This window comes from Biomphalaria glabrata, chromosome 7 (assembly GCF_947242115.1).
Source record: "Biomphalaria glabrata chromosome 7, xgBioGlab47.1, whole genome shotgun sequence".
Lineage (NCBI taxonomy): Eukaryota > Metazoa > Mollusca > Gastropoda > Planorbidae > Biomphalaria > Biomphalaria glabrata.
Genome location: NC_074717.1, coordinates 26,310,015 through 26,421,107, shown reverse-complemented (window position 1 = coordinate 26,421,107; position 111,093 = coordinate 26,310,015). Strand labels below are relative to the sequence as shown.

Sequence of the window (111,093 nt, the reverse complement as noted above, 5' to 3'; positions counted from 1 at the left end):
TCTTTAATGCTTCATATGTAATACGTATAACAATTAAGAATATTTTACATAGCGTTCAATGACTAAAATATGACGCCCATTTAATGCTACTAAATCATTTAGCTATATGAGACCTAAATGGTTGACAACAGACTTAAGATTGGAAATATTTTATGATTTAAAGTGTAGTTCAGAATAGGCCAAATCAGATCGAGTGTGATAACTTATTTTTTTTGGACACTATAATCTAAAGACTCTTTACAAAAAATTTTGTTGAAGAGTATTAACCCACATTTGGCAACTCTTTTTTTTTTAATAGTAAAGGCCATAGAACGAAATAAAGGCTGTGTCATGGTACAGCTGAACGAACAGAACAGAACTTAGGCCAACAGTACATAGTCAGAGCGTCTCACTAGAAGGATTATAATTACATAACGTGACCCGCCGTTGTGTTTAACGAAACATGTAGCTCTTTATTGTAAGAAGTGGCAAAAATTACACCTGTGTTGTTTAGAAGAATTTATTTGAAAAGTTTAATTTCATAAATGTATTGAGAGAGTATTGATTATTGACCAAAGCATTTTGAAGTATTTTTTTTTTTTCATTATCATTATGAGAGTAGTCTATAGTAAGATCTATCTACAAGATCTAGTGACTAGACTTATAATAGACATCCAAAATCTACCGGCGACTTGTCCGAGTGTGTGACTGTATTTTAGAGTCTTATCTTATAAAATAGATCTAGATCCATATTATAGACTCTATAATAGAGGTTACGTTCTAGATAGATCATAGATGTAGACTAGACTAGCTCTAGTTGCCTTGCCCTCTACACTCTAGTAAAGTTTAAAGTCGATATTTTCAGAAGTGTCAAATGTCAAAATCAAACTGAGTGATGAGACATCTGAGGCTTTTAGCATTTAATTTAGATCTGAAATTGTAAGAGCATCATTAGATCTAGTCTTCTAGATTATCCAAAAAATAAAGAGGAAGACAAAGGCTTGAATCATAGTGACTTAGTCTGACTTAGAATTGAACTTCTGATAACTAGATCTAGAATAAAAAAATATAAGTCTACTAGTGTAGAGATCTAATATAGATCTAATAAAGACTAATTTCTTTTATTCTCATGTCACTCACAGTAAAATAGAAAAGGGCTACTACATAGTCTAGACAATTAGTTAACATCAAGAAACCAAATTAGATTTCAATCTAGAGCATGACTTTGAAACACAAATCTAATTTTCTTTTTCTAGACTTAAAATATTATTTACCTTAAACTTAAATTATAGGGCCTATTTAATTTAATGCAATATATATATATATATATATATATATATATATATATATATATATATAATGGAATATTTAAAAAGTCATTATATAAATGATATTACATTTACGTACTTCAATCCATAAAGCTACTGAGGCACATAATGAGACTCTCTTAATATATTTATTCATTAAGTATTGCTATATGGAACTTATATACAATATTCTTCTGAAGCATTGAAATGTGGATTATTCTAATTATTATTAGTTTTAATTATTATTCTATTAATAAAGTCTTGTCTGTATTTTTGTTTAAATTCAGTATTCATACAGTATCATGTATAACATGAAGCATTACTTAGCACCAGAGGAATTTTTTTGCATACAATTTCAACATTTTTTTTATGACTTTAATGATTATTTCCTAATTTTATATTATTCCTTGTTAGTTTTCATTACTAGAAAACTTATGCATAAATCCTTTTTTTTTTCTTTTTAGTTTGTATGAGTGATTCCTTTTTACTGTCAGCAAGACTAAAGAAGTAACAATTAATAGTGGAAAATTTGAAGACCTGGTTTTAAAGTGATTTGTTTGCAAATTCTTGATCAGTGTTAAATATTTGCAAAAGACAATAACATTGTGGTTTCATTATTGGAAATTTGATAACAAAGCCAATTTAAGGAAGCTGATCATCTACCCAAGTAAAAATGTCAGCCAATCAACAACCAAAAGCTATGCATACTGAAGTTGTGATTGTTGGTAAATATGCTTTCATTTAGAAATACATTATAATGTTGTCATTGCTTATTCTGTTGTGTAGTCATTGTCTTTATTATTCACTGATGTGTCTCTTTGTTTTGTGAGTTTTGTGTTGAATCATTGTTTATATATTAAGTGGTGTGGTCATTGTCAGGTGTGTTAAATAGCATCTAGTCTTAGCATAGTCTTTCAGTGTTGCAGTCTTTTTTTGTTTTGTTCTATGTTAATGTCATGTTTGAAATCTCAGTGATTTTTTAAATCTTTAATAGATTTTTAAAAAAATTGTCTTGTAATTAACTTCCTTTATGTGATTATGATTTTAAAGTAAGTATTACAACATACTTCTGCAATAATAGTGATATTATTATTTTAAAACATTTATTTTAGGTTTTAAAGTTTCAAAACTTTGATAATATCAGCACATAGTTTGTTAAATCTATAATGATTGTTGAATGCTCTGTTGATTGTCTCTGAAAAATCATTTTCTTGGGGCACTTCTATTTTAAATAAATATTGAATAACATACAACTGAGTTTTCAACTGAATTATTTATTTTTACATGTTTTTTATACATTGCACCTAATAAAGTAATTCATTTTGTTTAAATTCTACTTTAAATCTGATAGTAATATAGCTAGTGTATTATTTGTTTCTAAACTTAAACAATAATGTTTCTTTTTTAACATTCAATTATAATCAGTTTATTTGTATGCATTACAGGCAATGGGCCATCAGCTATTGCTCTTTCTTTTATGTTGGCTGGTAACAGGCCTTATTATAATGGACACACAATATCCAATGAGTACCTAACTAAAAGGTTGCAGGAGAATCCTGGTTTGGCATTAACTGAAATGGTAAGTACTTTCTTTTAGCAGAAATCGTATTGTCCAAAAACTGGTCAGATTCTTAATTTTAATTTGTATATTGTTAGAAAATTATTTTCTGAGTTGAAGTCTAACACATCTACCTTTTCTTTAACAGGATTTGCCAACTCTTAGTGAAGGCTTAGAAGGACGTTCCAACAACCCAGTTGCCTTACTCTTTGATAGCCTTTTTCATCCAGATGCTGATCTAGGTGCAGATAACCCTCCAGCATTGGATTGGAAATATCAAAAGACATGTGAGATTCCACATGTGGTTCTTGGCAAAACCAAGCCAGGAGGAACATGGCAGGCAAGTCATTAAACACATTTCAGTGTATCATACTCTTGTCATTTGTTTTTTAGATTGTATTATACAGCTTATGTTGTTTTTTTTTAAATTGTAAAACAATTACTAATTTAAAATAATTATTGGGCTTTGTTCTTCAGAAAATTGATGGCACCATGCAAACAATAAGCCAGAATTCTTGGATGGAACTGCCAAAAGTGCCCTTTAAAGAGTGGCTGTCAAAGCATCGGTAAGCTGAAACATATTTTGGAGTCTTTGTTGTTAAGTTTGAAAATATAAGTTATAGATTTCTAAAGAAAGTGTTTGTTTTTTTCTATATTTATAGTGACTTTACAAGAGCTGAAAGTTTGTTGGGGAGAGCCACCATCAGTGATGTAAAAGAATACTACAGTGATTATGTAAAGTCTCAAAAGCTGGAGAAATACTTCAGAGATTTTCACACTGTTACATCTGTCCAGAGAGTTTTTCATCTGCGTAACCATGTAGACAGTGAAAGTGGAGAGGTTGAGCCTTGTTGTCAGAACGTCAGAAGAAACCACACTCATTGCTGGGAGGTTAGAGGCTATCACACTATAGTGGATGAATTTGGCCAAGCAGTAGCCAGGCAAGACTTTTGTTATGTTGCTCCCCATGTGGTCTTAGCCACTGGGGCATATGACATTCCAAATAGATTAGGCGTAGATGGTGAAAACCTTCCTTGCGTTGTCCACTGTTTGGGTGAATTTGAGGAGAAGCTTTCTCACTGTGAGCCACACACCACAGATCCTGTGCTAGTAGTAGGTGCTGGTCTTAGTGCAGCAGATGCTATTCTCATGGCATTGGAGTCAAATATTCCAGTCATTCATGTATTCAGACGCAGTCCCTCAGACCCATCCTTAATATTTTCTAAACTTCCAAAATTCATGTATCCAGAATATCACAGAATTCATAGTTTAATGAAAGGAAAAGAGACAAATGAACTTTATAAAGCTCTTCCAAAACACAGTGTTGTGGAAATACTTGACAATAAGGTGTTGATAAAAGCTAAAGGAACAGACTCTCTCAGCTGGTACGACATCTCCTGTGTGGCCATCATGATTGGCTCTAGGTCTGACTTGGGATTCTTGCCCAAAGAAGGCAGAAACCTTGGTGTGGTGCCCAAGTGGCCCATTGACAGCAAGCATAACCCCATTGACATTGATGCTTACTCTTACCAATCCATCCGTGAACCCCAGATGTTTGCAGTTGGTCCCTTGGTGGGAGACAACTTTGTCAGATTTGCCATTGGGGGCTCACTTGGCATAGTTAGTCACATTATAAAGTGTAGGAAGAAGGATGAGATGTAACTGTGATATTCAAAAAAGCTTGAGATTTCACCTAACACTGACCATCATCATCATATCATAATGATTGCCATGGTGGGCTGGTGAAGCACTGCTTTGATTGTACTGACTAAACATGTGTTCCTGACATACTTATGACACATTTCCTCTGGATCAAGAGAAATCTTTCAGTGCCTTCTACTTGTATATGAGAATGATACTGATTCAGATTCAAGAGAATTTGATACTTAACATATTATGTTGTTTTTTTTTAGCATGGTACACACTAATAATGACATATCTGCTGATTAGTTATTAGTGTAGTGCATTATTGTGTAGTGTTTCTATAGGAGGTGCCTATGTGGAAGATTGATTGCTGAAATGAAAGTGTATGGTTCAATGCCTAGTCTGGAGACAGATACAGATTTAAAACTAGGGAAAAGTAACAGGGGTTAGTCAATGTGGTTTCCATTAAAACTTACTAAGTAAAACAAAGATGAGTTCACTACTGTCAGCTTTATTTTATTCTAGCTAGCACCTTAAAGATCTATTAAATGGCAATATAATTATAAATCTCACTATAGTGAATGTTTTTTTTGAGCTTCAGTGTCATGTCAGTATCTGCTCTATTGTGTGAACTGAATCAGACCTGAAGACTTGGCTTAGAATAGTTCACTTCTTGTTATAAATGTGCTCTTTGATCTTTGTATTACTTTGTTGTTACAAATGTTGTATACTTTTTTACACATTTGTAAGTGATACATATATTGTTGATGTTGTTGTTTTTTTTATACATGTGCAACACATTTGTAATTTTTTATAATTTTAAAAATTTAAATGATGAATTAATTGATTTTTAAAAAAAAATCTTTAACCTTGCAATTCCTGACAGTTAAAATAGTGTCGCCCTTAATTGTGTTAATAATGTATACAGTGCAGGTGTATTCCTACTTATCTGATTACTCATTAATTCACTTAATTTTAAAAGGTTGTGGTCTAATATATTTGGCTATTTAAGATTCCCATATGATTGTAAGTGATTAGAATTAAATTGTTTATTGTAAAAATAAATTTGCCAAGTTTTGGTTGCGGTATATTTGCTCAGACATGGAACTCTTCATATAATTTTTTGGTCATCATGAAAAATGCTTGCAAATTATTTTCAAAATAAATGTGGAGCTTGTTTCAAAGAACTATGAACCCATCTGTTCATTGCAATGTTGTTTTTTTTTTTAATTTATCACATGACTTAGTTGGACCAAAGAGTTTCATATCAAAACAATTTTTGTTTTTACAAGACAAATTGACTTTAACATTGTAATGATTATTGTTTTGTTTGTTTTGTGCCAAATATATTTACTTATTATTAGTTTTTCTAAATCCCATATAAGTTATTTATATGTTATAAACAGTTTGTGAAAAGAAAGTCAGATAGCTCAAAGGAAACTATTTAAGCATATCATTTAAAGATTGGTGTAAGAATAATCCAGATACTATTCTGGTAATTTATGACCTGCAAAATAAGTAAAGTACTCCTATCATACCTTGTGATATATAGATAGGGCAGATGATGTAAAGCCATCTTTTTCTACGAGGTTGTCATGTGGCCAGCACAATGATCACTTACATAAAAAGTTGTAAAAATGTATTCTGCCAAAAGCCGCTTTTATCCTCTATTAATCTTAACATCTGATTGTTGTAATAGAAAATCTCATAACTTTATTAAAGTATTGATAACATTATATCACATCACAATTTTATACTTTTGTAATATTAAAAAAAAAATTAAGTACTATATACCATCACCATTTTGATTGTATAGAGCCAGATATGAAATATTGAATGAATTAGCAAAATAACTTCTGCATTTAATTGTCATTGGGAATGTGTAAATTAAGCTAAGAAATGTTTTGTTTTTAAAAAACCTATTCACAGATACGGACATTGTTAACCCAGAGGGTTTATTCTATTTTAACAATAATTGTTTTATTTTTGTCTTTACACCAGCATACTTACTTTACGTTGCTGGGCTAAATGATTGAATAATGGTTTAATTTTTTTGGGTTTCGTAGAAAGTTCAGTGAAGATTTTTAAAAAAAACTTATTATTTGTTGAAGTGGTGTTTCGCTAGGGAAACATTTGATGATTGGTTAGATGTGGTTTCTATCCACCTAACCAAAATGTTCTGTTTTGGTCTGGCTAGTGAATCAACTTTATGTGTGCTGTTTTATGGCATTTATGTTCCTTTGTATTTGACCCTTTTGTCAAAGCCTGGAGCAGTGAAAAAAAGTATTAAAACAAAGTATAAAACATTTATTTGTAGTTTTAGTGTTGTTTTTTTACTGTGTTATTTATAATGAAGTTATATAAATTAAGGGAGCTATTTTGACTGGAGAATGCGTGGACACTGTACACAGTTTTTTTAACATCAAATAGTTATGTTCAAGTAACAAACATTGATGTAACAAATATAGGCCTAAATGAAAGTCAAATAATACCCGCGTACTTTTTTTATATCAGGATTATCAGAGCGTTCAAAATGTTGTTTTTTTTTAAATATTCGTAACACTACTTTAAATCTTCACATGCATGATTTGTGTCATCTGATATTTTCTCAATTTATTTAATATTTTATTTTGTTTCACAAATCTCCCCCCCCCCCTTTCTCCCTTAAAAAAAAAACAACTTAAAGGATTTAGGACATTCATAGGCCTAAATGTATTAGTGTTCCTGGTCCACCTACTGGGAAAACGCATAAAGTGGCGAGGTCCTCGAGACAGCCTTAACTCGATGTGACAGGTTGATCACAGTCTTAGGTGGGAAACAAAACAGAAAGTGACTGTGTTGCTGAAGAATGCGACATCATTCGACCGTGTTGAACACACCGCCAGCTCCCCTTTGATGTCGTTAATGCGTGTGATATCAGGCAGGAAATGTTTGTTGACTTTTAAACTACTTAATGTGTTATTAAGTTAGTGTGATATTCAATCTGGTTTGCTGCGCTCGGGTAAAGATCTACACCTGAAGGCAGTGTATCAACACTTACAGGAGGTAAGTGCTCAATGCCAAGCTACATCTACGTGTGATTTGATGTGTGCATTTGTTAGAGGTCCTTGCTCTCTTGTCCTTCTTCCACGAGTCTGGTTCTTGAAACACTTGACTTTCTTAGCATGAAAACATTTATAAACAAGGAAGTCAAGCCTTGCATTGGTTTAATTTTAAAATGTAGTCAACATAATTTTTTAAAATTTCGTTTCAACTGATCAAAGCAATGTATTTTAAAAATAGTCAAATCAAGACCTATGTAGTCATCAACTTATAAGATGTAGCATTTGTGCTTTGGAGAATATCCCCTCCCCCTTTTTAGTCAATGTATAGGTCACAACGTTAAAACTTGTTCAACTAACTCGCTCATTTCATAACGTTGGCTTGACAGTGGCATTTGTGTGTGTGTGTGCGTGTTTACGTTTAAGGATGGAACGTGTGACCTAGTTATATCTAATAAAAATGTCATCATTAACTAATTTCTGTTGATGTAACCGGTTTAGTCTGGTCAGTTCAAGATTGTTGGTCATAAGCAACATGCAGTCTAAACACATGCCTTATTTACTACCACCAGCTATGGCAAAGAAAAGAACAGAATTAACTGGAAGAAGTAATTAGTGGGGGAAAAAAGTTTCATGTCAATGTAACATCTACACCAATGTGACTAGTTTGTCAACAGAGATTTATATTGCTCTGTTTGTCTCTGCTGTAACTTGTTCTTTTTGTCGTTGTAGATATGGCCTACTGTTTATTGCGAGTTCAATTATAACAGAATGCAAAACAAAATAAGTTGATATACTGCAAAAACAGCTTGTTGAATATCAACCATGATTTATTTACGGATGAAGGGTAAACCTAATCGTATTAGGCCTACTCATGGGCGTAGCCAGGATATTTTTTTCGGGGGGGGGGCATATATGTGTGCGTGTGTGTGTGTACATAATTAATCTTTATTACATTCTAACCCTTCATTCTTTGGGAAGATGTTTAATATACCCTAGAATATGTTCTTCCTGGAGTTACTGGGACAATTGTAAACTCCCCGTCATTGCAAGCATGGGCCCCACCGCCAAGAACTATTTTCGGTAATGAAAGCCAACAAAATGCAAATTCTGAGCTATCCACAGTGCATTATCCTGCTGTAAAAAGTGTTTTTTTTTCAAAATCTTATGTGCTATTCTTACTGACTTAGATCCTCCCTCGTCGTTCGGCGCATTGGGCGGCAAGCTGCTTCCACAAAAATCTTTCACTAGCAATGTTTGAAGCCTCTTCCCCCCTGCTCCGAGGACCTCCATGAAAGTGGCACCAAGTTGTACTAGGATGTACCTGTTTGCGCTTTCCTCGTAATGGCCTACATGTCATCGCAACTCTTATTATGCGTAATTCATTTGTCGGAGAACATGTCCCGCAAACCTTATGCGAAACTCTGTCACAACCTTACTAAGGAGTCGACTCCCAGTTTGGCATAGGATTTCCTTGATTGAGACCCGATCTCTATAACTGACTCCTAGAATCCGTTTAAGCCATCTCTGTTGAGCCACATTTAGTCTTTTTTCAATTTTGGCAGATGCCTATTCACTGAACTTTATTAATGGAGCCCAGCCACTGGTAGAAATGTGTAACCTCTCTTGGCTACGCTCTTAGAATTACGCATAAGGAAGTTTTATCGTCAAAATCATTTGGGAGGGGGGGGGGGTTAAACTAAAAAATCTGTGGAATTTGTTTTTTTTTTTTAATTTAAAACCCCTTTAGCTACGCTCATAGAATTTGATGACTGTAGTTTGCTTTAGAATAAAATTGAAAAGAGAGGTTTTCAACCTCAAAACTCTCTGTATGGGAGTATTTAAACTCAAAACCATCAGGAGGGGTTTTAAACTTTAAGAAAAGCCCTCCGGAAAAGGAGGGTTTAAACTCAAACCCCCCCCCCCCCACAAATGGCCTGGCTACGTTCATAGAATTTTGAGTGTGTAATTTGCTTTTTTTTATATTGACGAGGAATTTTTTGCTTCAAACCCCGTTGAAGGGGGGTTTAAACTGAAAACCCCTTTGGCCACGCTCATAGATTTTTGACTGTGTAATTTGCTTTTTTTATATTGAAGAGGTATTTTTTTTAGCTTCAAACCCCGCTGAAAGGGGGGGGGTAAACTGAAAACCCATTTGGCCACGCGCATAGATTTTCGAGTGTGTAATTTGCTTTTAAGAGGTGTTTTTTTAGCTTCAAACCCCGCTGAAAAGGGTTTGGGGGGGGGAGGTTAACTCAAAACCCCTGTTGGCTACTATCATAGCATTTTGTGTGTAATTTGCTTTTTTATATTAAAGAGGTTTTTTTTTTTAGCTTCAAACCTCACTGGAGGAGGTTTAAACTTGGTCTAGCTACGTTCATAGATTTTTGAGTGTGTAATTTGCTTTTTTTATATTGAAAAGTTATTTTTTAGCTTTAATCCCCGATGAAGGGGGATTTAAACTCAAAGCCCCTTTGGCTACGCTCATAGAATTTCGAGTGTATAATTTGCTTTTTTTATATTGAAGAGGTGTTTTTCTAGCTCTAAACCCTGGTAGAGGGTGGTTTAAACACAAAACCCTCTGCTACGCTCATAGAATCTGGTGACTGACGTATGGATAGTCTTATATTGAAGACGGGGTTTATTGTAAATTTCGGAGGGGGGTTTAAAATCAAAATCTTCCTTAGCAGTGTTTCTCAAACTGTGTGCCGCGGCACACTAGTGTGCCGCCGAAGATTTGCAGGTGTGCCGCGGTAGTTTTCAGAACGCCACACGTGCAGCGTTACACAAGTCTGTCTACTATTAAATTTTTCATTCACGTTGCGATGACATCCCCACTCGTAACGACCAGTTATGAAATTGTCCACTATTCATATATTATTATAATGACTAAAAGTTGGCCGCCTTAGCAGACGCACAGCAGTTCTTGAATTGGGTAACGATAATAATAAGCGATGCGTTTCATGTAAATTGGTTAGGTGTATGCTAATAATAACAAGTTATCACTAAGCCTTATTCATTGTTATCCATGGAGAAATACGTTAGCAAGAATGAAACTGCGAAAGCTTTAAATGAAAAGCAAGGAACCAAACGAAGGTACAAAGAAGATGACATCGGATATGGTTTCATATCTTCGGGACCTGAAGATGCTCCATTGCCATTCTGTCTGATCTGCAATGCAACTCTGTCGAATGAGGCGCTTCTTCCAAGCAAATTGAAGAGATACTTGGAAACAAAATATCCAGCGGTAAAATCGCAACCGAAGAAATACTTTGAAAACATCAACGCTCAACAAAATAAACAAGCTCAGAAACTTACGAAGTACCTAAAGCTGCCAGAGAAGGGATTGATTGCAAGTTATAAGGTTTCTCAGTTATAAACAAAAAACGCAAGAAAGCACACACAGAGGCTGAATCAGTCATTGCGCCGCTTTCTAATAGTTGTTGAAACCATCCTTGGACCCGATGCCTCCAAAAGTGTCTCTGCTGTGGTTTCTTCAAGTTAATGAGTCCACTGACGTTAGCGGCAAAGCCCAGCTGCTAGCTTTTATTCGGTTCATAAAGGATGAAAAATGTGTCAACGAATTTTATTTTGAAAAGACTTACCAACTACGACCAAAGGCGAAGATATTTTCAAAGTGGTGACCGAAAACATTTTGCTCTTCAAGCTACAGTGGAAAAAAATGTGTCTGCGTTTGCACCGATGGCTGTCCTTCCATGCAAGGAAATAGAAAGGGATTTGTCACTCTTGTGCGTCAAGAAAATCCAAATGTATTAGTTGTTCACTGCATGATCCACAGAGAAGCTCTTGCCTTCAAATCATTACCAAAAGATTTGATGTCTGCTCTGGATCAAGTGATTGAAGTTGTAAACTTCATTAAATCTCGACCGCTTGCATCCCAACTTTTCTTTCAGCTCTGTGAAGCAATGGATTCTGACTACAAATGTCTCCTGTATCACACCAACGTTCGTTGGCTCTCCAGGGGAAAAGTGTTAAAGCGTGTCGTCCAACTCAAGGCTGAGCTGATTTCATTCTTGGAGGCTGAAAAAAAAAGACTTTGGATTTTCTATTCATGACAAGATCTGGTGGGTTAAGGTGACATTTCTCTCTGATTTATTTGACAAATTAAATTAATTGAATTTAAGTCTTCAAGGACCATCAGAAACCATCATCACTGCATTCCCAAACTGAAGTCATTTGGTGAAAAATTGTCTTTGTGGCAAAGTAAGATCTCGAAAGGAGTCTTCGACTGCTTTCCTACTTACAATGAATGTGCTTCAAATAAAGAAATCACCCCCGAAATTCTGGACACTTTGACACACCTGCAATCAGCATTGCAGCATTGCTTTCCAACAGTTGGAAATAATGAGTATGGATGGGTCAGCTCTCCATTTGGAAACAATGAAGCTACAAATCTGACAACTGAAGAAGCAAAGCAGCTCATTGATTTAAAAAATGATGCAGTTCTTAAGTCATGTTTTGCAGAGAAAAGCCTGGATGTGTTTTGGATTTCAATCAACAAGTTATATCCTGCAATCAGTTTAAAAGCAATCAAAATAATTCTTCCATTTGCATCTTCGTGGCTTTGTGAGTTTGGATTTTCAGCACTGACTGAAATCAAATCTAAGAAAAGAGAGAGACTTCTTACAATAGACGATGAAATGCGAGTTTGTTTGTCGACTCTGGAGCCTCGATTAGATCGCATTTGCTCTAAAAAAAACAGGCACAGCCTTCACATTAAATGTAATACTTAAAAACTGGTAAAATCTTTTTTTTTCTTTTTATTATAAAAAAAACTGTTGCTCTTCGTAGTGTGCCGCAACATTTTTGTAGTTTGTTTACTGTGCCGTCAGACAAAAAAGTTTGAGAAACACTGTTCCTTAGCTATGCTCTTGGATTTTTTGTTTTTGTTTTGTTATATAAAAGAGGGAATTTGACTGCCCCCCCCTGCGCTGTTGCAAGTGATGGTTTTGTATTAAAATCTCACCTAAAATAAACAGAATCAAAGCAAATAATCAGTCACTAAATTCCGGTTATCCATGTAATTTAATAGGCTAATTGAAACTGTACCCACTATAACCGCCCGGTGGCGTAGCTAGGTTGGGAGGAGGTCCGAATTTATAAATACCCAGGGACCCCACTTGAGTGGGGGGGGGGCCCAAATGATTTCCGAAATGTGTTTTTATATTAAATATTACGCCATTATCTCATGTTATGATGTCGAATGTTAAAATGCAGTATGCAGTGGCCCCTAAAGAGACAAAGCCCCCCCCCCCCCCCGGGGCCCCCAAATCCCTAGCAACGCCAACGGATTAGGCCTATCATTTATATTTTTCAAAAATAGATCAAATTACATAGATATATAAACATTTTTTTCATGAATATTAAAGTTCATATCAAAATATATAGTTGCTAGCCTATGTCTGGGTTAGGGTCTATAGGCTAGCAATAGTTGATGTAGGTCTTCTCTTGTCTTATAGATTACAGACGTTACTTTAAAAAAATAAGATAATTACGTCCTATGCATTTCATGTCTACTTGTTTAATGTATTGGCTTATAAATACTTGATCTAGATCTGGAACATCGCAAGGTACACTTTGGTTTTGGTGGAATGTTTGTCCTAAGACTAAATTACTTGAGTGGTTGGCGGGAAAAACATTGGCAGGAATCCAATGTAAACAGGAGAGTTAGTATATAATTAGTTCTAGCTCTTGCGATACCATAAATGACCCTGACCACGACACAACCAAAGGATTCGCTGCAAGCATGCCATGATAACCGACAAGGATGAACCTGTCTGACGTTAAAAAAAGAAATGGTCTTACTATATCTAGAACAGTTCTAGCGTAGGCCTACATGTCAAAAGTCACGACGCCAGACTGTTTAAAAACATTTTGTTGTATTAGTTCCCCATTTGTGGAAAAACGTAAGGTTCAGCCATTCTCAAAACATCCACGCGGGTCATGACCCAAATTTAACAGCTTCAAATCATTTTTTAAGCTATTGTATAAAAATACTGTACAAAATGTAATGCATATTATAGGGCCATTATAGGCCTACTAGAATTCACAGATTTCAAAAGGGGAGTGTTCACAAGCGGGCCGTTTTATAGGCCTATAAAAAGGGGAGGGGGTGCCGGAGAGGGTGTTTATGATATTCTGATAAAGAAAGAAAAAGCAGAAGAATAGTCAGAGATCGTAACTAATATTTATCAAGACGGAGACTGGGGGGGGGGGGGTAGAGAACTAATATTCAAATTTACGGGCCGGTCAAATTCAACGTAATAGATAGGCTACCGGAAATTGCGTGTCAAATGAATGGGAAGAGGGGTGTAGAAAAACGAATAAAATATTTAAAAATTATCTATCTAGACAAAACAATGCTTTTGTGGACCAATTGGGATTTGGTGGTGGTTGGGGGGGGGGGGAGTTTTTCTTGATGTCTTTTCAAAAGCTGTTTTTTGTTTCTTTTTTAAAGTCTCCAATTTGAACTCGAGCCTCCACGAAGGAAGGCCAATGTGCTAGCCACTGAGCTATTCAAGTACTAAACAAGCAAAATTTAAAAAAAAAAAAAAACTTAAAAAAAAAACTTATACGAAGTGTAACTGTATCAATCAGTCGTTTAATTAAATTCTTAATAGGTCTAGAGTTCTAGACCAACAACATTAACTCCGTGCAATTAGAGATATTTTTACCGATTATTTTTTTTTATAGCTAATTCATACTTTTAGCTTTTTCACAACACAATGACCCTATCACTTACCTGGACCGGTTCAGAAAATAGGGGGAGGGGGCAGATCTGGAACAATTGTTGATTGCTTTTTAAAAGCATGTACAGAAGGGAGGGGGAGGACCGGAATTCGAACTCGCTCAAGCCGACATAGTAACCACTCTGCTTACTTTAAAGCGATGACCTATAGTTGGGAACTAATTCAGCTATACCACCACTTCAGTCAACAACAATATCTTTTCCTTTTTCTAGATACCAAACTAAATAATTGATTACCAATAGTTAATGAACTAATTGTTTTTTTTTTAAATTGATTCTTGTTTTGTCATATAAAAGAAATAATTGACAAATTTCAGCTTGATCCGAGATTGGGTGTCGGAGAAAAAGCGTGTAAAAAGCTTTTTATCAGTCAGACAGACTGAGTGAGTTTTATATAAGCTTTGTAAAAAATAGAAGGTTTTACAGTTATCTATTGTTATTTTTAAATTTTTAGAAAACGAATTAATTCTCTAAATAATGCTTATCTTTTCTTAGCTTAGTACATTTTCTATATAGAATAAAATTAATGGACCTCATTCACCAATTGTAAACAAACAACACTTAGCTTTTATGGACTACGTAACTTGTATAGAAGAGATAGAGAATCACGTGGCTAAATGTTGTTTGTTTACAATTGGTGAATGAGGTCCATTAACTATGAGCAATTGATTAATGTTATGATTAATGGCTGCCTGGTCGTGCGGTGTGCGCGCTGGACTGTCGTTCGGACTTATCGATGGTCCCGGGTTCCAACCCTGCCCGCTACAGTCCCTCGTCGTCATTCGGGAGGTTTGGACTAGGAAGTAAATTATCTTCAACTCTGGAGGAACATCCGAAACATGAAAAAAAATTTACAAACATTTTACAATGAATAGTTGATTAGACAACGAGAGGTGGGAAAAATAACGTTTCAAAATATTCTACATAGAGTTCTATACTAGAAGCTTTGGAAAACAAAAAGGAGGCGTGTCCATGACAAAATATACAATATATACCATGGGAACCAATCAATGGGTGGGTAATCCTAGTATTAATATAAATAGCCTACTATGAGAATGAGGTAGGTTTGATTGACATGCTGGTTCATTAATTATTTCGATCCACACTTCATAACCTTACGACTACACAATTCCTATGAGATTCCAACCTGACTAGCTCCCACCCCTGATTAATCTCCAATGCAATGTTTGGTACTTATATTTCTAGATCTATATTGCTGTTCTATTACTCAGGTCATCACCTCCTCTTAATGCGTTTGCTGTCGATGGAAAACCTGTACACAGCTTTGTGTGTAAGTTTCAGTTTAACACATGTAGGTCTAATAGTAATAAAGTACTCTTCAAGTCCGAAGATTATAATTGATTGTAGTATCAAATGTGACTGCGCAGACTCAGTAGCGACGTGCATATTTTGTCAAATATGTCGCGTTATCCGCCGGGAGTCTTTTAAGTTCTTTTTCGTCTTCTGCGCCTGTTTTCGGCAAGGGCTTTTCTTTGAGGCACAAATACAAATATGTGAACTGTGACATTTGTAAGAATTTCGTAAACACTTTTTTTTTTTAGTAAACAGAAATATATAGACACAAAGATAAAGGCACATTCCTCGTCCCATATGCTAGGACAAATTTGTACAAATACTCCTTCTTCCCTAGTGCTATTAGAGCATGGAATGGGTTGCCTGAGCTAGCCAGGAAAACCAGTGACTTGGCTGAATTTAAGTCATTGGTTAATATGCATGACTAAATGCATGACGCGTAGGAAGTAATCATCTTCTTTTTTGAAGTAACGTCTGTATTATATAAGATAAGATAAGATATTTTTTTAAAAGTGTACAGCAGTTAAAGTTATTGTTAACGGACAATGCCGAACTCAGTGCTTCTCTGTTTTTTTTTTTTTTAATTTATATTTTTTTTTTGTATTAGTGCATCCAAATAAAAGCGTGTTTAAAATTTAAATTTTTTTTTAGCGCATCCAAATAAAAGCGCGTTTAAAATTTTTTTTTTTTTAGCGCATCCAAATAAAAGCGCGTTTAAAATTTTTTAATTTTTTTTTTTAGCGCATCCAAATAAAGCGCGTTTAAAATTTTAAAAATGTTTTTTTAGCGCATCCAAATAAAGCGCGTTTAAAATTTAAAAAATTTTTTTTAGCGCATCCAAATAAAAGCGCGTTTATAATTTTTTAAAAGGCCTATTAAAGAGTTTGAAAAAATAATGTGTGTAAATCGTAGACTTATATATAAACCTACTACTCTAGACTGGACATGGAGATTTTTTAACACTACAAAAAAACTCGGAAAATATTTTAGAAAGTTTGATCAAGGCGTTGTTTTGTTAAGTAGTTAAAAGAAGTAAAGTTTTTTTTTTATCAACCCTAACCTATGTAACATATAATTTGATTTTAGATCTAGTAATTGAACATAAAAAATAAGAGAACTTTGGTCTCATAATTATTATTTTGCAATTTTTAGTTACATAATCTAGAAAGATATAGGTCATCAATCTATTTAAATGTACTTAAGACATGAATTATTTCGATCTAGGATTTTTGAAACATTATCTCTATGGAAACAAACAGGAAATGGCTTTGTTTCATATATTTGCGTAAATATCCGAGAAATGATTTTGCATTATTTCTAAACTTTGAAAACTATAAAGATCATTACTTTTCTTAGTTAGAAAAGATTGATTGGGGCGACTCCCCTTAGAGCCTGAAAATGAGTTTACGTACATAAATATATATATATATATATATATATATATATAGGTCTGTGAATCAATCAATTTTGGGTATGAATTTATTTCCGGTTTCCAGTCTATTATAATATATATCTAAGTCTATGGTTTAAATATAGGTCTTTTTTATTTGCATGGCGTTGATTCCAGATTCCAATGATGCCTAAAAAACGTACACATTATCAAATCTAAACAAAACTGTACAAATAGAACGGACTGATAAATAAAGCTAAACAAAATGTGTAAAAACAACAACATGAAAATTAAATACCATCGGGTGTCCAGATATTAGGCAGTTCTTTAGAGATAGTTGTCTTCTGTAGAGATAATGACAACCTTACGAGCATTCTTTTATAAAAGGCGCATCGGAGTTTCATCATCGACATTACCAGATTATACAGACCTTACACTACTTTTCTAACTCATTATAGTGCACTACTTTTCTAACTCATTACAGTGCACTACTTTTCTAACTCATTACAGTGCACTACTTTTCTAACTCATTACAGTGCACTACTTTTCTAACTCATTACAGTGCACTACTTTTCTAACTCATTACAGTGCACTACTTTTCTAACTCATTACAGTGCACTACTTTTCTAACTATTACAGTGCACTACTTTTCTAACTCACCACAGTGCACTACTTTTCTAACTCATTACAGTGCACTACTTTTCTAACTCATTACAGTGCACTACTTTTCTAACTCATTACAGTGCACTACTTTTCTAACTCATTACAGTGCACTACTTTTCTAACTATTACAGTGCACTACTTTTCTAACTCACCACAGTGCACTACTTTTCTAACTCATTACAGTGCACTACTTTTCTAACTCATTACAGTGCACTACTTTTCTAACTCATTACAGTGCACTACTTTTCTAACTCATTACAGTGCAATACTTTTCTAACTCATTACAGTGTAATAATGTTCGAACACATTTTCCGTATGAATGTAAAAGCATTTATGTACGTATAGAGTGCTTCTGGTGACTTTCGATTCTGTTTTCATAGATCTACTAAAGCGATTAAGGCCTCTATTTCGTAAGTCATATAGAAAGCTCATAGTGTAAACATACCCCGTTTAGGGCTCTTTGATTGCTAATGTTGTCTTTTATTTTATTTTCCCTTTCATCTATTCTTGTTCATTTCTTGTAGGCTTTTTTTATGTAGATCTGTACGTGTTCCATACAGATCTTTGACAGAAGATTGTAAGAACCCCTAATCTGTCTAGCCAGATAGAATACATAGTTATCCATGTGATGCATGCTTGTTTACAAGACTAGGCTGTCCCGGAGTTTCATGACTTATTCACCCTTCCCAGTCAAGGTCAGTTTAAACAGTAATCAGCCTCTCCAACCCGAAAACACCGATACACACACACACAACCCCTCCCAAAGCTCTCCATATCTTATACGATCTCTCTGCCTTGACCTTCTTTTCAGCCTTAGTATCTCCTCGTCATTTATTCCCCCCCCCCCCAAAAAAAAAAAAACAACCAACAACAACAAAATCTCATCACAGTAGTTCTCACATCGTTCTAAAATCGCAGTCCAGAAATTGGGGATTTGTATTGTCTTGTTAAAACAAAATATTCGGAATGTCAGAAGTCTGGGAGACATTGAACCTGGAATTTAAAAGTGTATTTTTTTTAATTTCGGTTTTCAATCGTGGTCAATCAAGTGCTTTAAAAGAAATGCTCTATCAATCGTGGTCAATCAAGTGCTTTAAAAGAAATGCTATATCAATCGTGGTCAATAAAGTGCTTTAAAAGAAATGCTCTATCAATCGTGGTCAATCAAGTGCTTTAAAAGAAATTCTATATCAATCGTGGTCAATCAAGTGCTTTAAAAGAAATGCTCTATCAATCGTGGTCAATCAAGTGCTTTAAAAGAAATGCTCTATCAACCGTGGTCAATCAAGTGCTTTAAAAGAAATGCTATATCAATCGTGGCCAATAAAGGGCTTTAAAAGAAATACTATATCAATCGTGGTCAATCAAGTGCTTTAAAAGAAATGGGTACAGAAACAAAGAAACGGACCTATCAAAGTACTAATATAAAACTTATTTCATAAAGGGAAAATAATGAAAAAAAATGAAAGGAATATTTTAGATTTCTCAACTCTGCTAATGAAGAAATTATTTCAAGCAACTTTAAGTTACATTTGCAGAACACTCAGAAGCCATTTAAAAACGACAAGCAAATTCATTATAATGTTAAAACGCAGTGGCGTAGCTACCAATGTGCGGGTGGTGCGGGCCGCACAGGGCACCAAGTGGAGAGGGGCACCAAAATTCCCCCAGTGTGTATTAATTTCCTATTTCCCTGAGCTTTTCAGTAAAAAAGACTAATTGTATGGACACGAACAAACATAAACGACTGTATTTTAAACATGAACTAACGATTTATAAACTAGTCATGTCGCTATTTTGTTTCATCTCCCTGACTATTTCTTCAATACAATGTAAGCTTTAGAACAGTTTGAATCTAATTTACAAGATTTATTTCGGACACACGGTACATGTTGTTACTACACTGATCAATGCTCTGTAATATAAAGAAGAAGAAGAAGAAGAAAGGCCAACCTTTTTTTTACTTCATTGTTTAGTCCATTGGTTTAATCTAGATATAGAGTTTACAAATATATTACTAAACTCTAGATCTAAACAATTGTCTTAGTTTATTCATTTCTTTATGATTCTTTATAGTTTAACTTTGGAAATAATTCTATTGTAATGTCAATATTTTTAAATAAGCTAACCTTTGTTTTCTACGAATTTTTTTTTAAACTAACTAAAAATAGAAAAACATGAGACCAGCATAGCTCACATTCAGTCATCGCTTGCTTGGAGGGAACTTCAAGTTCGCCTGAGAGTAGGAAACAGTATTGACAACAAGGTCCAAGATTTGATTATACAAGAGACGAAAACCTGGAGAGACTACCTGAAGAGAATCTTGGACATCATTCGTTTTCTCTCAAAGCCAAATCTGGCACTTCGTGGGCATCGCGAGCGAGCTGAAGAAGTGTTGGAAGGGCAAAATAAAGGCAATTTCTTGGAGCTAGTAAAATTACTATCAAAGTACGATCCACTCTTGAGGGAGCATGTGCTTCGAACTAAGCTTTGTTCCAGACCGAATACATACATGTCTCCACAAATACAAAATGAATTTATTACAATATTGGGGGATCACGTTAAAAAACAAATCATACAGCAATTGAAACAAGCCAAATATTTCTCTATTATTTTTGACTGTACACTTGACAGCTCAATGCTGGATCAAACTTCCCAAATTTTACGGTACGTTGTCATGAATAATGACGGGGTGCAGGTTTGTGAGTCTTTTATTGACTTCATCGACACAAAGGACAAGCATGCTACTGGAATCGCTGAGACATTTTTAAGAACTTATCGAGAGGACATCGCTGAAGCCAGCATTACCTTTGCCGAAAGCGTGTGCTCAGATCTGAGAATCAGTACAGAACCTCAAAAACGTATTGGCCATAAGAAAAAGATGCCTGGTGAGAAAAGTGACGACTCTGTACTTACACACAAAGAAGAGCTACGAAGGGAAATTTATTCTACCTTGGACAGCTTGGTCAAGAAATAATCACCCGATTCGAGCAATTTCATGATGTAGCAGATAGATATTAATTTTTGTCGCCTTCCCAGCTATTAAAACCTCAGGTCGAAATCAATCTCGATAATACTCCTAACGACATAGATAAAAACGAATTTCTGCTGGAGCGAAAGAGGCTTCAACGTTTTGTCACAGTTTCATCAGAAGCCTCCGCACTTCCAAAACAAGGAGCTGTTGAGCTCTTGAATTTTATAAAAAAATACCAGCTAGATGATTCAGTCCTGAATATCGTCATCATGATTCGCATATTTTTGACTATTGTGGTAAGCGTCGCTACATGCGAGAAAAGTTTTTCCAAACTTAAACTGATCAAGAATTACTTGCGATCAACGATGACAAATTTACGACTCACTAATTTGGCCATTTTGTCCATTGAACAAGAGCTGGTGGAATAAATTGATTTCAATATAATTATTGATATTTTTGCCAGCAAGAAAGCGCGTAAAATTCATTTGTAGTATGTTTATGTAAAAGTGATTTTTGGAATTAACAATATTTGATTAATGAATACATATTATTTTAAACCAAAAAAGTAAGGGGGGCATCAAGATGAGGTACCGCACCAGGCATCATATACTCTAGCTACGCCACTGTTAAAACGTAAAGCTGCAGGCAATCGCCACGATAAGGTCTATTAGCTCCGTGCAAAGATGTCAACACTTCAGTATCTGGTGATCAACTTTTCACTGATCCATCATTCTATTTAAGAATGTTTCGCAAAGAAAGAACTGTGAAAATGGACAACATTCATCTAGAAGTGAGGGGGGGAGTAGAAAAAAGTATTGCTAGAGAGTTGTCTTTCTACACAGCTGCTAGAATTTGCAGAGATCATTAAAACGGAACAAAATAGAACTGAATCTTACTCTGAGAGGTACAATTTGATGTTAAGCAGAGCACAGTGGTGCACGTAATGGCACTCTCTTTCAAATGTATTGCTCTCTGTAGACGACCTGTGCATTCTGCGCAAGAGCCTTGTCCTGCTGCACGGACAGATATGATGACCTAAACAAGAATAGGAAAGGCACGTAAAGAAATCGAAAACAACAACATCAACAAAATACATGCAACACACACACACACAGACACACACACACACACACACACACGCTCGCGCGCTATATATATATATATATATATATATATATATATATATATATATATATATATATCAGTGTTCTAGATATTCAAAGCTGCCGAAGGAAATGTCATAGTTGCTATTCCAACGACTAAGGGGCTTCACTCCTGGTTTTTCCTCGAGGTTGTCTCCTGAACCTCAGTACAGCAAGTTAGCGGGGGTTTGGAGTCAGACTACCCCTCTCCTAGATGAATTGCCTTACTAGGCTGACGAGCTCCATTTGCCCGAAGCCTAACATATAGAGATGTCTGCAAGCGAGACATGAGAGCCACAGGCATCAACGAAAGTATGTTGGAAGAAATAGCCAAAGACCGTGAGTGCATGGAGACAGACTGTTCGTGCTGGGACGATCCTCGCTGAGAGCAAAAGAAACGAAGCGGCCTTAATCAAGAGTGGAAAAAAGAAAGCTGCTCTGTCCGCTAGCCCTGAATCAGATGCATAAAACATGCCTGAATTGTGGCAAAGTCTGCAGCTCTAGAATTGACTTGATAAGCCACATCAGGTTCTGCCCCGTCTTAAGACTAAACCAAAATCTGTGACTCATCTGGGCGCATCCATTGCCTTTCGAGACAAAAGGAGCCATATATTTTATATATAGATAGATTTTCAAAGATTACAGAATTTTAGTCTCCTCCGCCGACAAAATAATAAACAATATGGCGTCGCCGCCTTCCTCCAGTTGGCGAAATTAAACAATCACAGGGCACCACAACCTACTCTCCATTGAGAACTACTTTATCATACAAGTATTTAATGTAGAGCAAAACAAATAGCCGAGACCCTTGAAACCATAGGTTAGCGTAATCTCTAGCCAACTTGGCGAAACTGAATATGTTGTATCCGCTCTAGCGTAATGTTTACAAAGGCTAACGTCCACAAACCAAACTGACACTCATGTATTTACACTAGGTTAAACATGTCTAACCAGCGGTGTTGATTTTGTTCTCTTTCTGTGTATTGAGGCTTACGTCAATTCTTATATTTTATCATGTTATGCATGAATATATAATCTCAGACATTGCTTTGGAGAAAAATAATCAGCTCAAAGATTCGCAGACATGTTTGTACAGTTTCTAGGTCACTGGTATTTTCTATGTCTGTATGATCTTTTCAACTTTTTGTGTGTCTGGCTACATCGCTTTCATTGACCTTTTGTAGAGATCATCTCAAACACGAGAGACACTTAACACTTATGTTTAGAATGACATACAGATGTCAGAACGCCCGCAGATCTAAAACATTCTTCAAAGATATAAAAACACTAAAACAATATCATCCACAGGCTTATTGGCTTAGCCCAGTTCATCTCTGTCAAGCTTATGAAAACAGAGCACTGTCTGGAACAGTCTACCACATTGCTTAGGTAGGTTTACTAAAACCAAATCAACATGTGCATGGTCGCACTGACCTAGATCTAGAAATGAACACCCCATCATATAGAGGGCTACCATATACGTAGAAACAACAACACATCGCTCACAGTACTAGAAACAACAACCCTGAAGCACATCGCTCACAGTACTAGAAACAACAACCCTGAAGCACATCGCTCACAGTACTAGAAACAACAACCCTGAAGCACATCGCTCACAGTACTAGAAACAACAACCCTGAAGCACATCGCTCACAGTACTAGAAACAACAACCCTGAAGCACATCGCTCACAGTACTAGAAACAACAACCCTGAAGCACATCGCTCACAGTACTAGAAACAACAACCCTGAAGCACATCGCTCACAGTACTAGAAACAACAACCCTGAAGCACATCGCTCACAGTACTAGAAACAACAACCCTGAAGCACATCGCTCACAGTACTAGAAACAACAACCCTGAAGCACATCGCTCACAGTACTAGAAACAACAACCCTGAAGCACATCGCTCACAGTACTAGAAACACCGGCAGAGACCTAAAGCAGGCATGTCAAACTCGTTAAGGTGAATGGGCCGCATAAAAACTTACTATGGCCTAAGGGGCCGCAGCCGAAAATCAGTTGCAAAACAGCTTACTAGTTTTATGTAATTAAAAACAATACAATAGAATACAGTAATTAATGACATACCTGTCCCTTAGTTAGCTCAATTTGTAGTACAATTTGGTAATTAAAAATTACTATGATTGCGCATTTTTTTTCTTTGTCCTGATGCTTGACATCTTTCTGAGATACAAGTTTATTAATATCGGGTGGAAGCTTGTTTGCCACTGACACTATCATCACTGACAAATTTTGATCAGATAATCTCGAACGGTGAGGTGATTTGTAGCTTTCATTATAGAAAAGAACTGCTCACAGAGCTAAGTACTAGCATAAAAATAGCTAGATTTCTGGCTGCGAATTTCCGCAATTTAACGTACTGTTTAGGGAAATAACTTCATTTTGGCAAAGCCACTTCTTTATACTTCGCTTTCAACAAAGAATCTAACTGCTATTCTGTCAGCTCTAGTTGCACACCAGCAGCATTTTCAGAAACAAATGAAAATGGAGATAAAACAACGAAAATTCTTGCTCGTATGAAACGAAGTCATGAAAACGGCCAGTGGAAGCATCTACTAACGATTCCAGGTGTAAGATATATTTACCAAATGTTGTAGTCTCTGACACGTTGAGAAGTGAACAAGATTTTCTCTTCATATTTGGTTTATCCACAGTCGTAATTTTGCTTGAAAGCACTTCACATGATCACACGCAGTTGTGACAATTTAGTCTTTACTTTAAAGTTTCAAATTCAAGTCTTGCAGGTGACCAGTGAGATCAATTGCGAATGCCAAATCCTGAACCCATTCTTCAGTATGGAAATGTTCAACAGGTTCACCTTTCATGTTCAGAAACAATACAATTTCTTCACGCAGTACAACAAATCTCTTCAATTCTTTATGACAGGAGAGCCAGCAAACTTTCGTGTCCAATGTCATTCAGAAACATTGAAAATTGGTGATGATTTAAGCCACGGGCACGGATAAAATGGATGGTGATTGATACCAGTCTTATGACATGTTGGAATTGTAATTGCTTTTTGTGTTATGTTGCTTGGTGAGTGATACACTGAATATGAGCAAATTTAAAATTAGCATTAGTTTCTCTTATTTTTGCAAGTAGCTTTGCATCAAAACCATTTCATAACGGTTAGTACGCCATCGTTGTTAGTGTACCTAGCTTTACCAAAGGTAAATTGTACTGCAATATTACTTGTTATTTCTCAAAAACATCCTCGCTTGTTGTGGCGTTATGCATAGAACAAGTAGCTCCTCATGTATGTCAAAATTCCTGTCACAGACCCTTATGAATATAGCCAACTGTGATACACCCGTTACATCAGTTGACTCATCGAGAGCCAGTGAAAATAATTCAAAATCTATTTTGTTTTTTAATTATTCACGCGAGCTGATTGGCATGTCATTTATTATATCTGCCACAGTGTTCCTAGTTAACACTATTTCTTTGAATACTTTCACCTTTTCTGGACAAATTACTTCGGCAGCTTTAATGATACACTCCTTCATAAAATCCCTTCTACTAAATGATTTGCTATGGCTTGCAATTAAGTTACAAAAATGTAACTGGCTTTCACTGCAGTCTCAATCTCGTTGTTCAGTTTAACAAATACTATTTTTCAATTCAAGTAGCTTGTCATCTTTTTATTTTCAGCGTAATTGTTTAACATTATTTTGATAATTTTTGAGGTGGCCAAGCGGAACGCATGCAAGGTGGTCGCGGGCCGCATGCGGCCCCCAAACGCAGTGTTTGACATGCCTGACCTAAAGGCACCAAATCACATTATCAGTCGACCTAGAAACGCTGAGACATTTCAACTATAGAACTAAAGCATCCGGCCACATCGGTCATAGAAAGCATTTAGCCATAGTTCTGTAGAAAGCACCCAGTCATATTGCTGTAGCAAGCACACCCAGTTATATCGCCCATAGAAATTTCCTTTCCATATTCTTATAAAAAGCACCCAGTCAGATCGCTCATAGAAAACACCTCCTCCCTATATTTCTTTATCAAGCACCCAGTCAGATCGCTCATAGAAAACACCTCCCTATATTTCTTTATCAAGCACCCAGTCAGATCGCTCATAGAAAACACCTCCCTATATTTCTTTATCAAGCACCCAGTCAGATCGCTCATAGAAAACACCTCCCTATATTTCTTTATCAAGCACCCAGTCAGATCGCTCATAGAAAACACCTCCCTATATTTCTTTATCAAGCACCCAGTCAGATCGCTCATAGAAAACACCTCCCTATATTTCTTTATCAAGCACCCAGTCAGATCGCTCATAGAAAACACCTCCCTATATTTCTTTATCAAGCACCCAGACACTTTTCATACTAAAGACCTAGCACTCAAATACATCGCATACAAACTCCATGTTAATAAATTATCAGCAAATGTCTTCCCATTTTCTAAATCTCTTGCTATCCTAGTGACCAGAAATAATTATCAAACGTTTATCTCGTATCGATTCATTTGTTGTTTTAAGTTTCCATGGAGACAGTTGGTGTTTTTAAAAGGTATTTATTTTTCAATTTCATTTGAACTTCAAATGTATCACTGGAACAAATGTAATATAAACCACACAAGCATTCACATTTCAAAGTGTTCATTGAAGATGCATGGAGATGTGACAGTTTTAATGATAGGTAAACATTTTGAAATATAAATCTTTCAAGAAAAAAAAAGAATAAACAGCAACAAAATACAATTGCACAGAATCAACTTTCCTATTAAGCCAACCATATAATTATTCCCCATCTGTCAGGTACCGTATGTATTGTATAGGGTTAAGGTCATGCTGAAATGAATTAAACCAGGACATAAACAGTCCTTGACCTTTTCATTGAATATTAATTTTATAGAGGAAAAAATAAAAAGAAGCATGAAAACTGGCACGACTTTTGTTGAGATGGGTCGAGTCATGGATGTCGTTTAGTTCCTGCTTGTCTTTATGTGTATGTCGTATAGCTGTATGCCACTGTATGAGAATACTTGCATTTAAATTAAACTTATCTACACACTATTTGGGATTGCATTAAAGATAACAAGTCTATGGCAACCATTCTGATTCTGAATGCATTTGATTAAAGAATTAAGGTTTTTATTGTAAATGATCTAGATTGCTAGAAATGTAGGTTCACTGGTTCGGTTACCTATTATGTCTTCTGTACCATTTCTTGCTTTTGGTTATTTGTTCGGATTTTTTCTGCTACAATTATCGTAATTTGTATGCTTTAAGAATGAAAAGTAAATATGAAAGTTCCCCCAAAAGATTTTCTAAAATAAAATTGCAACATCGTATTTTGACACAGTACGACACAATTGAATCAAGTGCCGAAATTCATTCCCCATCATACTCTGAGAATTCAATTATAGTTTATAACACTAGAAACTACATTATAACACTGGGGACTAACAAAATCTTATGAACATATATGGAATGCACAACTCTGAACATGCCAACTTTACTGCTAAAGTTTTTTGATTACACACGATTGTTTTTACAATACCACTACTTAACTCTTAACGTCGTGGAGACTTCTGTGTGCGTGGGTGGATCTCGAAAACGGCTCTAACGATTCTCCTAGGAATTTGAAAGTTGCTGTTTATCGTTGGGAAAAGAATTACTAGTTATTTGTCCTTACTGGAAAAACTATAGTTTAACCGTCATAATTAATTATAATTTTAAAAAAAATTTGGCTTTAGGTCTAGACAATATTTTGAACTGACTACATCTTCGGGTATTTCCGCATGGCCCAAACATTAAAGAGTTTAAACATGGTTTTCTCACCGTCTTTGAAGTCTAGATTTATGGGCCTATCATATATAGGTCTGGGAATTATATATACTCTGACTCTGAGTGAGTAGATTTACACATGTGTAGTGGAGTGGATAGCGTTTCAGAGAACACCGGCCACCCCGATATCCACGTGACCCTTCACCCTAGATGGCACCTTGTGTCCGCGCATGACAAGGCAGACCAACGTGGGCACTGTCCATTCGACCGGCATCTCGTATCGCTGTAATGTCCGTATGTTACTGGACCTAAGTCGTCTCCACTCCCTTTTGTGCTTGGTTTTACACCATGTGTTCACGTATGGCTGCAGGTCTTTAGTGTATAGTAAAGTTTTGAATCGCCCTACGAGTCGCCTTGTCCTTTAGTTTGTTCTGTGCCAAACTCACCACAGAAACTTGGTAGCACGAGTGGGGTCAGGAAGAGAGACTACACTGTGGGATCAGAAGACGTCTCAGAATCTGCTTCCTGACAACCGAAACTAAGAAAGTGACAACCAGACGTAGATGTCAACAAGTAACAGTTAGTTTATTCCTGTTTCTGTACTTTCAAATATTTTCTATTTTTGTTTTCTTCTTTTTGTTTCAGGGTAGTTAGATTTAGTTTAGTTTATTTTAATATAATTTGCTTATATTTTCTTAATTGTGATTTTACTTCGCTTGAACATTGTTTCTGTTGAGATAGATTTCGTTATTAGGTTACTATTATTGTTAGAGTTTCTTAAGACCTGCAGCCAGATGGAGAGAAATATGGTGGAACCTAGTTCAGTGAAGGGAGGAGACGTGGGTCCCACGTGCAATGGAGGAGAGCCGGAGGGAATGGAATGTGTCACTAAGGGGATGTTGACTCGACTACAAGCTGAACTTGAGGCATTGAAGCTGGCCTGTCAGCGTTCTCATTACATCATAGAACCTACTAGAAAAATTAGACAGTTCAGTGGGGATGGCAGAAATGTTGAGGTTTCAATTGAAGATTTCGTCAGAGAAATAAGAGATCTATGGGAGCTCCGGCCTTACCTCTCGCCTCAAGAGAAGACTGCAACCATCCTTGAGAACATAAGTGGTCCAGCTAGAGTAGAGGTAGATCTTCAGCCACCTCATATCAGAAGTGATCCAGAAGCTCTGCTCGATGCACTTACCTCTGCGTTTGAAGTAATCATACCGGTGCGAGAGGCAGAGATTACATTTCTGATGTCGCAGCAAAGAAGAAGTGAGTCACTGCTCGAATTCTCTCACCGACTATTTAAGGAGTTCACAACGGCCATCAGGCAAGAACGAAGAGAAGGAATAGATTGCTTTAAGGAGGAAAGATTGAGGGACCAATTTGCCTATGGAGTCAGAGATCCAGAACTTCGCAGAGAGCTGTTTAGGTTCATAGCGCAACATCCCCAGATAAGTTTTCAAAGTCTACGAAACTATGCATTCAAGTTGGAGAACCAGAACAAAGATGCAGCTCGAGCCCAAGAGCAGTGGTCTGAGGTTCTCTTAGCGAAATTGGCCAAGTTAGAGAAGCAACTTGAAGAAATAAAGGGGTCAGGCTATAACAGTCTGCCAAGTTCAACTAACCCACTCTCTAGTCAACCACATAGTCAACGCAGACCCACACAAAGACACACGAAACATAGCAACCAAAACAGAATTCGACCAACAGCACCGCCGGGTCTTGTATGGTCAAGGACGAAGAGAGGATTCTTCCCATACACTGATGATGGATCACCAGTCTGCACCCAGTGCTGGGAAGTTGGACATGTAAGGCGTCACTGTCAGCAATCACCACAACTCACAGCGGAGGTTCAATCTGTGAGCAACAGTGAACCCATTGTTTCACAGCCAACCCACCAAGTAGAACAACGAACCAATGAGCAACAAGCTGATGCAATGTACAATACAGATGCAAGTCACTCAATTCAAACATCGAGAAATAGAAACTTTAACTCTGGGCAGCCAAACAAGAACAGGCATAACAGAGTCCAGAGGCCAGATAGACAAAGAAGAAACTACAAGCATTTTAACCAGCCACAAAGACGATTTCGCTCACTGCTCCCTATCACACTTTCTACAGCTTCCCAGACATTATGGATAGAGGAAGACAGACCACTTTGTATGACCGATGGAACCAGCACGTTACAAACTGGAAAGGTGCTTGTCGTCCCAGAAGACACTGACAAGAAACAGTTGTTTCGGTTTTCAGAAACCTACTAGGCTGAACGCCCCGGGACGGGTCGTTTCAAGCTAGGGGCTCTGTAGTGGAGTGGATAGCGTTTCAGAGAACACCGGCCACCCCGATATCCACGTGACCCTTCACCCTAGATGGCACCTTGTGTCCGCGCATGACAAGGCAGACCAACGTGGGCACTGTCCATTCGACCGGCATCTCGTATCGCTGTAATGTCCGTATGTTACTGGACCTAAGTCGTCTCCACTCCCTTTTGTGCTTGGTTCTACACCATGTGTTCACGTATGGCTGCAGGTCTTTAGTGTATAGTAAAGTTTTGAATCGCCCTACGAGTCGCCTTGTCCTTTAGTTTGTTCTGTGCCAAACCCACCACACATGCACTTATCCGGGATTTTTTTTCTTGGGGAGAGGAAATTGGGGCGGGGAAAAATATTTTATTCTTGTTTAAAATCTATCATTCATTAGTTATTAACAGTAAAAATAATCGTTCTTACACTACAACCATCAGCTTCAGAAAGGAGGAAAAAAGTATTTTTAAAATGTTTTACTTGATGTCTATTAATTCACAAATTGACATTGGAGTCTTTTTTTAATCTAGATTTTAGCCAACGATGACGAGAGCAGGTGGTAGAACGAGGCCATCTTCTTCTCATTCCACAACATTAAGACCAGAAAAACATCGATATTTTACTAGGTAAAGTTGACAACCCATAACTTCATAAAACGTGAGATATGATACATGCATGTGTATATATATATATATATTATTTTTATCGGAAAAAAAAAGTATATATGTGTGTGTGTGTGCATGATCTTTATTACATTCTGACCCTTCATTCTTTCGAAAGATGTTTATTATGCCCTATAATGTTTCTTCCTGGAGTTAGTGGAAAAATTGTAGACTCCCCGGCATTGACAGAAATGGGGTTGGAGCTCCCCCAGCGCGGGACTAAGCCCCGCCGCCAAGCACTATTTCTGGTATTGAAAGCCAACAAAATAAATGTTCTGAGGTATCCATAGTAAATTTTTCTGCTATTAAAAAGTTTTATTTCAAAAACCTCAAATGCTATTCTCACTGCCTCACTGGAGCAAAGTTGTACTAGCATGTCATCGCAACCCTTAAGTATGCGTAATTCATTTTGTCGGAGAACATGTTCCTCAAACCTCATGCGATGCTCTGTCACAACCTTACTAAGGGGTCGACTCCCAATTCGGCATAGGATTTCCTTGATTTAGACCCGATCTCTATAACTGACTCCTAAAATCTATCTTAGCCATCTTTGTTGAGCCACATTTAGTGTTTTTCAATTTCGACAGATGACTTTTCAAAGCACTTTATTAATGGAGCCCCGCCACTGGTAGAAATGTGTAACTTCTCTTGAATACGCTCTTGGTCATAGTATTTGGTAACTGCTTTAGAATTATTTTTTTTAAACTCAAAACCATCTGGAGGGGTTTTAAACTTTTAAGAAAGCAAACTTTAGGAGAGGGGTTTAAACTCAAAACCACCAATTGGCTTGGCTACGCTCAAATAATTTTTGTATGTAATTTGCTTTTTTTATATTAAAGAGGTATTTTTTAGCATCAAATCCCGCTGAAAAGGGGTTTAAACTCAAAATCCCTTTTGGCAACTCTCATAACATTTTGAGTGCGTTTTTTATATTGAAGAGTTATTTTTTTTAGCTTCAAACTCCACTGGAGGGGAGTTTAAACTCAAAACCCCTTTGACTACACTCATAGAATTTTGAGTGTATAATTTGCTTTGTTTTTAATATTAAAGAGGTATTTTTGACCTTCAAACCCCGCTAAATGGGGTTTAAACTCAAAACTAAGTCGAAACCCATTTACCTACGCTCATAACATTTTGAGAGCGTAATTTGCTTTTTTTTTTTTAATATTGAAGAGGTATTTTTTTAGCTTCAAACCCTACTGAAGAGGAGGGGGGGGGATGTTCAACTCAAAACCCTTAGGCTACGCTCATAGAATTTTGAGTGTGTAATTTGCTTTTTTAATATTGAATAGGGGGTTATAAAATCAAAATCTTCCTTAACTGTGCTTTTGGAATTTGGGGATAGTCGTTTCCTTTTTTTTTTGTTTTGTTTTGTTATTAGAAGAGAGGGATTTAACTGCAAAAAAAACCTGGTAGGGGGTTTAAACTCAAAACCCCCTGGTTGGGGGTTTTAAACTAACCCCCTCCCAGGTAGGGGTTTTAAACTCAAAATCCCCTGATAGGGGTTTTAAACTTAAACCCACCTGGTAGGGGGGTTTAAACTCAAAACCCCTTGGCTGCACTGGGGCAAGTGATGGTATAGTATTAAAATGTCACCCAAAATAAACAAAATCAAAGCAAAAAATCAATTACTGAATTCCGATCCCCCCCCCCCCCCCGAAGGGCAGATTTCATTTCGGGGGTTTGGGGTTTGAACCCCAAGGACCCCCCCCCCCGGCTACGCCCATGTATATATATATACCATATTTTATACTGTTATTTAATTAATTGTATTATAAGTATGTATTATTAAATGTAAAAAAAGCGCCTAAAAAAGATGCAGAAAGCCCAAAAGAGGCAAAGAAAGAAAACCCACAAAAGAGGCAAAGAAAAGAGGCCTTGAGCCCAAGGATTCCATGATGAAAATGCTTAGTGAAAAGCACAAATACTGACGCTTCCTAAAAAACCTCTTAAGAATTGAACTATATCATAACATTAAAAAGCCTACACATTAATTTAGGTGCAAATCTTTCGACGAGGCCCTATTACAACATTTTCTAAGAGATTAATTTTCACCGATAGATGTCTTATAAGACGGTCAATCTTCGTTATTGTTGAGGAAAAATGTTGATCCATGGATCTTCACCTATTCCTAGTCCTTAGTCTCTCGTATCGTTGAGGCACCACACATGATTTTTCGACCATCTCTTTCCATTCCCCTCAGTAGTTTGCCTTGGATGCAACAAGAAAGAAAAGCTTGGGAGGGAGTGGGGGCTGGACAGTGAACATAGAAAAAAAAAATCGATTAATCTTAATTAACCTATCTTTAAAGTTATTAACATTAGTTTGATATGTATGTATGTATGTATGTATGTATGTATGTATGTATGTATGTGTATGTGTGTGTGTATTTATGTATATGTGTGAGTGTGTATGGTCCTTTTTTCTTCTTGTCCAACTCGATTCTAAGACTGAAAAACCAACCAACAACTAAGCCTATAGTCACAGATAGACCAAATGACACCAAGAGTTGACCGTCCTTTCTGTGACACCATGGAGGACATTATCTTAGGACTGTGACAGATGTTACATAGGAATTGTTCAGCCTGGAACAAACATTGTAGTCTATAAAAGATGTATTAGGTCGGTCAGACAGATAAAGTGGTACACTCGTGTCCCTGCTCACATCACTGACCTTTAGCATGACAGTAGTCTCATCCTGATAGTAGAGTTCTATTTATAGTAAAGAGAGTGTTTCTTTAACTATTCAGACTAGGACCTTTTTTAAATATTTAAAAAGAATGTAATTGAGCGAAACTTTTGTAGTTAGCAGTGTAACAACAGAGAAAATAAGAATGGGGTTAGACTTTGAATCTTTCCGTGAAATGACAGGCCTGCCAAAAAATTTAATTGAAAAATAAAGGTCATTTTCGCTATGCAAAACAAGAGACAAACGTGCGTAACTGGAATGTTACTATTTATATCTGTTGACCTGTTAGACGGAACGCGATGTTCGCCCTAGGTTAAGGCCTATCATTTGATTCAGTGTGGACAGTTTAAATTTAAAGAGCATTGTCCTTGACTTTGTTGTACTAAGGTCAACAGGTTGATGCATATATTTTTTCGAAACTTATACCAACTTTGTCTGGGTGGAATCTTGTACACCTTATTTCCCATTCTCGGATCAAGTTAAAACGTTGCCCACAATTATAAACTGTCGATGATAACGCATGACTCTATTAGAAATGAACAAATTAGTTTGTCGTAATTAATTAATTAATTTGGTTTTAAATATTAACTGTGCTAATCCTTATGTAGAGAATTAGATCATTAGCTGCAAATTTTTTAACTATATTTAAGACTTTAAAACCTATTTTTATAAGTACTTGAGTTGCTTAATCGTGCTTCCATCATGGAGGCTCGAGACTGTAAGTTCCATTTCAGACTCGAGCAACTTTAACTCTTTATCTCAGTAATTATTTTTCCAAGTTCTTACAGAATTGTTCATTTTCCACATTTGTACATTCTACCCTGTTATGATTAAACTTCAATAACATTTTTATTTGTAATCATAAAACATAACTTTTGGTATAGAATTATAAGAGAATGCATGCTCTTTTTATAAAACACAAATTAAATTTGTTATAAAACCAAACATTAATTTAATTTAATGAGGTCAAATCAACGATGGTATCGTTAATCAGGAGAGAAAGAGTTAAAAAAAAGCTTTTGAAAAGCCAGTACAAACCTACTACCAGATACCCCTCCCCCCCCCCCCAACTGTTCCACAAAAGTGATTGCACCATGAAAGCTGCGATCAAAGAAAACAAATTATAAAAATATTTCCAATCGCAAAATTTATTAGTGTTAATCTAAGTCTATTTAAAATTAATCACACGATTGATTCAAAATGATTGACGCAGTTTCACTCTATATAAGCTTTGTTTTTAAAAAGGATTGTTGATATTTTACTTGTTTATTTATATATTACCACTTTTTTTCTCTTTATTTTCAGGGTAATAAACGTAAAATTTTGTTTCGCTTCCATGTTCCATAATTTGCAATGTCAAAGAACTCATAGTTATACTGCACATACTTTCATAACCTTTATGTCTGAATAAAGAAGGCTTTGAAAGTGTGTGTGTGTGTGTGTTGTGGGGTGGGGAAGTTTAAAAAGAAGACACGTCACTTTTTTTCTTACACAAAGAATTTTACATTCTGAATAAATTCTGGCCTCCACAGAAGAAAGAAACATCATCTACGTCAGAGGTAACCGATATGTAGGTCAAATACTGGGTTTCGTATCCGTGTCAAATACCACAGTCTTCGTTAGTCAAAAGCTACTAAATAATATTTTTTAAAGTGCACAAGTAAAATGCTCATGTCAATATAACTTATTCTTTTACTAGCTGTGACAATAATTCTGTTATTTGCATACAATTTTAAAACAAAACTAATCTGTTGTCTGTTTTTCTATAAGATTTTTAGGAAGAAAACAATTGAGATCATGTCTAAATAAATGTCAATTTTTACGAATGAGAAAAGTGACAGAAACCATCTCTAAATATAGTTCTCTTCATGGCTCAACAGTTTGGACACCACTTAAAGGAAAGATCACTCTTTTATTTCTACAAGTCGGCGAAAAAAAAAAGAGAAAGGGGGGGGGGGATAGTATTCATCCGTTACTAAATATCAGGGCCGGACCTAGAAGGCATGGAAAGATCACTGTTTATTTCTGCAAGTCGGACTAGAGTTATCCCACTTTACTCTAGCGGCGAAAAAAAAAAAGAGGGAGGGAAGAACAAGCAATCTACTCTGTATTCACCCGTCACTAAATAGCTGGGCCGGACTCAACCGTTGTGGGGCTCTATGCGAAACGGATTTGGCGGGGCCAAGTTTGAGTAGGGATACGGATAATAAAAGAAAATTAAGAATTTGTATTAGAAAATAAATTTGTATTTGCATTTTATTCATTCTTTACTACCTACAGAATTACTTTACGAGCCTTGCGTGTATCGAGGCCATACAGTATATCATAAAAATTCGGTATCCTACATAGATCTATATTTGTCTATATTTTTCAGGAGATTTTTTTTTTTTGAGTTTTCAAAAGATTTTATTAATTTCTGATATTTCTAGGACTTTTTCGTATATTTTGCACTTTCATGAGATTTCAAGGAGCTCCTGGTAAATCAGAATATTGCGGGAATTCTGTTATAAGTTATAAAAAGGTTTAATTTAATAATTTACCCTAGAATTAGCGCGGGTCCTTTGAAAGTGCGGGGCCCACTGCGGTCGCATAGGTTGCATTGGCCTAAAGCCGGCCCTGCAAAATAACGGCGTATGTTACGGCGAGAGTCGACTAGTTAGAAATATAAACAGCTTAACGACGGGAGCAATGGCTAGTACTTTTAAACTTGTTTTCCAGTTCATGACATTTTTAAATATATAGGTTATGTTTGTGGTTTGAACTATTATTATTTTATGGATAGTGGGCTACCATTGGTCACCTTGGCATTTACAGGCCCGAAAAAAAATAAAAATAAAAAACAACAACAACAAAAAAACAAAAACGAGTCAACACCAAATAAACATAGGCTTGTATGCGAGGTCACACTCCCCATCCCTTATCATATCAGAGAGCATTCAAAGGACATCTTCTGAATCACATGAAGCATGACTTCTCAATCCCATGAAGCATGACTTCTGAATCCCATGAAGCATGACTTCTGAATCCCATGAAGCATGACTTCTGAATCACATGAAGCATGACTTCTGAATCCCATGAAGCATGACTTCTGAATCACATGAATCATGACTTCTGAATCACATGAATCATGACTTCTGAATCCCATGAAGCATGACTTCTCAATCCCATGAAGCATGACTTCTGAATCCCATGAAGCATGACTTCTGAATCACATGAAGCATGACTTCTGAATCCCATGAAGCATGACTTCTGAATCCCATGAAGCATGACTTCTGAATCACATGAAGCATGACTTCTCAATCCCATGAAGCATGACTTCTCAATCCCATGAAGCATGACTTCTCAATCCCATGAAGCATGACTTCTCAATCCCATGAAGCATGACTTCTCAATCCCATGAAGCATGACTTCTCAATCCCATGAAGCATGACTTCTGAATCACATGAAGCATGACTTCTCAATCCCATGAAGCATGACTTCTGAATCACATGAAGCATGACTTCTCTTTCACGTCAACTATTGCTTTACATTTTTTAAAAACTGTTTTTCTTTATTTTGTGAAAGCAAATGAAAAAGTCTCTAGGTTCTTGTTGCCATGTAAATCCTTGTTCAATAGCCTGCAGCATGTCCTATATTCTTTTCTTTTTCAACTTTCTTTTTCTCCTTTCAAATGTTTGGAACATACAACATTTCCTTACATATACATTATATATAAGCCTAAAATAATCATTTTGAAAAATAATTTTGTTCCGTGGTTGTGGACATTAAAAATTATTTTGTTATCAGTATGAACATTGTTGAATGCAAACAAGGATTAACAAAATAGTCGCCCATACAAAACAGCTAGATCTAGGAACTAAACTTTAGTTGAAAGGAAAATAAAACTTGAGGTCAAGGTCAGTAACTGGGAAACAAATCGAACTATTGATGCCAACTCGCAGTTCGTTGACTGATAGAAGTTAGGTAATCTAGGTCGTTCATCTGTGCAGACTAAACATTAGTGACTCGCCAGTTGACCTTGTAACCGCCGCTTCTTACAGCAGAAATGGGAAGATGACTTGATGCAGGTGAAGATGAAGTGAAGGTGGGCTAATCCAAGTGAGCTTCCACCCCCCAACCTTCTTTTGTTTCTCCTTAAAGACTCACATTATGACATGATTTTATTCAATGGCGTAGCAACGTAATAGTGGGCCCGGGCTCAAGACTATGATATTGGGCCCCCCTCCCTAAGATTATGATAAAAATAAAGGGGGACTGAGAGGTCTCACCAAGCTGGATCAGGGACCGTGTTCCGACGCTAGGCGTTTTCCTGCGTTCTAAGCCACAGTGACTCGTCCCACCGAAATGATCATTCTGCGAAGACCGCAAAATGAAAGCTTGTTACATCTTACTAATGAGATACAGAATCTACATCGATTTGTTATTTCGTATTTCTGTTACATTTTGTTTAGAGATTATAATATAACAACATCATGAATAATAAGTAAAAATATATTAAAATTTAGTCGATTTAAATTATTACATTCGACACATTTTGTTTTCGATTTTTTAAAGTGATGTTGGTCATTGAACCCCTTTCACTCCATGAATGCTACGCCACTGACTTTACTCCTTCTTCTTCTTCTTAAACTGTCAGGTAGAGTTGAGCCTTCGGTTCTTGGAACTCTAGGCCAGCAAAAGAGGAAACAATAACAACAGCAGCAAAAACGATAACAACAACACATTTTCTTGTTTTCTTTAAAACTAAGCCAATAAAACAACACAACAATCTGTTGGCTCACGATGACCGAATGTAAGGAATTAAAATCAAACTTTAAGAAAAATAGTTCTTAGTATAGCAAGTCAAAAATGACGGGTTGGAGAATCGCACTTCTAATAATATGGCCCGCTGGCTGTAATTACAGTCTCGAGCGTCAATTATCTGAATGTGTTAATATATGTACATACATGCATCCCCCCCCCTCCCGGATGCGTTCACTCATATAACATACATGCAAGCTCGTTCCCTGTCCAAACACATACACTCCTCATACATACATGCACTCTCCTCAAATAGCCACATTTAAATCCCTTCCCCCCCCCCCGTACAAACACACGTCTTTTCCAACAAATACATATTAGTCTCTTCCCATACCCCTACACACACACACACACACAACACACACACACTGCTTCACGTCCTGTCGCTGACTATTTGACTGAGTGAAACAAATGACTATTGAAAGTCAAGAATGCTAACTTCAGGAATTTAATTTTGGTGACGGGAGTGGGTGGGAGAGAGAAAACAAAAACTTTGCATTTTTAGTTATAGGTGACCTAAAGGGTCACCATGGGTCGACTTAGCCATTCAACATATCCATGGCTTGGTTTCCCCTCGATTGAACTGGTTTGAGCATAGTTTTAATAGTTGTGGTGTGTGCATTAATGTGATGAGAATGGTGTGCATGTCTTTGTGCACTGTACTGGAGGTTTTCAGACATGGCGGAGAAACTATAAATAGCCAGCTTTTTGGTGTATCCGGTGCACAAAGTCAAGGAAGTGTTTGTAAGCTGGGTTTTTTTTTTAAAGGTCTATGAGAGACTTTTTTGGAACACTTTTCAACACTGCAGGAATCAATTTTCTAATCTAAGCACAAAATAATTTCAACGTGCGACTTCCCCTCTATAACTTAAAAGTCATTTAAAACCAATGGGCAACTAATTGGCGAAAATAAAGGAGATTCAATACGAAAATCATCTAGACTACCACGTATTGTGACATTGTTAAAATTAGAGCTTCATTTTTTATTTAGTTGGCAACAGTGAACTTAATTTAGTGTCGAGGACACTCTTTAGTTTATCGTGAAGATCTCCTCTCAGCGTACGGTATATGAACTTAGGCTAGTAATATATGTCAAGAGCTATGAGTATAACTAGTAACTTAAATCGCTCATACGCATATAAGAACAAATGTAACAATGAATGGTTAGTTCAATATGCATACATAGAATTCAAGTAAAGTCTTGAGATATGGATAAGACCAGTGTCTCAATAAGGCAGGAATGATATGTGCACTTCATTAAGCAACAGAAAAAATAACACTCTCTTCCCATCCATACCATGAACATAGGCCTGCCCTTAGCATAGCTTCTTCATAACCTCTCGACTTACGCAAAACCCCGTTGATTCTCTACAATTTCATCATCTTCCTGCTAGATCTGTTCATGCCTTGTGTGTAGCAGGCATAAGAGCAGAATTACAATAGTTTAGTCAACTTAAACTATAGTATATGTATGTATGTTTGAGGTTTTATAATACATAGCTTTCGTAGTTTCGTTTTAGGGAAATCAGTGAAAATTCGACTAACACATATAATATTTACTTGCAGCAACATAGCGCATTAGAGATTTTCATAAAATGAGGCAAATCTATACGTACCAAAACTGTTTGGTGTATTCGGTGTACAGAATACGGATCTATTGATAAACTACTTTTTTTTCTAGATTTCATTTTTTTTTCTGCATTTTTATAATAGCTGTAGAATAAAATAAAAAATAAATATGTAACGATGGGCAGATTTTGTTAGAATATCTTCAATAGAAGAAATTAGCCTCTTGTATACAATACATTACTATTCAACTAGGTATAGACAATCTTGAAGAGTATAAAATTAGGCTACAATTATAAAGATAAATTATATAAGTTAAACTCTCTAAACTGCACCTTAAATAGATAAAATACCTTATTTTTAGACACACAGATATGTACAAAGGATAAGGTGACGTGTATATAAAAAGACCAGGATGGCTGTCTGGTCGTGTGGTATGAACGTTGGATTGTCTTTCGATCGTCTCGATTGACCCGGGTTCATACCCTGCCCGCTCCCACCCCCCGTCGTTCTGCTAGAGGTTTGGACTAAGAAGTATATTATCTTCAACTCTGGACAAACGCCAGAAACATGTCAAAAATTTTACAAACATATTTAGGCCTACAAACTTCATAAAATATAGTCTTTAATACATTTAACAATTTCAATAAAACATTTTTTTTCTCTGGTTTTCTTTTTTCCTGACTTGTCTCGCGCCAACTTTCTATTGTTTCTAGAAGCAGACTTAAACGAGCAGTCATATTCAATGATCAAGATGGAAGAATAAATTTGACGTCTGACGAGGAACACAGACATAAGACAGAGCTTCTGAAACCATTGGATAGGGGTAAGTGCTCTTCCTCTCTCCCAGACACACACACAGACACACACACAGACACTGTCATGCGCACACGTACAAGTAGATTTCATATTCATTTTTTTTTATTTGTCAAGAGACTTCTATAGAACTGAATACATTTTAGAGGACTACTGAGAATGTCGACAGTTTAATTATTTATGGTACCTAACAAAAACATGAATCAATTTAAAAAATTAACCAATTATTCAATTGATTATTGGTAATTAATTGTTTTGTTTGATATCGAAAATACTGGGAAATACTGCATTCCTCATTGATCTTCGGACTCGAAGACAATCCTTATTGAGATATATATTTGTATTCTATATTTGTATATTCTTACCTTTACATAAGTTTTGATTTTTTTTTAAAAGTATTTTTATATTTTGCGTGTTTTTCTTTTCACATCCCATTTCTTTGTTGGGCTCATGTAAAGCCTTGAACAAAGCAGCTAAGACTCATTGTTTATATGATAACTAGATCATTGCCTTCACCTATCCCTTAGTCTTAGTCTGTTGAACCGTTGTGACACCACACAAGATCTGTTGACCGTTTTTCTCCATTCCTCTCTGTCTTTTACCTTTGATAGAATTTCTTTTAATGACAGGCCCGTCCATTCTTTGATGTTGTCTTCCAACCCATTTCTGTCTATCTTTTCTTCTTTTTTCCTGGTACTAGTCTCTGAAGTAAGGTCTCTGAAGTAAGGTCTCTGAAGTAAGGTCTCTGAAGTAAGGTCTCTGAAGTAAGGTCTTTAAGAGCCCGAAATCATGAACTTTTTAGTCAAATTATAAAATGTAACCAGAAATATAAGCACATTCAATAGTCAAGAATTTTTTTTCATTGTAGGTAAAGCTCTGAAAGTAACACATGTGAATGTCCAGAAAGAAGAAAATGGACTAAGACACCACACATTCGATTACCAAGTGGATAATCTTGTGGTCAGAAGGGGATGGCCCTTTACAATGTCCTTTGACTTTGACCGGGATGTGGATGTAAACAACGATAGAATCACACTTCAGCTGGCATACGGTAAATGAGCTTCCTAGTCACAAGGTATTTTAGTGATCGAATAAAACACATATACGGCTGGGCTTCCCATTAATCTAATAAAACATATATACGGCTGGGCTTCCCATTGATCTAATAAAACATATATATGGCTGGGCTTCCCATTGATCTAATAAAACACATATACGGCTGGGCTTCCCATTGATCTAATAAAACACATATACGGCTGGGCTTCCCATTGATCTAATAAAACACATATACGGCTGGGCTTCCCATTGATCTAATAAAACATATATACGGTTGGGCTTCCCATTGATCTAATAAAACACATATACGGCTGGGCTTCCCATTGATCTAATAAAACATATATACGGCTGGGCTTCCCATTGATCTAATAAAACATATATACGGCTGGGCTTCCAATAGATCTAATAAAACACATATACGGCTGGGCTTCCCATTGATCTAATAAAACATATATACGGCTGGGCTTTCCATTGATCTAATAAAACACATATACGGCTGGGCTTCCCATTGATCTAATAAAACATATATACGGCTGGGCTTCCCATTGATCTAATAAAACATATATACGGCTGGGCTTCCCATTGATCTAATAAAACTTATATAGGCCTACGGCTGGGCTTCCCATTGATCTAATAAAACATATATAGGCCTACGGCTGGGCTTCCCATTGATCTAATAAAACATATATAGGCCTACGGCTGGGCTTCCCATTGATCTAATAAAACATATATACGGCTGGGCTTCCCATTGATCTAATAAAACATATATACGGCTGGGCTTCCCACATAAAACAACAAATAGTTTCTCAACGGTTCTGTCTTTCTTTCCAAAAAGTCATGTGACTAGGTGGAGGCACGCAAACTCTGGTTGCCTAGAGGAGGTAAAAATAAATAAATAAATAAATAAAGTCTTGATATTAAGCTTTAGGCTATTAGTCATAGTTTTCTTGAAAGACAAAACATTGACCTAACATTTTTAACACCAAAAATCAAGTTATCACCCCTTGTGAATGACGTTTTCAAGATCATATATCTTGAAACAAGACTTCTGTTAAACTTTAACTCGAAAAAAGTATCCTTGCAGGCAACGATCTCAATTACGATTCAATATTATGTCTTGAAGACTTATGCGTTTAATATTACGGTACTGGCGGATCCAACAGTTGCTGAATGACTGCGGAAGGGACATGTGTAGGCCTACTTACACACTCATCACACACGGTCTTTCTCTATCTCTCTCTTCTCTTACACACACACACACACACAATCGCTTTTCACACAAAACTCACAAGTTTTAGATTCGCGTTTGACACACAAGCTGTAGGCCTACGTATAAATTTAAGCTACCCATGATTCACCAGTGTGAGAATTATTTCATGTTATAAAGCTTAATTTACAACATAATGCCATATGTCATTACAAAATCAAGATTTTTTTTTCTTCCAGGGAGCAGGCCACAGTTTACCAAGGGAACTCTACTCAGGCTAGACGTCCATCTTAAAAACAAATCCAAGCCTTCGTTAGGTTCAAACAAGTTTGCGGCTAATGTGTATAAAGTGAGCGGTAGACACCTCAGCCTCACCGCTACCACTCCTCCTGATGCCTTCGTTGGCCCTTATGCACTTTTTCTGGAAACAAGGCGCCGTGGAGACAAGTCTTCCAAAAGGAGACAGAAGTTAAAGACAGGAGAAGTGTACATCTTGTTTAACACTTGGTGTGAAGGTACGCGATGGCGGGCCAGGCAGATAAAGAGTGAAATCCTCGATATTTGCAGGGCAATCACTTCATTCATTTCTATCAAAACATTAGCATTTGAAGGGCAATCACTCCATCCATTTCTATCAAACCCTCAGCATTTGGAGGGCAATCACTCCATCCATTTTTATCAAACCCTCAGCATTCTGGAGAGAACTATCATTCCACCTTTAACAGCCCAGGTGTCTGGAATCTTTATCACCACTTGTTTACTGTCTTGTATTCACTTGGACCGTTGCGAGATCACTTATAATAGAGTTAAATACTTTTTTGTTTTTTTATGTCCGTCGCGTGCCCTGATATTTCAGGATAGTCCATTATTTGTAATCCAGCGTAAACTTTGTTAAATATCTTTCCATCTTTTGTTTTTCTAGTTACCTTTTTTTTTTACTTTCTTGTAGGCTAGGGCCTATACTAGCCCTATACTTTTAAAACTAAACTTTTCCTTTACAATGTCTTTTCTTTCAGCGAAGACTTATTTAGTCAATATCACGACTCTTTCAATCCTCCTTTCCGTTTATGCTACATTCATGTACATTGAAGATAAGATAATTGTATTGGTTCAAATAATTGAGCATTGGCGTTTTATTTTGCTTAATGATTTTATAAGACAAAAGATGTGGTAGAAACAAATGGGATTGTTTTTGAACCTGGAGGACCATTTTTAATTTCCTTGTATAGCAAAGAAGAAAATGATACACTCTTTCATTGAAGAAAAAATATCTCCAGCTAGTTTGATTACAGTTGTGTTTGTTACCCTCCTCCTCATTTTTTGAAAGCTACCCCCCCTCCGAACTGACACATAACTGAAGAGGGTTTGAAGGCAGAATGTACCAACTAGGATGTTGTTCAGAAACTATAGATCCAAGTGCAACACAATCCCCTGCTTAGAACGTCCAGACATTGTTTAATAATATAGGGCCGTCTGCCAAGTATCCGGGAATGACAAATTATTTTTAATTAACTACTTTTGTCTACGTCCTAGTATCTAGTTGTTAAATGTCTTGAGTCATAAGTATATGTACCATACTTAAACACCCACATTAATTAATTCTTATTTAGCTATTACTGCCAGAGCCACTGTCTTAGACACCTATAGATTGATAACATAGTTATATTGAAGTTAAAAATGTATTTAATTGTATAGTGTTGCTAGCAAACACATTTTATGAAGCCACTTAAGTCCTCTTATTGTTTTGACGAAAAAAAACTTGAAATGAGTATGTAACTTGCCTATTTTCTTAACAGTCTAGCTAACTTCATACATTAGCACATTAACTTAATGTCTATATATTGACTGTTTTCCAAACTTTTGTGTGTCGGCCTCCTTTAGTGGTGGAACGACTATGGTTCATCTCGTACAACCCAATTTCAAGTGATTGTGGGGCCAGCACGACATGGCCTAAATTGTGCCGATGTGCCTCAAATCAACATGATTGTGGGGCCCTATTCTCGAGAGGCATTCCCCTCTAGTCGTCCCCATTTAAAGCAGGTAAAAGTGACTTTCGCTTTGATCCAGACATTGTTCCTTTGGTAGGCTTTTCCTCCGGAGCTTAAGCCAACGCCTTTTTGCTATTCAAAGCTTATTTGGTCACCATCTCTCTGCACATATAGTGCAATCTAGGCCTTTGTCTTTATCGATTTATCTCCGAGCTTGTATGTAAAGCTTAAACCTGTTTCCGAAGTGGCCATCAACATGACCCACTACATTTGCATTGTTCAATACACACTTCGGTAGTTTCGAAGACGTCCCCTTTGTCACTTTTTGTTCTACTCTCTGGTGGTCGAGCTGTAAAGCTTTTGGCTGCTTAACCAAAGAGTCATGAGTTCACGAGTTTAAATCCATGAGATTTTGGATTTTTAGGACGTCACTGAGTCTACACAATTTTAAAGGGCACCTGACCGTAGGGCAGTTGGTCCCGCTTCAGCATAACACCCTCGTTAAACGTCGGCCATAGAATGTGATTAGCATTGCATCAAGGAAGAAGATATGTTAGGGAATTCTTAAATAACGGTTGCCTTGAAGTCGTCAGCTTTGCAGTTAAGAGACTTTATCTTTGGAAGGTCAACCGCTAAATCAAAACTTGATATATTTTGATACTTCTTGCGACGGATGGTTTTGTAGGCTAGAAAGGCAAAAATAATGTTCGAACGGTCTTTCAAAAAAAATCTGAAATCTTCATTCAAACATTGACATATGGGCATTACACGCTACCACAGCTGACTCTTTTTACAAAGCGTATATCAAATCACTCTGTCTGTTTGTCTGTCTGGGTCGATTTTTTTTTGACACGTTATTTCTCCCCCTTCCCATTCTCGACTGAAGTTGAAATTGTACACACTTATTGGTAGCCATGAATTCAGGACTGGGTTTAGACTTGTTTGAGATATTGGGATCTCTTGTAATCAACAGAAGAGAAAATTCATTCCTTTGTTTTTTTCTTCAAAACTATTTCTGTCTCTCCCCCCCCCCTCAGGCAAGTGGGGGACCTTAAGCTATAGCTTCTGTAAATATAGCACTGCGTGAATCAAAGTTAACCAATTGGTTAATCAATTAGTGGTTATTAATCAATTATGTATAATATTAGTATTGAAAAGGGTAGATAAACCTTGCAATATTGATATATATATATATAAGCTTTGATATGGCAGCCATTGTGTTATGCTTTCCCTTATTTATTTGTTTTTTTTTAAGTACTTTTTTATTTTGCTTGATCTTTTCAAACTATTAAGTCCATCATTGTAGTGACCAGCACAAATGGTCCTTCATCTTGCTTGACCTACCTCGTTGTCCCTTGTCTGGTTCACTGATTACCTTTTACCGACTTCCTGGCTCGATTCTCTAAGTTAAAGTTACGAGGCATTTCAAACTGACTTCTTATTTCACTCGATGCGTAAACACTTAAGGTATTTGTAATACTTCTAACACAATAACGACCTTATTGTCCAGACAAATGCAACACTTCTACACACACACACACAATACATAATTTGAACACAAAATCACCTGTACGACTATTTTGTAAAACATGTTTTAAATTTTAAATGATCATACAATACGGTTACCCTGTCTAAAACAATTAGCGCCAAAATGTCCGATGCCAAATCGGCGGAGTCAACGAACACAGCGTCAAATCAGCGGAGCCGCCGCCAAAACGCCCTGCTCCGAAAGAAAAACAACATAATAACAACTCGTGTCTTGCTTTGATGATGACGGTTATAATGGTGTTCAAAAAACATCCTTGGGGCAACTCTAGAAATATTTAGATCCTGTATCTTTTCACCAGACGATGTTGTGTATGTGAAGGACGAAGAAGAAAGGCGAGAGTATGTTATGAATGAACATGGCCGAATCTGGAGAGGATCAGCTTTAAGCAATGAAGGAACACCTTGGTACTATGGTCAGGTACGACGGTCATTTTCCATTCTTTTAACAATGTCTGTATTTAAAGCAACAAAATACGCCAACAAATTCAAAACAACTTTATCCTTGTAAACATCGATTAAACTGCTATCTATTGATTAAGCTGTACAATCTAGACCGTGACCAGTAGTGACATCAATCACAATGTTAGACAACACATTATATTGTTCGTTTTATTGAATACCACACTATTGTTTATTCTGTATTGTCTGTGCTATTAAAAACTACACTTTTTGTTTTTTGTTGAAATTTATAAGTATGTTGTAGCCTACACAATACTTTCTTTTAGTTTGATCGACCGGTTTTGGAGGCAGCCATTTTCTTGATGGACTCAGCAGATGTGAAGTATTCAGCAAGAAGAGGGCCTATTGCGTTTGTTAGAACTTTATCAGCGATGGTACGTTTTAAAAAAAACTCTTATCTCATTCTAAAAAGACATCTAACGATTAATAGTTAATCAAAAGATTTTTCAATAACAAAGTCTACTTTTGTAATTGTTAAATTCGAACCCTGATATATATATATATATATATATATATATATATTAATGTATGGTTAACTTTTCTTTTTGATTTTATATTGAAACTAAACTAGTAATAAATGTAAGCCATAAATTTATACTAATATATAAATATTTAGTTACTTTAAATTTTATTTTACCGTCAGACAAACAGCAACGATGATGATGGTGTTTTGGTAGGAAGATGGACCAAAACTTATCCAAAAGGCTGCACTCTGCCAACTGATTGGACAGGAAGTGTTAAAATTTTGAACCAATTCATGTCTGAAAACAAGCCAGTGGAGTTTGGACAATGCTGGGTCTTTGCTGGGGTGATCACATCATGTAGGCATTTGTTTCCAACTTTCCTCATTATAGTTGGCAAATATTAGTCATTAGAACACGTAGCCTGCTGACTACCCATGGCCTACCTAAATATATGTAATGAATGACCATTTCAGTTCGTTCATTCTTGTCGAAAGTCTTTTAAGGCTTTGGCTTCAATTCTCGTAGATTTACTTTCATTGATTCCAGAATCTAGTTGAAAAACAGATCAAAATGTGAAATTTTTATTGAGGGGTGATGGGGTTGAATCTAGAAATCCTCTATTGCTAGGCTCATTTGATAACCATAACCATTGAAGTTCGGGGCAGAGCCCAGGCGTTTTCTTGATTTCTGAGCTTCAGAAATTGATTGTTTTGACATTCATAATGCAATATTTCTCATATTAGGAGGAGCTCAGGTCAAATATTGTTAAATTAAGAAAGGGTGTTTTAGAGACAATCGAACTAGTATAGCATGTAAGTATTTAAAAGACTTAACTATAGTACGATCATCCATGTATACAGTAAGACGTGTTTTAACATGTCTGATTGGTTTCGCAAAAAGTGTGTAGAGAAATAAGGCTGGTAGGATTCTTCTAGAAGCATATTAGCAATGACATATTGCAATGTTTGCCTTACAGAACATTTTGAATCAATTTTGTTGCTGATTCTTCAGTGTAAAAGGTCGGATTTAAGGCCCTACTTAGAAAGAACGATTTCACTTCATTGGTAAAAATGTCGTTTTTACTTGAACAATACTCAAATATCATTTTATAACTACAGCAGATTATCAACTAACTTTGTCTGTTGGGTAAAAAGTTTGAACATATTTTTCTCCCATTTCCCATTCTCGGATCAAGTTAAAACTTTGCACAATTATTCATAGGAGATTAATTATTTTGTTTGATATCTCACTTCCTATTCTCGGATCAAGTTGAATTTTTGCATAATTATTCATAGTGGATGACAGTACACAAATAATAAAAAAAATTAACCAATTAGTTAATCATTTAGTGCTAATTAATTAATTTTGTTTTATATAGCAGAAAGGGAGCGAGACCCTGTAATTTTCAGATAATTGGCAGTAATTAGATGTTCTTTCCCTTTGATAAGCTTTGTTTTTTAAAAACATTCTTTTTATCTATTGCTTGTTCAGTTTCAGAAATACAAACAAATGTTCTTACAATAGGCCTACATGTTTTCAGCCTCACTTAATCACTATGCCTATTGTTTCAGTACTGCGAGCACTTGGTATTCCTACTCGCTGTGTAACAAACTTTTCCTCGGCACACGACAGAGACAGTAGCATGACCATTGACAACCATTTTGATGAAAATAATCAACCCATTAAGTGGATGAATGACTCTGTCTGGTAAGTGAGGCATCTAAGTCAAGGACAAAGGGAAATAATTCAAGAGGCTAACAAAGATGTGTGTAGAAGTATTAAAAGTGTAGAACTGATGAATTAAAAATTTGTAAAAGGTTGAGGTAATAAAGTTACATACTAGTACTATAATCATATACTTAAGCTAAACTATGTAATGTTTAGAGAAGATTCTTTAGTCCTCATCCCAGTGTGGTTTCAAAGACTGAATGTAAACTTTACTACAATAGTCATTAATCTCAAATGCTTTTATCTTATGATCTATTCCTACATCACTAAATTGACCTGATTTGTTAAAAAGTTTCCTTCTTTTACAGAGGTACAATTAGGTACTATTTGTCTTTTTTTAGGGCCCTCCAGTTGTGTGTGGGGGGACATTAAACATACACTACGGTCTCTGCCATGATCTAACAAATATTTATGCCAAGTTTTATCAAGATAGATCAAATGGTTTTAATTTTTATTTGGGAATTACATACATACTAATTGTGCTTTATATTATCATATTATAGATATGTTGAACCTTATTTAGATGTACAATGACTATGGTTTTATATCAAAAGCAAAACAAAATGAAAGTCTTGGCATTATCTATGATTGGAACAATGTTGCCAACATAGCAGTCCCTCCCCTTCTCATTTGGACATTCACATATGTATGTATGTATGTACCTTATACATATATTGCATTGAAGTTATATCTATCTATCTGAGATTTTGATGATAAATCAAGTCTGTTTTGCTGTTATGATGATAACTTAAGTCTGTTTTGCTGTTTAGGAATTATCATGTCTGGAATGAATCTTACTTTAAGAGACCTGACCTACCTGAGGGTTATGATGGCTGGCAGGCCCATGATGCAACTCCTCAGGAAGTTAGTGAAGGTAACATTTAACATATTACTGCTAGATAAATGCAAAGGTTTATTAATTTTTCACACATTTTTTACAATGCATATATTTCAATTACAGGTGTGATGCGGTGTGGTCCTGCCCCAGTGAAAGCTGTTAAATTAGGCCATGTCTACCTAAATTATGATGTTCCATTTGTCTTTAGTGAAGTGAATGGAGACAAAGTTATGTGGAAAGTAAGTTAAACAAGATTTCTACAAAGCTCATATCATGTTACTTTGTCTGTCTGGTAAAATTTCTCAAACACCCATTCTTGGATAAAGTTGAAATTTTGCACAATAATTTATTGGCGTAGACAAAACATGAATCAGTAAAAAAAAACAAAAAAAAAAAAAACAATTAGTCTCGGATCAACTTGAAACTTTAAACAATTATATATTACTCCTAACAAAACATGATTCAATTTGACAATTAATTATTTGCTTTGAAAGGGAAATAACTTCTACACTATATATATATATATACATATATATATATATATATATTAGAGAAGTTATTTTCCTTTTTGCTTGTTCTCTATTGAATAATTAAAATGTGGCTAGATGGTAGTGACTACTGGTATGCATTCTCAGCTAGCAAAACTTTTTGTATTTGTTTAGTTACTTGCTCTTATACTTAATTGTCTTCTTATTTTCTTATAAATTACTAATTTTCATTCAAAAAGAAAACAACTACTAGTTCAACTCTCCACTAAGTCACAGATTTTCCTGGCTGACTCAATCAAACCTTTCTATTCTCTAATGGTGCTAGAAAAGAAAGAGCACTTATATAACTTTGTCCTAGCATATGGAATAAGAAATTATTAGGTTGTTATTAAATTTGTAATTAATAGTTCATGGTTTTATCATAAGTTTAATGTATTATTGCTACAATGTGTCTTTATGACTCATATTTTTGAGATTGAAATAATAATTTTAATTTATTGAATTATTGATAAGCTTGCTGTGATTTGTAAGGAATATTTAATAATAACACTAATTCATGTCTTATTAATCATTTTCAGTATTATCAAAATAACATTCCAAACTACACATTCCTCTGTTACATGTATTTGTTCATAAAAAAAAATTGTTTAAAAAAAAAGGTTTCTGAAGATGGTGATATGGAGGTTGTGGATATAGACACTCATGCAGTTGGAAAATACATTAGTACTAAGGCAGTGGGCAGCAACTTGAGACATGATTTAACATTGGAATACAAATACCCTGATGGTAAGGCTCTTTTGTTTTATTCCATAAAGTACTACATTTTTTTTTAAGAAATAAATTCTGGATTTGAAATATATAATATTATACAAAGATTATTTTAATATTTCTTGCTTGAGTTTTATTTATCTGTTTTTATCAAAACCTTTTTTTTGTAGAAGAAAAATTTTTCAGGAACAGATTATCAAATTGTAAAGGAAAAAATCTGTATTAATTGAAATGCAATAAAATAATTATACATTACAAGCATCGCGATGCATAAATAAAAACTGTTAACCCTGCAGGTTCTAAAGAAGAAGCAGATGTCTTAAAACTTGTTCATCAGTACAGTAGTAGAGCAGACAATGACATCTATAACAAACCCAATGAAGATGTAGAATTCAGAATAGCAATGACTCCCCCAATTGTTGGGTTCGGCGAAAAAATTATGGTTAGCTGAATATTCTAAATTACTCAAATGCCTCTAACATTAATTTTTTTTTGTCTTGGTTGAACTTTAAAAAAAAAATATCTGAAACTTTTTCAGGATTTAAAAATTCCTATTTTTTATACTGAATTTTTGGAATTATATTTGCAAACATAATTTGTTAAAACAAAGTAAAAATTGTTACTTTGGTTTTCATGAATTGAAGATGAATATTTTTTTTTTACAAGCAATATGAAAAAGCAAATATAGGATATAGGTCTACTAATATATAAAACTAAGCTTTAAAAAAATCTTTTATTTTTAAAAAGTATATTTTGTAAATGTGTAAATTTTGCCTTGATGTCATTTCAACATTTACTGACAGATTGAAATACATGCACTTAACAAGTCAAAGGTCAAGTGCAAAATTAAGGGCAGAGTTACACTGACCAGCTGTTACTATACTGGAGTCTTAGATAAAGACATTAAAAGTCTGCCATTTTATGAAACCATGCTACCTAAATCAGGTCATCATGCTTTAAATACATAAATAAAGATTAATTACTTAGGCCTACTAATTGATAAGAATTAGTCTAGTGGAAAATTGCACAGTAAACTAAACAATGTCAAGGATGCTAAATTGAACTTCAAATAAAAATGACAAAGGAAGAGCCATAGACTATATCTATGTCTATGGGAAGAGCTTAAAACATTGATTCTGCAGTGCCAAAAAGTGCACAGATATTTTCATGCAACTTTTAAAAAACAAAGTATTTGAACATTTCCTTTATTTTGTACACTGGATACACCAACAACAAAAGATGGCTATTTATAGGTTTTCCACTATATATGAATATCCCTAATGAAGTGTATGTATCATTTTAGTAGGTCAGTGCACACTTCACTTTGCATGTGAATAATACTTGTTAAAAAAAATATTCAAATACAACACACATTATTTTTAAGTTTGTATTTGTTCCTCCAAACAACAGAACACAGTTTTAGATTTGATGTTTCACCCCATGAATATCTCAACAAACTCAATCTTGATGCTTGTTTGATGGTGAATGCTATTTTTAATGTGGAGGGAACAAAGCAGAACTTTGCCAGGTCTTTTTCTTTCAGTCTGTTGAAGCCAAATCTAATTATTAAAGTAAGTAAAGTTGAAATGAAAAGAAAAGCTTTTTGACTAAATCATCGAATTAAGTTGATAACATGAATAATGAAAATTGAACTAAACTTTATAAAAACTTTTAATTGAGGAGAAGGCCCTATATCCAATCAATACTTTAATAACACACACTAGTGTTGCATTAGCTTAGTAGCCTACACTTGAACTTGGCTTGGCTACCTATGATTGGGGCTCAAGGTTCGACACCCGACTCAAGCAGAGCTGAAATGCGATGGTGCCTGGTGATTACATATGCCCAACCTGCGACCGCAGCTGTGTATCAAGGATTGGCCTCTTTAGTCACACAAGAAGTTGCAAAGGGAAAAGATTGTCTTTCGAGATGTAAAATGCCATAGAATTATCTCTCAATATAACAACAACACAAACAGATGATTTTAAGTTTATGTGGATTAATGAAGATCTCACATAACCAGCATTATGACCAACTCTCTTTAATCAAAAAATGTTATGTACACACTACAGTTAGAAGGACTATGTTTACACTACATTTAGAAAAACTTAAGTGATATAAATTTTAGCCTTCAGAAGACTTGAACTGGACACTGTTAAGATCATCATCATCATCATCATCATATACATCAGGGGTGGGCAAATTACGACCCATGGGCCACATGCGGCCCGCCGACACCTACAGAAATCAGGTGTGCCCACAGTATATAGATATAAAAATGCAAATATAAAAAAAAAATATCTATATAAATTATTGAAACTGTCTCATTATAAAAAGTTTTCAGTAAACGAAGAATATGCTTATTGGCTATACACCAATACACTCAATTCAAGACACAATGTCTGAGTGTTGGGTAGGCTTGGAACAAGATGGCAAGTGTAACAACTGATGGAGCTCAATCTTTGACTGAGAACCATAAATTTGAAACAGGAAAGTTTGCACAAAGCTGCATATAATTTAAACAATAAATTAATTAAATTAGAAGTTTAAAAAGTAATTAAAGTTGCTAGAGCGAGGGGAGTTAACCATGAGTAGTTCTGATTCATGAATAAATAATCCAATGTATTTGCTAGCTTAGCATGGGCAAGGCAAAGTAGAACAATATAAAATCTCAAGGGTGAAATTGTTATGTTACTGGAAGAACATTGACTGTGACTTTGTTACCAATATTTCATGTCTTTTGTAATTGCAATTGCAATTGATTGTTTACATATGAAATGTAAATGCATGTTAAATCTTTTCAAACAAGGCTTTCCCATTTCTACAGGCAAGCAAAAAAATTTTTTTTGTCATTTTCCTTTGCTGAAAGGTGAAACTATCTTTAGTGAAATGATTAAAAGTACAACACTTATTAAGAGAAGCCGATTCAGCTCCAGAGGACATAACTTAAAGCAAAGAGAAGTTCCAGTCAGCACTACCACGGGAGCCTTATGGGTGCCAGAAGCTGTATTTCCACATTTAAAAAAACTTCGCTGCAGTTCACACTATTTTGGTACACATACATCAGTTCTTCTTCTTCATTCTCATTTTACATGTTGAAGGGTTCAGATCAGTAATCCTATATCTGAGATGAACCGCATAGTGGTTTCCAGTTCAGGCAGTTCTCCGAATAGTCTTTGGAGAGTCATGTTCGGGTCTCTTGATTTAGTATGCACCATTGAAGGACATGGTCAGCATTCTCTGGTGATGCTCCACAAGGGCAGGCTTCGCTCGTCCCTACATTTAACTTCCGGAACATAAATTGTCTCATTCAGTGAGCAAGCATTTTTTGTGGAAACTAAACAAGTATAATCACTGGTCAATGTTGACTGACTGTAATTTGACAGCAGTCACACACAGGGGTAACAACTAGTAATTTTTTTCAAATTTTAGTAGATTTCACAGTCTAAATTGCCAACTTCTTTTGTCCATGGAAATAACAATTGTCATGTGTTGAGGATTTAGTCAGGCTAAACATGCAGATGTTTCAAGTTTAGTAATATTAGTTAGAAATATTTCTTTATGCCACTAAACAATTCAAAGCTTTTTGAGTTATAATGACATTGTTTTTAAAAGGTTCCTAAAGATATAAAAGTAAAAGAAGAAACTTCTGGTTCAGTCCAGTTCACTAACTCAGTAGGGATTAACTTAACATCTGCAACCATTCACTTAGAAGGCCCTTGTATCAGTTCAACTCGGGAAATCAGGTATATTAATGACATTTTTTAATTTGATCTTTTGATGTTTATTTAACAGACACCATCGTTTTACTTTGATAGATTACCTGTTTGTAAAAATTAGTTTTAAAAATGTGAAACTATCTTAATAGATATTTTTTTAGAATCAATATCTATAATGTGAAAATGATGTTTCTTCTTCTGACAAGTAAAACCAGTAGCCATCATGAGGTGTGTTTTTTTAAAAATATAGAATTGAATAAAAAAAAAGCCACTGATTCAAATTAGAAAAACAATTTATTCTTGCCAAGCAAATAAATGCAGCAGAAAAAGCTTCCAAGAAGCTGTTGTCTTTACTACACTTTTTCTCAAGGTTCCATTACATTAATCTCAAATGCTTATTATGGTAAGCTGATCCAGGGCAGTCCTTCTCAGAAAGCATACAAAAAGTGTAGGTCTGATTGATAAGAAGATTCCTCATAAAGTAATAGCATCATGCCAGCTTGGACTGACCACTTTATATATTCCAGCTTCCACAGACTGCAAAGTTTCCTTATTGATTGTTAATAAATCAATATTGCATTTTTACAATGTTTAAAACAAAAAAGAAACATTGTACACAAGTTATTAGTTTGTCATTTCTCAACTATAATAAGAGTTGCCATTCTTGTTTTTGTTAGTTTTTAAATTCACTAACATGATTCAATAGTTTTTACATTCACTAACATGATTCAATCAATGAATCTACAAACACTTCTGTTTTGATATAGTTGACAATTCATTGTGCACCTTACATTTCAGTAAGCCAATCAAACCAGGTGAAAGTGTGAAGATACATTTTAAGATTTGTCCAAGGAGAACTGGCTACTGTGAAATTAATGCTAAGCTGACATCTGATCAACTAACTGACATTGATGGTAGTGCCAGTTTTCAAATATTCAAATCTTGAATTCTGTGAAATACTGTGTATGTGATTTTACTTTCAACAAAAACAGTATAAAACATAATACATTGAACTCCAATATAGTATACAATTTTGATCAGCAGTGAACATTTATTTCCTTGTTAAATTGATGCAACACATGACATGAACAGATTGTTGAATAAAGTATTTGAAAAATTTGAACAAAATATTTTACACCCATTTGGTGACTTTTTTTTCATCAAACTGATACATGTAGCTTGTAAATGAATTATTTGCATGTATATAATTATAGGTACAAATACAACAACAAAACTACAACCAACATTGATAGAAACTCCTATTACCAAACTGCAGACAGTAAGATTTCTTTATTTATATAAAACAAGCTATAAAAAACAGGGCCTGAGTTTACCTTTAAGCAGCACAAGCTATACTGGTACTTAACTGCCCCCAAGAAATATTTAGCAGACACATAATAACTGCACTTATTAAGGGACCAATATCTCATATAGCTTAGGGCCTTTTCAAGTCTAACTATGACACTGATTACCATATACACATGTCCTATAAATTAAGTGTAATTACATGTATTGTAGCATAAAACAGCTTTGACTGAAGTTAAAGAAATAAGGAGGAATTATAAAAGCAAATTAAGAAATGTCCCATCTCCATTATAATACATAAATACCACAAGTGTGAACAACCTGAGCACTGCATGGGAAATAATACTTCTTCAAATAGAGCAAAACTGGCAATTCATGGACAACCCTGACAAAAAAAAAAATCTGTATTTCATAAAAATATGTGTAAAATTGGTCAAAGATATGGAGATAAATAAAAATATCATGATGCAGTATTTAAGTGTACACAAATGTAACTTGAACATATGATTTAAAAGATCAAAATATACATACAAGATTGTGAAACAGGCCAGAGTTTTAACAGGAGTTGGTAAAATAAATAGTATGATTAATACACTTTAGTCTAGGAGGAAATGCTCTGATACACAGTAGATTCTAATTAATCTAAGCTATCTGTAACCATGTAACATATGACAGTACTGTTGTGTTAGTTGCAGCATTGTCTTTGTGGGTATAAAATTGCATTAGTGCAAGGTGTTTGTTACTTTTAAATCTATGAAATGTCAATATCAAATGGTATTGCAAGACATTACTTAAATGGTGTCAAGGTGATTATAAGTTCTTGAAACCTAATCAAGTGATTGGGTTGTTTTTATCATTTAAATATAAAATGACTTCAAGGAGACAGAGTGGCAACACTGTAACTTTCTATTTTATTCTGTATCATTTCATGGGACATCAATACTTTTATACACTCCAAATGTTTTAGATTTACAGTATAGCCCTACAAAGTATTACTTTATAATAAGCTAAACACAAGTAATATTCAAAATGCAGTAGCAAAACAGAATTAATTCTGACATTAGAGAATCTTACAATTTATGAATACAGAAAAGTGAATTTTGTCAACATATTTAAGCCTCAATTTTATAAGATTTTAAAAAGATTTATTTAAAAAATATATTCATGCTAAACTCATTTTTTATTTTAAAAAAATGGCATTTTTAAATACCACAAGAGAAATATACAATGAAAAAAAATATTGCTTTTTTTTTTCTCTTTACCAAATTTTTCATCAATTTGTAAGAAAATAAAACTGTCATACAGGCTCCATTAATGAAAGAAAGGTGAAATTCTTATGAAAATGAAAACATACAAAATATTTGAAATCAGAGCTTTAATACTGAAATGCAAAATAAGTAATCTTGCACACAGTAAAGACCTACATTGATAAAAAAAAAGGAGTGAAAAAATTTCTTTTTAAAATTTATAAAAAAAAACAATGACATATTGAGGGTTTGTTATGAAAACAAAAATAAAAGTGAGACTGTTTTCATATAATTAGAGTTGCATCTTTTATGGCAGCCAAAGCATCCTTATTGCTACCAGATTTTCTTACATTAATCAGCCAGATAAGGTTACAAATTGATAAAAAATATTCAGAATCTAAAAATAAAAATCATTCAAAGTGTTTTAAATAAATTATTGATAAACTTTTGGAAAATGTCGCTATTTACCCCAAGTTTGAAAGTTTTTCATAGAAAAAAAAATAATGTGACACATAAATGCAAACACATCTTTGAAAATAAAGACTTTTAAAATGTCAGTATCATCTCAACAGACGATTTAGAATGCTTACTTGTGTTTAGAGAATACATTAGTCAACAAATGCAAAGAAAACTAATACTTTATATGGAAGTCAGAATTTTGTATGCTATTTAAGAAGTCCATTATAATATAAAATAAGTAAGCAGCATTTCCTAGAATCATACGTTGGACTGCTGGGCCAAAAATGTTCGGATTCTCTGCAACAGTTCTTTCTTTATTTCATCTGGAACTAGTGCTAAAGGAATGTGGAGACAAATATCGAAGTTTTTTTATTGGTCCCAAGAAAAAGAAAAGGATATTACACAACACTTTCAAAAACATTAAACAAACAGTTTATAAAAACAAAATCCTACAAAAATAAGTGCTTTAAGATTCAGTTCTTTTATAAACAAAAAACAGACATTTTAAAAAATTATCTTTTTTAAAAACATGTTTAAGAATTGAATATAATTATATAATTATTAGAACATTTAGTTCTCAAAACAGTTAAATATTATAATTTCTCAAAAACTTTTTTTTTAATAAAAAAATAATTGTTTTAAATTCAGCTTCTTACAACCCTTCATATATATATATCCAATGTGTAAAATTTAGCTTTAATATGGTGCATGGTACTTTTAATAAATATTAGATAAAGAAACAGATGATCTTAACATCTTCTGCCCTACAGGCTGCATGGTCTGAAAGGGGAATTTTACTTTACTTTTAATGACAGGATACATTATGACAAAACTGAAACAAATAAAATTGAATTCGTTTATCACAGCTGCATAATGAAAGGAGTCAAGGAACTACTTACATCTGCCTCTTGGAGTAATCTCACTCACTAAATCATCCACTGTGATGTGTTCCAAACCTTTTTGTTGAACAATTTCTGAAAGTCATGATAGAAAATAACTAAGTTAACAAAGAATAAAAATATAAAACATTAAACAAATTTAAAGAAGGCTACATTAATTAATTTTTTCAGTAATAGAGACAAACCTCAAAAGAGAGTGTACAAGATTTGTTGTGAGCATTAATTAGTGAGGTACTGTCTGAATATGTTTTGTTAATTCATGTGTCTTTCTTACTTAAACCATTTCCCTCCAGCCAAACTGACCTTTCAAGACTATGTAGAAGTATCTGAACATAAACTGTAATGTTGAGACTATCCTCAAGCAGTTAGAGTGCAATGCAGACATAATTTGCACAAGCAAACTGCAGTCTATTTGTTATCCAAATGCTCCCTCATACAATGGTCAATGCATGTCCACATATGTACAACCTGGACTCAAACTTCCACACACTGTCAAGTTTTCCAGAGACCTTTCTTACAACTTTTGGAGATTTTCACTTATTACTAAATTCCAGTAATATTTGCCTACATGCACTCATTAGGTAGCCTTTCTGCCCTGAAAGTAGTTCACTCCAATGAGACTGACCCTAAACAGGAGGGCAGTGTTATGGATCACTGCTATTTTGAAGCAAACCATACCACCATATTTTTTTATATGTTTGTATTCAGTCAATAAGAGTGCAAATGTGCTTTCAAACCTTCGGAACATATCTTGCATGGCAAATGTGAAAATTGTGTCATGGTTTATTGCAAAATTTCCAGCCCTGAAACTGGCCTGCACCAGTGCTATAACTGAAGAACTTTCACACAGAACAGAGAGTGAAGAGCTCCTGGTTCATGATTTCTGAGTGATGAAACAGTTCTATAGGGATGGCCAGCTGCTCCAACACTTAAATGACTTCATCTGAGATGCTTTAAGAAAAGCCAGTGCAAAAAATGGGCATTTCACCATTTTTTGGTATAGGTATAAGAATGTTAATAGCATGCTGCCAAGTACTGGGAGGTGATCATTTGCTCAAGTTGGATTCACTCTTATACAACATGTTTATTTTACATGCTAGAACATTTCAAAGGTCATAACATCCAGCCCCAAGCCTTTCTGTGCTGGCATTCTGTAGTGCAGCACTGAATTTGCCTATTGAAGCAAGGAAAACTATATTATTTTTAAATATCTTTTTCTTTAAACATTTTCTGCTTTCTGTCAGTTGCTAATGGAAATTTCTTTGCTGTAATAAGGACAAAGCAGTTGCTCTTTTGGGACACCCAACATTTTCAAGTGTTAGTTTGCATAATTCCTAAATCTTAAATTTTTGTGTGTGCAAAATTTCTTAATTACCAAGTCACTGTTGAAATCCTCTACCATATACTGTATTTGAAAAATGTGTGAGTGAAAGGTATAATCACAGCAGGTCTTGTAAAACATGATAAAAAATACTAGGTCAAGGAGGCAAACATTCATTTCTGAAAATTATGAAGGCAATAATCTAAGAAAAAAATTCCTTCAAACTCTGAAATGTCCTTTACCTTTACAATAAGCCTTCAATTGATCTCTCCAACCACATTCTATTAGCCTGGCCCTCAGAAGTTCTTTCAGCCTACAGCAACAAGGAGAAAGAATAAAAAAATTACCACAAAAAGTTACATTCACATTTTTTTAGAAGAATGTCAAAATATTAGCTGAGACTGAAAAAAAAAAGACTGGTGATGATATATATATATATATATATATATATATATATATATATATATATATTTAATGAATGGAAGAGTACCAGGTTTGACTTCAAGGTTATTATGGATTTCTTTGGTAGAAAACTTGACATAATACTATGATTCACTTTCTATTCTTTAGTAAAGACAAGAAAAGTGTGCATAATGAAAGTTACAATTTGTTATTTATTTGAACTCGGAATTTAGTGTCTTTATATTATACTTAATTATACAATAAAGTGATTCCCAATGAAAAGAGATAGTGGAGAAATTTGAATATAATAATAGATAAATTTCAGTTTTATCTTTTTTCTTTTTTTTAAACCTTAAATTTATATTTAATCTTTTTTTAGTATCAAAAAAAAAAAAAAAGGTCTACAGCAGGCCTATTACTTTGACATCATTAGCAATCTTTTGGTTCCAAGCTTTAATTTAATGGTACTAGACTTTGAAAACTTATTCATTCTTGAATGTGGTATTATCTTTTTTTTTTATAGCTTTTATACAGGGGTAATTTTTATGGTTATCTTTTCATTTTTATTTTTATATTCAAGGTCCAAAAAAAAATAAAAAAATAAAAGCCTTTTTAAAAATCCGCTTCAACCATAAACAGTCATATTTAATTTTTAAGATTTTTTTTTTAACAAAAAAAAAAAAGAAAACTTAGAAGATTATCATAAACCTCACCAAACTATCTTTCTCCTTGATTGTCAAAGCAAAGTAGAAAATAAACTAATAAATTAAATAAATACAATTTAATCATTATGGTCTGATTTAATGACTATTTACCTTTCTCTTTCACCAGTTTCAACTAATTTCTGATTAATCGTGGCTCTCATATGAGCATCTTTAAGTTTTCGTTCTTGCAAACTGAAAAGAAAAAAAAAACACATAAAATACCCTTACAACATTGAGTCTACACTCAACTTAAAGTGCTCAGTGTTTCTGAAAAATCAGGAAGTGAAAAAATAAATTTGTAGCTAATAAAATTTATTAAATAAAAAAGTTGAAACAATAATAACACAGTTCAATCTTGATCATCTGATTGAGGTTTGGTTGGTTTTGGTTTTAAGCACATCTGCACAATTTTAGGCCATGTCGTGCCTGCATTCCCTTAAGGAATACTCTCTCTCTCTAGATAACAAGGGCTAAATTCTATACAGTTAAATCATTAAAATAAAGGTCTATTCACAGTTAAAATAGTAAACGTAGTAAAAATTTAATAATTTGGTAAAAATCTAATGTAAATAGTACATGTTCACAAATTCTTAAATCAGATCTTCGTAGACAACCCCACTTCCCGGATAAAGCCCAGTACCTTCCCAGGGTCGACATTATCGAATAGTGTTTTTAAGTTAGTGGCTCTAAAATATTTCTCCCTGACATCCTGGTATCTGGGGCAATCAAGAGGATATGTTCCATGGTGAGGCGAGAGTCACAGTACTCACAAAGTGGGGGCTCGTCTCTCTTCAGCACAAAAGAGTGCGTGATGTAGGTGTGGCCAATCCTAAGTCTGGACATCTGATTGAGACAGAACCAGGATTGACAAAACTTCAGATTACCAAAGGTTCAAAGAATTTAACCTTATATGCCTTCACTAGGAAGGAAGTCTTTTTTCATGGTTTCAGGATAAGAAAAAAAGAAATTACAGTTATATTTAGCTATAATGCAAGTATAGCATAAATTCTATTTTCTAATAAAAATTCTTTTTATTTAAAAAACTTTTACCTGTATTGCAGCAAATAATAGCTATAATGCAAGTATAGCATAAATTCTATTTTCTTATAAAAATTCTTATTTAAAAAACTTTTACCTGTAGTGTTACAGGTGCTACGGTGTCCCATTTTTTAAAAATTGAGCGCAAACATTTAACGTAAGTGCTCAAAAACTTCAATTTTTATATCTAGCTGCTTAATACAATAGAAACATTCAAATTATGCTAAAAAAGCAAACAAATTAACATTTAGTTGTACTTTAATCATCAATGGTGTCCCAGTGATGCACCTGAAATGCAATAGTGCTCAGCACTGCTGAGGAAAAGTATGTATTCCAAATCATTTTCTATTGATAAATTCTTAAAGTACAATGGTTAAACTTTAAACTAAGTTAAAGAAGTGAATACACTTAAAATGAAACCAAAAACTTCCACTTTAATTTTTGGCCTCTAACCTAATGTGGCACTTTTTGATAACAGTACTGGCTTTATATATTAAATATATCTAATAACTAATAGTAATAGACTCTCTAGATCTAGAGTTGGAGTCTAGTCTGTATAGTAACTCTATACTACTCTATAGTATAGTCAATAGTATATACCTATGACCTATAAACTATAGAAGGCTATATACTGGCTATGATATAGATTATAGATCTACGACGTCTACGTTTAAATTTAAATTAATATATATATATATATAGATTATAGTAATATATACTATTTACTAATATAATATAGATTATAGATTACTCACTGATTAGTATAGATTAAATTTAAATAGATCTAGACTTATAGACTAGAAGACAAGACATTGCAGTTATTTGCAGATGAGATGTGTTTTGATTTACATTATAGAAAATTTCTGAAAATGAATATTTGAAAATTTTTTAATGTTCTGATCATTATAATTAGACTATATTATTCTTTTTATTTTCTATAATAATTTAGATTTAGATATGCATATTTTTAACTTTATGCCTGAACTTGAAGTCGACATATTAACCCTAAATTAAATTAAGTGTAAAGTGTTTAGATTTAGATACTATAGAATTAGATTTAGATCTAGAATTTATTTGTAAAAATTAAATTCACACTTACTCCGCCATGTTGGAATTTAAATTTTATATAGTCTAGTCTAAGCCAGGTATTTTATTGTATTCAATCGCGAAGCAATTTATAACTTTATTTATGTCTAGAATCTAGATCTAAACAAATAAAAAACTAATGAAAAAAAAACAAAAACTATATAGATATAGTATTGTTATGAAAAATGATAATTACAATGCGGTATAGTTGAATATTTTTAAGTTGTTGTTTTAATCACTAGCCTCTCCTTTCCTAGATACCAAGACGCTAAAATGGCGTCAGTCACTACAAATTTTTGTGTAACAAAGAATACTAAACATAAAGCGTTTAATGAATGTGCTTTATCCAACAGTTTTATTCCGATTTTAAGTGTATAGATCTATAAGCAGAGAAAACTAAAGTTAAATAAGAAATGACAGAAGAAAATCTTACATCTAGGTATAAAGATTCAAGATCTAAAACAGTGGGAGGAGCAGGTAATATATATTATATATATATATTATATTATATAAATATAATATTTAATCTAGAAAGAACAAAGATAATAGATCTATATAATAATTAAGTCAAGATATAAAAATGTAGATTATTTTGTTACTTATAGTTTAGATTATTGTAGATCCAGAACTAGAAAGATAAATTTAAAGAAAAAGATCTATCTATGATGACCATAACGTTACAATGTACTTCTTTCCAGAACAAGATGAAGATTTATTATAAAAATCGACATCATTACTACTAGTAGTAGTGGTGTCTGGAAATTCAGGCACCAGATATATAGGCATCCAGTAAATTAGGCACTTTTTTGGCAAGGCATAAAAGAAAATTAGCCACTTTAATAGCGACCTTAATTTTGAACATAATTAAAAAGTTTGAATGTATGTTTTATCCTTAGGCTATGGGCTATTGGTGACGTTTTCAAAACCTAGCAAATATAATGATTCTAACTACATGTTCATGATACAAAAGAAAAGTTGACAAAGTAAAAAAAAAATGACATGAGAATGTGTGGAAAAAATGACTCCAGATTATATAATAAAGACATCACAGGATTCAGGGGAGGGGAGGTAGAGATGATTCTCTGCTCATTGCTTCACCTCCATCACCAACCCATAAGGATGATGGATGATTTTTTGAAATTGATAATTATGCAATTTGTGTAAATATTTAGTTACTAATGTAAATACTTTAGATTAAATAATAATATTATAAAATATTTATTTTATGTCGGGAGTGATTGCGATAACTACAATTGCCCTCTTCCCATCTTTTTAACTCTTAAGATGTGCTTGTGGAAAAGGGAGGGGGTTGTACTTTTGAAAGGGGAGTGGGCAGTAAAAATGTTGATGTTGATGATCAGCACATAAACCTCATTTCTTTTGAGGTAGTCGCTTGTTTAAGGGAACCTGATTCATTGTTTTATTAAGAACTGTTAATTTACAATGAATAACCCTAACCCTCCTTGGAAGATCTATTGTGTGAGTGTTAAAAATTTCTATATCAATTTTTGGGGAAAATTGATCTCTTATAACTACTTATTCTAATAAAACAATGAATCAGGCTCCCTTACACAGGCGACTACCTTACCCACCCACCCCTTTACGCAAGCACATCATAAGGGTTAAGGTAGATTGGGAGAGGGTGATTACATTTATCATCAATACTCCCTGATCTGACTATTTATCTATCAATCTTAAGATAAGATAAGATAATTTTATTGATCCAATCAAATGGAAATTCAGTTTGACTACAATTGACAACATCAGCATAACTACTGTACAATAATAGCATAGATGAAAAAATTCGAACAACATTCACACACAAAACACATACACATTCACAACCAGCGCTTTATGAATTTGACTTCTATGTACTTCTCAATGACGACAGCTGATCTTGTAACACTCTGACCGAAAGTGGGATAAAGGAGTTTTTAAATCTTTCTGTTTCAGTTCTTAAGCTTTATAGTTGATGGTCGGGGATGGGAGCTGTTTTGGTAACATTTTTTTATTACCTCACTCTCAAAGTAGACTTTATATTTACTATTTATTTATATTTTGCTGAATTTTACATTACAGATGGGTAGCAACATAATATACATTAAATATTTTTATTATATTAACAATAGCCCATAGCCTAAGGATATAATATACTTTAAAACTTTAAAATAAAATTATTTTCTAAATTAAGATCGCTATTAAAAAGTGCCTAATTTACCGGTGCCTAAATTTCCGGGTGGCTAAATTTCCATTGACTAAATTTTCTTAGATTTGGTAGTAGTACTATATAGTATACTGACTATATACTGAATCGGATCTTCATAAAAAATATATATATATATAATAATGAAACAGGCCTAGAGTAGAACCCCCAGGGCACAAGACGTAGAGGAAGACCAAAAAGAATGTGGCCAAGCAGTGTCTTCTTCTTCTTCGTTCTCATTTTTATGTTGGAGCATTCAGATGACTAGAACAATACATGCGCAGTGGTTTCCAAATCAGGAAGCTCTGCATATAGTTTTCTTTCTATTGTGGTGTTTTGGGGCCAGTGTCTTGTATGGGCCTCTTGGTAAAGAGAGCAGTTTTGGAGGACATGGCGAAGCAGTATACTAGATGAAGACAAGAAAGAGCTGGGAAGCCATTAAAAAACTAGCAAGAGACAGTGGAGAGTAGCGTTTCTTTAACTGAGGCTCTATGTTCCTTGAGGAATCCAAAGGAAAGAAGATGATTATGCAATATCTTATGTTTCAGAAAATTTCATTTTCTTAGAGTAGGCCTATAATATTAAAAAAAAGGTAACAGTAAATATTATGCTGTTTGCATCTTTATTCTTTGAATAATTATGTCAATGCAAAGATCAGAACACAGGTCCGGCATGTTACATCCAATGCATCAGGTCCTGCATGTCACTCATATCCAATGCATTAAGTCACATCTAATGCATGAGGTCCTGTATGTCACTCACATCCATTGCATGATGTCCTGCATGTTACATCCAATGCATCAGGTCCTGCATGTCACTCACATCCAATGCATGAGGTCCTGCTTGCTGCCTGTCTGAATTTGACAAGCATGATTATTACTTGTTTTTCATCAAGTAGACAAAGATTTAATAGTAGTTCTCACAAGTGGAATACTATAAAACCAAATCTTGATTTAAAATGTGTATGAATATGTATTTACATGCAATATGCATTCTTAGTTTTTTAAATGTCAATGTTTTTGTTTGCATCACATGGTCCTTTTAATACAGGTTGCAATTGAATTTTTGTATTCACGAGAAATACTGCATCTTAAATCATCGTAATCTAAGGCAAAGCCTTATTATTGTTTCATATATATATATCATATATAGATATAGTAATGCATTCTATCTAATACTCTCAAGATTAAGTATCTGTTTTAACAATGGTGTGTCTTGAATTAAAAAATAAAATGGTTGGCATATTTAATTTTAAAACAAAAGGAATATCTTACAGAAGATAAAAATGAGTCATAATGAAATCAAACTTTCAAATGCACTTTTGGTTTTGATATCTATATTGACAAACCAATAAAACTAACAGCAGCTTTTCCCTTTAAGGGTCACTAATAATTTAAAAATCAAAGACAATCCATTGGTTCTGAAAATGTTGTGTTAATGTACTAATAATAGCAATAATATAAAATTAAAGTTTAATTCAAAATAATCTTTGACCAATGGATATACTTCCAAAAAATAAAATCCAGATAAGATCTAGAGCATCCCATCTAAAATAACTGTTAAAAAGTGTTAACACTGTTTAGAGAAACTTAAAAAGGGACATGGCAATTACAAGAATTCTTTATTTGTTTCTGAGTGCAATCTTTGAATGAAATAATTTGTTGAGATCATCCAAGCAATCTACTAACTTAAAAAATAGTTCATGTCTTCATTAACATGAACTACTTATACATGAACTACTTATACATGGCCGAACTTGTGCCAATGTGCCAAAAACAAAAAAAAATCTACGTACATAAACATTTTCATCTGGCATATAGATCTAATTGTTTTTTTTTTCTAAGGAATGTCTTAAATGAAATATCAAATTATGATAGAAAACAATTTTATAAAAATAATTTTTCGTTATTGATTATTCTGTTTTGCAGAGGTAGAAGTAACAGAACGAATATTCCATCACATAATGTCTAATGGACCCATCTTGAAAAGTCGCCTCAACCTGCAGACAGCCAGTGCACCTTACAAAAGGAATTTTCACAAATCTTCGACACTCTCATCAGGAGAAGAGAACAAATTACTAAGTACTAGTAAACCTTATGGATCCTCAGATCTTCCAGTTCTTTCTAGAAACAGAAGTGCTGATAACATAATCAAACGACAAATGGCATCAGAATGTAAACTTAATTCTCTTCATCTTAGTGGGAAGTGGGCTTCAAATGATAGGCTTTCAAGTGGCTATCCAGTGGGAAATAACATTAAACAGGTATTTCAGGTGTTATATATGTAGATTAGTAGAGAAAAGATTTATGAGCAGTTTTCAAACCTATGACTAGTTAAGTTAAATAATAATAAGCAAGGCCTATATTTAATTCATGATAACTTACAAAGTTGCATCTACCTTAAACTCCACTATGGGCCACACAAAACAGGCGTAAAACCTTTAATTTTTGACAATTTTATCTAATTGTGAAAGTTTACTTACAAATCAACAACATTAAGAACAAAGATTTATATATTATTAAATGAATTAATACAACTGCTCATTTTTCTATGATATATGCCCTACATAACAAAAAATCTCGATCTATTTTATAGAGAGAAGTTATTTTGGAACCACCAAGTCATGTTCACCCTAATCGAGGGCTAAGGTATTTGCATTATTTATAGTAGACAAATTTTTCCTGAAATTTAAACTTTTATTTTTGTTTGTTTGTTTATATTAATAAGTTAAGACTGTCTCTCACTATAACACATTTATATGTTTTCAGCTAAATTGTGCTTGCTTGGATTCTTAAGTATTAAAAAAAAATGTTTTAGCCTATTAAGTGGCTTGGTAGCTGAAAAGCATGGTTTATCATATCAGTTGATGAAATGTATATTTTATTATTGCTATAAACATGGCTTTAATTCATTGTAATAGAATTAAAATATTTTTTGTTTTAAAACATTCTTTTATAGATTAATATTTAAATTTAATTGTGTCTAGTACATATAAGTAACAAGTACAATTTTTAGAGATTGAAATCATTTGATTGGGCAAAAACAATGCATTGATTTATGTATTAATGAACTAATAAAAATAAACAAAAAATTTAATGATTATTTTTGTTTTTCAAACAGCGGCTCAAAAGTTCGGAAAAGCTCACAGATGTCTAAGCCTGGTTTCCTTACACAAAGAAATTTAGATGCCTCAGAATCAAAGTCTGAAATTCTTACTCCATCATCTATAGATAGATCACAGAATACTAGCTCAAGAACAACTGTAAGCATCAAATATTTAAAAAAAATGTAATTCATTACAGACAACTTGTAAAGCACATCTGTAAGCTTGAACATTAAAATTCAGATAATTAAATGTAAAAACATTTGATTGGGCTTTCAACAAGGATAGACTATCTTGTATTGACTCTATTTTTATGTATTACTGGGGAAGTAGGTACTTCCAATACATTTATAATACTTGTTTTTTTATACTTTTGTAAGATATTTAAATATTACATCATCAGTGACCAGTATTTGTTATTGAGACTTAACAGTTATTCTCACCTAGTTTAAAGAAAACAAATATAGACTTGAAATTTATTACAAAGCTTATATCAACTCACTCTGTCTGGTAAAAAGTTTGTAGATGTTATTTCTCCCATACCCAATTTTGGATCATGTTGAAATTTTCTTCCACTTGACAAAATAAGAATCAATTTTTAAAAAATTGATCAATTAGTTAATTAACTTTATAAGTTAAATTAGTTTTCTTTATACTGCTTTAAAGTTTGAAAGTAACATAGATAACTATAAAATCTTCTTTATAAGCACCCACTGGCACAGTGTATTGGCTTGATGAGGCTTGAGCCCTGAGTTTGAATTCAGGTCATTCAACTTTTAAAAAATAAATGCATTTAAAAAGCAATCACGGTAATATCACTCAGATAAACATTCTTTTACTGCCACCCTTTCCCAATTGGTTCAGAAAAATGATAGTATCATAGTTTATTAGAAAGCTAAAAGCATGAAATTTCGCGAAACAAAAAAAATTGAAAAAAATATTTCTAAGTGCAAAGATTTTATTGTTAGTCTAGATATATTTCAAATTTAAATACATGTCTGACAAATTAATTGATACAACTATGCTTAATATAGGAGGTGCAGTGGCTGAGCGGTAAACTACTTGGTTTCTGAACCGGGGGTCCCGGGTTCAAATCCAGGTGAAGACTGGGTTTTTTATTTCGGGATCTTTGGGCGCCTCTGAGTCCACCCAGCTCTAATGGGTACCTGAAATTAGTTGGGGAAAAGTAAAGGCGGTTGGTTGTTGTGCTGGCCACATGACACCCTCGTTAACCATAGGCCACAGAATCAGATGACCTTTACATCATCTGCCCTATAGACCACAAGGTCTGAAAGGGGAACTTTACTTTTTTTTATGCTTAATATAAGCTTTTTTTTTTTTTAATTATTAGCTTAGTTTTCTCATTTTGTTTTTATTACTATAGGCTTTAAAATCAGATCTTGACACAGAAGAAGTAAACAGACAATTAAAACAACTAGGATGGAACTCAAGTGACCAAGGGCTGAGGTTACAAAGAGAGATAACCTATGTTAACTCAAGTAGAACAGTAAAAAGAGCATCAGAGGTAAATTTTTCAAAAGCCACCAATACTGTCTAAAAAAAAAGCACTTTAATGTGTTATGTAGCTGCACAATGTAAGTGATTAATATAATGGAAACATATTCAAATATTTTATGCAAAATGTTTGTGAAATAAAAAGGTAAAAGCTCCCATTTCAGACAATGTGGTCTACAGGACAGATGATGTAAAGTTCATCTGTTTTTGTTGCCCATGATTGACAAGGGTATTTTGTGGCCAGCACAATGACGAACTGCCTTTATACGTCAGGTACCTATTAGATCTGCATGGACTCAGAGGTGCTCCAAAGATCCAGAAATTAAAAATCTGGTCTTCACTAGGATTCAAACCCAGGACCCTCCAGATTGATGCCAAGCGCTTTTTACCACTCAGCCACTGTGCTTGCTTTTAAAAAAAAAAGATAATTTATGAACAAAAGATAGAATGTCTCAACTATCACACTAAAGTCATTTTGATTTTAAATTCTTTGTATCTCACATTTACAGAGGCGTAGCTAGGATGGGGGAAAATTTGAAAATCCCCCTGTGCCCCCACTTGAAGGGGGCCCCCAAATGAGTATTTTGTACATTAAATATTTGCAAAATACAGGGGTCCCAACGAGGTCAAGCCCCCCGGGCCCCCAAATGATGGAAAATTCCTAGCTACGCCCCAGTCTCACAAATACTTATGAGAAACTAATGTTCAACTAAAGTACTCTTCTTTATACTGATGGCATTCTGCAGGTGGTTTCTTATAGAGTGGACCCAATGTATGTGATGAGTGGTTTCAAAATAGGTCTTCAAAATCGTTATTCAATTCAAGAAGGAGAGATCAAGAAGCTACAAGAAATGACACACTTAAGGGAAACATTTCATTCTAACTTTAAACACTTGTAAGTAACACATTAAATATTTTAATCATAGAGGATGTTTAACTTCATCTAGTGATACTTATTTACTTAAGTCTTCTTTTACTGTCAAATAGTAGAAAGAAAAAAAATCTTGCTCAGCCTCTTTATCCTGGGAGAATATCATAAGTTTATTTCTGGTTTAGCCTGTACTTCTTCATTCATTGCTCTTTCTTCCACATTTCCAATGGCTTTTCCTTCTTTCTTTTTTTTTAGTTTGTCATTGTGCTGGCCACATGACACCCTGCTCATTAACTGTTGGCCATAGAAATAGATGGGGGTGGGGGGAAGGAAGACTTTTAGTAAAGAAATCACACAATTTCTATACGAATTTATTAGTTATGTTAATAATATATACTAATTATTTATATTTCAACCTATTTTTAGATTATTTCGACCCCCCCTCTAGTATGTTGGCCGATTTGGTGGGATGGGGAGGTGGCGATGGCATCAATCCCGCCCCCCCTCCCCCACCATAAACTTTTGAGTGGGGGGGGGCGGTCCAATTTATTTATAGAAATCACAGCTTGTCAACAGAATCAATTAAATATCTATATAATTAAAACTTGTTATTGATATTTTAACCGATCTTTATATTATGTCGTTCCCCTGTTAGCCGATTGGGGGGGGGGAACATATGTAGCCCTTCCAACCTAAATCCTTTGAGTGGGGGGAGGGGCGGTCCTACTTTTAATTAGAAATCATAGTTTGTGAACAAAAAAAAATTAGTTGAATTACAATATAATTGTTATATTACGTTGTTACCCTTCAGGTATCTTAGCCGATTCGGTGAGGTGGATGGGGGGGGGGCGATAGCTTCTGCTGCCCTCCCCACTCTAGCCCTCTAAGTGTGTGTGTGGGGTTCCTATTTTTATGGAGAAATCATAGTTTTTGAACAAAATTAGTTGAATATCTATATAATATAAACTATATATTGATGTTTTAATCCATTTGTATATAATGTCGGACACACGATCTGATCTCAAATTTTATCATAACTAAATATAAAATGAAAAAGGGTTGTTCCAGGTGGGAGGGGCGATACATGCGATTGCCTTCCACCCATCGGACAAACCAATACTTTTTTCTTTTTGCATTTTAGTTAAGAAATTACAAAATAAAAAAAAGTGTCACTAATATAATTTATATAAGCTAAAAGTATAAATTGAATTCTTTTATCAAATTGCCCCACCCCCTATTCTTTAATGCCAAATGCAATCATTAGCAGAAATTATAAAAAGGAGCCAGGTTTAACGTTTTCACTTTACTGCCCTCTCCCCTTTACAGATGAAAAGATGACGTTTTAAAACAGAAAAGTCAAATGTGGCGATAGAGTTTATGTCATTGTATACGACTTTATCGTAGTTATTTTAAGATAGACTTTGTTTTGGAAAATTTAGAATTCATACGAAATTTCTCATTATAAGAGTAACAATTGAGATGATGTCTGAACCCAAATATTATTTTCCTAGTCATCTTTTGAACCTTTACTCAAACTAATATTTTTCTGTTGTAAAAAAAAATTGGGACAATAACTCACAATTTATGCTAATTGGTTCACTTAATTTCTCCTCCCACTTCAACTTAATAGGATGAATAATGATGTAGATGTAGATGTTAGGAAAATGCGTTTCTGCAGTGAAGAATGCAAGAAAACGATATTGGCGTCAGGGCTTCAGACCCCCTGGCTATCTAGGGAAAGGCCTCAACATGGCTTTTTTTTTTTAAATAATTTTTTTTCGACTGCGATCCTCAAAGCATTAAACGAAATAATATGTGAGGTATCTTATTTTTTTCAAGGAACAAATAGGTTGCATTTGCAATGTAGTAAGGGCCTATAAATTCATATTAGAATATTTTCAATTAAAACATTATTCAAAAGATCCTTTTTTTGAATAGGATAAATAATGAGCTGTGGATGTCAGGAGAATGCGGTTCTGCAGTGAAGAAAGCAAAAAAATGATTTTGGCTTCGGGGCTTCGCCCTGATCCCCACTGGGGGAGCTTACAGCGTTCCCCCAGACCCCCTAGCTGTCAAGAGAAAGGCCAAATGTGGCTGTTTTTGTCTGCTTTTTTCGCTGAAGGTTGAGAAACACTGCTTTTTTAAACATTCTAATATATATATATATATATATATATATATATATATATATATATATATATATATATATATATATGTATATATACTGTAAGCACGTTTATGCTTAGGGTTTACTGTGCATTAGGGTTAAGGTTTGGAAAAAAGTCGCCCCCCCCCCCCCACTCCGAAGTTCTGGATCCGCTAGTGGGTTAACTTAACATTTGAAATTCATGTATTTTTCTAGACTTTTTCTCAAAGACTTCAAATTATATAAATAATTAACATGACATAGAGAAGCAAAAAACCGAGCTATTTAGTTTTGTAAAACATTGTTTTTTTTATTTGTGAATCATGGCTTATGCATCCCCCCATTTTTTAACCCCTCACTCTCTTTCCAATTCAGTGGGGGTTTTTTTAAATTACTTATTCAATTAAAAATTAATTGCTTTGCCTTATTTTTGCCTAATTTCATTTAACTTTTCTGGTGATTTTTCAAGATCAAAAGTTTCAAATTCATATACCCTGTACTACATTTGTTTGAAGAATATTCTATTCATCTATAAATTAATTACATCTATCCTTTTCTATTCAACTAAAGACAAAGGCGACCTTATTCAAGTAATCCATCAGTCAACAGGGTATGTACATTAATAATTATAATTGTTGTATTTTGATAATAATTAATTTAAAAAAAAACCTCAAACTTCATACTTCACATTTTTTAATTTGAATTTCTTTCCTTCTTTATTCTTAAAAGAAATATAAACCAGTTCTGGTTCAAACAAATATTGTTTACAACAAATATTTTTCTGTTTTCAATAAGGTAAGAAAAAACCTCAGTACAATAGCAAGGAATGCACTACCAGTGAACAGATGTGTTGATGACAAGAAGGAAAAGACGGATGTTCAGCTAGAATCTAGCTTTGTGTTAAATAAACACCAAGCAGAGAATGATTCTGTTGACAGGGAGTCCATTTACAATGAAAATCCCACAGATAATGATGATAAGGGGTCCATAAACAAAGAAAATCTCAAAGATACTGTTGATAACGATTCTATAAACAATGAAAATCCCAAAGAGAATGATTATGTAGACAGAGAGACCATAGGTAATGAATATCTCATAGAAAATGATGAAAACAGGAGCAATGTGGATGAACCACTTGAAGTACTTGATGAAGAAGCCTTTGAAAAGAATTCAATTAAAAAACTTGATGGTTCAGAGGAAGAAAACACTGACCCTGAGGTATCAAAGAATGAGAACCTCTTTGATGGGATTTGAGAAATTGATAAATATTGTATCCCCCAAAATATGACTAAGACCTCCAGCTTTGAGCACAGAACATTCAAAATTGGGTCCTAGTTTTGAACCTGTCCCTTCTGTTAGTCAACAATTTGTTTCTAAGCATTCATGCCTGACAAGTATTGACATTTTTTTAAAAGTTAAAATCACCACACTAATTATGTTACTACCATGTTAGAAAGGTTTAGAAAAAGTTCCTCAAGTTAACTCTTATTAGAACTAATAGGAGATGTATGGTAAGGTGCATACCTCTGTAAGGTGTGACAGATTGTTATCACATAAACAATTTTATATTCTGGGAAAGGTATGCTTTGGGTTATTGTATGCATAACTGCACAGTTAGTTATAGTCAGCACATAATTTGTAACAATCATTCTTTAGATTGGCAGAAGGAGTTTGCACCTAGATAGAGTCCATTACAGCACTGCATTTATTACTTACAATTTCTTATTACAATGCCTTCATTCACGAGGAGCATTCTATTTTTTTCAAATAGAGGTGCCATTTGTTTCTTAATATATTTCTTATAATGCCAATAATAATGTTCTATCCAAATAGAAATACTTGGTGGTTTCACCTACACTTTAGATTTCAAAGCATTTTGGTATGAAAGTTCTTGGTACATTTGAATTATATTCACAATAATAGACTATCACTTTCACAATGAACACTTCTGTCAGTATATTTAGTCTGTTGAGGTATTCAAAGCCTTTTTATGAACTTAATGTTCTCAAAACAGCAAAAAACCAAATGCTGGAGTTCTAAAGTACACTGATGGTAACTAAACACAGATATGATCAAAATGCCATTCAATCAACTGAATGTTTGCATTATTAATTCATTTTGAAAAGAGCAAGTCAGTGGAAGATTGGAAACTCCACCTTTATGACATAAACATGTGACAATGACACACAAACGTTCATGAGTCTGCATTAAATGAACATGAAACAAGAATTAGCTTTATTTGTAACAATACAGTATATGTGCCCCAAAATGTTTGATTGTATTTCATGACAATAGTTTTCATAAATGCTTTTCCCTTACTACAAACATATTTTGGTTGCATTTTGAATTATTCATGTGTCAACCTGAGCTTACACATGAGAAAAAGGTAATGAAGTTGACTTGATCATGTGAAAGACATGATCAACTGCCGTTTTTTATTATCGTTGTGACCATTCAGAAGTATTCAACAGTTCATTTAACTATCTTTATAGTATTATAAAAGACTGTAAATTGTTTTGTTTTATTGTCGATATTGTTATATTGTATTACTGTTATATGCAATCCGTTATATCTTTATGTAATAAAAGGCAAATGTGCCAAAGGATTGCTTTTATCTAAATTCATTGATATTAAATATTGAGTACAGTAATTAAGAATAATTGTGTCCAGCCTCAGCAAACAAATTAAGGGTTAGCCTTTGAGAAGAATCCTTTCAGCTTTTTTAAAAATAATGCCATCAACTGATATATCTGTCAACATGTAGAATTTAGTTTAATGAAGAAGTGTTTTAATTTGTTTTTGAGAGAAGTCTCTCTAGGATTTATTTCAGAAGATAAATGAAACTCAATGTAAAAATTTTTTCATACCAAATTTTATTATCAAAATGTTTTATTGTAACACCATACAAAAAGTCAGAAGCAATCTTTCTCACACTGTCATAAGGAAATCAAATAACATAACTCAAGAACAAGAAGAAAATGAGCACATTTGGCAGCATTTAGATTTTACAATAACATTTCAATGCATTTTTATGATGACCAATTGCACATGAAATGTATAAGTACAAACTTACTGGTTTTACATGCAAATAACTTGGTTCACTGAGCACTCCTGTACATAGTACTTCAGTCTCAGATACAACATGAGTATTTACTTAAACTCTAGTCATGCGACACAAGACATGACAGCCACTAAATCAAGTTTTCTTTCTTGATTATTACAACATGCAGGCATATGTTGGCTTATCTACTGTAGATAATAACCTTGTGTTAATAAAAAATAGCCCGTGCCAGCTAATAAGTAGTTTCTATAAATAAAATTAAATTACAATAATGGGCGAAAATTCATAATCTCTGAAAAATTGTTAAGCGTAGTAATAAGAATATTTTTTTATAATGTATTATTTTTCTGATCAAAAAAAAAATTATTCTTAAAGCATTTGCTTCTGAATTACTAAAAATAAGTTCAAATTTTATAATGAAAAGCACAATTTTTGCAAGAATAACTTTAAGTATTAATTGCTCATAATTAAAAAAAAAAAAATGAACTAAAATAGCTTGTAGCAATAAATAATATAAATTCTTTACTAAAGAACTGAGACTTGACTAATTTGAAAAAAAAAAAAAAGGGGGGGGGGGGGGCTGCTTCATAGTGCAGGTTAAATAAAGTTTGCTTGTTTCAATGGCTAAGGACTAGAAGATTGTGTGGCCAGCACAATCACTTGAGTTCTGATGTTATAGGTAAGGGTTGTTGGGTTTAGGCTGAGCTAATATTTTACAATAATGTTATCAAGAATAAATTTTTATGACCAGTAGTTAAATATAAAGCCTTTTAAAATATAAATGCTCTTCCTTAGAGCCAACCAGTGTATAGCCCTTTCTTCATTAAAAGAAAAACTGCAACTTAAAATTAAAGGCACAGAGAAAATATTGGCAATGACAGACTGTCTAAAACACAGTATATTTAAAGTGACATAAGTGAGACCACAGTAAATACATTTTGTATTGGGCTTATCACACAAGTTATTTCAGTTAAACAATCACTAACTTATGATGCTGGCTTAGAAGTCTTCATCAGAATCATCCATGTGGGCTCGTCGACGGTCAAACTAATAAAAAAAATATATTTGTAATAAGTTAATTAAAATCAGTTGCTTCCTATGCAAAAATCTGGAGAGTAAAAGTAAAACATGAGCAAAACAAAGAAAGGAAGACTAAACGGGACAAAATGGTCTATAAGACTGAAGTATGTACTGTGTATATCAGTTTTTATTATCTAAGGCAAAGTTCAAAAATGAAAATGCATGTAACTGTTGGTTCTGGAGAAGACTATTGTTGAAAATAATTAAGTCTTTCAGAGGGACTGAGTTGGTTTTTAAAGGGTGTATTCTTATGACTTAGTTGAGGTAAAAGTGTAATGTAAGGAGAAACTGTGGCTGACTTTGGGATTAGGCTGCATTTAATGATCACAGATCCAAATAGTATTGGATAATGTGCTTTGAGACTTTACAGAGGAGGAGAGGTAAGAACACAGTCCAAATCCAGCTGTCTACTCACTTACCCCAATCAACGTGAGAGCTGGGGATGACCATCCTAAAATTCAGAGTAAAAATAAGGTTTTGACCCTAATTTGACTCTCATACCTTTGCCTCTTTTCCAAGTGCTCTATCACTTGACCATCAGGTCTCATTGCATTTTTAAGTAGATAGTTACCATTATTTATATCTCAGGCAATAAAAATCCTTTCATTTGTCTAACATGTAAGAGTCTTTAATTAAAAATTATAAACTATTTCCAGATAATGCAACCTCTTGTGAAGTGAGTCTTACCTTGTTTCTGCCCCTAGTTCTAAGATAAATAGAAAGTCAACTAACCTTCACAGTTGTCTTTTTTTGTGTTGATGAGCTCACTTGTTCTAAGAGATCCTTGAGTTGAGCCTCAGACAACTGTGGAAGTACAAAGCATACACATCAGTTTAGTGGCACAAAGGATTAGAAGAGATTATGTGAGACGGATGATAAGATGGTAAAGGCTGGTGAACATTTAGAAATATGAAAATAGATTGAAAAAGTGCTAGTCACAAGCAACACCTGTCGGAAATGAAAATCCTTTGACCATTATGGGAAGTGTGGAAGAGTGTGGCTGCCCTCGGTTTCTAGAGAAGCAATGAAAATCAGGGGTGGGGGGATGGTAATGGTAATGGAATTGCCAATATATAACACAGTGGCTATTTATGTAATGCTTAGGGGCATTTTAACCATCAATATGGTATGGGACTTCCAGTCATTTGATCCTTTATAAGATCATTTGTAAACATTACTGTCCTATTACAAGAGACAAGAACAAAAAAGGTTCAATTTAGAAACTGAGCCTAGTTTTACATGACTTTAAATATATATATATATATGACATATATTAATGTATCAAAACATTAATTATTATCTCTATTAGCCAGCTTTTAAGCCAGTTCATATTTTTTTTTAAATTGTTTTAGGCCTGGATTTATGTGCATAAAGTAAAGTTTATTTTATTTTTTAATGCAATTTTGTCCTCCAATATTAAAAATATATACATGGTAATGGTTCTCTCAAGTTTATAATCCTATTCAATTTTTAAAAAATATGCCTATTACTTTCATGAATTAGTTCATTTTCTTGCATTTAAAAGGTTTTATAATTAACATGCTTTGGATAAGAAATTTAATTGTATATAAAGTTCTGAAAATTTCTGATACACATTGTTATACCTTTTGTCCTTGCAGTTGGCCAGTCCTTGCCATCTGAATAATGAGGTTTTCAACCATGCGTGCTTTTTCTGGTTTTGCAATAGCAATAGTATTTACTGAAGAAAAAAAAAAGTAATTTAAACAACAAAGGCTGAAAAAAAAGCTACCATTTAAAAAAACGTCTTAACAAGATTTGTTCTTCAAACTTTAACTAAAAATGATATGCTCTAGCCAGACAAATAAAATAGCTATAACTTCCTCTATTTTACCATGCTATTTTTTCAGATAATATTGTTTCTATAATTAATTCACATACTATTTAGCTTCTTTTCTATGCCCTATTACAAACAAAAAAATGACTAAAAAAACACTTATTAAAAAACCTTAAAGCACATTTTTACTTTACTACGATTACCATTCAATCAATTTAATCTTGGGATAAAATGACAAAAAGAATATTATATATGAATACGATTTTAGAATATTAAACATATTTTTAATGAAATTTAATGGTCCTGTTCTTTTTTTGTTTTTAAGAAAGCAGCTAAGCTTACTCAGCTAAAAAAGGAAAATATTGAGGAGAAGAAATGAATAGCTTCATTGGACTAAATCCTACAAATATGTTAAATTACATTCACTATACTCTTATTGAAGAAGAAATCTAGAGCTAAGGGAAGCATGGTGGAGAGGCTAAGTACGCTTGAACTTGGCTTGGCTACCTATGAAGGGGACTCGAGGTTTGACACCCAACACAAGCAGAGTTGTGTTCACCTTCTCCCAGATACCCCCTCCCCTCCACAAATGAGATAGGACCATAGCGCTCTGATCATGCTATAAGCATGAAAGAAGCGCTATATAAAAGCTATAATTATTATTATTATTAAGGAAACAAGTTAAAAACGTACATGGCAATGATTTATTTTGTGCTAACTACCGAAAATTGAAAATGAGATGAACTAAAAAATGTTAAGATTTCAACTATGAATACCAACATCTGGCTCTAGCACTCTGATCCAAAACTTGACCAAGTATGACATTCTTCATCTCATTCTCTCTTGCTTGTTGTTCAGCTTGTGCTTTAGCTCCATCACCATGCCCCTTAGGAGACAAATCAAACCATTTTTACTGTCAGGAATAAGCTAATAGAGATTTCAAGTTAACAGAAGTTTTTTTTGTTACTATCTAAAAAAAGAATTGCCGATATAACACAGTGGCTAAAAAAGTAAAGTTTACTTTATTTTTTAATGCAATTTTGTCCTCCAATATTAAAAATATATACACACCAACAAGCTGTTTATCAGTTATAAATGATGCCAATTTTTCAAAATGGCTAAGAGGACAAATTAGAATTGTCAAAACAATCTATGTCAATATGTGTTGTTTTATAGCCATCTGTTGCATAATTCTATTGTTATTTTTACAAATAAATAGATTTCATTTTGATAAATCATAAATATTTGAAAACAAATTTTACATTGCACTTGCTTTAAAAATATAAATATATATTTTGTTTTTTACACAAATTGATTTGTTTAGACCAAGACTAGACTTCAAGTATTACAATATAACTTCATTTTCTTTTAATCCTTCAAGTGCTCAGCTATTTTACAGAGAGTGCATTGAAAAGTGGGATTCAAAGTCTTGTGTTTACAAACATTGGATACCCACTTGCTTATTTTTCTTTTAGAAGCTCAACTATGCATTGTAGCCTATTAAACCATGACATTTTTGAAAAGCTAATTGAATAAGGAATTTTAATTAAGTCCAGACAATTAACATATATTAATAAAAAATTATTTTAAAAAATAATACAAACCATTTTTTAAAAAAGCACAATAAAAATTTAATCCGTGAGCATCACAACTAATAAAACTTGAAAAAAAAAACACATTTAGAAAATTTTAAGAAAAAAAAAATATATATACACACATATATACAAGAGTTGTAAAAGTAGAAAGAATGATTATTTACAACTGTCTGTGATATTTAGCAAAACACTCTGGTGACAGTCCAACTTTGCATCCAGTGCACTCCCACCCAGTTCTGACATGAGTTGGATGACCAGCAAACACACTGTAGTTTTTTCCCCACTGGCAGTTTGATAAGATCATGTCCATCAAGTGGATGACCTGCTACTGTCTGGGTTAGTGGTGTTGGAACTATTCTTGCAGCCTCCATCTCTACTCTAGTGCGTTTTCGACGTATCACTTTTTGGGGTACAAAGTTTGATGTCATGCTCTCTAGTGCAGACACGATCAAATTGTACCTTGAGAGCTTTGGTCTGTCTGATGTGTTGCTATGGTAGATTATGTAGCTATTTAGAATAGCTCTTCCAAATAGGGAAAAAAAAACTTTATTTGTCCATTTCGAGCTTCGGCGCTCAGCCATATACATGTCAAGTTTTTCGTCGCCTAAGCCAACACCACCCATGGCCTGGTTATAAGCATGAATCACAGCAGGTCTTGTTACAGGTTTTTTCCTGCTGTTTACTGTATCAATGAGACCAGCTTTACTAGCAGTAGATAGCAAGATTGGCTTTCTGCTATTATTCTGGTAAGCCAAGCAAAGCAGATTTCTGGCTGCGATGAGCTCCTTGTTTTTTCATTTAGTTTTAACACAAACATCTGGTAGCCCTTTTCTGTTAGATCTAACAGTTCCTGTAGCTGTAGTATTTTCAGTGAAAAGTTCTTCCAATAATTCTATGGAGGTAAAAAAATTTTCTATTCTTAAGTGGTGTCCTCTGTTTAACAGATCTGCTGCAGTCATAAGCCTAATAATAAGCTCATGTGTATAAGACCTGCCATTGCCGATTCTTCTTCCTTGACTGCCCTCTATATTTCAAACTGGCAAAGATAGCCATTAGCACTGTCTGATAAACACCACATCTTAATGCCGAATCTGGCATGCCTCTTGTTAGGCATAAACTGGCGGATATGAGGGTTTTTTCCTTTAAACCCAATCATACTTTCGTCAATGCTGACATTTTGAGTGGAGTGGTAAAAGTATTTGAATTTAGCATTGAAATGCTTTATAAGTTCTTGGACCTTGAAAAGCTTAAAACCATTATCATTTTTATCTGGTAACAGCATCTTGTCAGCAAAATGAAGAAATTTTAGAATCCCATGTTCATTGTCACACCTAAAAATGCCATAAACTCTTCCTTTGTGATAGGTGTCCAATTGTGGACACGAGATCTAGGCGTGGTTTCCAGATTTTCGTGGTTATCTTCGATGAATTGCCTGGCGTATTTATTGGTTTCATTGACAACCAAATTTACAATGTCATCTGTCAAAAAAAAGTTGACATAGTCCACAGGCTTTGCATCTGGAGCTGGTGCATGTTTTGGGCCTGGGTGGGCTGTAAATAAAACTGGCCTGGGACCACAATCATGATCATCAACAGGTCTCCATTCTTTAGCAGAGGGTGTAAAAGATTCTGCTTCATCTGATTCTGAAGAGAAAGAAAAAAAATTATAAGATATAGATCTAGACTAATTATACTTATATTATTATATTAGATTGACTAAGGACCTAGATAGATCTAATATTAGTAATATCACTAATATTTTAAATTAAAGCTGACTAATTTTCAAATATTGATCTAATCTAATAATGTAAACAAACACTTTGAGGTGCCACGCCTCTTTTAGTTACTTTTTGTCACCCCAAATTAAAATAATCTATGGATAAAAACATTTGTTAAAAAAAAAAGATTGCTACACGTGAAGGATCATTGCCAATATTAAGATCTAGATCTAATTATCTGTATAATTTGCACTTACCAGATAAATCTTCATCTAAATCAGAATCCATAAATTCCACGTCAGTTAGGTTGTCTTTATTCAGATTTGGAAAATCAACTTCACTGTCACTACTCATTTTTGATTGATTAAAAACGGCTCTAGAGAAAGAAATTAACTGGGCGTCCTTTGCAAATTCAAAGTCGGAAGTGAAGGAAGTAAACGGATATGTACGGTTCTGCAACTAATTACCGAGAAAATACATAAGAAAAGACCGTATATAAATGAAGCCACGATTTCTGTTTACATCATAACTTTCTAACTATTAAACATACAGTCATAATTTAAACACCATTGGAAAGTTCTTTCAAAGTATTTTAATGATGTACTAATGAAAAATTGTTTTTTCAAAGATTAATTTTTTATTTCACCTCCCTAGTGTGATTTATTTGACATTATTAAACTTAAAAAGTAGATACGTGAAAATCCGTAAGACCGGAAGTAAAAAAAATGGCGTCAAATTTTGAGTTCTGTTTTTCTTACTTTCTGTTCATAGGCACTTGATTGAAATCGATTATGATTTTAAATCCATTGAAATCGTTGCTAAAATGGGTGAATATGGATACATTTGATATTGAGGAACATTTTTTTCATGTGGACTTTAAGATACCATGCTCACTTTAATTGTTATCGATTATAATGTTGATGCATAAATTTGCACTGCTCCCTATGGGATTCTTAATTTTCTAATTTTTTTGAAAACTAAACTATTTTAAGAATAAAATCTTGCATAGGCTAGTAGATATAGAATTATGTATAGGTCTAAATAGATTTTAAAGAGTTTTTTTTGATCGCTTCTATTTTTAAAAAATTTTTAAGCGCATTTGAAAAAAATTGTTTCAGGTGATTTTGATCCCACTTTTTAAATATTTTGTTAATTTCTCCCATCACAATGCCGCCATTTCGTCCACACCCCTCAGACATTTCTTGTAGCTCTAGACCCGACAATTTGTTTATTTTATCAATTTTTATGTTCTAAACAAGTGAAGTTAATAATTATAAATGAAATCAGATTTGTGAGCTAGAAATTTACTTATAATACTAGATTTAATTTCTTATTTAATAAGTAGATCTATCGTCTATGAAACTCAATTCCAACTTTTTAACTTTTTGAGCGGGGTGTGAGTCTCGCCGGCTGAGCCAGCCAGACACTCTCATCTTCACTGTTCCATGTCAAGCAATGTCAGGTCAAAACGCCACAAAAAAATCATGGTAATTCTGCAGGATTTTAAGGGGCAGCCATCTTTGTTACTATTTTGTTATTGTTTATGTTCCAAAGAAATCCCAAGATAGTGTCTTAAAAAATACCAAGAATTAACATTACTTCTGTATTTTCAAAATCAAAGCAATGCTATTTTTTCTTTTAATTTTGACTTGGTGTCAATACAATGTAATACGTTTCTTATTGTTATGTCTTCTTTTTAATTGTTAAATATTGTCTATATCTATTCTGAATTATTCTGATACAGAGAATCTAAATTTAACTAGGCCTACAATAAATATCAGTACAGTTTATTACCAAAAATTAATTGAACTTTATTGCCTTTAAGAACCTTGTCATATTAATATAGTAATTAGTCTAGTTCTAGCAGTAAGATTATGAGTCTAATTAATAGACTTATTAGGCCTAGATGATACTGGTAAAGCTAGATCTAGCATATTTTTTAGCTTCAAAAATAAAAACAAACAAAAACCCAAATCGGAGAGAAAACCCAAGATACAAGATTACAGTCTAAACAATAACAAAGATGGCTGCCCCTTGAACTCCTGCAGAATTACCAAAATCATAACTTTCTAACTGTTTAACTTACATTCATAATTTATACACCATTGGAAAGTTCTTTCAAAGTATTTTAATAATGTACTAACGAAAAATTGTTTTTTATTTCACATCCCTATAAATATAAAAAGTACTGCTACATTACTTTGGAGCCCTGAGTTGTAAAGTTCTTTAAGAGTATTAAGTTGGCGGTGTCTGTGTCCTTATTTAGGCTTATCTTTTATTAACCTAGTCAAGTAAATAACTATTTTTATTATTTTAGCTTTTATCACTGAAAAAAAGTGTATGGCTACTACCGTGGAGACACTGGAGATAATGCTATCAAGGGGTTATTTTACATAATATAGATTTGAATATTATAAAGCTGAGGAAGTTTCCAGATCTAGATTATATGGTAATCATGAAGATGAGCGTCAAAAATTATTGATTCATCGAAAATTCAAAATTTAAAAAAAAAAATACAATTAATAAATATAAATAGTCTTTATAAAAGATTTATTTGTAAAAAAAGAGAACTTTTATATTTATATGACATGAACAAAAAGCATTAGCGACGTCAAGGTTGCTCGGCACGCTGCCATTTTGTTTACAATGATGTCACAGAGGTGTTGCCAACTTAGTATTCTGAGATTTTCTTTTTGTTACACTTGCTTAAACCGGTGCTGCACGCTTGTTTGTAGGCATAAATTATATAATTAACTATATAAACTTTCCTTTTTCTAACAATTATATTAATAAAGTTGCAATAACACAAGTATATGCTGAACTTGTTTTTTGTGTGTGTGTGTGTTGATTTGCTTTTTTTTTTTGTTAAGTCTATATAGCCTAGATCTAAATATAAGATGAATATTATGTTTTGTTCTGTTGTATTTGAGTCACTGGTAAAATAGTAATCATGTGGCAGTTTCTAATATTTAGGTGATTTTGGCCAATATAGAGCGTGAAAGGATTGTGACCCGCTTCTATTGAACCACGGATAAAAGAATCGGCAATGCTATAAGCCATTTAAGAAGAAAGTCAAGCTGTAGTAGCCGTGTAAAAAAAAAAAAAAAACGTAGAAGGAAATCCAAGTCTAGTAACTAAGTAGACTACTAGTCGGTCGACCTGAAAGTTGTTAGAAGTTTTTAGAAAAGTAGCGATGTAAAGAAAAGTGATTAGGTCACAGTAGAAGTCACGTGAGAAGCAATTATAAAAGTCTGTATGAAGTAATTGACTAGTTTTATGTGTTGAAATTGATGTGCTCGTCTTTAATAGTAGTTAACTATCTGAGCAACAAGCTGCTAAGAACATGTAGATTTCATTTCACATCAAGACATATTTCATTGTATATTTCATAAACAAGTTATTTTGGGTGTTCATGTGCGCCCGCAGGATTTTTTGAAGGGGGATGCAAGTTGCCACCTATGGCTCAAAGTCGTAGCTTCAATTTTTTTCCCCCGAGCATATTAAAGAAAAGAACTGGTGTCCCCTCGCCTAACCTAACCATGGTCAGTTTAGTTTTTGATTATGTAATTAATGTGACTGCTGGTGTGCTTTTGAGCAGCCACTTATGCTAAGATGGACAGACTGCAACATACAACACGGAAACTGGTTCAAGAACAGATGAATAATTGATTACAATTAAAACACACATCAGAACCACACGAGAAGCAGGCACTGATTACACATAAAGCAGTTTGTCTGGTTTCACTTATAGTAGGCCTAACTATTTTAAAATGCACCAAACATGTTGTTTTGTTTGTTCGTAAAATGTTTTACATGTTTCGGATGTTCCTTCAGAGTTGAAGATAATTACTTCCTAGTCCAAACCTCCCGCAGGACGACGGGGGATGGGAGCGTTCAGGGTTTAAACTGTGGACCATTGATAAATCTGAACGACAATCCAGCACTCAAACCGCACGACCAGGCAGCCATCCAATTCAAAGATCTTCTCAAATTGACAGCTGACTAGAATTTTTCCTCCAAGACAAAAAGAAAATAATATTTTATCATATTCTAGGCCTTTATAATGATATAATGATAGCTATAATGATAGCTATAATTATGTGCAAATGAAAAAAAAAAATCGTCAGGACTACGTGCTACAGAATTTTGAATTGCAAGCCCATAATAAAGCGTGCATGGTCGGACATGAAGTACATGCAGATTAGCTTATTCCAGTTTATTAAAATTATATAGCTTATCCTCATAAACTTTATTTCAGGGAAATCACTATATGCTAAGTTGCTTCGTATCAGAAGTTAATTGATTTGAAGCTGTAAAAAACATGACAACTCTCTTGAGCGCTTAAAGATTGCACGATATTAACTATCAAACAATTTAAAGCCCAGACACCAGAACATAACATCTGGCATAGGTTTCTGTCACATACTCGTTTGAGATTCAATGTGACATGAAGTGAGTTAATAGTCATTTGACTATCTCGTGCCTTATTTACGAAGAAATTATTGGTCTGTAACTGACCACGGGGTGAAAACCTCTGTTACCTTTTGGACTCCTGAGAGTAAGGAGATGTATGTATGTATTGTGTAAGAGATGCGAGATGTAATATAAATGGGTTCTAAGTTCTAAGTGATGTATTTCCATGGCTGGAGTTGCCAAGTTTTTATGCACTGTTTTATTATGATTATTTAACATTTTGTCTGTTGAGACGATGCTTGCTTCTAAATATATGTGTTGTGGTCAAATTACTCAGTGAACATAGTGGCACTATGCACCAACAAAATTGATCAGGATAAAGTAATTTAATGTTTGCACAAAGAACATTCTAACAAGGCCAGAAGAGGCCCTAATGCTACACAAATAAACATTCGCGTTATCAACATATGCCAAAGATATGACAGTTTCGAAACAGCTTATGGACCTGATGTAATCAGAAGAAAAAGGGAACATTATTGAACCCCAACCCCCCTGGATACGCCTATGCCCAGTAGCGGCCTTAGAGGGTGGCAAGTGGGACAACCTCCCCAGGCCCCGCGATTGGAGATTCCCTTAACACTGTCAGCTTCGAAAACCAGAACAGTTCTCACATATACTCAATATCTTTGGGAATCTTTCCAGGCATCTTATAATACCAAATACTATTTCTATGTAAGCTCTTATTATGACATAAACTTCAGCAGCACGAGGTTTCTGTACATCCCGTTAAGTGTGTGACTTTGTGGTTGGATTTAGCTCTGAGAATGTCAAATGGTAGCACAACGAATAACGTGATGCAAGAAAAATTAGAAAAGTAAAAAAAATTCTAGCGGTTGTACAGTACCTTTAAGAAAACAACACCGCATATAATGGGAGAACAGAGAAACAAACGAACAACGGTGATAGCCGAAGTCGACCCAACCATGCAAGTACATCTTCGAAGAATTAAGAACGCCGAGGCTCACGGCCATTACATCGGGCATAGGATTCAAAACGAGCATATGAACATTATGGCATCAGAAGTAAAAGGGAACATTATTGATAAAATCAAACTTGCAAATATTTTCCCGTCATTCTTGACTACACCCCTGATGTTAGCCACAAAGAGCTGATGTCCCTTATATTGAGTTTTTTGGACGTATCCTAGTGTTGACAACTTAACAGGAAAGGGTTCTTGCTGCGCTGTTGAACGTTGGTCAGGACATCGCCGATTGTCGTGTCCAGGGATACAAATACAATGGTGTAAACTTGAAGGGAAAGCACCAAGGAGTCCAAGCATACATTATTCGCATCAACAATCGACCTTTTGCGCTCTTATTGCGGCGGCCATAATCTTAACATTCAGAGTGTTTAGCAGAAATATTATTATGTAGTTTGTTGATTGTTCATGAACAAATGTCTTAATCATTAGTTACGTTGATTAAACTTTAAGGCAAAATCTTTCATAAAGTACATTATGTAATGTAGTCAAACAGCCAATAGTACAGTACATACGTAAGGTACTATGTTTTATAGCTAAAATAAGACCTACAGCATTAGAGGCGGACGAGACATTAGCGTGATGTGATGTGGAATGGATATATAGCCTACACTTACGGCTTAAGGCCCCGCATATGACACTCGCCCAGGGCCCCGCGCACTGCTAAGGCCGCCTCTGCCCATTGCCTCCAGAGTGTCGAAGTCCGACAGCCATCAACAAATACAAGGCATGACTATTACAGTAGGCCTACACACGCAAGTATGTTTTTTCCATAAATTGTGAGAAGTCACCTTCCAGGAGCTTCTTGTAAACCAGAAGACCACAGAAAATCTGTTATAAGTTATAAAATGGTTTCGTTTTAATAATTTACACCTAGGATTAGAGTGGGTTCTATGACAGTGCGTGGCTCACTGCAGTCGCATAGGTTGCAGTGACCTAAGGCAGGCTCTGAAAAATATCGGCGTATGCTACTCACTGTATAATAATAAGCTTTTTTTAACATAAATTAATTACCCTTTTTAACATCGTTTACTTTCAAAATACACCACCAATAAAATACAGCAAGAGAAATAAATAAATAGAAATCGCTATATGGCAAGCGTGAGAGACATAAAACGCTTGGGCTTGTGAAAGCTACATATAAAGAGGCTCGAGGTTCTCAACATCGGACTCAATCAGAGTTGTGCTTACTGAGCAACTAAAAGCATTACTGAAAACATTTTCCCTGGATACCCCCCCCCCCCCAACCCCCTAGTGATCCTGAAAACAGATTGGACCATAGACTCTAGTGCTCTGAGCATGCTAAGCATGAAAAATGCTGTTTATGAAAATAAAAACTATTTAAATTAATATGGAATCTGGTCTAGCAATTCATAAAAGCTATTTAAAAAAAATCTCAATCCAGATCTTGTACAGACGCAGGTTACTTCACAAAAAAAAAGTATTTACTCAGAGATTTTAATTTATATTCATAATTCAGTCACAATGAAAAGTAACATCTATTTAGCACACACACAAAAATTGATTGCAATAAACCTTTAAAAAAAAGAACTATTTTATTGTGGTCTAAATTATTTTGTCTAACATTAATACATCTGTACGTTAATGGGTGTTTCTCATTTCTAGTTGGCAGCACTTAATCAACTTTAATGATACCAAAATTATTTTGATAAACAAATCTGGATTTGTTTTTGGCCAGGAAGAGACAACAAGGAATGTCGCGATAAATAATTTTTGACGCTCACATTCATGATTAACGATTATATTTTTTCAAGTACTTTTTGTTTTAATAAGTATTGATACCTGCTGACTTTGCAGCTCTGCCATACGCCTAGCTCGAATAGCTTCTAGATCGTCGTCAGCCATTTTGAGAGAATGCTTTTTATTGATATGTTTTTTATTTTTTTTTACAATAGTCTCCCCTGTTTCTAGCTAAAAAGTTTCTATTCTCATTTACAGATTACAAAACAATCATTATTGCCGTAATTTCACCACATGCGTTTTACTCTGAATGATCTAGATCTAGTTTGAATGTGAATGCATGGGCGTAGCCAGGATTTTTTCCTCCCCCCACCCCCACCCCCATCCGCGAATTTTTTTTTTATATGTATATATGTGTGTACATAATCTTTATTACATTCTGATCCATCGTTCTTTCGGAAGACGTTTATTGTGCCCTAGAATAGGTTCTTCCTGGAGTTAGTGGAAAAAATGTAGACTCCCCGCCATTGCCAGCAAGGGGGTCTGGAGGAGCGCTATTTCTGGTATTGAAAGCCAACAAAATGCATATTCTGAGGTATCTACAGTGCATTTTCCTGCTATTAAAAAGTTTTATTTCAAAAACCTAATCTGCTATTCTTACTGACTTAGACCCTCCCGCGCCGTTCGGAACATTTGGCGGCAAGCTGTTTCCACAAAAATCTGTCACTGGTAATGTCTGAAGCCTCTTACCACTTGCTCTAAGGACCTCCATGAATGTGTGGCGACAAGTTGTACTAGGATGTCACCGCAACTCTTATTATGCGTAATTCATTTTGTCGGAGAACATGTCCCGCAAACCTCATGCGACGCTCTGTCACAATCTTACTAAAGTGTCAACTCCCAGTTCGGCATAGGATTTCCTTGATTTAGACCCGATCTCTAAACGGACTCTAAGAGCTGTCTTAGCTATCTTAGTTGAGCCAAATTTAGTGATTTTCGCTTGCGAGGGGTTTAAACTCAAAACCCCTTTGACTACACTCACAACATTTTGAGTGTTTAATTTGCTTTGTTTTCATATTAAAGACGTATTTTTTACCTTCAAACCCAGCTGAAGGGGTGTTTAAACTCAAAACAGAGTCAAAACCCATTTAGCTACACTCATAACATTTTGAGTGCGTAATTTGCTTTTTTTTATACCGCGTATTGAAGAGGTATTTTTTAGCTTTAAACCCTACTTAAGGGGGGGGGAGGTAAACTCAAAACCACTTTGGCTACGCTCATAGAATTTCGAGTGTGTAATTTGCTTTTTTTATATTGAAGAGGGGGTTTATCGTAATTTTGGAGGGGGTTTTAAAATCAAAATCTTTCTTAACTGTGTTCTTGGAATTAGGGGATTGTCGTTTGCATTTTTTTTTTGTTTTGTTTTATAGAAGAGGCGGATTTAACTGCAAAAAACCCTGGTAGGGGTTTTAAACTCAAAACCCCCTGGTAGGGGGTTTTAAACTGAAAACTCCCTTGGCTGTGCTGGGGCAAGTGATGGTTTAGTATTAAAATCTCACCTAAAATAAACAAAATCAAAGCAAAAAATCAGTCACTAAATTTCGATCCCCCCCTGCGGGGGGGGGGGGATTTCATTTCGGGGGTGGGGGTGGGTTGGTATGTCTGTCCGCCTGTCCCGTTTAGAAATCTAGAAAGACACAAAGATAAAGGCACATTCCTCGGCCCATATGATAGGACAAATTTGTACAAATACTCCTTCTTCCCTAGTGCTATTAGAGCATGGAATGGGTTGCCTGAGCTAGCCAGGAAAACCAGTGACTTGGCAGAATTTAAGTCATTGGTTAATATGCATGACTAAATGCATGACGCGTAGGATGTAATCATCTTCTTTTTTGAAGTAACGTCTGTATTATATAAGATAAGATAAGATCTCAAAAGCTATAAAAGTTAAAAGTTATTGAAAATCCGAAATCATGATATTTTAGTTTTTGAAAAATCTGCCCTAACCCTTTATTTCGCTCTTATTGAGAACGAATGAATGATAGGTTAAAAAAAAAACAATTTTTTTTTACATCTGGAAATAGATCTACCCGAAGATTTTCTAATCCTCAAGCCAAATTTGAATTCCTTCATCGTCACTTTCACCTTTCCCTTAGTCTGTTGAACCGTTTTGGCACCACACAAGAAATATCTATCTATATGTTGATCGTCTTTTGCCTTGGATTGTAACAGAGTATTCACAGTGGGGCTAATGCCAGGAGAAGGGGTGTGTAAGATGTGAGAATGTGTGTATGTTTGTTTTGTAAGTTGTAAGTTGCGACTTTAAGCATGTTTTTTTTTTTAAGGGGGATAATAAGTGTTGCCAGTGGTCAGTTTGTCAGTTGGAGAGCTGACCTGGTATGAGCGGGGTGTTGAATTTTGTTCTTACAATTCTTATATCAACTCACTCTGTCTGTCTGGCGAAAAGTTTGTAGACCTACACGTTTTTTCTCCGACACCCAATCCCGGATCAAGCTGAAAGTTATGCACAATTATTTCTTTTACCTAACAACACAAGTATCAATGAAAAAAATAACTACGTAGTTAATTAACAATTGGTAATTAATTTTTTTTTCTATCTCGCACAAGGGAAAGAAATTGTACTTAACTGATCCGAAGTGGTGGTATAAGCTTAATTAATCCCCTTTAATTATAGGTCGCCGCTCTATATTAAAACAAACAATATATAATATACAATCTTCTCTAGTCACAAGGTACCTCATAGCAGAGTGGTTAACACGCCGGCTATCAATTACGGTAAAATCCACCCAGATATCTCTTTCTCCCCCCCCTTTTTTTTTTTCCAACTGGTCCAGACAAGCGTATTGAGAAAGCTAAAAGCACGAAATAGCCCTAAATAAAAACAGTGTACCTCATTCACCAAAATGAACGGTCACGTGATAATATTGATAAAACAACAAAAACATACTGTCACGCGATAACCATTGTTGATTAAAATTATATCGTAATTTGTATACAAGAGATAGAGAAGCACGTGACTCATTGTTGTTTGTTTACGATTGGTGAATGAGGTCTACTGATAAAAATAGTATTAATCGCACAGCAATCATACATAAAACACTGAACCATAATCTTCAAATACAAAAACAAAATTTAATAAAATACTCTGAAAGACACAAAGATAAAGGCACATTCCTCGTCCCATATGCTATGACAAATTTGTACAAATACTCCTTCTTCCCTAGTGCTATTAGAGCATGGAATGGGTTGCCTGAGCTAGCCAGGAAAACCAGTGACTTGGCAGAATTTAAGTCATTGGTTAATATGCATGACTAAATGCATGACGCGTAGGACGTAATCATCTTCTTTTTTGAAGTAACGTCTGTATTATATAAGATAAGATAAGATAAGATTTATTGTTGTTGGTCATCATTCACCAAAAAGTATTATGTGCAAAGCAATTACAGTTCCAACATGTGCTAAGACCAGTTTCAGTGGCTATCAATTTTATTCGTGACGGTGGCTTAAATCATCGCCAATTTTCAATGTTTCTGGATGACTTTGGACATGAATTTGATTGTCTTCCCTCTTCCCTACTACACAGAAGTCCGCTGGCTCTCCTGTCATAAAATATTGAAGAAATTTTTGCACTTTTTTGAAATTGTATTGTTTCTGAATATGAAAGGTGAACCTGTTGAACATTTCCAAACTGATGAATGGGTTCAGGATTTGGTATTTGATGATCTTATTGATCACCTGCAAGACTTGAATTTGAAACTTCAAGTTAAAGATAAAATTGTCACAACTGCGTGTGATGATGTGAAGAGCTCTCAAGGAAAGTTACGATTGTGAATAAACCAAATATCAAGAGAAAACCGTGTTCACTTCTCAATGTGTCAGGAACTAAAAAGATTAAATACGGCTACAACATTTGGTGAATATGTCCTACGTCTGGAATCGTTACTAGATGCTTTCAATGAACGTTTTCGTGACTTTGTTTTATACGAGCAAGAAGTTTCGTTGTTTGTATCTCCATTCTCGTTTGATTCTGAAAATGCTAATGATAGAATTGCAGTCAGAATCTGTTGAAAGAAGTGGTTGTGCCAAAATTTTACAGTTATTTATTTGTATGGTACGTTGAATTTCGAAAATTTGCAGACAGAATTCTTGCCATGTATGCTACTTTCTCTGTGAGCAGTTCTTTTCCATAATGAAAGCTACAAAAACACTGTTCGAGATTATCTGATCAAAATTTGTCACCAGTGAGGAAAGTGTCAGTGGCCTTTCAAACTTTAACCTGACATTAATAAACATGTATCCCAGAAAAGATGTCAAGCACCAGAACAATGAAAATAATAAAATAATTTTAATAGGCAAAATAATAATAGTAACTAAGGGACAGGTACACCATTAATTATTTTTTTCTATTCTTGAGTTTCTAATTTACATACAACCAGTAGGCTGTTTTCCAACTGATTTTCGGCTGCGGCCCTTCAGGCCCTAGTGAGTTTTTATGCAGCTCATACACCTTAATGAGTTTGACATGCCTGCATTAGGGTTTATTAAAAGAAATGTCTATAAATCAAATAAGAACATAAAACTAAAATGTTATTTAACCTTGGTTAGACCAATAATAGAATATGAATCCTCTGTTTGGGACCCCTCAACTCAAGAAAACATTAAGAAACTGGAACAGACACAAAATAGAGTAGTAAGATTCATAACAAACGAATATTCACATTTGACTAGAGTAACACCTTTAGTAAAATCACTAAATTAAGAAAGCCTTCAGGACAGAAGACCCAAAAGTAAAGTAGCAATTATACATAAAACACTAAACCATAATCTTCGAATACAAAAACAAAATTTAATTAAATACTCATAAAGACACAAAGATAAAGGCACATCCCTCATCCCATATGCTAGGACAAATTTGTACTTCTTCCCTAGTGCTATTAGAGCATGGAATGGGTTGCTTGAGCTAGCCAGGAAAACCAGTGACTTGGCAGAATTTAAGTCATTGGTTAATATGCATGACTGAATGCATGAGGCGTTGGATGTAATCATCTTCTTTTTTGAAGTAACGTCTGTATTATATAAGATAAGAAGATATGATATAAATAATATTACATTTTACTCCTTTGTTGAGTGTGATCTAAAATAATTTAATGTAATATCGAAGAGTCTTAAAGACTGATTATATTTATTAAAACGCAGTTCCGACATGTCCTCCAGATTCTAGATTTAGATCGAAGTTAATTTATACTTTGAAAACAATTTATAAATGATTCATAGTGAACATTAAAAAAATTAAAGATTAAACGTGTAAGGGATATAATAATAATAATAATAATAATCTTTATTATCCGTAAGGAAATTTGTCTTACAATTTGTGCATTACACCAAACAAAAAACATTATAACTATAAGAAACCAAAGTGTACATTCACACCAGACTCACTCATAATTTACATGTGACAAAGTTTATACCAGATTGTTGTTATTTAATGATTTGATTGCCAGGGGAACAAAATAGTGTTTGTGTCTGTTTGTCTTTGCTATCGGTGTCTTGTATCTCTTTTGTGATGGTAAAATCACAAAATCCTGACACAAAGGGTGATTCTTTATTTCGAGGATCTTGTTAGCTTTTTTATAGATGTTTGTCTCAAACAACTGCCCAAATGGGGTTTGTTTTTTGCCAATGTATTATTAAGTTATCAGTTCTCTGCATCCAACAGTTCATGTTCTAGTATGCTATTTTCTTCACCTTCTGTCTTCTACTCTAAATAACATTGATACCTTAGTGCTATTATTAAATATTACGGGCTATGTTTACCCATAATTTGTTTCAGCACTAAAAAGCTTCAAACGCATTATGTTTCATTACTTTAATCATGCTATAATTACTACCACTTCTGAAGTTATCTTACATCTATACACGATGTATTAATGTCATCTTGTTGTATTGTTAGAGAGAGATAGAACCAATTTACGTTAGGGGCTTTGTTTGTCTTTGGGAGAAGCCTCAGGATCCAAAATGTGTTGATCCTAGAATTGTTGGTGGGGACTACTGTGGATAGGAATGTGAGCGCGCCAAGGGAGGGGCACGCAATCACGTAACTCTGAGTGGTGATGCAGAGACCAGATAATAATACTCACTTGAAATGTCTTTTTTTTTCTTTTTTTGGAGAGGTTGATAGTCAAAGCAGACGTTACTCTGGTATCTGGTAGCAGCTAAGCGATGGCGCTGGGTGGATGTCCTTGGTTCGAGTCTCGTGGCTTATCTCTGTTTCGCCATATTTTCGTTACCATCTACTTACAATAACCTTGGTACCTAAGTGCCTCCATTATTATATACTTAATGTTGTGTTGACTCATAGTTTATTTCAGCACTAAAAAGCTTCTAACTCATTTGTGGTGCAATAGTTTCTAGTGATATATTGATACTGGGGAAATAATTGGGTACCAATAGCTTCTCTTTTTAAAACAATGGAAGTATTTTAAAAAATTATTTCCATATCTTTTCTTCTTCAAAGAAAAAAAGATAATTATGTCCTACGTGTTTTAATGTGTCCATTCAGTCGTGTATGTAAATCAGTGACTATTCTACAAAGTCATTGGTTTTCCCATGAGGCGCGATGGCTGAGCAGTAATGCGGGGGTCGAGGGTTCGAATCCTGGTGAAGACTGGGATTTTTAATTTCGGGACCTTTGGACGCCTCTGAGTCCACCTAGCTTTAAGGGTACCTAACATTAGTTAGGAAAAGTAAAGGCGGTTGTTCGTTGTGCTGACCACATGACACCCTCATTAACGGTGGGTCACAGAAACAGATGGACATTACATCATTTGCCCCATAGATCGCAAGGTCTAAAAGGTGAACTTTACTTTTATTGGTTTTCCTGACGGATTCAGGCAATGCTCTAATGGTAGAAGATGGAACACTTCTAAGAATGTTTTCCTAGTATTGTGAATAGGAAATATGCTTTTATCTTTGTGCTTCAAAGTATTTTATATTACGTTGAGCAATATAATGCATTCCCTCAATTCCCCCACCGTTTTCCTATTCAAACTTTCGGACTCAAAGTCAATTAGCACCATTCAGGATCACCTCATTAAGACCATATAACCCTTTTAGAAACAAAGTTTTACACAGCAACAAACTGGTTGCATCAATATTTAACACCACACATCGCCATCTTCGCGGCATCTTTTCAAGGCTACTCCAACAACATGGATTTCACTGCTGTTAGGTGACATTTGCTTGTGCGTGTTAGTGTAATTACAATGTCTTGTTTCACTTTGAATTTTGGTACTATTTGATGTCGCGTATGTTCAATCCATTGCAGTTAGTACAGAACAACAGATATTAAAATTCATCAACTAAAGTCTCGCTTAGCAGACATATTTATTCACAATAAAATAACAGTTCACTGGCAATGCCAGCCATAAAGAATTACACATGATGGTTCACAAATCCAATGAAATATTCTAAGTTCACAACTAATACTAAATTATTGAATCAACTACGTAAGACATCCATCCAGTTTAAGAACATGGCGACTACTACCTCTCTAACCATGTGGGTAACTCTCAGAACGAGATTTCCTGCACATAATTCTCAATTAGGATTCACTTTCACGTGAAACACAACCAAAAGTTCTACTTCGTGATTCCCACTAATTCATGTCACAGACAATGATGTGACAATGGACAAATGAAATACTTGAATAGCTGGACACGAAACTGGAACTAGGATAAGGCTTTAATGTTGAGAAATCAAAAGAAATACGGAAACATTCATTGCATGAAATGTTTCATAGTTGTCAACAGTTTATATTATAAAACAAGAAATATATAAAATATAAAAAGACAATATCTTCTTTAATCCAAATTATAGAGCGATTAATTTTGCTCTTAATAACTTACGAAGGTGAAATTTAAAAAAAAAAGATTTTTTTTTTCTTTTTCTACATTTAAAAAAATGATAAGGGTCAAACTAGATTCCCAGTGTGTGGTCATAGAGCTAGTCATTTTTTTTCCAAACGATATACATCAATTGTAAAATTTCTATTAAAAAATCGTTAGAGCCGTTGTTGAGAATAGTCTTCACCCACCCTGAAGGTATATGTATAATAATGTATATGTATAATGCAAATATTAGTATAACACATTTTAACAGTTAATGTAAACAAGACCACTTCTAAGATGCAATAAAATTTGTCCTAAATACCCGTACAGCATTCTACAGACTGTGGGTCCAGACCTACGGAACTCCTATGTCACCACAAGATCACTCTACCATACTATACACTATATACAAATAATATGTGTTTTAAAATGAAAAAAAAAAGGGAGAATACCCACAATTTTTTGTTCTGCTAAGAATGTTAGCCCTCTTAGTGTCCAGCCGCCTCGATGAAAAGAAATAGTTATAATTACTTGAAAACGTTTACAGCAGCGTATTGCGCAACGTTAGTGGCTAGACCCTGGTGTCTAATTTATACATTGTATTTGATATCTGTAGCAAGTCAATGTCCAAGTCTGTTAAAAACTAACAGGAACATTCGTAGATGCAACGTGACAATGAATGTACACTGTATAGGATACATCTGTTGTACACGTTTCAAATGTTCCTTCAGAGTTAAAGATTATGACATCCTAGCTCAAACCTGCTGCAGGACGCAAAGGACGGCGGCGGACATGGTTAACGAACACGAGACCATCGAGACGACAGTCTCCAGCGCATATCACACGACCATCCTGGGTTAGATCTAAGTTAAGCTAATTATGGCACTTTTAAAAATAATTTGTTTAGTTTAGCCCCAACTCTCTCTACACGTGCTTATTTACACAACAACCCAACGACGAAAGTCAAGGGACAGAAATGAGGAATGTTTCTTAGTCAAGAAATAGACAATTATGACGACTCAGGTTCAGCTAAAATTAATGTTCATATAAACTAAGTGTTTAGGCTAATTTGGCTAAATCGTTAGTACTCTCGATTGATTGTGGCACACTTTTTAAAGTTCGTGTGGTACTTCTAGATGGAGAGTTCTTATACGAGTTTGTCTTGGCCTATGGAACAAGAATTATGTTACTAAGTTAAGGACCATGTTGGCTCAAATGGATAAGACGATTTCAATCTTTCACGTTAAATTACTTAACATTCAATTGAAAGAATTTCAAGTTTGTTACTTTCAAAGATAAAAGATAAACATTAACTTGCAAATTGTAACTTGTATGGATTAGTACTTTTTTAAAAGATACTTTTTTTTTTAAATCTAAAAAATCGATTACTCCAAAATTATATACATACATCTTACATATAGTTTAAAGTGGATACACAATTTTGAAAACTGAAAAATCGATGCAATAATAAATTATAACATTGCATACTAATATTTGCCTAAAATAATGAATAACAAAAGTGGCATGGAAATATTACAATTAAAGTTATTTATTATGTTAATTAAACTGACCCAATTGTTGAAGTCGAAAAAACAAAATGATGCTGATATCACATTGGTGTAGGCACTGAGTGACTCTGTTGTATTGGTGTAGGCACTGAGTGACTCTGTTGTATTGGTGTAGGCACTGAGTGACTCTGTTGTATTGGTGTAGGCACTGAGTAACTTTGTTGTATTGGTGTAGGCACTGAGTGACTCTGTTGTATTGGTGTAGGCACTGAGTGACTCTGTTGTATTGGTGTAGGCACTGAGTGACTCTGTTGTATTAGTGTAGGCACTGAGTGACTCTATTGTATTGGTGTAGGCACTGAGTGACTCTGTTGTATTGGTGTAGGCACTGAGTGACTCTGTTGTATTGGTGTAGGCACTGAGTGACTCTGTTGTATTGGTGTAGGCACTGAGTGACTCTGATGTATTGGTGTAGGCACTGAGTGACTCTGTTGTATTGGTGTAGGCACTGAATGACTCTGTTGTATTGGTGTAGGCACTGAGTGACTCTGTTGTATTGGTGTAGGCACTGAGTGACTCTGTTGTATTGGTGTAGGCACTGAGTGACTCTATTGTATTGGTGTAGGCACTGAGTGACTCTATTGTATTGGTGTAGGCACTGAGTGACTCTGTTGTATTGGTGTAGGCACTGAGTGACTCTATTGTATTGGTGTAGGCACTGAGTGACTCTGTTGTATTGGTGTAGGCACTGAGTGACTCTGTTGTATTGGTGTAGGCACTGAGTGACTCTGTTGTATTGGTGTAGGCACTGAGTGCCTCTGTTGTATTGGTGTAGGCACTGAGTGACTCTATTGTATTGGTGTAGGCACTGAGTGACTCTATTGTATTGGTGTAGGCACTGAGTGACTCTGTTGTATTGGTGTAGGCACTGAGTGACTCTGTTGTATTGGTGTGGGCACTGAGTGACTCTGTTGTATTGGTGTAGACACTGAGTGACTCTGTTGTATTGGTGTGGGCACTGAGTGACTCTGTTGTATTGGTGTAGGCACTGAGTGACTCTGTTGTATTGGTGTAGGCACTGAGTGACTCTGTTGTATTGGTGTAGGCACTGAGTGACTCTGTTGTATTGGTGTAGGCACTGAGTGACTCTGTTGTATTGGTGTAGGCACTGAGTGACTCTGTTGTATTGGTGTAGGCACTGAGTGACTCTGTTGTATTGGTGTGGGCACTGAGTGACTCTGTTGTATTGGTGTAGGCACTGAGTGACTCTGTTGTATTGGTGTAGGCACTGAGTGACTCTGTTGTATTGGTGTAGGCACTGAGTGACTCTGTTGTATTGGTGTAGGCACTGAGTGACTCTGTTGTATTGGTGTAGGCACTGAGGGACTCTATTGTATTGGTGTAGGCACTGAGGGACTCTATTGTATTGGTGTAGGCACTGAGTGACTCTGTTGTATTGGTGTAGGCACTGAGTGACTCTATTGTATTGGTGTAGGCACTGAGTGACTCTGTTTTATTGGTGTAGGCACTGAGTGACTCTGTTGTATTGGTGTAGGCACTAAGTGATTCCATTGTATTGGTGTAGGCACTGAGTGACTCTGTTGTATTGGTGTAGGCACTGAGTGACTCTGTTGTATTGGTGTAGGCACTGAGTGACTTTGTTGTATTGGTGTAGGCACTGAGTGACTCTGTTGTATTGGTGTAGGCACTGAGTGACTCTGTTGTATTGGTGTAGGCACTGAGTGACTCTGTTGTATTGGTGTAGGCACTGAGTGACTCTGTTGTATTGGTGTAGGCACTTAGTGACTCTATTGTATTGGTGTAGGCACTGAGTGACTCTGTTGTATTGGTGTAGGCACTGAGTGACTCTATTGTATTGGTGTAGGCACTGAGTGACTCTGTTGTATTGGTGTAGGCACTGAGGGACTCTATTGTATTGGTGTAGGCACTGAGTGACTCTGTTGTATTGGTGTAGGCACTGAGTGACTCTGTTGTATTGTTGTAGGCACTGAGTGACTCTGTTGTATTGGTGTAGGCACTGAGTGACTCTGTTGTATTGGTGTAGGCACTGAGTGACTCTGTTGTATTGGTGTAGGCACTGAGTGACTCTGTTGTATTGGTGTAGGCACTGAGTGACTCTGTTGTATTGGTGTAGGCACTGAGTGACTCTATTGTATTGGTGTAGGCACTGAGTGACTCTGTTGTATTGGTGTAGGCACTGAGTGACTCTGTTGTATTGGTGTAGACACTGAGTGACTCTGTTGTATTGGTGTAGGCACTGAGTGACTCTGTTGTATTGGTGTAGGCACTGAGTGACTCTGTTGTATTGGTGTAGGCACTGAGTGACTCTGTTGTATTGGTGTAGGCACTGAGTGACTCTGTTGTATTGGTGTAGGCACTGAGTGACTCTGTTGTATTGGTGTAGGCACTGAGTGACTCTGTTGTATTGGTGTAGGCACTGAGTGACTCTGTTGTATTGGTGTAGGCACTGAGTGACTCTGTTGTATTGGTGTAGGCACTGAGTGACTCTGTTGTATTGGTGTAGGCACTGAGTGACTCTGTTGTATTGGTGTGGGCACTGAGTGACTCTGTTGTATTGGTGTAGGCACTGAGTGACTCTGTTGTATTGGTGTGGGCACTGAGTGACTCTGTTGTATTGGTGTAGGCACTGAGTGACTCTGTTGTATTGGTGTAGGCACTGAGTGACTCTGTTGTATTGGTGTAGGCACTGAGTGACTCTGTTGTATTGGTGTAGGCACTGAGTGACTCTGTTGTATTGGTGTAGGCACTGAGGGACTCTATTGTATTGGTGTAGGCACTGAGGGACTCTATTGTATTGGTGTAGGCACTGAGTGACTCTGTTGTATTGGTGTAGGCACTGAGTGACTCTATTGTATTGGTGTAGGCACTGAGTGACTCTGTTTTATTCGTGTAGGCACTGAGTGACTCTGTTATATTGGTGTAGGCACTGAGTGACTCTATTGTATTGGTGTAGGCACTGAGTGACTCTGTTGTATTGGTGTAGGCACTGAGTGACTCTGTTGTATTGGTGTAGGCACTGAGTGACTTTGTTGAATTGGTGTAGGCACTGAGTGACTCTGTTGTATTGGTGTAGGCACTGAGTGACTCTGTTGTATTGGTGTAGGCACTGAGTGACTCTGTTGTATTGGTGTAGGCACTGAGTGACTCTGTTGTATTGGTGTAGGCACTGAGTGACTCTATTGTATTGGTGTAGGCACTGAGTGACTCTGTTGTATTGGTGTAGGCACTGAGTGACTCTATTGTATTGGTGTAGGCACTGAGTGACTCTGTTGTATTGGTGTAGGCACTGAGGGACTCTATTGTATTGGTGTAGGCACTGAGTGACTCTGTTGTATTGGTGTAGGCACTGAGTGACTCTGTTGTATTGTTGTAGGCACTGAGTGACTCTGTTGTATTGGTGTAGGCACTGAGTGACTCTGTTGTATTGGTGTAGGCACTGAGTGACTCTGTTGTATTGGTGTAGGCACTGAGTGACTCTGTTGTATTGGTGTAGGCACTGAGTGACTCTGTTGTATTGGTGTAGGCACTGAGTGACTCTGTTGTATTGGTGTAGGCACTGAGTGACTTTATTGTATTGGTGTAGGCACTCAGTGACTCTGTTGTATTGGTGTAGGCACTGAGTGACTCTATTGTATTGGTGTAGGCACTGAGTGACTCTGTTGTATTGGTGTAGGCACTGAGTGACTCTGTTGTATTGGTGTAGACACTGAGTGACTCTGTTGTATTGGTGTAGGCACTGAGTGACTCTGTTGTATTGGTGTAGGCACTGAGTGACTCTGTTGTATTGGTGTAGGCACTGAGTGACTCTGTTGTATTGGTGTAGGCACTGAGTGACTCTGTTGTATTGGTGTAGGCACTGAGTGACTCTGTTGTATTGGTGTAGGCACTGAGTGACTCTGTTGTATTGGTGTAGGCACTGAGTGACTCTGTTGTATTGGTGTAGGCACTGAGTGACTCTGTTGTATTGGTGTAGGCACTGAGTGACTCTGTTGTATTGGTGTAGGCACTGAGTGACTCTGTTGTATTGGTGTGGGCACTGAGTGACTCTGTTGTATTGGTGTAGGCACTGAGTGACTCTGTTGTATTGGTGTGGGCACTGAGTGACTCTGTTGTATTGGTGTAGGCACTGAGTGACTCTGTTGTATTGGTGTAGGCACTGAGTGACTCTGTTGTATTGGTGTAGGCACTGAGTGACTCTGTTGTATTGGTGTAGGCACTGAGTGACTCTGTTGTATTGGTGTAGGCACTGAGGGACTCTATTGTATTGGTGTAGGCACTGAGGGACTCTATTGTATTGGTGTAGGCACTGAGTGACTCTGTTGTATTGGTGTAGGCACTGAGTGACTCTATTGTATTGGTGTAGGCACTGAGTGACTCTGTTTTATTCGTGTAGGCACTGAGTGACTCTGTTATATTGGTGTAGGCACTGAGTGACTCTATTGTATTGGTGTAGGCACTGAGTGACTCTGTTGTATTGGTGTAGGCACTGAGTGACTCTGTTGTATTGGTGTAGGCACTGAGTGACTTTGTTGAATTGGTGTAGGCACTGAGTGACTCTGTTGTATTGGTGTAGGCACTGAGTGACTCTGTTGTATTGGTGTAGGCACTGAGTGACTCTGTTGTATTGGTGTAGGCACTGAGTGACTCTGTTGTATTGGTGTAGGCACTGAGTGACTCTATTGTATTGGTGTAGGCACTGAGTGACTCTGTTGTATTGGTGTAGGCACTGAGTGACTCTATTGTATTGGTGTAGGCACTGAGTGACTCTGTTGTATTGGTGTAGGCACTGAGGGACTCTATTGTATTGGTGTAGGCACTGAGTGACTCTGTTGTATTGGTGTAGGCACTGAGTGACTCTGTTGTATTGTTGTAGGCACTGAGTGACTCTGTTGTATTGGTGTAGGCACTGAGTGACTCTGTTGTATTGGTGTAGGCACTGAGTGACTCTGTTGTATTGGTGTAGGCACTGAGTGACTCTGTTGTATTGGTGTAGGCACTGAGTGACTCTGTTGTATTGGTGTAGGCACTGAGTGACTCTATTGTATTGGTGTAGGCACTGAGTGACTTTATTGTATTGGTGTAGGCACTTAGTGACTCTGTTGTATTGGTGTAGACACTGAGTGACTCTGTTGTATTGGTGTAGGCACTGAGTGACTCTGTTGTATTGGTGTAGGCACTGAGTGACTCTGTTGTATTGGTGTAGGCACTGAGTGACTCTGTTGTATTGGTGTAGGCACTGAGTGACTCTGTTGTATTGGTGTAGGCACTGAGTGACTCTATTGTATTGGTGTAGGCACTGAGTGACTCTGTTGTATTGGTGTAGGCACTGAGTGACTCTGTTGTATTGGTGTAGGCACAGAGTGACTCTGTTGTATTGGTGTAGGCACTGAGTGACTCTGTGGTATTGGTGTAGGCACTGAGTGACTCTGTTGTATTGGTGTAGGCACTGAGTGACTCTGTTGTATTGGTGTAGGCACTGAGTGACTCTATTGTATTGGTGTAGGCACTGAGTGACTCTATTGTATTGGTGTAGGCACTGAGTGACTCTGTTGTATTGGTGTAGGCACTGAGTGACTCTATTGTATTGGTGTAGGCACTGAGTGACTCTGTTTTATTGGTGTAGGCACTGAGTGACTCTGTTGTATTGGTGTAGGCACTGAGTGACTCTGTTGTATTGGTGTAGGCACTGAGTGACTCTGTTGTATTGGTGTAGGCACTGAGTGCCTCTATTGTATTGGTGTAGGCACTGAGTGACTCTATTGTATTGGTGTAGGCACTGAGTGACTCTGTTGTATTGGTGTAGGCACTGAGTGACTCTGTTGTATTGGTGTAGGCACTGAGTGACTCTGTTGTATTGGTGTAGGCACTGAGTGACTCTGTTGTATTGGTGTGGGCACTGAGTGACTCTGTTGTATTGGTGTGGGCACTGAGGGACTCTATTGTATTGGTGTAGGCACTGAGTGACTCTGTTGTATTGGTGTAGGCACTGAGTGACTCTGTTGTATTGGTGTAGGCACTGAGTGACTCTATTGTATTGGTGTAGGCACTGAGTGACTCTATTGTATTGGTGTAGGCACTGAGTGACTCTATTGTATTGGTGTAGGCACTGAGTGACTCTATTGTATTGGTGTAGGCACTGAGTGACTCTGTTGAATTGGTGTAGGCACTGAGTGACTCTGTTGTATTGGTGTAGGCACTGAGTGACTCTGTTGTATTGGTGTAGGCACTGAGTGACTCTATTGTATTGGTGTAGGCACTGAATGACTCTGTTGTATTGGTGTAGGCACTGAGTGACTCTGTTGTATTGGTGTGGGCACTGAGTGACTCTGTTGTATTGGTGTAGGCACTGAGTGACTCTGTTGTATTGGTGTAGGCACTGAGTGCCTCTATTGTATTGGTGTAGGCACTGAGTGACTCTATTGTATTGGTGTAGGCACTGAGTGACTCTGTTGTATTGGTGTAGGCACTGAGTGACTCTGTTGTATTGGTGTAGGCACTGAGTGACTCTGTTGTATTGGTGTAGGCACTGAGTGACTCTGTTGTATTGGTGTGGGCACTGAGTGACTCTGTTGTATTGGTGTGGGCACTGAGGGACTCTATTGTATTGGTGTAGGCACTGAGTGACTCTGTTGTATTGGTGTAGGCACTGAGTGACTCTGTTGTATTGGTGTAGGCACTGAGTGACTCTATTGTATTGGTGTAGGCACTGAGTGACTCTATTGTATTGGTGTAGGCACTGAGTGACTCTATTGTATTGGTGTAGGCACTGAGTGACTCTATTGTATTGGTGTAGGCACTGAGTGACTCTGTTGAATTGGTGTAGGCACTGAGTGACTCTGTTGTATTGGTGTAGGCACTGAGTGACTCTGTTGTATTGGTGTAGGCACTGAGTGACTCTGTTGTATTGGTGTGGACACTGAGTGACTCTGTTGTATTGGTGTAGGCACTGAGTGACTCTGTTGTATTGGTGTGGGCACTGAGTGACTCTGTTGTATTGGTGTAGGCACTGAGTGACTCTGTTGTATTGGTGTAGGCACTGAGTGACTCTGTTGTATTGGTGTAGGCACTGAGTGACTCTGTTGTATTGGTGTAGGCACTGAGTGACTCTGTTGTATTGGTGTAGGCACTGAGTGACTCTGTTGTATTGGTGTATGCACTGAGTGACTCTGTTGTATTGGTTTAGGCACTGAGTGACTCTATTGTATTGGTGTAGGCACTGAGTGACTCTGTTGTATTGGTGTAGGCACTGAGTGACTCTGTTGTATTGATGTAGGCACTGAGTGACTTTGTTGTATTGGTGTAGGCACTGAGTGACTCTGTTGTATTGGTGTGGGCACTGAGTGACTCTGTTGTATTGGTGTAGGCACTGAGTGACTCTGTTGTATTGGTGTAGGCACTGAGTGACTTTGTTGAATTGGTGTAGGCACTGAGTGACTCTGTTGTATTGGTGTAGGCACTGAGTGACTCTGTTGTATTGGTGTAGGCACTGAGTGACTCTGTTGTATTGGTGTATGCACTGAGTGACTCTGTTGTATTGGTTTAGGCACTGAGTGACTCTATTGTATTGGTGTAGGCACTGAGTGACTCTGTTGTATTGGTGTAGGCACTGAGTGACTCTGTTGTATTGGTGTAGGCACTGAGTGACTTTGTTGTATTGGTGTAGGCACTGAGTGACTCTGTTGTATTGGTGTGGGCACTGAGTGACTCTGTTGTATTGGTGTAGGCACTGAGTGACTCTGTTGTATTGGTGTAGGCACTGAGTGACTTTGTTGAATTGGTGTAGGCACTGAGTGACTCTGTTGTATTGGTGTAGGCACTGAGTGACTCTGTTGTATTGGTGTAGGCACTGAGTGACTCTGTTGTATTGGTGTAGGCACTGAGTGACTCTGTTGTATTGGTGTAGGCACTGAGTGACTCTATTGTATTGGTGTAGGCACTGAGTGACTCTGTTGTATTGGTGTAGGCACTGAGTGACTCTATTGTATTGGTGTAGGCACTGAGTGACTCTGTTGTATTGGTGTAGGCACTGAGGGACTCTATTGTATTGGTGTAGGCACTGAGTGACTCTGTTGTATTGGTGTAGGCACTGAGTGACTCTGTTGTATTGTTGTAGGCACTGAGTGACTCTGTTGTATTGGTGTAGGCACTGAGTGACTCTGTTGTATTGGTGTAGGCACTGAGTGACTCTGTTGTATTGGTGTAGGCACTGAGTGACTCTGTTGTATTGGTGTAGGCACTGAGTGACTCTGTTGTATTGGTGTAGGCACTGAGTGACTCTATTGTATTGGTGTAGGCACTGAGTGACTTTATTGTATTGGTGTAGGCACTCAGTGACTCTGTTGTATTGGTGTAGACACTGAGTGACTCTGTTGTATTGGTGTAGGCACTGAGTGACTCTGTTGTATTGGTGTAGGCACTGAGTGACTCTGTTGTATTGGTGTAGGCACTGAGTGACTCTGTTGTATTGGTGTAGGCACTGAGTGACTCTGTTGTATTGGTGTAGGCACTGAGTGACTCTATTGTATTGGTGTAGGCACTGAGTGACTCTGTTGTATTGGTGTAGGCACTGAGTGACTCTGTTGTATTGGTGTAGGCACAGAGTGACTCTGTTGTATTGGTGTAGGCACTGAGTGACTCTGTGGTATTGGTGTAGGCACTGAGTGACTCTGTTGTATTGGTGTAGGCACTGAGTGACTCTGTTGTATTGGTGTAGGCACTGAGTGACTCTATTGTATTGGTGTAGGCACTGAGTGACTCTATTGTATTGGTGTAGGCACTGAGTGACTCTGTTGTATTGGTGTAGGCACTGAGTGACTCTATTGTATTGGTGTAGGCACTGAGTGACTCTGTTTTATTGGTGTAGGCACTGAGTGACTCTGTTGTATTGGTGTAGGCACTGAGTGACTCTGTTGTATTGGTGTAGGCACTGAGTGACTCTGTTGTATTGGTGTAGGCACTGAGTGCCTCTATTGTATTGGTGTAGGCACTGAGTGACTCTATTGTATTGGTGTAGGCACTGAGTGACTCTGTTGTATTGGTGTAGGCACTGAGTGACTCTGTTGTATTGGTGTAGGCACTGAGTGACTCTGTTGTATTGGTGTAGGCACTGAGTGACTCTGTTGTATTGGTGTGGGCACTGAGTGACTCTGTTGTATTGGTGTGGGCACTGAGGGACTCTATTGTATTGGTGTAGGCACTGAGTGACTCTGTTGTATTGGTGTAGGCACTGAGTGACTCTGTTGTATTGGTGTAGGCACTGAGTGACTCTATTGTATTGGTGTAGGCACTGAGTGACTCTATTGTATTGGTGTAGGCACTGAGTGACTCTATTGTATTGGTGTAGGCACTGAGTGACTCTATTGTATTGGTGTAGGCACTGAGTGACTCTGTTGAATTGGTGTAGGCACTGAGTGACTCTGTTGTATTGGTGTAGGCACTGAGTGACTCTGTTGTATTGGTGTAGGCACTGAGTGACTCTGTTGTATTGGTGTGGACATTGAGTGACTCTGTTGTATTGGTGTAGGCACTGAGTGACTCTGTTGTATTGGTGTGGGCACTGAGTGACTCTGTTGTATTGGTGTAGGCACTGAGTGACTCTGTTGTATTGGTGTAGGCACTGAGTGACTCTGTTGTATTGGTGTAGGCACTGAGTGACTCTGTTGTATTGGTGTAGGCACTGAGTGACTCTGTTGTATTGGTGTATGCACTGAGTGACTCTGTTGTATTGGTTTAGGCACTGAGTGACTCTATTGTATTGGTGTAGGCACTGAGTGACTCTGTTGTATTGGTGTAGGCACTGAGTGACTCTGTTGTATTGGTGTAGGCACTGAGTGACTTTGTTGTATTGGTGTAGGCACTGAGTGACTCTGTTGTATTGGTGTAGGCACTGAGTGACTCTGTTGTATTGGTGTAGGCACTGAGTGACTCTGTTGTATTGGTGTAGGCACTGAGTGACTCTGTTGTATTGGTGTAGGCACTGAGTGACTCTATTGTATTGGTGTAGGCACTGAGTGACTCTGTTGTATTGGTGTAGGCACTGAGTGACTCTATTGTATTGGTGTAGGCACTGAGTGACTCTGTTGTATTGGTGTAGGCACTGAGGGACTCTATTGTATTGGTGTAGGCACTGAGTGACTCTGTTGTATTGGTGTAGGCACTGAGTGACTCTGTTGTATTGTTGTAGGCACTGAGTGACTCTGTTGTATTGGTGTAGGCACTGAGTGACTCTGTTGTATTGGTGTAGGCACTGAGTGACTCTGTTGTATTGGTGTAGGCACTGAGTGACTCTGTTGTATTGGTGTAGGCACTGAGTGACTCTGTTGTATTGGTGTAGGCACTGAGTGACTCTGTTGTATTGGTGTAGGCACTGAGTGACTCTGTTGTATTGGTGTAGGCACTGAGTGACTCTATTGTATTGGTGTAGGCACTGAGTGACTCTATTGTATTGGTGTAGGCACTGAGTGACTCTGTTGTATTGGTGTAGACACTGAGTGACTCTGTTGTATTGGTGTAGGCACTGAGTGACTCTGTTGTATTGGTGTAGGCACTGAGTGACTCTGTTGTATTGGTGTAGGCACTGAGTGACTCTGTTGTATTGGTGTAGGCACTGAGTGACTCTGTTGTATTGGTGTAGGCACTGAGTGACTCTATTGTATTGGTGTAGGCACTGAGTGACTCTGTTGTATTGGTGTATGCACTGATTGACTCTGTTGTATTGGTGTAGGCACAGAGTGACTCTGTTGTATTGGTGTAGGCACTGAGTGACTCTGTTGTATTGGTGTAGGCACTGAGTGACTCTGTTGTATTGGTGTAGGCACTGAGTGACTCTGTTGTATTGGTGTAGGCACTGAGTGCCTCTGTTGTATTGGTGTAGGCACTGAGTGACTCTATTGTATTGGTGTAGGCACTGAGTGACTCTGTTGTATTGGTGTAGGCACTGAGTGACTCTATTGTATTGGTGTAGGCACTGAGTGACTCTGTTTTATTGGTGTAGGCACTGAGTGACTCTGTTGTATTGGTGTAGGCACTGAGTGACTCTGTTGTATTGGTGTAGGCACTGAGTGACTCTGTTGTATTGGTGTAGGCACTGAGTGCCTCTATTGTATTGGTGTAGGCACTGAGTGCCTCTATTGTATTTGTGTAGGCACTGAGTGACTCTGTTGTATTGGTGTGGGCACTGAGGGACTCTATTGTATTGGTGTGGGCACTGAGTGACTCTGTTGTATTGGTGTAGGCACTGAGTGACTCTGTTGTATTGGTGTAGGCACTGAGTGACTCTGTTGTATTGGTGTAGGCACTGAGTGACTCTATTGTATTGGTGTAGGCACTAAGTGACTCTGTTGTATTGGTGTAGGCACTGAGTGACTCTGTTGTATTGGTGTAGGCACTGAGTGACTCTGTTGTATTGGTGTAGGCACTGAGTGACTCTATTGTATTGGTGTAGGCACTGAGTGCCTCTATTGTATTGGTGTAGGCACTGAGTGACTCTATTGTATTGGTGTAGGCACTGAGTGACTCTGTTGTATTGGTGTAGGCACTGAGTGACTCTGTTGTATTGGTGTAGGCACTGAGTGACTCTGTTGTATTGGTGTGGGCACTGAGTGACTCTGTTGTATTGGTGTGGGCACTGAGGGACTCTATTGTATTGGTGTGGGCACTAAGTGACTCTGTTGTATTGGTGTAGGCACTGAGTGACTCTATTGTATTGGTGTAGGCACTGAGTTACTCTGTTGTATTGGTGTAGGCACTGAGTGACTCTCTTGTATTGGTGTAGGCACTGAGTGACTCTGTTGTATTGGTGTAGGCACTGAGTGACTCTGTTGTATTGGTGTAGGCACTGAGTGACTCTGTTGTATTGGTGTAGGCACTGAGTGACTCTGTTGTATTGGTGTAGGCACTGAGTGACTCTGTTGTATTGGTGTAGGCACTGAGTGACTCTGTTGTATTGGTGTAGGCACTGAGTGACTCTATTGTATTGGTGTAGGCACTGAGTGACTCTGTTGTATTGGTGTAGGCACTGAGTGACTCTATTGTATTGGTGTAGGCACTGAGTGACTCTGTTGTATTGTTGTAGGCACTGAGGGACTCTATTGTATTGGTGTAGGCACTGAGTGACTCTGTTGTATTGGTGTAGGCACTGAGTGACTCTGTTGTATTGGTGTAGGCACTGAGTGACTCTGTTGTATTGGTGTATGCACTGAGTGACTCTGTTGTATTGGTGTAGGCACTGAGTGACTCTATTGTATTGGTGTAGGCACTGAGTGACTCTGTTGTATTGGTGTAGGCACTGAGTGACT

The 111,093-nt window shown here is 35.6% G+C and overlaps 5 protein-coding genes across 8 annotated transcripts; 3 read left to right on the top strand and 2 right to left on the bottom strand.

Annotated features, from left to right (window-relative positions):
* The first annotated feature begins 299 nt into the window (after positions 1-299).
* LOC106058400 (oxidative stress-induced growth inhibitor 2-like) lies at positions 300-6,798 on the top strand. Its single transcript, XM_013215823.2, has 6 exons — positions 300-457; positions 1,751-2,011; positions 2,732-2,865; positions 2,993-3,184; positions 3,322-3,410; positions 3,507-6,798. Exons 2-6 carry the CDS (start codon positions 1,960-1,962, stop codon positions 4,504-4,506), a joined length of 1,467 nt encoding a protein of 488 aa, XP_013071277.2. The 5' UTR covers positions 300-457; positions 1,751-1,959; the 3' UTR covers positions 4,507-6,798.
* Positions 6,799-7,242: 444 nt separating this feature from the next.
* Positions 7,243-55,770, top strand: LOC106070603 (protein-glutamine gamma-glutamyltransferase K-like). 4 transcript variants are annotated; one of them, XM_056036453.1, is made up of 18 exons: positions 7,243-7,533; positions 23,090-23,170; positions 30,375-30,470; positions 40,278-40,387; positions 41,246-41,428; positions 42,880-43,155; positions 46,476-46,594; positions 46,902-47,009; positions 47,279-47,456; positions 48,671-48,806; positions 49,598-49,701; positions 49,789-49,904; positions 50,732-50,939; positions 51,218-51,363; positions 51,725-51,866; positions 52,332-52,492; positions 54,537-54,667; positions 55,439-55,770. In XM_056036453.1, the coding sequence occupies exons 3-18, from the start codon at positions 30,388-30,390 to the stop codon at positions 55,584-55,586; spliced, it is 2,349 nt and encodes a 782-aa protein (XP_055892428.1). In that variant the 5' UTR covers positions 7,243-7,533; positions 23,090-23,170; positions 30,375-30,387; the 3' UTR covers positions 55,587-55,770. The 4 variants fall into 4 exon arrangements, with proteins under 4 accessions (XP_055892428.1, XP_055892427.1, XP_055892429.1 ...); XM_056036452.1 differs by lacking the exon at positions 23,090-23,170; XM_056036454.1 differs by lacking the exon at positions 23,090-23,170 and having other exon boundaries at positions 7,244-7,533; positions 50,813-50,939.
* On the bottom strand, positions 55,667-63,162 carry LOC106070623 (transcription and mRNA export factor ENY2-like). Its single transcript, XM_013230571.2, has 5 exons — positions 63,115-63,162; positions 61,089-61,169; positions 60,114-60,184; positions 58,551-58,625; positions 55,667-57,986 (listed from the first exon to the last, which is right to left on the bottom strand). Exons 1-5 carry the CDS (start codon positions 63,120-63,122, stop codon positions 57,910-57,912), a joined length of 312 nt encoding a protein of 103 aa, XP_013086025.1. The 5' UTR covers positions 63,123-63,162; the 3' UTR covers positions 55,667-57,909.
* An 84-nt stretch (positions 63,163-63,246) lies between these two features.
* LOC106070613 (uncharacterized) lies at positions 63,247-75,546 on the top strand. Its single transcript, XM_056036464.1, has 8 exons — positions 63,247-63,578; positions 67,233-67,567; positions 67,900-67,952; positions 68,425-68,566; positions 69,792-69,932; positions 70,669-70,817; positions 73,510-73,549; positions 73,735-75,546. The coding sequence occupies exons 1-8, from the start codon at positions 63,515-63,517 to the stop codon at positions 74,191-74,193; spliced, it is 1,383 nt and encodes a 460-aa protein (XP_055892439.1). The 5' UTR covers positions 63,247-63,514; the 3' UTR covers positions 74,194-75,546.
* Positions 75,547-75,789: 243 nt separating this feature from the next.
* LOC129927420 (programmed cell death protein 5-like) lies at positions 75,790-89,555 on the bottom strand. Its single transcript, XM_056036471.1, has 5 exons — positions 89,443-89,555; positions 79,656-79,761; positions 78,685-78,779; positions 77,813-77,884; positions 75,790-77,047 (listed from the first exon to the last, which is right to left on the bottom strand). Exons 1-5 carry the CDS (start codon positions 89,503-89,505, stop codon positions 77,000-77,002), a joined length of 384 nt encoding a protein of 127 aa, XP_055892446.1. The 5' UTR covers positions 89,506-89,555; the 3' UTR covers positions 75,790-76,999.
* Between the last annotated feature and the right edge of the window lie 21,538 nt (positions 89,556-111,093).

Bases quoted from the DNA above. Each gene is read 5' to 3' on its own strand.
- LOC106070603 (XM_056036452.1), top strand. From the start codon at position 30,388: ATGACGAGAGCAGGTGGTAGAACGAGGCCATCTTCTTCTCATTCCACA. The intron at 41,429-42,879 runs GTAAATGAGCTT...TTTTTCTTCCAG, and splicing joins CACACTTCAGCTGGCATACG to GGAGCAGGCCACAGTTTACC. The intron at 51,364-51,724 runs GTTAGCTGAATA...ATTTACTGACAG, and splicing joins GGTTCGGCGAAAAAATTATG to ATTGAAATACATGCACTTAA.
- LOC106070623 (XM_013230571.2), bottom strand. The intron at 60,185-61,088 runs GTAAATAGTCAT...TTGTTGCTGTAG, and splicing joins GAAACTGGTGAAAGAGAAAG to GCTGAAAGAACTTCTGAGGG. The intron at 57,987-58,550 runs GTAAGTAGTTCC...ACATTCCTTTAG, and splicing joins GATTACTCCAAGAGGCAGAT to CACTAGTTCCAGATGAAATA.
- LOC106070613 (XM_056036464.1), top strand. From the start codon at position 63,515: ATGACAGAAGAAAATCTTACATCTAGGTATAAAGATTCAAGATCTAAA. The intron at 63,579-67,232 runs GTAATATATATT...TCTGTTTTGCAG, and splicing joins TAAAACAGTGGGAGGAGCAG to AGGTAGAAGTAACAGAACGA. The intron at 68,567-69,791 runs GTAAGCATCAAA...TTATTACTATAG, and splicing joins ATACTAGCTCAAGAACAACT to GCTTTAAAATCAGATCTTGA.
- LOC106058400 (XM_013215823.2), top strand. From the start codon at position 1,960: ATGTCAGCCAATCAACAACCAAAAGCTATGCATACTGAAGTTGTGATT. The intron at 2,012-2,731 runs GTAAATATGCTT...TATGCATTACAG, and splicing joins TACTGAAGTTGTGATTGTTG to GCAATGGGCCATCAGCTATT. The intron at 3,411-3,506 runs GTAAGCTGAAAC...CTATATTTATAG, and splicing joins GAGTGGCTGTCAAAGCATCG to TGACTTTACAAGAGCTGAAA.
- LOC129927420 (XM_056036471.1), bottom strand. From the start codon at position 89,505: ATGGCTGACGACGATCTAGAAGCTATTCGAGCTAGGCGTATGGCAGAG. The intron at 78,780-79,655 runs GTTGGTATTCAT...TTTTTTCTTCAG, and splicing joins TCAGAGTGCTAGAGCCAGAT to TAAATACTATTGCTATTGCA. The intron at 77,885-78,684 runs GTATAACAATGT...GTACTTCCACAG, and splicing joins GCCAACTGCAAGGACAAAAG to TTGTCTGAGGCTCAACTCAA.